Genomic DNA, 144,179 nt, shown 5'->3' with positions numbered 1-144,179 from the left:
GTTTTTTTATTTTTTAACCCAGGCTTCTCTGTTTGGTTCCATTATTCTTAACTGAGAATAAAGATATGGTCACTCCTTAAAGAAAGTACATGTTTTACTCACACATAGATAGACACATGCATATCAGATATATATAAGCATATATATATAAGCATATAAGCATAAGCATATATATAACATATATATATGCTTATATATATACACACACATACACATACATTCATATATATACACATATAATCACATATTTATATATAAACAGATAAATTATTGAAAAAATAAATATATGGATTAACTTGTTTATTACTTCTAGTTTTAGGATGCACATAATATATGCTTATATATTATAATATACTTACCGTATATTATATACTTAACATATTATTCTTACATTTACCAGCAATCACATGCACATAGAACCTGCCGTCTTTCTTTAATGTCCTGATTATTTCTTTTATTTATTTACAAATAACACATTTACTGCAGAAATAATTGGAAAGATAAAGATAGTCAAGAAGAAGAAAAGGTCTATATGTTTATCCATTTAATTATATTATTGTATATATTCCTACATATACACACACACATATATACACATCCATATGTGCATGTAAAATATATACTTTATATGCTGTTAGGATAAACACATTATCATTTAACAATATATCATTTTTCAAAATAATTGAATACTCTTCAAACACAGAATTTTTAAAAAACACATAGAATTCAATGGATGTTTATAGAAAACTTACTATATTCAAAGGACTATGTGAGTACATTCATAAGGATTTTTATTATAATATTTTTCTCTGGAGATAGAGAAGTGAAGGCAGTCTGGGTATCCATAATTGAGATAGTTGGTAGGAAATATATTGATAACACATCCTAAATATGCAGCAGTTTGAAGCAGCAAATGAGATACAGAGAAAGCTATGTGGATCTTAAGATATAATGAGTACTGTGTGGAAAAAAAAAGTTAAAAAGAAGCATGACATACATAATCCAATACCATATGCATAAATATTTAAAAATGCATGCATATAAGATGAGAATAACTAGTCTGGTCTTTGCAAACTTGAAGAGATCATTGCTGAACTCCCATATCCATAGTAACTCATTCCTTCTTTCCTTAATCTACTTGAGTCATAAACTTGAAGTTTTTATTTTCAACTTATTATCTCTCCTGGAAAGGCATGCATTTTTTTAGAAGCCTCATCCAAAATCGAGAATGTTACTTAGTGGGCACCTGGGTGGCTCAGTGGGTTAAGCCTCTGCCTTCACAGGGTCCTGGGATCAAGCCCTGCATCAGGCTCTCTGCTCAGCAGGGAGCCTGCTTCCCCCTTCTCCCTGTGCCTGCTTCTCTGTCTACTTGTGATTTCTCTCTGTCAAAATAAATAAATAAAATCTTAAAAAAAAAAAAAAAGAATGTTACTTATTCTATGTAGCCGTGTGAGCAGGTAATATTCTCTGAAACTGCAAATACCTTTTATAGAGATGGACTTGCCATGGTTTTTCTGGATGTTATTCTATAATAGGATGTTAACTGTCATGTAGAAACACTTTTCAAGCTATCAATGACTTAGTAATTTGGTTGACTACGTCTGACCTACAGACCTAACCAGTATTTAAGAGATTTACTAGTGAGAAGTTGCATCTTTTGAACATTTGAACATTCTCCCCAGCCCCCATTTTCCTTAAGATGGTCTTTGTAGAGGGACGCCAGGCTGGCTCAGTCAGTAGAACGTGTGACTCTCGATCTCGAGGTGGTGAGTTTGAGCCCCACATTGGGAGTGGAGATTACATTTAAAAAAAAAAAAAAAAGATGATCTCGGTGGACCTGGCAGAAACAATACATTATTTTCCACTTTAATCCATGGGTTTTTATACATACAACTGGACTGATAAGACTAGAAGTTTTTTTGTTTTTTTTTTAAGATTTTATTTATTGGTTTGTCAGAGAGAGAGAAAGTGAGTACAAGCAGACAGAGGGGCAGAAGGAGAGGGAGAAGCGGGCTTCCCACTGCATAAGGAGCACAACATGGGACTCAATCCCAGGACTCTGGGATGATGACCTGAAATGAAGGCACATGCTTAACCAACTGAACCACCCAGACATCCCAAGAAAGAAGATATAGTATTTTTTTTAAAGATTTTATTTATTTATTTGACAGAGAGAGAGAGAGATCACAAGTAGACAGAGAGACAGGCGGGGGTGGGGGTGGGGGAAGCAGGCTCCCTGCGGAACAGAGAGCCCAATGTGGGCCTCCATCCAAGGACCCTGAGATCATGACGTGAGCCAAAGGCAGAGGCTTAACCCACTGAGCCACCCAGGCGCCCCTAGAAGACATAGTATTGAGAGAAGGAGTGAAAAGTTCCAAATTTCTGTTAGTAATTTATGGTTATTATTCATTAATTCTTGCTTTTATATTTTAGAATTCTTATAAAATATGACTTTATTATTGTAATATATTCTATTATATGTATATTTTATATTCTCTTAATATAAAACATACTAATAAAGCGTGTTGTCTATACCAAGGTCAGCAAACTCTCTATTAAGGGCCAGAGAGTAAATATTTTAGGTTTGGTGGACCATGTGATCTTTGTTTCAATGGCTCAACTCTGCCTTTGTATCTTATGAAAGCATCCATAAACAATATGGAAACAGATAAGTGCATAATGTATTCCAATAAAACTTTATTAACAAAAATAAATGGCAGACTGAATTTGGTCTAGGGGCCTTTGTTTGCTCGCCACTTGCCTATGTTCTCACTACTCAAAGTGTGTTGCATGGGCCAGTTGAATCATCATTACCTGGGAGTTTATTAGAAATCCAGGTTCCAAACCAGAGCTAGTGAGTCAAAATCTGCAGCTTAACAAGATCCCAGGTGATTCATATACTCATTGAAGTTTGAGAAGGAATGATCTACACTATAGATTATCTAGATTATTTATGCTTGTTGGTGTTGTTAAGCTTCAAAAGTTCTAAGAATGAAAGTGGCTTTCTAGTACAAGGAATAAGGGATTACTAACTGTCCCCCCCCCCAAGTACTTGTGCTATCTCAGTGTATAATAATACATACTAGATAACACTTCTGAGGGGCCTGTTGTGTCATAAGTAAGCACTGTGATGAGCATTTGTAATGTATACAACAAATCCCCTGAGGTGTGTTTTACCAATATTCTCATTTACATACGAGGACATTGAGAAAAAGAGGGTAAATAACTTGCTTCAGTTCAAAGATGGTATAGGGGTGCCTGGCTGGCTCAGTCAGTGGAGTGGGTGACTCTTGATCTTGGGGTTGTGAGTTTGAGTCCCATATTGGGTGTACAGATTATTTAAAAATAAAATTCAAAAAAAAGATGTCATAAATGAAGAAAATGAGCAATATTATACATTCTAAAAATATTGTAATGTCTAATATTCTTTTATATCAGTCTATTCATATTGAACTGTTTTTCTGTTAAAGTATGTTTAAGTGTGTCTTTGTGTATTTATACATAGCCTGCAACTCCTATTATTTACTTAGGATACAACCTAAAAAGAGAAATGATGTTATTAAAGTAGTTCACCTAACTGAAACTCTTGGTTCATTAAAAAATACTTTCAAAACACATTCTGTGTAGCTCTACAACCACTAACAATAGAGAGAAATATTTCTGTGACTCTATCCACACCAGTCCATAGTATTATTCTTGTTTACAGTCTCATAATCCACACATTTTAAAAGGTAACAAATTTAATTTTAATTCTTATAATTTCTAACAAACTTGAATTGCATTCTCTTACTAGGCACATGCATTTTATCCTTTGAGAAATGCAATTTTATTATCTTTAACACATTTTCTACAGGTGTTAATTTATTTTTCAACGCTTAATATTGTTTGTTTCAAGGATGTAATTTTTCACTTTGTTTATAAATTATTTTTGTTTGCCTTTAAAACAAATAAAATTACATAAATTACATTTAAATCATAAAACTAAAATAGAAGTTGCTTTTGATTTTTAGTGTATAGACATATTAAAATTTATATCACAAACATTGGCCTCCAGATATAATGGAGTAATTTGTGTCAGACCAAACTTTCCAATGAGAATAAGTATAAATTTGGGTGAAAAACAAAAGCTGATATTTGAACACTTTGGAGAACAACTAAGTTTTGGAAGGTTTGTGCTTTTTGTAAATGGACACTGATTAACATAATGATGAAAAAAAAAAGACTGGCAAATCTGATCTTAAAGCCACTCAGGTGGTTTCATACGCCAAGTTTGGGTCATAAAACCAAATCCAAATCATAAGTGGTGGGGAAAAAAAGAGACTGTAATAATTTACTTTCTTCAGTGAACCCCTGAAGTCTCAAGCCAGTCCCACTTTACCTACAACTGTAGCTGCCTATTCTTTTAAAAAAACAAACACAAACTAGTGGGACTCTGTGGAGAAGGAAAGAATGACTTCTGGGAAGAAAGCCAAAAGAGCCTGAATAGTCTTTTTCTCTTGGTACTGGACATCTGTGCACCCATTTCTCCCTCAACATGATGAGAGATTTCAATAAGAAGATTGTAATGAATGTGAAGTGTTAGGTTTATTTTTGTCCAAGTCACAAATATTGTAAGCATACCTCATCTCTTATTCTCCAACAGACTGGTAGTACTGATAATTACAATAAGGCATGATAAAAAATAGATTTAAACATTTTTAAAAAGAAGTATGGGCATTCATTAATTACAAAGAGTGTTTGTATCCTGAGTAAGATACAAAAGAATTCGTTGACAAGCTTTTATGTATCATCTGTGGATTAACTTGGCTTTATAAAGCAAGAAATATAGACAGGTGTTCCTATAGACAGTTAAGAATCTTTTAAAGAAGTTATAAAAGGCAAAAAAAAAAGAGCTTATTAAAGATTATATACACACTCTTCTATATATTAAGAGATTATAATTAGCAAGTCTTCAATGAGAAAGCAATGAAATATTACTGGAAGACCTTAAAAGTAGAAAGCTATACTCCTTCATTCCTAGAAAAATTAAATATCAAAAATTTGCCAGGTTTTCTCAAAATGATCATTAAAATAGTTAAAATCACAATCACACCAAGGTTTTTTCATAAAAGTGGACAAGCTGATTCAATTTAATGCAGTTGAGTAAATGTGAATGATTAGGCAAGAAGAGTTTTAAAGATATATAAAGACAGGACCCTTTGTGTATATGTTTCCATACATAGCAAGAAAGGTTTTGCAGATATGATTATGTTGAGGATTTTGACCAGATGAAACTATCCTGATTATCTGGGTGTGTCAGACTAATTAAAGACATTAAGAAGGGAGAACCATTCTTAGGGGGTCAGTCCTGAATTCAAGGGCTGGGTATAAAGATAACTTACAAATAAAAAAAATTTTAAAAAAACTTTTTTTTTCCTCCAAGAGACAAGAAAAGTATTTAAGGAAACTGGTGACTACATTTTCCTTTCTTGTACTAAACAAACAATATAATTTTCCATTACTTTTGTCTCAGAAGTTCTAAGAATTTTGGAGGCAAATTCACTGCTTTAAATTCGGAATTCAAATTGTCCAAATTTCTAGAATTCCAATATCTGTTATTTGATATTTAACTTTATCATGACCTTCTTTTAGATAGAGACTTGTTTTCTCACATGCATTACCTATAGGCTACCCGTTTGTGGAGGAGAGAGACTTAAATAAAAAATATATTTCTTTTTAATTAAAATACTAAATAAATAGACCAAGAAATATATCATTAGAAAATTTAGTAGGGAATACACAACATTATAGACGTGATAAGTACGTACTCTTCAAATATTTGAAGGGATTGCTATTTTGAAAATAAAGTAAAAAGTGATTTTTTTTTAAAGATTTATTTGACACAGAGAGAGAGATTACAGGCAGGCAGAGAGAGGGGAAACCGGCTCCCTGCTGAGCAGAGAGCCTGATGTGGGGCTCAATCCCAAGACCCTGAGATCATGACCCGAGCCGAAGACAGAGGCTTAACCCACTGAACCACCCAGACACCCCGAGAAGGGATTTGTTTTGAAAAACACCTAGAGTCAGTGAATTGAAGATACAGGGATGCAGATTTTCCTTCAACATGTTGGAGACAAATTCACCAAAAGGAATTTTTGCATGAAACATGCATGAATTGTTTCATCCTAGATTTTGTCATGGCCAACCATCTCTCTCTTTTAGATCCTTGTCATGTCAATTGTCACCTTTTCAATGAGATATACTCTATCTCTATTACAATTCTTTTTTTTTTTTAAGATTTTATTTATTTATTTGTGAGAGAGAACACAAGCAGGGGGAGTGGCAGGCAGAGGGAGAAGCAGGCTCCCTGCTGAGCAAGTAGCCCAATGCAGAACTCCATCCCAGGACTCTGAGATCATGACCTTAGCCAAAGGCAGACACTTAACCGAATGAGCCACCCAGGTGTCCCTTGTTTACAATTCTAATTTCACTTTGAACCATGTCACCATTGCACTCCCCTTATCCTGTTCTTATTTCATTTTATATTTTCCCCTTTTTAAAAGGTTTTAAATATTTTATTGTTTTGTTTTATTTTGTTTTAAGTAAACTCTGTGTCTAATGTGGGGCTCAAATCCACCACCCGAAGATCAAGAATCATGTGTTGTACCAACTGAGCCAGCCACGCACCCCATTTTATATTTTCTTCATAAAACTTATCCACTTTTATACTCTCCATAGTTTAGTATAGCTCCAGTAACCACATGTGGTCATTTAAATATAAATTTTAATTAAATTTCAATAAAAATTTTTTAAAAATTGATTCAGTAGCACTAGTCATGTTCAAGCTCAATAGCCACATGTGGCTACTCTCTATCATATTGAACACTGCAGACTTTACAGAACATTACCATAATTGCAGAAAATTCTTCTGGGCAGCCATTCGATTAGAATGCAAGCTCCATGAGGACATGCCCTGGGAACACAGTAGACCTTCAATAATATTTGCTTAACGAATTAATGAAGGAGTGTAATGAGAAGTTATGGGAAGAGTAATAAATTAAGTGATCTAGACCTGACTAGATTGTGCATAGTACAAACTACACAGTGCCCAGTAGGCACACAGGAAAACTAGAACATTCAGAATGAGATAAGTATGGATACTGAAAAGAAAACTATTTTACTAAAATCATTGCAATGGAACAAATATTGCAGAGTCTGATTTATTAGTCTTCCTCAAATAAAGAATGTGATCAACCTGGCAGGTTGGTGTTGAGTTTGATTCAGAATCCTAAGCAGTGAGTTTGGAAATATCCCGATTTGGATATTATATAATAATTTCAGCTATACACTTTAATTCTATTTATTGTGTAGTAATCTTATTTGTATACTACCTTAAGCATATTTTTCTTTAATAAACTAGCAGCACTTCATTTCAAATCAGCAGTGTGAAAAATAAAAGATATCTTAATAAACAAAAAGTTAAAATCTACCTCATCACCAATATGAGAGGCACTTACTTATTCATGCATAATCGTATGTATATATGTATGTGTTTTATTGAGATATAATTGACATATAACATTGTGTAAGTTTAAGGTGTACAAATGTGTTGATTTGATACATCTATATATTTCAATTACCACCATAGCATTAGCTAGCACCTCTGTCACATCACATAATTATCATTTTTTGTAGTGAGAACAATTAAGATCTAACCTCATAATCTTTTAAGTTTATACTATAGTAACATTGACTATAATCACTATGTTGTACATTAGCTTTCCAGAATTTATTTACCTACTAGTTCCAAGTTTGCACCCTTAAACAACGTCTCCCCAGTTACCCCACCTCCCAGCCTCTGACAACCACCTCTCTACTCTCTGTTTTTACAAATTCAAGTTTTTCAAAGATTCCTCATATAATTGATATCATAGAGTATGTGTCTTTCTCTGTCTGACATCTCACTTAGCAAAATGTCCTCAATAGCCATCCACGTTATTGCAGATGGCAGGATTTCCTTCTTTCTCATGGCTGAAAAATATTCCTGTGTATGTGAGTGTGTGTGTGTGTCTGACATTTTCTTTATCCTTTTATCCATTGAAAGACATGGAGGTTTTTTCTATATCTTGGCTATTGTGAATAATGCTGCAGTAAACATGGGAGTGCAGATGTTTTCAATACTTGTTTTCATTTCCTTTGGATATATTCATAGAAGTGGGATTGCTAAAACCATGTATCAGATAAGGGATTAATATCTAAAATATATAAACTATTCATACAACGGAATAACAAAACCCCCAAAGTCCAATAAAAATGCACAGAAGAACTGAATAGACAGTTTGCCACAGAAGGCATTCAAATGGCCAACAGACACATGAAAGGATGCTCAACATCACTAATCATCAGGGAAAGGAAAAATCACAAAACCATAATGAAAGAAATAAAAAATCAGAATCAAAGCTTCACACCTGTTAGAATGGCTATCATCTAAAAGATAAGAGACACAAATGTTGGCAAGGATGTAGAGAAAAGGGAATCCTTGTGCACTGTTCATGGAAATGTAAATTGGTTCAGCCACTTTGGAAAACAGTATGGAGGTTCATTAAATATCAAAAATAATGTACAATGTTTTTATTAACATTTGAAGAGATTTTCCCATGTTAAAAGCATGGAATCCTTCTCTGCTAAATATATTTCATGGAGCCATGAAATAAATAAATAAATAAATATATATATATATATATATATATATATAAGATTATATAGCAATATATTATAAAACATACAGAGGTCAAATCTTGGATAGAGGTCTTGAATAACAATTGAATTGTTCGATCTGAATCTGGACTTAATCTACATCATATGAGGATCAAGCTTTACCAACAATTCATATATTTTACTTTTACCTTCCATCCCAGGGCATTGTAGAGTAGTGATTAAAAACTTGCCTTCCAGGGTGCTCAGTTGGTAGAGCGTCTGCCTTCAACTCAGGTCATTAGAGTCCCATGTCAGGCCCCCTGCTCTTCGGGAGCCTGCTTCTCTCTCTTCCTGCCACACCCCCTGCTTGTACTCTCTCTCTCTCTCTCTCTCTCTGTCAAATAAATAAATAAGATCTAAAAAAAAAAAAAAAAAAAACTTGCCTTCCAGAGACATATTGTGTGGTTTTGGACCCTGGTTCTAATTCCCTAGCTGTGTGATTCATGCAGGTTGATGCATGACTCTGTTTTTGCTTCCTTATCTATATGATCAAGATGACAGTACTTTTCCATCTAGTTACATTAAGAATTATAAGTAACATAGTTATAGTAGTGCCTGGAATATCTTAAGTGCTAAATAAATGTTAGCCATCATAATTTTACCTCAGGCATTTTTACTCTTAGCCCCAAACTGTCATCTAGCTTGTATTTCCTTCAATAGTTCACAAAAATCATTTTTATTCTATTTAACTCTTTTTGAATCTGTATCCCTTTTTGACTTTTTCTCTTAATGTAAACAAGTGAACACATCCTTAAAAAAATTTAAAAAAAAAAGTCTTGGTCCCAAATCCTTCTTTCAATTATCGTCTATCTCTGTTCTTCTCCTTGTATCTTTTATAGTCACACGTTTCATTATTTCCTCAATTCATAGCAATCCACTTAAACCGAATATAACTTCCATCTCCCTACACACATTCTCTCTCAATCAGTACTCTCATCTCACTGATGAGACTGACTTTCTAAACACCAAATTGAATGAACACTTTCCCTTTGTTAATTTATGAGACTTGTCTAGCTTCTACACTAGTGGTCAGTTCTTCCTTACACTCTTTTTTTCACTTAGTCTCTATCATGCTGTTCTTCCTGTTTGTCCCTCTAGTCTGTTAGTAGCTCTTTCTCATTGAAACTTACTAGTTTTTCTGCTAATTATCACTTACATGCTGACATATTCTAGGCAGATCTGTTCTAAGCTCTGTGCTCTATGTGAATTCTACTCTACACAAAGTCTCCTGACCAAAGGTGGGGTAGGGGCTAAAAATTCAGCATAGAATACAAAAATAAGAAATACCTAGTTTTGATGAGGATGTTTAACAATGAGAACTGTCGTACACTGATAGTGTGAGTATACATTAGAAAAACTCTGTGGAAAGCTGCATATGCTCCCAGTATCTTCAGTATGTTAACCCATTTTCTCAAGCCCATGTAAAATAATTTCAGAATTGCTAACCCATACAACTGTGAAAAGTATGATTCCCAAATTTAGTTCAATATTTTTGTCATTATTTGTGTGTGTTGAAATTTACATACTCTGAAATGAAAAAATCTTAACTGTGAGATTTTATATATTTTGACAAATGAATACACTTGTGTACTGTTGTGAAACCTACATCTTCCATCCAAGTGTATAATAGTTCCATCATCCCATAAATTTTCCTCATGCCCCTTTCCTGGCTGCTCCACAGAGCCCTAACAGCCACTTTTCTGAAATTTTTCCCAATGAATTCTTTTTTTTTCTGTTCTATAGCCTTATATAAATAAAGTTACATAGCATATAACTTTTTTGTATTCAGATCTTTTTGTTCATTATAACGTCCATGATATTGAGTGTTATCAGTAGTTCATTTCTTTTTGTTGTGTTGTGTACCTTTATATGATAGACCACAAGTTTTTTTAACCATTCTCCTATTGGTGGACATTGGATTACATCCAGTTTTAGGCTATTATGAATAAAGCCTCTTTAGCATTCTTGCACAAAACTTTTAGTGGATATTTTTAAAAATTCTTTTAGAGAAGTGCTTAGAATTTTAATTGCTCTATTATAGTATATGTGTATGATTAACTTTATTAGAAACGTCCTCATAGTCTTTTTAAATAGTTGTTATTTTATAAACCAAAAAACTGCATTTCATTTTCTTCAGTTTCTTCACATCCTTTCCAATATTGGTGATATCAGTCTTTTTCATTTTAGCCACTATTTATGTATATTTCATTGTGATGTACCCATTTAATTTTTTTGCCTATTTTTATTCAATTGTTTTCTTTTTATTGTTGAGTTTGGGAAATTCTTTATGTATTGTGGACACCAGTAGTTTGTCATTCATGTAATTTGCAAATAATTTTTCTAGGTCTTTGGTTTACCAACTAACTTTCTTAATGGTGTCTTTTGATGAGCTAAATTTAATTTTGATGAAACCTAAAGTATAATTTTTTATTTGTTCCATAACAGATTTTTTCTGTTTGGCTAGGAAAGCCTTGCTTACTCAAAGTTACTGTTTTCTTCATGAAAAATTATGTTTAGCTTTTTTAGGGTTAGCTCTATGGTCCATCTTAATTTTGTGTAGGTTGTGAAGTAAGGGTCAAAGTTAATTTATTTTCCATATCCTAGGTATTCCAGCACCACTCATTGGACAGACTTTCCTTTTCCCTTTAGTATGTGTATGAGCACATGTGTGCATGCACACACACATGTGCATGTGTGCATACCTGGGTGAGATATCAGTTATCTGTATAAGTGGGGGCCCTCTTTCTGCACTCCGTATTCTATTGCACTGAACTATTATCTATCATTATGCAAGGATTACCATAACTTTATATTTAGTCTTAAAGTCAGGTAGTATAAGTCCTTCAATGTAGTTATCCTTTATAAGTATATTTTTAATCCTCTGTATCTTTATATACATTTTAGATTTGACATAATTGATTTTCACAAAACATACCCTGCTCGGATTATTATTCCTATCGAATTTACTTTATATATCAATTTGAGGACACTTGACCGTTTGGCAATATCAATATCTCTCTTCATTTATTCAAGTCTTCATTAATTTTTCTCCTTAATATTTTGTCATTTTCATGACTGAAAGCAGATTAAATTAATTGTTCAGAAAAAAAAAATTCATTGGTATTTTAAATGATATTGTAACTTTAAAATGTTATTGTAAATGATTGTTTTTTTTTCATTTTTATTTCTAGTAGTTAAAAATACAAATGATATTTATACATTAATGCACAAATACATGTAGGGCTTTTTCTTTTGAGTCATATTTCTCTGTTTTCATACAGAGTTGGAACAATTTTATTATATAGTGCACATCCTGGATGAGATGTAGGGATTCTGGCTTCTGATCGCTCTCTCTTATTTTTGTTCTTGTTGGAAGTTAATTTGAACCACTTGAATCCCAACTCTATACCTGCCCATACCACACTCCTCAACCCCTACGTCCATCATGGGCAGGAGCTGAAACTGTTCATTTCCTTCAGCTTTTAGCTTTTGTATGTTCCCCACGTCCTACTGTGTTCAGACACTATCCAAGAATGTAAGCAGAATTCATATGCATATTTTAAGACTCTTCCTTTTGTGTCTCTCTCCTTCCAGATTTCTCCATCGCTTTGCAACTGTTCTGGCCCTGTCTTCTGACTCCTTAGCCAGTTGCACTGCCATCTTCTCCTTTAGATCTAGTAACCTCACAAAAATGAAGGCATACCCTCAGGCAAGAAGCCTTATTACCCAGAAATTTGCTTCAATGCACTTCCCTTTCCTCTAGTTTTTTTGTTTTTGTTTTTGTTTTGTCCATTCTTTAGTCCTCTTGAGTAGTTTTATCATCAGAATATGCAAATGTTTTCTGCAGGAAGGTAATTCTTAAAGAATCTAGCCTAATGTATAGATTATTCATTTATGATGTAGTGTTTTCTTTTATGTTCTCTGTTTAAGTTCTTTGCATCTTCTATTATATTAACCTGAATTTTCTGCATGTCTCGTCTTATCTGCACAACTGGCTCAAAACTTATTTGGAACAAGAAACAAATATAGTAGTGTCATTGCTGCCATGCTTAGATGATCGCTTTACACATTACACATGTTCATTAAATAGACATTTTCTGGTTTGCTTCCAGAATCTAAATGCTTTCTATGTGATCAATTTCTAATTTTTCCTTTTTATCTATCAGAATCATATTCTGTAAGATATGGGTGCACCACGAAAAAAAGAGACATATCTTAACATAAGTACATTATATATTTATTCTTTTTTATATGGCTTTTACTGTAAAATTCATAGAGGAATATGTTATGAGTTTTGATATAAATTATAAAAGGTAATCTGTTTCAACCATCTCTGACTTTTTATTCAATCTCCTTTAGAGAAACTGCTTCATCCAAAGATAAATCATTATTATCAGAATGTTCTTTCTACATGTACATTATAATGCAAATACTGCAATTCAAATTGCCATTTGCCTTCCTGTGGTTTAATAATCATAACATTTTTATTTCCAGGTCAAATGCCACTGACTTCAACTCATGAGATTATGAAATGAATTAATTTAGAGTGTGTGCCAGAATGAAAGGGAGGGTGGTAATGGATCAAGTTAAGTGAAGCTGTAAAAATGAAATCATTCCAGAGTGAAGAAGAGTTAAAATATGCTGAATTTCTTTCCATTTTGGGTTTAATATTAGTTCAGCTCATTAGGTAGAGAATGGATTAGGCTAATCCCAACTGTAATTATACATTCTATCAGGCATATAAAGGTAAACGAGAGAGGCAGTCTGCCTTGCCATAAAATTGAGGTTTGAGATAATCAGCACAACAGAATTCAGCTGTCACTGAATGACATTCATTATGCGGCACAAGCCTAAAGCAGATGGAACTAACTCATTGTTGGCTGCATACTAGATGTCAAGAAACAAATATATTTAGCTAGTTTCTCAGATTTTAGCAAAATACTTATATGGTACTGGCAGTCTTTTAGATAATGCACATCAGAACCTGAAACCAGTTACCCCTGGGGGAAAGCAAGTAAAAATCAAAATGATCGTGTTATAATACTTGAACACTGTACACTCGAGACTAAACCTTCGATTTCTATCCTTAATTTGGTGACATTTTCGAGCATGTTCATATTTCTCGGGTTATGCAGTCTTCAAAGAAATTAAAGTTTAAGTTAATAAGTTAGTAAAAGCTATTTCTTAAAAGAAATAAAAACAATTTACATTTTTAATTGGCTTTTCCTTGTTAAAGTACTAGGCTCTTAAGGTTTGTAGCGGATCAAGCTGCAAAATTCAAAAATAGTTTAGGAATGTGAGCCTTCTTTATGTTTGATTTTTCTGACATTTCTCATATACTGTTCTCAATCACTGTAGCAGTTGAGTCAGATATTTTTCTGGTATTTTATTATAATTCCTCTACTTATTTTAGTGACTATTTCCAGTCTGTTCCAAACTCCCATCAACATTATCATATTTCTGGTCCTCCTTCAAACTATTACAACTCAAGATTTCAGCCAAGTGTAATTGAAAAAAAAAAGATAAAAGGAGATCAAATTGAGCGTACAGGTAAGGTATTTGTCATTAATGTTGTATGTGAAATCTAATCTGATAATGTGAAAAGTAAGAATACTAGATTTAGAGAAGTGGGAAACATATAAAAACCGAGGAACATTAATAGATTGTTGGCCCTTCTAAGGTCAAAGAATTCTTGAAGTCAGGTTACTGGAGGGAATAATCTTCAGAGCAAAATGCTTGAAAATCGTATTATTGAAGGATGAGCTTGCATATATTGGTATTGGCTAAATTTCTGTATGATCATAGAATGGCTGGCTGAGAAGAAGATCATGGAAGGAAAGGAGGTCCAGAAACAGAGAAGCCAGGGTCATAAAAGAATTATCTACATTAATATTAAAGACACCAATATTTATGAGAAGTTTGATTGAGAGTGTCATGAATATGGTTAGTGAGTGAACAGAGATGTGTATGAATGAACAAATATATGTACATAGCTGTGTATGTACCTACATATGTATTAGAAGGATTAGTTCAAATAGAATACTGCTCCAATTTAGTCTTAGCTGATGCATTGAGGGGTTAAAAAAAAAAAATGAAAAGCATAACCACGCTCCTGGTCCCAATCATACACTGTTTTGTGTTACGGTTAAATGAGTATGTTTTACCTTCTCTCCTTCAAGATATTTTAATGGCTTAATCTTTATGTTTCACATCATGGTATGTAAGAAAGACATTTGTGGTGAGGAATTAAATAGAGAGTCAGCTTGAAGAAGTAGCATTTGTTTTTATCAAATCTTGACATTTAGTGGCAAAGCTAGTATGCACATATGAACAGTGGATTTTTTTTTTTAATACCATTAGCCAAGGTTAATTGACTTTTTACTCTGTGCGTCATATTCAAAACACTTTGCATGCATTGCGTTAGTCCCACTATTTTTCCTTAACTTTTTAATTTTTATACCTATTTAGTGTTGTTCATTTAATAACTTTACTGAGTGATGGAACCATCACCATAAACTGGCTTTAGAACATTCTAATCCCTCCAGTAAGATCCTTGTGCTCTTTTACAGTTTATCCTCATTATCATCCCTAACCCCAGGCTATCACTAATCTACTTTCTGTTTCTATAAATTTGTCTTTTCTGGACATTTCATATGAATGGGATCTTATAATACATAGTCTCCTGTGTTTGGAATTTTTCACTTAACATAATTTTTTTTTTAAAGATTTTATTTATTTATTTGACAGAGAGATCACAAGTAGGCAGAGAGGCAGGCAGAGAGAGAGGTGGAGGCAGGCTCCCTGCTGAGCAGAGAGCCCCATGCGGGGCTCCATCCCAGGACCCTGGGATCATGACCCGAGCTGAAGGCAGAGGATTAACCCACTGAGCCACCCAGGCACCCCTAACATAATGTTTTTAATGTGCATCATTGTTGTTGAATGTATCAGTACTTCATTCCCTTTTATTGCCAAAAAGTATTCTTTCCTATGGATATCCTGCTTTTTGTTTCCATTTACATAGGTGGACATTTTGGTTGTGCCCATTCTGCATAGAGCTGCTATGAATATTATTGCGCAAATCTTTGTGTAGACATATGTTTTCATTGACCTTAGTTAGATATCTAGGAAAAGAACTGCTGGGTGGTCTGTTATATGAGAGGTATTCTTAAAGATAGATTTTATTTTCAAAAGCAGGACAGATGCTGGTTGTAGTTAAATAATCCAAATTCAGGGCACCTGGGTGTTCAGCTTAGGTCATGTTCTCAGGGACCTGGGATCCAGCCCCCCATCAGGCTCCCTGCACAACATGGAGTCGGCTTCTCTTTCTGCTTCTCCCTCTGCTCCCTCCATTCCCCGCACCTCTCCTTGTGCGTGCACGCACTCTCTCTCTTCTAAATAAATTCTTTAAAAAAAATCCGAATTCGGGGCACCTAGGTGGCTTGGTGGGTTAATCCTCTGCCTTCGGCTCGGGTCATGATCCCAGGGTCCTGGTATTAGCCCCGCATGGGGATCTCTGCTAGGCGGGGAGCCTGCTTCCCCCTCTCTCTCTTTCTGCCTCTCTGCCTACTTGTGATCTCTCTCTGTCAAATAAATAAATAAAATAAAAAATTTTTAAAAAATCCGAATTCATCTCGATATACTATCCTAGGTATAGAACTCCTAACTGAAAATATAGATACTAGAAAATTTTAAATTTATATATACACACATACACACTCACATGCATGTCTTATTTAATGGAAATCTGATTGCTGTATGTCTTTCTTTCTTTCTTTCTTTTTTCTTTTTGCTGATGGAGATACTATGTGAGGGAAAGCTTCTGGAGTTGAGTGTGGTAGATGGCAATGGCTTTGTGGGGGAAATAATGTCTAAGTCAGTATCAGAATGAATGTGAGTGAGCAACATGAAGAGAAACTAACAACATTTCAGTCATAGGGGACAGCGTGTGAAAATCTTTGTGGCAGGAGGGAGCAGGATGATTTTTGAGAAGTGGGAAGAAAGACAATGTGGCTGGCATTATGTTAACGAGGAGACAGGTTGAGTCTTAGACTTCAGAATTTTGTTCTGGTTCCTATAGTCAGTGAGAATCACTGAAGGGATCCAAGCAGATAGGTGACAAAATCCGCTAGTCTTCTCTGCATAGGAAAATATTGTGATTAGTCAGGATTCACAGTGAAAGCTGGGAGATCACTTGTCATCTAGTTGGGTTATTTGTTTTGTTTTTTCATTTGATTTTTTTGTTTTGTTTTGTTTTGTTGGGTTTTTTTGGTAAGTTATTTATCACGTTGATACTAAACAGGAAAAGACACACCAGTGACTATTAATTCACTGTTATATGCTCTGTCCCCAAAAAGGGCACTGTTAAGAAATTAGTGAATGATCCCTAAATATTCGAAAACGGATCAATTAACAAAAAAATACACAAATATAAAATCAATTATAAAACATGAAGACAAATATACAAGATTCCTTTTAATCCATAAAATGATAAGCTTCATAACAAAAAGAACAAAACTATATATGAACGCTTGGCTATATGCAATATTGTCCATTAGATGACTATAATTTATGAACATCACTCAATATTTGTGTCACTACTGATAGGGATAACAATAATAATAGCTACCAATTATGTAATGCTAACTGTGGTAGCTACTCTAAGTAGTATTTATCCTCAAAATAATGCCATCAAATAGTTACTTTCAGAGAGCTAAAGTTCAGGAAGATAATGTGTCTTGCCCCAAACCTCACAGGTTATAAGTAATGGAACAGATTTTCCAGTAATGTTTCACTCACAGGAAGGATGCTTACTAGATCTGCTGTTTTGCCTTCCTCCAGGCTCTTTGTAAAATAAAAGTTATATATTCCAAAACCATTTCTATAACAAATGGGATCTAAGTCACAGAAAGGTTTACAAAGTGGCATTTCAAAAGCCTAGCTTTCATCCCACTTCTCTTCACCAGCTCTCTGCTTTGGATGAAGTAATTCACACATAGAAAATTTAGTAACCTACCCTGTCATTAATAAGTAAATGGACCTTTAGAAGTGAGCGATTTTTTCCCTTCCTGCCTATCAGTTTGACAAGGCCAACTATTTAACGAGCAATTTGTTATATGTCTAAAATTTATCTTAAGGGTATAAAATTGGGAAAGATGAATAGAATGAAAGGCAAATGACTTCCAAATGAAAAAAGAAGTACTCAGGGCAAAGAAATGAACCATTTTGGATCCTATAATTAAAAGGAACTAATTGAATATTTTATAGTCATCTTAAAAAGTCTGTTTAGAATATTAAAGTTATGGTTATATCTATAATCACATATTTCTCTCCTTTTCTCTACTTGCTAATATTATTCCTAATTTAGAGTATTTCTTGATGGCACTGTATACTGAAGGAATGCACAGAGATTTTTCTCAGATTTGGTGATGGATTTTAGAAGCTACAAACGGTAAAACTTATTGACTTGTCATTTACTGATGTTTGATATTCATGGTCATAAACTAGGCAATATTGCTGATGAGAAAAAAATTACTTCTTGTAGCTCTTGCTTCCTTTTCCATTAAAAAAAAAACCTAAATAGTGCTTGAAATAAAAGGTAATTTTATAAATTCTTTGTTAGACTTTGCCAGTGGGCTTTTATGCAAATGGCCACTTGTAGACATAATAACTAAAGGAGAGTGAAAAATGCTAACAGAGTTCACTTAAGCAATGTCAATGAATGTTTCTTTTGACAACAAATAGTGACAGATGGCTACCTTCTTAGTGACAGTTGCTAACTATAATGGTTTGACACTTAAAAAGGGCACTTCCCTAATGACACAAGAGTGCCCTTTCCTGAAAATTATTTGGACACCATTCTTCTTATAATATGACTATTAATGCGGTGCTAAATGAGTTATTTTCAAAAGGAATGTTTTGCTTTAACCCCAGTTGTAGGCAATCCATAAGAATTGTTGCAATGCTTGTGTTCTCTTCCTTGCAAAAATGTCAGAGCATTTATACTATTTTTCTTAAATCATTGACATGCAATAAATTTTATGAATCCATTATACAATTGGTAAAAAGATACATAATATCTGATAAATTGCAAAATATCATTACATGTCTTTAGGGAGTTGATGATACCATGAGAAATACTAGACAAACAATGAATATTATGGTTTTAATTAAGGATCTGAATCAGTACTTCCTAATTTAATTCAATTCACTCATGCTCTTACACTCTAAAGTATCAGCCTACAAACATGTGATGAGATTAGAAACTGTACAATTTTGGGTTGCCTCCTAGATCCAACCCCCCCCACCCTTGCCTTCTCACCACCCTCCTTAGAACTGGGTCTCCCTACCTGTACTTTGTAATGTCATATGGTTTTATTCATGGATCTTGTTACCCTCCCCTATACTTTCTCAAATTTTTACTCATTCTAGCCATACATTTCCCAAGGTTTGTGTCTGAAGAAAACAAACTGATCCATCATCTTTTGTAAAGATGGCAGTGAGAGCTTTCTCCAACATTAGAAGAGGTGGTACAGATGGACATATTTTTTAAAAGCATTGATAATCCATGTACTACAGCCCCATTATTGAAGAATGGTAAGCTAGTGTTTTTAAGACTACATCTCTTACTTATAAAAATGACACAGGGGAAGAATCACGCCTCCTCTCATCCTATTTCCTCTAAAATCCCTTTGGATGTCCCTGTGGTGTCCATTGAGACACCATAAAGTTTTGGTGGTATATAGAATAATCTGAACCTTGCATGATAATTCCTAAGTTCTTATTGGAAACATTTTTGAAAGTATGATATATGTATCAGTAAATATGGTAAATATGGAATAAGTGATTTATACATTCCAGCTAAATTCTTTTGGTAATTGAATTCTACAAAATGGTGTTACATGAAGATATAGCTATTCATGTGCCACAACTTAGTTTAAAAAAAAAAAAGAATTCCTTTGAGAAGATACAAGCTTTTAAAAATATTATTGAATTGGTTAACATGAGATTGGTATAATAATGGAAGGAACTGACCCCAGATATTTTTTTGTAATTACACACACACACACACACACACACACACACACACACACCCCTACATACTGTGGTTTCCTATTGCATATTGTGTAAACAGATCCCTATTACTTTTAGCACAGAAACAGGATTTTTCATACAGAATAATGAAAACTAATTCAAACAACTGGTGTCAGCATTTTTGGGTTCCTGTCAATATCTATCATTAGAAACCTGAGGGACATTGCTAATGTCATTGCCATTTAACTTTTTAGAATTTCTTCATCTGTTAAATGTAGGGGTAGGATAAGAGTAGTGGTTAGATAACCTAAACATTTCTTTTAGTGCTATTATTCTTTAACATTTCTAGAGAATTCTTTATTTAGAACCAATTCATAATTGGAAGCACCACCTGGTGTCATGGTTAGCATTTTTTTTTTTTAAGCAGGTTACACACTGAGTGTGGGGCTCGAACTCACAATCTAAGTCATATGCTCTACCGACAGGCCAGGCACCCCCCATCTGGTGTCATGAAAGGTAATTTCAGGCAAAGCTTTAGCTTGCTTTTTTTTTTTTTAAGGTTTTATTTATTTGGCGAGAGAGATACAGCGAGAGTGGGAACACAGGCAGGGGGAGTGGAAGAGGGAGAAGCAGGAAGCAGGCTCCCCGTTTGAGCAGAGAGCCCGATGTGGGGCTCGATCCTAGCACCCTGAGATCATGAACTGAGACCAAAAGAGACACTTTAATGGCTGAGCCACCCAGGCGCCCCAGCTAGCTATCTTTCAGCAACATGTGTAATCAGTTTTATGGGAGGAAAAATGTGTCACAGATTATGTTAACAAGCACTCATTTAATGATATTCAAAACACCACCTTATAAGCATGACCAACATATTACATATTATTGTTTCCACATCACAAGTATGGCCTTTTGATTATTTACCTAGTTTTCCATGCTTGAACATTAGTATTCTAATATCAGTTTGGAAGATTATCTGACCTGACCATTTCATTTAGAGATGCTTTTATTCAAATAAAGTATTATTAAATAAATGGATTAAAATAAAATATTATCTCAATGTAGATTTTTAAAAAATATTTTATTTCTTTGTCAGAGAGAAAGAAAGAGAGAGAACAAGTAGGGGAAGCAGCAGGCAGAGGGAGAAGCTGACTCGGCAGTGAGCATGGAGCCAGGTGCAGAACTTGATTCCAGGACCCCGGGATCATGACCTGAGCTGAAGGTGGTTGCTTAACCAACTGGGCCACCCAGGCATCCCTCAGTGTAGTTTTTCTAAGTACTCAGTTGTAAATGTTGAAAATGTCTGAATAAAAGATGCCATTGAATGTTATAAGAAGGAAAAAGTGCTTAAGATGGGTTATGGAGTGGTTCAAGTCACCCATTTTAACCTTTTTTTGTCCAGTATCTTTGTTCATTTGGATAACCATACCTGGGGTTCTGGCATGAAATTATTTCCTAAGAATCTAATTTCTCTGAATTCTGCATACTGGAAGAAATAAAGTGAAACATTTAAATGAGGACTTTTATATACACATGAATTATCTTCACAATATGGACTTAATAGGTTTCTAGTGCTTTAGAGAGTAGAGTCCTCAGTTATTGCCGTGTTGGGAAAAATCACAGAGTTAGCAAACACAAACTTATTTTGTGAGAAAATCAGACTTCATGTAACTGACCTCAGCTTCATGAGTTAAAAGAAATGAACAGAGAATTTGCTGATTTCTCATTACTAATTAAGGAACAATCTTTTTTTTTTTTTAATGCAGCACTCTTTTAGAGGTACTCTTCTAGAATTTACTACAACAGTAGCAGAAGAAAAACTACCTTGTTTATCATTACAGATTTTAAGAATAGAATTTTAAACAGTAAATAGTGTGGCATAAAACGTTTTAACCAGTTTGGATTCAGCAATCCCATAATAAAAACTAAATGAGACTAATTAATGATCTTATAAACCATTTTAAATTCAGAATTAAATTTGGCAAGTAATTATTCAGAAACATGCACAAAATATATTTTAAAGAATGCTTGACCCTAATCAATCATCAAGTGTCTATTTGCCTGTGAGGATAAATCACATTCTAACATTTAACCATCTGTCAGTCAACATTATTTATTGAATACCTGCTGTGTATGGAAGTTAACCTTAAAACAAATCAATCACAAAAAAGTCAAGATTTTAATACAGAATACAAGCAAATGAAAGTAAGTACATCAATTTCTGACCAACAATTTAGTAAGAAATTGCTTTATTATTTTGCACTTCTATCATATATGTACTCTTAGAACGTGTTATTTGGGTATACTACAAATACAGGCCTTTGATTTGAAAGTCAAAATATATAGTATGCAAGTGTGCTCTCAGGAACTCTCTTCAAGCTAGAATTATCCCACTATTGCCACACATTTTCATAGAGGACTTTTCCGGTATTGCTGAACAAGTCAGTAATTAAAGGACTAATACTGACCCATCACCCAATCATCCTGGGATAGGATGCAATAGGATAACTTCTCTGCATCAGATAATGTTACTACCAATGTTCTGAGTGAGAATTATAAAGAAATCCTCACTAGGTCTTTTTGTTTTTAAATGCGGACACTATTTCTCTCTTACATTACTAGTTGAGTCTATTAACATTTTGTGTACATATTAGGTACTTAATATATTTCACATCTTTTATTCATTTTACTACCATCCCAGTTAAAAAATACAAATCAAAAAACAATATTGGGGTATTACATAATGTGAGTTGTTAGAATATAAGAGATCCCATCTTCAAAATAAGGATACTTAGAGCCTGGACTTTGAAAAGAGGGAGGTTCGCTATTTTAGTTTAAGCTAAAAAAAGGAAAGAAATATGAAAAGAAGGAAGAAACAAGAGAAGGAAAGAAAGAAGAAAGAAAGTAAGGGGAAAAAGGAGAAAAAGGTGGTGGGAATAAGGAAGGAAAAGAGAGAAAGAAGGAAAAAGATATATATGCTCCCATTTTCTAAAAGTGTCTTGGAATAGTCTTATCATTAAAAAAAATTAGTTCCATTAAGAAAATAAATTTCATTCAAAGTTTCATTTTATTAACTTTTAGTAAGAAGTATACTCATTGGGGTGCCTGGGTGGCACAGTCGGTTAAGCATCTGACTCTTGGTTTCTGCTCAGGGTCATGGGGTGGAGCCCCACATACAGCTCCATGCTCAGCGGGGAGTCTGCTTAAGAGTCTCTTTCTCTATGCTTCTACCCTCACTCATGTGTTCTGTCTCTCTCTCTCTCTCTCAAATAAATAAATAAATATTTTTTTTAAATATTACGGGGGACCCAATATAAGCCAAATAATCTTCAAAAATTACAATAAATGTGGAGGAATTGCTTCCTGATTTCAAAACTTACAACAAAGTTAAAATAATCAAAACAGTGTGGAATTAACATAAAGACTAATGGAATAGAAGAGAGAATCCAAAAATAAGTATAACTTCACAGATGTGGTCCAATGATTTTTGACAAGATGTGAAGACATTCAGTGAGAATAGGACAATCTTCAACAAAAGGTCCTGAAATGGATCTCTACTTGCAAGAGCAGGAATTGGATCTTTATCTTACATCGTAGAAAACAACTCAAGATGTTTAAAGATCTTAATAAAGTTAAAGTTAAAACTTTAGAGTTAAAACTTTGAATTTCTTGAAGGAAAACATAGGGGAAAACCTCACAATATTGGATTTGGCAGTGATTTATTGGATATGACACCAAAAACACATGCAACAAAAATTAGGTAAATTGGAGTACATCAAAATTTTAAAATTTTGTATATCAAAGAACACTATCAGTAGAGTGAAAAGGTGGGGCACCTGGCTGGCTCAGTCGGTGGAGCATGTGACTCTTGATCTTGAGGTTGTGACTTCAAGCCCTACATTGGTTGTAGAGATTACTTAAAAATAAAATCTTAAAAAAAAAAAAATAGAGTGAAAAGCCAACCTAAAAAAAATGGGGCAAAATATTTGCAAAATATATGTCTAATAAGATATTAATATCCAGAATAACAACAAAAATCACAACAAAAAAGAAGCAATCTGCTTAAAAATGATCAAGGAATAGGTATTTCTCCAAAGAAGGTTTTCCAATGACCAAAAACAAAACAAACAAACAAAAACAAGAAAAAATATGCTCAAAATTATTGATCATTATGGAAATGCAGACGCTTAGGTGGCTCAGTCATTAAGTGTCTGCCTTCGGCTCAGGTCACGATCCTGGGGTCCTGAGATTGAGTCCCATCAGGCTCCTTGCTTAGCGAGAAGCCTGCTTCTCCCTCTCCTGCTTCCCTTGGTTGTGTTCCCTCTCTGGCTGTCTCTCTAAATAAAATCTTAAAAAAAAAATCGTTATGGAAATGTAAGTCAGAACCAAAATTAGATACTACTTTGCACATAATAGAGTAACTATTTTCCAAAAAAATAGAATATTAAGTGTTGGCACAGACTTGGAGAAATTGGGACCTTTGTGCCAGTGGGAAAATAAAATGGCGCAGCCACTTATGAAAATCAGGGACGCCTGGGTGGCTCAGTTGGTTGAGCAGCTGCCTTCGGCTCAGGTCATGATCCCAGCATCCTGGGATCGAGTCCCACATTGGGCTCCTTGCTCAGCAGGGAGCCAGCTTCTCCCTCTGCCTGCCTGTGCTCGCTTTCTCACTCTTCCTCTCTCTGACAAATAAATAAATAAAATCTTAAAAAAAAAAAAAAAAGAAAGAAAATCAGCATGGCAGTTCCTCAAACAATTGAGAATAAAATTACCATGTGATCCACCGATTGCACTTCTGATTATATGCCCAAAATAATGTAAAGGAGCCATGCGAAAAGATATTTATACACCCCTCTTAATGGCACCATTATTCCCAATAGCCCAAAGGCCGAATGTTCAACAGATGACTGGATAAACAAAATGTGGTACACACACAAAACAGAGTGTTTTTCTGCCTTAAAAAAGAAGGAAATTCTGATACATGCTATGATATGGATGAACCTTGAAGACCTTATGCTAAATGAAATGAGATAGTTGCAAAAGGATAAATACTGTATGTTTCCACTTATGTAAGATACTTAGAGTAGTTAAATTAGTAGAGGAAAAAGTAGAATAGTGATTTTCAGGGGTTGGGGTGAGAGAGGAATGGGAACTTGTTTACTGGGTACAGAGTCGATTTCTTAAGATGAAAAAAAAGTTGTGATGATTGCACAACAATGTATATGTTCTTCATGCCACTGAACTATACATGTAACAATGATTAAAATAGGGGCGCCTATGTGGCTCAGCTGGTTTTGCCTCCAACTTTTGATTTCAGCTCAGGTCATGATCTCAGGGTTGTAGCATCAAGCCCTGTGTTGGGCTCTGTGCTCAGTGCAAAGTCTCTTTGTCCCTCTACCCTGCTGTCTCTCACTCTCTGATAAATATATTAATTAATTAAATCTTTTTTAAAAAGAATGGTTAAAATGGTAGATTTTATATCTCAATTTTAAATAAATAAATAAATAATTTAAAAACAATGTACCTCCTTACTCTCATAAATCCATTTTTGGATTATATTTTTGTAGCAATTGAAAAAAATACCAAATTATTTTTTGTAGTGATTGAAAAAAATACCAAAATTTGAAGCTATCATTTTCCATATCTCCATAAACCTATGAAACATATCTTTTCAGTTTATACCATCACCATGTCTTCTATACTTTCCTCTCTGTGTATTTAAATATGCATTTTCTAATATAAACTATATATGTTTCTTCCCTTTATTCTCTCATTACTTTATATCCTTTCAGATAATGGCAGGAAGCACCTTCAAAGTTCCTGAATAAATATGTACATAGATGGATTTTAAAATGAATACTAAAAGAATAAAATTTCAAAAAAAAAGAAAAAAGAGCAAAGAAGAAATTTGCTTAAATCAAATTATCAGTGTATTTAAAATTACTAATTATTAAACAATGATACAGCCCAAAGTGAGCAATTATTACTTTTTTGATGAAAGTGAAGTCAATTAAAACATTTTATTTGTGTGTGTTTTTAGCATAGAAAAGGTTTAAATGATTCTATTAATTTACTATTGGTACAGTAAGAAGTTATCACGAAGTTAGTGGGTGAAAACAACACAAATTTATTACATTAGACTTAAGGCCAGAATTGGAAAATGGATCTTATTGGGCTGAAATCACAAATTTGGCAGGATTAAGCTTTGCTTTTTTTTTTTTTTTTTTCCTGGAAGCTCTAGGGGACAGTCTGTTTTCATGCTTTTTCCAGCTTCTAGAGGCTGCCTGCATTGCTTGGCACATGGCCTACTTCCATCTTCAAAGTGAGCAATCACATCATACCAATCTCTTACTCTTCAACATTTTGTTCTCTGACTCTCTTCTGCTCCCCCTTCCACTTATTTCTAAGGACTATTGCGATTATGTTGAGCCCACCAAGATGACCTCAAATAATCCTCCCAAGTGAAAGGCAGCTGATTAGTGACTTTAATTCCACAGGCAACCTAAATTCTCCTTTGCAATGTAATTTAACATATTCTCAAATTCCACATATTAGGGTATGGAAATCTTTGTGAGGTATTATCCTTCCTGCCACAACCACATTAGTCTAATTAGTGGATTAGAAACTCTGGATAGTTAAAATTTTATTTTTTAACTTGTTTTTTAAAATACATTTGAGCTGGTGCACCTGGGTGGCTCAGTAGGTTAAGTCTCTGCCTTTGGCTCAGGTCATGATCTCAGGGTCCTGGGCTCGAGCCCCGAATCAGGCTCTCTGCTCAGCTGGGAGCCTGCTTCCCCCCCTCTCTCTGCCTGCCTCTCTGCCTACTTGTGATCTCTCTCTGTCTGTCAAATAAATAAATAAAGTCTTAAAAAAAATAAAATATATGTGAGCTATTAGAAAACAAAATTCAACCGAGTGAACATCAAGATCTAATTGGCTTTATTAAGTGACTCATGCATCAGGCAGCATCCCGTCTAGCAGGTAGAGGGGAGCTTCAAAGGGCTGCAGAAAGGGAAAGGTTTTTAAAGGCAAGACAAAGAAGTCATAAGCAAAACGGGTGTATTTCAGGTGGAGTCATCACCAAAAGGTCTTAGTAGGTGGATTACTGAGTCTTCCTTTGGAGGATGGAGGGGACCCATGTAATAGATTACCTTCTTCATGTGGTGCTGACCAGAAAATTCCTGACTGACTGGTTAAGGCTACATTGCTCGGCGAGGTTGAAAGTGCAATTAGGTCAGGTATTAAGCTCCAGTTTGGTGACTTGGCTAAGTGATGCCATTTGGGGCCTGTTTTCTTTTTAACAGAGCTGGTAATGAATTTTATACTTGAATTCCAAAGACAGTAGGGAGACACAGAGAACAAAGTTTGTAAAAGGGCATTCCAAAAAGTGCTCAAAGGACCCTTGATAGGGATTCCTGTGTATTTTATGACTACTGCTTAAAAAATAATCAGATATCTGATACATGATCAAGGTGTTCAAGTGATTAAAACAGGCCTAAAATTAAATGTGTAACTGGAGAGAAACAGACAAATGATCGAATTAACTTTTATCCAAATCAACTTCTCTCACAGCAAATCTATAAACCCAAGTAGAAATATAAGGAGAAAACTCTTTATTAAAGTAGATATGAATAATATTGAATTAATGACCCCATCAGATACTATGATATATTCTCTGTTATGTCAGTAGTCTAAATTTGTTCCCCAGAAGGCAAAAGTAGAAGAGAAATAAACTTCTTAAACTATTAAAATCTTCCCAAATATAATTATGTGTTTCCCAGGACACTGACAATTTCCATTTTTACACCTATACTTTCCTTGCCTCTGTCCAGACATAACATTTTCCTGTTCTCTGCTCTTTTTATCAGTGCTTGCTCACCTTGTTAAAGGATTTAAATCTGTTTGAGAATGAAAATTCTTAACCATAGCAATTTATGGTTCATTCTTGCATACTGCCTTTTCTCTAAACTTCCAAATCCTATTACAGCCAGTCAGTCATTAATATCAATACCCTTGAGAAGTTAAGTGGCCAATTTACCCCAATTTTATAGAAAGGGGAAAAGAGAATTTAAATGAATTTCCTTTAATTAAGTTACTATAGTCACAGAAGCAGATCCTTATTTCTTTGCTATTTTCATCACATTAATAGCATAGGGTAATACAAATATGAAATTCACAAGAAACCACTTTTCTTTTTGCACATAAACCCAAAATTAATGTAGATTTTTTTTTTACCATGTAAAGAAAGAAAAAATATTTCTTTGACACTTTTTAATATTACCTTAGTGCAAAATTTATGGAAGGAAATTGGGAGGTAACATGCCCAGTGGTTAAGAGTGTAGATTCTAGAAGAAACATATCAGGATTTGGTTTATGATTTTTTACTTAACAACTGTGTTATATGGGACGATTATTTGAGCCTCAGATTTATCATATGTAAACTGTGTGGTTGAGAATAATAGGGGACATATCATAGGGTTCATGTGAGAAGTAAATAAGATATATGAAGCATGTAGAATAGTCCTTGGCACACTGTCGTTAATAATCCTACTTCTTTTGTTTCAAATTCAGAAAAAATGTGAAATTTATTTGAGTGTCCACCATAAACCAGCCATTCTAATATATGTTTTCATATATATATTTAATAAACTGTCCTGGTGTATGATCTTTGATGTGTAACTGTTTGTATCTTAATGGGGCCTGTAGAAAGAGATTATCTCACTGAAAGAAAAATTTTGACCAACCAACCCATCATTTCCAACCAGCCATAGATTCTCTGTCAGTTAAAATCCTCTAAGTTGGGGCACCTGGTGGCTCAGTGGGTTAAGCCTTTGCCTTTGGCTCAGGTCATGATCTCAGGGTCCTGGTTTCGAACCCCGAGTTGGACTCTCTGCTCAGCGGGGACCCTGCTCCCCCACCCCTTCTGTCTGTTGCTCTGCCTACTTGTGATCTCTCTCTCTCTCTCTCTGCGTCAAATAAAAAAATGAAATTAAAAAAAAAATAAAATAAAATCCTCTAAGTTGATGGGGTGCCTGGGTGGCTAAGTTAAGCATTGGGCTCCTGATTTTGGCTCAGGTCATGAACTCTGGGTTGTGAGATCAAGCCCTGGCTGGGGCTCTGTGATCAGTGGGGAGTCTGCTGGAGATTGTGTCTCTCCCTCTTCCTGTGCCCCTCCCCATTTCTCTTTCTCTCTCTCTCAAATAATTTTTTTTAAATAAAATCCACTAAATTGAGATCAGTCTTATAAAGTTCCATTTTGAAGTAGAAAGAGAACTTCAGCCAAGGCTCACAGTTATTGAACCTCCCAAACTAGTGGGTGTCTACTTTTTCAAATACTTGTGGCTCTGTCTTTTGCTTTACCCAAACTGCTGGCTCAGGAGATGCTAAGTCTCCTCTAAGATTTCTTATATGACAAGAACCTACCATTATTCAAACAAGAAACTATCATCATTACACAATTGACTAGCTAATCTCTCCCTCATGTACTTATCCTATAAATACATCAAGCAACATGGTGGTGGTTGTGGAAGTACTCCCTTTCTGTTGGACTACTCTTTATGATACTTCCAGCTACGGCAGATCCAGAATAATGACAATAGAAAATTGTGTTCACTGTGGCTTTTCCGCTTGTAAGTTCTCCCACCAATATTCATTGTATATTTATAACATATGTATGATTCAGTTGCCTTTTTAGCATACACATCTGATGTTTCTTCTTTGACATTCTAGTAAACACAGAAAACATCTGTGGAATAATGAAATTAATGAATGAGTAAAGATAGAGAGGAACCTGTATGGTTTCAGAATGGTCATTCTAATACATGCATATACTATTTTTATAGATGCTATTTTTCAAGCTGCTCTGACAATATTCTTTCCAAGAGTGAAGAGAAACTCAACACTCATTTCATTCTTTATATACTTAAATCATTTTATCACAGCTTACTAAGTTGATGAGTATATCATTTTGAATTCCTTTTGGCTGCATGTAATAGAAATTCAATTATATTTACAAAGTTTTGAATATTGTTTAACTCAACATACAGCTTTTTATTTTTATTTATTTATTTTAAAAAGTTTTTTTAACGTACAGCTTTTTAAAAAGATTTTCTTTGTTTGTTTGTTTATTTATTTATTTATTTGAGAGACAGAGATAGTGACAGAGATAGCAAGAGACAGCACGAATAGGAAGGAGAGGGAGAAGCAGGCTCCCCGTTGAGCAGGAAGCGTGACTCAGGGTTTGATCCCAGGACTTGGCATCATGACCTGAGCTGAAAGCGATGCTTAATGACTGAGCCACCCAGGCACCCCCAAAATACAGCTTTTGAGCACCAACAATGTGCAAGACCCTTTTTAAAACAAAATTTTATAGCAGATTTATTTATTTATTTAGTCATCTCTATGCCCAACGTGGGGTTTGGACTCATGACCCTGAGATCAAGAGTTGCATGTTCTACCAGCTGAGCTAGCCAGGCACCCCATATGCCAGACACTCTTCTACATACTGAGTAAGTGACAGATGAGGCTAGGTAGGGAGAGATAGTAGGGGGCTGTGTGATCAGGCTCACAGAAATCCCAGAAATGCTGAGGTGTAAGGAAACCAGAGATAAGGGAACAAAACCAGACCACCTCATTTGTCTTAAACACCAGAGATGAGATATTCAAAGGAGAAGTAATCATGGTGCTATCAGTGGTGACATCAGGAAGATTTAAGTTCCCTGGTCAGTCTTCTATAAAAGTCAGACCATAAAAGCCCTCAGTGGCAACTCGTTCAGGAACCCTCTCAATCTAGAAAGCTTTCTTTCTGTCCTCACCTTCACTTAATCAACTATCACTTCACCCTTCTGTGTCTGTGAGGTTTATTCTTTGACTCCACGAGACAAGAACGCTGCAACCCTACAAGAATAAAGAAATAAAATAAAACACATAGTACGTTAGAGGGTGATAATTACTAACAACAACTAAAGAGGGTATAAGGACTATAAGGAGAAAAGGGAGTTGAGGTTTTAGATAAGATGGGAGACAAGGCCTCACTGAGAAAATGGCATGTCACTTATAAGACCTAAAGAAATAAAGAGATTATTTCAGAATGAAGGACAGCAGAACCATTATGACAGGATTATTCCAGAAACAAGAAAGAAACCTGTAACGGAAATGATATCCTGAGATATATACTTTATCAGTGGAGTGTGAATGGATTCATGGGGGCTTTCAGGATATTATTATAGCATTCCAGGTAAAAACTTAACGGTTGTTTAGGCCATGGTCATGTCAGTGGAAGTGGTGAACACAGACACCATATTACAAAATAGGGTTGAACTAACTTTACAATCTGTCTGAATGGTTATGCATTCATTGCACCATTCTGGGGGGCAGCATTTTCACAATACGTGTATTAACCTGCTGCCTGGACTTGCGTTACACAATAGCACTGTGAAGCAGTCACATTCTGTGTATACTTTAAAGGCAGAGATGATCAAACATAACAAGTAGGATGTTGGTTGTGAGAATGAGAGGAATCAAGGATGATCTCAAGTATTTTGGATTGAAAAATAGTTAGGATATGACCGTCATGAACTAACATAGGAAAAGCTGAAGGTGGTGCAAAAATGGGGAGAAAAAAGAAAATCTCAGTTTTGGACATATTATACTTGAGATAACAGACGAGTATTGAGTAGTTCAGAGGTCAGACAAGAGGTGTGGGCTGCAGCTTTAATTCGGTGGTCATCAGAATATAGATGTATTTGAGGCTGTGTGACTACCTGAGATCATCAAAACAATCAGAGTAAAAATATGAGTGGTCACAGAACTGAGTTCAAGGGCACTCCAGTGTTTAGAGGAGATGTAGGAGAGAAGTAGCAGCCAGCAAAGAAACCTAGAAAAAGTTGGTAGAGAGTATTAGAAAAAAATCATATCACCTCTCTTAAATGTTGATGATTTAATTTTTCATTAGTTTTTGTTTGTTTGTTTGTTTTTTTAAGATCTTATTTACTTGACAGCGAGTGAGAGCAGAAGCACGGGGAATGGCAGGCAGAGGGAGAGGGAGAAGCAGGCTCTCTGTGGGGCTCCATCCCAAGACCCTGGAATCATGACCTGGGCTGAAAGATGCTTACCCGACTGAGACACCCAGATGCAACCTCATTTTTCATTAGCTTATAAAAATTCAAAATTTTAGCTATGACTTAACAAATTATGTCATATTGAATCAATCGCTCACTGGTTAACTGGTCACTGGTTAAAAATGTTAAATGTATGAAAATGTAAGTTTCTAAGTTAAAAAATCAGTACACTCTGTATAGTTTTTATGTGCTATATATATATAATATGTTACAAATGTCATAGAAATGGAAGAGTCCAGAGAATTACATAAATAGTTGGTATTTTGTCAGAGATATTTAATTCTAAAATAATAAATACAGCTACTACTAAAAGGAAAGAGTATATTATGAGGAGTGGTCCATTATATACTTTCAAGTTGGGAGGGGTTTAGGGATAGCATAAGCCTTCAGTATTTTGCAAACAAGGTTTCCAGGATCCTGAGGGGGCTAGCTATAGTTGGGAAAGCTCATTTATTATTGTTTAGTAAACCCTCTGTCCTGAGACCCTTCAGAGGTATAATGGGTGGGTCATATGCTTGGGGGTTGATTGCCAACATGTACCTTGGTCATGGGGAGATAGAGATAAAGGAAGTTTCCAAAGGAATTTTTGTATGTTAAAGTAGACATACAGGATCCTGGGGGTCGGGCTAAGATTGCCTTTTTCCCTTAGCAAAGTAGTAACATTGAGGCAGCTGAGTCCCTACTGGAATGTCACTCTGCCTGTTTTAAGGACTTGTCAGTGGGTTGTAGGTAGTAAGGAATTAAAAAAATTTTTCTTCTGCCTTTGTTTTCCACACCATGGACCAACTGTGGTAGTACATACTGTTTCCCATGTTCTGTGAAGATTCACTTTTCAATGTAAAACTTCTTAAGGGGTGCCTGGATGGCTCAGTCAGAAGAGCATGCAGCTCTGGATCTTGGTGTCCTGAGTTCAAGCTCCAGGTTGGGTATAGAGATGAGTTAAAGTAAATAAAAATTTAAAAAGTAAAATTTCTTAAAATCAAGGTCAACTGTAGTGTTGATTGATTCAGGAATGTCTGGAAAGAAGCAAGCATTAGAAATCTCCTTTGTAATATATGTAGTCTTGAGAATGGTAATTATGTGGATTGTTTGGCACAGTGCCAGACGAAATCAGCTTTTGATCATGCTCCTTGAATGGAGGTGAGCCCTTCAGATTCATTATTTTGTCTTAAAGGAATCCTGACTTTAATTCACTTTAATTACATTGACACAGTAAGATTCATTTAATCTATTGAAATTGGAAGATTTGGCCTAAATTGTCTTTTGACTACAAGTGCTTTGTGCGATATGGTAAAATAAGAATGGTAATGCATACATACATACAAGCCTACATTCCTAAAACTTTAAAAAGGACCCAGAGACCAATTACATGGGTTAATTTTAGTTGAGTATTACTTAGTATTATTAAAACAATTCTGCAGTTTCCTTCCTGAGAAGTAATCCCATTCTTAGATACCTAAGAAAACAGTAATAAAGAAATTGTAAAGGCTGTTGTGTTTGGACTCAAGCAGATTTTACACCATGTCACAAAAGCCAGGTTAATAATGCTGAAATTTCTTGGGTGACTACATAATATACAAAGTGTAGTAGAATATGCTCTGGCTTAGAAATGGATACCAGCATTTTGACAGGCAAATGTGGACTTCATTTATGCTGAAAGATTCAGTTCAAGATTTCTTCATGGAGACAATTGTTCATTGGGTTAGTACTCCTTTACTTCTACAGATATTTATTGAGTGCCTACTATTTTCTAATCATTCTTCCAGGCAACACAAGTGAAGCAAAGATGCAAAAATTCTTGCCCTCTTGGGAGTTCACTGTTGAGGGAAGGGAGATAAAAAGTTTAAAAGTTACATTTAATAAAGGGAAAAATGAAATAGGGGATGGTAATCGTGTGATGGGAGTAGAGTAAAGGGATGGTGGCTTGAAATTTGACATATGTTGGCTGGGGAAAGTCTCACTGAGATCACCGAGACACTACTTGAATAAAGACCAAAGGGAATCAATCAGGGATATAGGTGCCCCACAACAGGCTGCCCCAAGATGGGCCACTTTGGTATGAAGTATTTTTGAGTTACAAAGGAATCAAAATCCAGCACGGTCAGGAAAAGCTCTTTACCTCCCAGACGATTGCCTAAAAGAATTTAGATGGGACCTGCTCCTGGAAGAGAGCTATCACCATAGATCACTACATTATAATATGAACTAGGCATGGTAGACGAGAAAGAACCCAGCAAGGCCACTTTGATAGCAATCCTGTCTTGGTCCCATCGTTTCTGAGTGGCCCAGCAAATATTTGTTTACCATTTACTCTTTTTCATCTACCTGTAAATTGCATTCTTTCCTCTAAAGTTCCTGACTCCTACCCCCTTCTCCTTAGTTTAGGATGACATATACTTCATTGTGCCTGTCTTTGAAATTCCTCTGTCTGTGCGGATTACCCATAGGTATGCTATTATATTTGATTTTCTCCTGTTCATCTGTCTCATGTCAATTTGAGTCTTAGTCCGAGTAGAAGGATGTTGAAGAGAACAGGAATTCTTGTTCGCTGACAGTGATCAATAATCCTTGTGTATATATGGTGAAGGGTGTTGCAAACAGCAAGACCAGCGAAGGGGAGCAGAATAAGTCACCCAAAATATGACTCTGGCATAACGATTATTTTACATTGATGATGTTTAAGAAACAGCAGACAAAGGGAAAGCTCTGAAAACCAAGTTACCCTTTTATAAGATATATTTCCATGTATAAGGAAAATCTGCATTTGTAAGGGTGTCTCCCATTCTGTAAATGGAAATGATTCTAAATCTCTAGGAACTCCTATCAATTGAAAAGTCAGGGATTTAATAAATCTGCATAACAACTATGTCCTTGTTTACTGTGGTTTTCCTGGTTGTCCCCTACCTGCCAACACCTTCTTTTGTCTTTAGCAAGAGATGTTATTTAGGCCCTGTCCGGGAGTTACTCAATGTTCTGGAGTATCTCCCGCTTATACAGGAGGTATACATGTTATTGAAATTGGTTTTTTCTTGTTATTGTTAATCTTTTATTCCAGAGGAGTCTCGGCCTGGGACCTGGGAAGGGAAGAGGGATAAATATTTTACCTCCTCTGCCCCAGCAAATGCAGAAGTACAGAGGAGGTACTTTCAGTGGCCTGTTAGAGGAGTAAGACCTGTGGCTCCATGGGTGGCTCAGTGGGCTAAGCCGCTGCCTTCGGCTCAGGTCATGATCTCAGGGTCTGGGGATCGAGTCCCACGTCAGGCTCTCTGCTCAGCAGGAAGCCTGCTTCCCTCTCTCTCTCTCTGACTGCCTCTCCGTCTACTTGTGATCTCTCTCTGTCAAATAAATAAATAAATAAAATCTTAAAAAAAAAAAAAAAAAGACCTGTGGCTCCAGCAAAGGGAACAAAGAGAAAGTAAGTTAAACGGGAGTGGTGGGGGTGGTGGGGGGTGGTGGTAGGTAATACAGTGCCTTAAAAGAATCTTAAGTACCTTGTCTTTGGTAAAATGGGCTATTGACTGAGTTACTTCAGTTAATCCGAGAAGATTTAGCTCATTTATTTCCTGTCATAAAAGCATTTGGTGATCTCACCCTCACAGGGAAGCTATAACAAAGGTAACAGCATTTGGGGGTTTGAAGGTCTTTATTCCGAAAGTACAGGTGTATACAATACCTTGAGATACAAAATGAGGTCTAGAAACCAAAATGCTGTAGTGATTGGATCATTGGAAATAATTTTGGCTACTAAAGCCCTAAAGAAAGTAATTAATTTGTGCCAAATAAGATTTCTCCAATATGAGAAGAGAATCCTTTATCTGGTGCAACTTTAAACATTGCCTTAGTATTTGCACATTAAGTGTAGAACTAAACCCTAACGTTCAGAACATCACTGACTTTAAAGCAATTTAAATAACATCTGTTAGTGTACCCCTCATCATTAAAACATATTTACAGAGTAAACTACTGTTGGTCTGCTTGTCTCCTACCACCTTCCCTTACATTTTTGCATTTCATTCATGGGTCTCATTAGGGATTGTGCTGTATTCTCATATAAAAATTCTCACTAAGATGGGCTGGGTCTTTTGATTAGTTTTGCTACTGGAAAGTTACCTGCAATGAATAGTTTGTACTTCTGCTAGGTTCGTGATCAAAGGAGCGAGACTGATAGAAAGCAAAGGTCAAGCAAAGCTTTATTTCGCGCCAAGCATCGAGAATCAAACCAACCATTCCAGGCTGCCTCCTATAGAGAGAGTGAGCCCCTCCCAGCCTCACAGACTAACTTTTATAGAGCAAAGGCCATGTGGTTGAGCCTAGCCACACACAGGTGGCCAATGAGATTGTAACACACAGAGAAAGTTGCAGAGTCATGTTACGTCACACACGGGTGGCCAATTGAATTACAGTTCACCCCATAGTAGCTATTTGAACTAGCCTATCACCTTGGTCAGAATTGGCGTCCAAAGGGCACCCAAAAGGCGGGGCCCACATTCTTTGGTAGTTAGGGAGATAGTATGTGTGCTTTACTGATTGGACGCCTCCACCTGGCCTGACTCGTCCTTGTATTCTGGGCTCTGTTATCTCCCCTTGACCTGACACTTCCTGGTATCTGGGCTCTGTTATCTCTACCTGACTTGACCAGTCCTGGTATATGGGCGCTTTTATCACGGGCTGGTCGGCCATATTTTACTGGTTTCTCAGACTTGTTTCTAAGTAAGTTCCTCTGGGGGTTGGGGGGCAGGGTCAATCTAAGACCACTGCATAAACAACAAAATGGCTGTTCTACTGAGATGGGGTCGCTCTGGCTAAGTAGGCCCTTACACTTTATAGTTCACAAGTAATCATAAAATAACCTCTTTTTTTTTCCTTCAATATGATTCAACAGTCTATCATGTGGACATCCATAGCTAACTCTCCTAATACTTAACTCAAAATTAAGCGCCTCTTAAAAGAACTGATTCACTCAACTATTCCCTGACAAAGATGTTCTACAGATCTTTGATTATTGCCCATTAATATGTTTAGAAACTTCCGTTTTCTTATACACTAACACATTTTTACAAATGGTTTATCACTAAAAAGTACTAATTTCTTCCTAATAGAAAATCAGAAAGTATAATTTCTAAAGGAAAATTCAAGCCCTAAAGTATGCAACCTATAAAACATATAGAAGAGAGCAAATATTTCAAGAGAAACAATCTAGTCAACAGAAACTCCCTTTATGTGCGAATTAACTGGGTAAATCCATGAGCCCTAAGAAGATAAGGGGAAAATTAAATTAATTGTGACCAGCTGTTTATTTTAATAAGCATGCTATCACCTTAATTCACTTCTGGCTAAATTTAAATTGTCCATTCAATGTCCTTAAGGAATTGTTTACTTTTTTTGGCATTTCTTTCATTTTCAACTTTTAGATCTACCCCCCCCCCCCAGTATCTGGAATGCCTATTTTTTTCTGCTTCCCTGTTTTCCAAGCCAAGTGCTCTAGGTGTGATGGGGAAAAAAAAAGGACTATTAATATGATAACACCTGTTTCTCAGGTGGTCTGTATTAGCATGAGCAAAGAATTTGTCTACTTAAAGTGTGGTCCTGAGATTAGCAACATCAAGTATCACCTGGGATGTTTTGCAAATACAAATTCTTGAACCCTACCAGAAGAGTCAGGTTTTCTGAGGGTGAGGCTCTCAGGGGCAATCGTTTACAAAATTTCTCCAGGTGATTCTTAAGCACCCAAAGTTTAAGAAGCCTTCGTGTTGGCAGATTGTTTTCTTTTCAGAAAGCATCCTACGAATCTCAGTGCTTCTCTATCAAGGATAAAACCAAGTGAAACAAGCTGCTTAAGAGGCAAGGCTCTGGTTGGAAGGTGGGGGGGCAAGTACACTCGACCGTGGTTCCAAGACAGGAGAAATGAAAACCAGAGAGAGGGAACGCCCCGGTTCTTCTCCAAGGTAGGCTGTTAGGGTCTGGTGTGTGCTGTGACTAGTTCCATGTATAGTGATGTTCTGAAGAGTAATGTTTTATTTCTGGTAATGGACTCTCTGTATCTTCCTGATATTTCAAATACTACGGGGATGCCAAAGGAATTGCAGTTAGTAATGCATCCACAGAGCCAAGATAAATGGAGTTGAGTTGATCGTTTTAACCGTGATTACTTAAGAGGAAAGTGTTTACATAAAATCGTTGTATACCATTGTATTGCTAACACACAGCACTGGCATATCTAAATGCTAAAGGGATACTATAGACTGTATTTACGTGTTCATGCAAAACCAGTGGTGGTGACGATAAGTAAAATGTTTTTCATAGCATTTATTACTTTATGTAAAGTGTTTTTTTTTTTTACATTATTTCATTTTGTCCTTATAAACATAAGCTATTAACTTTGGGGGAAAAAATTACCAAGAATGGCTCATTGATTTGCCTGACATTGCAGCCAGAAAATTTCAGACCCAGAATATGAATATGTATTTTCAGAGTCTATATTCCCATGGCGGGGGGAGCTATGGTCCTCAAAATATGCTTCACTTAATCTTAGGCATCAGTGAGACCCTTTACGATAGTCTAGGAGTCTTCAAAAATAAATAATGGGATTATTTCTCTCTTTCGCAATGTTAATATTTGCACTGAAGTTAACGAATGCAACAGTGCATGAAAGAGCTAGTCCCTTACGATACTCCAAGGCAGTGGCACACTTTTTTTTTTTTTTTTTTTTAAGACTGCTGGTTTTGTTGCAGAAAAATAATCAGACCTGCGAGAGACTAAGTGACACTCTGAGAAGTAGGAGAACTCGGATTTATTTTACGCCTGCGGACCCAGATGAGCTCCTACTCCAAGTTCTGGGCCCCGGGCAACGGGGTTATAGGGCTTTTATAAGGGACGGCAGGCAGTCAGGTTCCAAGGGCTATGCTGACTACTGGTAGGTGGGTTTAAACTGGGGGAGCCGGGGCTGCTTTACGTGGGGAGAGCAGTGCGGGGAGCCTGTGGCTGGAAGCCTTATCTCTTGCTCGGAGTAGGGCTTTTGGTTATCTCTAGCTTGTTGTTAGTAGCTTTCCATCTTCTGGGGCCTCCTGGCCTGGGCCTGCTCTGGGTAATTTTCCCCTTCAGTTTTGCTTTATGTCCTAGTAAAAGTGGAAAAATATTCCAATTCCAACATCTTGATTGCAGACTGTTGTAAATTATTGTCTCGGGGGAAACACTTGTGTAGTTTGAGTTGTGCGCTGAAGTAGATGTTTTGTTTTTTGGAACCCCCTAAATTTATTTGAAAAAAAAAAAAAAATACCGACAGTCAAGTAATGGTTATTCGGACCTGTGTATTTAGAAGACATTGTCTCAAAATGATTCAAGTGAGCCTGCTACTTAACGGTAAACAACTGATGATATTTGTTGTAAGAGAAAAATTTAGGTTTCATGCAAAAACTAGAATTTTTGAAAACTTGTAAATGCTTTCATAAGCTTGATGGCTTTTCTGATAAAAAATAGTGGTGATATTAAGGAGTATAATTTTTAATATTATATAATGAAGTGCCAGTGAACCGGTTATAAAATTACACATGTGTAAAAGATACATTGAGTGTGAAAGATTTATCAATGTGTTTTAACATAACAGCACAAAAAGTGCACTGATGGAGTTTGAGATTCCATGTTACAGCTTTTATAAAACCAACTTGTGACTCTGAGTGTAGTGTTACAGTCGTGCATCCAGAATTCAAAAGCTATTAAAATGTTGCTCCCTTTCCCAAATTCTTCTCTGAGAGGCCGTATTTTGTTCACTTACTTCTACTAAAGCAACATGTAACAGATTGAAAGAAGAATCGGAGGATCCACCTGTCTTCCATGAAGCTAGACATTTAATAGATTTGCAATAAGGTATAACTGGTATTCTTAGTTAAATGTTTCATATTTTGTTAAATAGTTATTTAAGTAATTTAGACTTGTATTTTAATATTTAATAGGATAAATATTAATAAATATGCCCCCTCAAAGCTCCCTGGGAATCCTTTGTAATGTTTAAAAGTGTAAAGAAACCTAGAGACCAAAAACGTTAGAGAACTAGCTATAGTATACCACATAGAAGCAATTAAAAAACTATTTGTATAGTTTTTAATTCCTAAAATGTCAAGAAATGTTACATTTGGTTTGCAGAAAACTTAAAAATAACTTAGGAATCTATTGTTGGTTGCAGATAAGTATAATGTGGTAAAAGGATTATTGTGCAATTTATCATGCTGTGAGGATTCAATCTAGCCAGCCTGAAAATGGCTTGAGTTTTTTTTTTGTTTTTTTTTGTTTTTTTTTCCTGAAGACAGACCTATACCTGCTGACCGATGACCAGAGGTTACCGTGTGAAACAGATTTACCTATACTGTTGCTTTGTAACCATGGGTTCAAGTGGAAGTTTGGAACAGCTTGCCCCAGCTCATCAGCATCATTGGCTGCACCTGGAGATCAGTTGTTTACGCCAGGCTTCAGGGACCACAACTCCCCACCCCTCCCCCCAGCACTTCCCGTGAGCTCTGACATTGGAGCTGGTTACCTAGCAAGAATTTGCGTGAACAGCAGTGTATAAGAGGCCCAAGCTGAGACTCCATTTTGGGCTCCCTGGTGTCAGAGTGTCCTGTATACCTCCGTGGTTCCTCAGAGAAATTGTGTCTTGGCCTGGCCCTTATGGAGCGAGGACAATTGGTACAAGATTGGGCCTCTGGAGACCCTTACTGTGAGGCAGTCTACTGGTTGTTACGCGTAGCTATGCGAAGCCCGTTTTGCTTAGTAAATGACTTAATCATTCAAGTACCAAGTCAAATATCCTTTTCCCCCAAATCTTTGAAGACACAAAGAGAAGGAAGCTTCTCCCTTCTATGAGAACTTAAAAATATTTTATAGCTACTTGTATTGAAATGATCTGTTGATTTTTCTGACTGCCCTTATAGAATTGAGGTCCTATAGGAATACAACTATGTTTTCATATGCCTAGTGCATTATCAGCTTCCATGTAATGTGTATATTTTTACATGGGGTTTAGAGGAAAAACACATGGTTGAAACCATTTTTTTTTCAGAGTATAAAATGGGATTAAATAGGAGAAAACAGTATATTCAACACCACTTAATGACCATTACAAGGCTACACATATCAGGGTATTAGGGACAAATAGGCCCATGTTAGGCTTTCAGTAGAATGAATTGCTACATTCATGGGTTAAATAAGCTGCAAGACACTAATGATATATGCTCTGTGATTAAAAGGATTGTTAATACATAAATTCTTTTTGTGTGTGAAGCTTGTTTGACCTTTGGGTTTAACAGTTATAGTATACTATTTATATCTTAAAGTTACTAACAAGAAAATAGCAAGCATCCTCAGAAGTAAAAATAGCTTCTTCAGCTAAAATAACCAGCATTAAAATAAAAGAGCTATAAATATGCATGCTTTACAATATAGACCCAAATGTCCCCTATGGTATAATTAAACCAATCCTTAGCATTTAGAGAGGGCTTTTCATCTGTGGATCTCAAAGTGATTCACACATTATTAATTCCACAAAAATGCCTCTAAGGTTAAAAAAAAAAGTGATAGATTAGGAAACTGAGATTTTTGGGTTCATTTGCTAAAAGCTGTAATGCCAGGAGGCTTCAGAGATGAGCTTAAAGGCCAAATAAGATTTTCCTTATCCTCTTCTCAGGTTAGTTTTATCATCATTATAAAAACATGTTTTAATAAGCAGCCAAGTGTCCATGATGCAGTTCTGGGCACTGAGTATGTTTAACGAACACAATCTACAGCATGGATTCAAATCTAAGAAAATGTAGATGCAGCCAAAAAAAAAACAAAAACAAAAAATGACTTCTTAGGATACACAATTTGTTGGCATTCAAACAATTAGGAAAAGACCAAATAAAATTTTAATTGGTATCACCCTGTATAATGGCATCCACTTGGCATATATCTAGTGTTCTATATGATGGGAACTCTATATATGGTATAAGAGATGGAAAGGGAGGGATGGAAGGAGAGAGGTAGGGAGGAAGGAGGGAGAGGCTTTTTGGATTATGAATGCATTCTAAACATACTCTGATTTAAACCAGGAATCACGGGGAAAAACACAGACACAACAGACTCGAGAGGACTGGAAGATGGTAAGATGGGCACGTAAAGATGAACGTATGAATTAAGAGCTCCTTATTTTCCTTAACTATGTAATACTTAACTCATGGAAATAAGCTTTATTATCTTGTGAAGAAAATGGAAATCCTGCCCCTGTATGACCATTGATAAGAGTCTAAAACAGAAATGGAATTATCCTTGCACCAGATAAATTGTGCTTAATAATAAACTAATCATCAGTATCCCATAAACCTCTTTACATCTTGATTGCCAATGCTTGAGCAATGAAATGCTTAGTGAAATGAATTAATATTCTCACTAAACGCTTGTATATATTCTATATGCTTTTCAGAGACAATTCTTGAATTGTATGAGTAATCTGGAAAGGTTTTTACAGAGTATTTCACCATCTAAAGTTTTTCTTACTCACTCTTTAGGCAAAACTTTACCTTTGTGCTAAAACTTAAGAGATAGGCCCCCAGAGACGTTATCTCCTCGAGTCCTATCCTATCCATTCAGCACTTGGAAAATGCAGCTAATAACAAAGTTAATAGCTTACCCCTAGAAATAACCCGGGAGCCTCAGGAGATGCATTCAACTTCCCATAAATTTCCTCTGGCACACGGTACCCCCAAAGTAGTTCGCCCTTTGATCCCTACTAGGAACTACAAATCTCTAGGGAAAATTAAACCTAAAGTAAAAAAGGCCATCCTGGGATTCCCAGGAAGCCATTGGCCAACTTGTTACAGAATCCAATCCTAAGCTATGCACCAGGGACTGACCTCCGCCAAGCCTCTGAAATCATCAGTGCCCTTCAAAGATAATAACATCATAATTGATACAATTGTTGCTTTGCTAAATACTCATCCTCACAGTTTTGTATGTGGAAAAAATATGTTTATAATTTTGAAAAACAAGTATGTTTCAGAATATGCGCTATTATAGGTAATTTTTTTTAAAAAGACAAAGTCTTTTCTACCTTAGTGACTTTTTTGTACCTTTATATTGTCTTACCTGGTCTTACCTGTATTCATGTCTTAAATGAATTCATTTTCTAATTTGGTGTAACAGATTCTAACAACTCAGTGGTTTAAAATGACACCCATTTATTAGCTCATACTTACATAAATCAGAAGCCTAGACAGGGTGTGTCTGGGTTCTCTGCTTAGTACAAGGCTGCAATCAAAGTAGCTGATGATTTCCTAGAGTCTGGGGTTCTCTTCTAACCTCATTTGTTTGGTAGAATTTAGACTTAAACCTAAGACCTGAAATCCTAAAACGCCTAGAAGAAAACAGGAAAGATTGGTCTTTGCAATGATTTTTTTGGATCTAACACTTAAAGTACTGGCAACAAAAGCAGAAATACATAAAACCACATCAAAGTAAAAAGCTTCTGCACAGCAAAGAGTCAACAAAATGAAAAGGCAGGCCTATGAAATAGGAGAAGACAATGGCAAACATTTATCCACTAACAGATTAATATAAATAAAATACAAGGAGTTCTTAAAACTCTGTAACAACCTGATTTAAAAAACAAACAAACAACAATGGGCAGAGAACCTCAACAGACATTTTTTTCCAAAGAAAACATAAAATTGGTCAACCGGTTTATGGAAAGTTGCTCAACATCAGTAATCCTCAGAGAAAGCAAATCAAAAACCATGTGAGACTGCCTTACACCTGTTAGGACGGCTCTTCTTAAAAACAATGAGCTGTTTACCAACAATGATAAATGTTGGTGACAGCGAGGAAAAGAGAACTCTGGTATTCTGTTTTTGGGAATATAAAATGGTCTATTCTATTCTATTCAGAAAACGGTATGAAAGTTCCTTAGACTAAAAAGTAGAACTCGCCTAAGATCCAGTAATTCAACTTCTGATTATATGTCTGAAGGAAATGAACTCATGGTTTCGGAGATTGCTACACCCCATGTTCATTGTAGCCTTATTTACAATTACAGACATGGAAACCACTTGAGTGCATCGAATAGATAAAGACAGTGGGAGACAGACACAGCAAATACATGCTTTGTATGTATAATGTGTATGTATGTCCCTACCTACAAAAACACACAATGGAATATTTATTATTCAGCCACAAAAACTTGGATGAAACTTGTGAGCATTATGCCAAGTGCTAAGTGAAATAAGCCCGACAGTGAGACAAATACCAGGTGGTATCATTTACATGTGGGATATTTAAAAGAAAAAAAAAAAAAAACCCGAACTTAGAGTGCAATGGTAGTTGCCACAGGGTGGGGGAAATGGGGAGATCAGGGTCAAAGTATGCAACCTTTGAGTTAGAAGGTGAGCAAATTTTAAGGATCTAATATACAGTCTGGTAAATATAGTTTGTAATACTGTATTGTAATTTGTTAGAAGAATAGAACTTAAGCATTGACACACAAAAAATGAAAAAGTTAACTAATAACATTCATCACCTCACATAGTTAACTTGTAATTCTACAGTGTGTGTATGTGCAATCATCACATGGTACACTTTAAATACGTTATAATTTATTCATCCATTATACCTAAATAACCTGGAAAAAAGAATTTACTGCCTTGCTAGCTAAGGCTGAAGATCTCTCTTGGCCTGCTAATGTCCCCTGTGAGTTCCTCAAGTCTGCTTATTCATGCAAGTGCAGCTACCCCCTTCTTGAAGGCCAGCAAGGGAGAATCTTCCCACATGGTTTAAATCTCTGATTGACTCTCACCTTGACCTCTAGTCCCAGGTTTAAAGGACTCAAGGGAGAGATCAGGCCCATCTGGATAATGTAACTTTGTTAAAGTCAACCATACCCTTTAATACAGCCCAGTCGTAGGGGCAAAACCATCCTATCGTCAGTCCTGTGAATGATGCATGTAGTGTACACCATTAAACTGAGATCTTGAGCGCTGACTTCAAGCCTGGTGCCTGATACCTGGATTATTACTGAAACCTCTTCTGATGTCTGTAACAGATTAAAAGGCACCTGGACGTCAGAGTGGGCTCCTTTTTGCATTATAGGCAAGTGAACTTTTGAGATTCCAACGAACGCCCTTGATAGTGTTCTGTTATAAAGCAAATCATGAGTGCCTGTATCTCATTAAACCTGTTGCTCTTCATTTGCCTTAAGGAAGGTCAGGTGGTTAAATCTAACTCCGATGTAAAGAATGAATTCTGAATTTACTTCCTGTATGAAAAGTAAATTTTTGTTAAAATGGTATGCATAAAAACCACAACAGTGTGTCTGCAATGTTGCCTCAAATAGCTGAGTATTTTTTTCTTCATAAGAAATACGTCCTTCATATAAAAATGATGAATTTTGCACGAGGGCAGAACTTGGTTCTATAGGTTTTTATAAGAGTAATGGTAGCTCAGTCCATGCTAAATGTTCTGCTTCAGGCAAAGCTATTTCCTCTCCACTTTAAAAATTGAAGAAAAATAAATTATTAAATGTACTTTCTCAAATTATACAAAATGATCATGATAATTTAAAAAAATACCATCTCTGTATCATCACAAGTTTAGAATTCTACACAATTGTTATCTCTGAATACAGAAAGAAGAAAATGATTTAAGTTATTGCTGAAGTAAAGGTCTGTTGCCCTTGCCAACGTAAAGCTGGTGGAACTATAAGGAAGTGAAGAGGAAGTGAAACTGATATGAGTAGTACCCGGATAAAGCTTTGGACATCATTCTGGCATATTTTGAAAAACTTGACTTTATTGTTATTTCATTAGCAGGATTTAAAGAATCGTGATCAAGTAGAAAGGACTTGTGAAGGGGAAAATTTTCTCTGACTTTAATTTAAAACACTCATAATCTACTGAGTACTGATGCATGCTAGTAATTGTGCAATATATCATTAAATCTTACCCCACTAGAGTAGTACCTCTAAAGGATAAAATTTAAGAATTGCTATATTACTATCACACCTAATTTTAAAAACCCTAATTTCTTAAAGTAGTTACATATCTGTCTAGCGTTTTAATTTCCCCCATTTCTATATACAGTTTTAGCAGGTAGTTTGTTTCAATCAAAACCAAAATAACATCAAGAAGTTGTAATTGGTTGATAATAACCTTATAACTCCACCTTTTTTTACTTACAAACTTTATATTAAACACTTTTTTTTAATTTTTTTACAAGATTTGGCTGATTATATTCGCATAGCATTTGTCATCTATACTTTCAGTCAGGTGGTAGATTGAGAGAGGCTACATCAGCTTCCGGTTTTACTTACTGTCAGGACTACTTTACAGGTGAAAAAGCACATGGCTTCTTTGGACTCTATTTGAGACAGCTTTGTTTTGTTTTGTTTTTGAAGATAGCTTTTAATTGTGATGCACATACTGACTTTAATGATTTTGCTATATTGAATCCCATTCCTGTAATAAACTGTAGATTTATAAGCAGTGCCATTTTGGGTCCTATAAGTTGTCTTCAGGCAATTTAACTCTGTTTAATAGCCACCATTAGTGCAAGATTTATATAGATAATCTTCTTTTCATCAACATTTTGTTACACAAGGCAATAGTTTGTAAAGGAAGCATGAAAAATGTTTGGGTATTTGCTTTTATCAGTTTCAAAATAATGACTTGGTTACTTAACATTCTCCAGGGGTGACCAATGGACTTTATTTTTCTTAAATGCCATTATAAATTTTTGAGTGTAAGCACACTTGAAATGTTGAAATCCAGTGCAGTCTTCATTTTACTGTTGGTTAAATTGTGCCAATTTTGCCTAGCAGGTGACAACTGAAGTTGGCTCCTGAAGCTCTCTGCTTTGCCCTCAGTTGTTGAGATCTTTGATGTTTTCCAGTATGACAAAATGATTCAGGGTATTGTATATTTTCTACATCAGACCTGGAATTAGCCATTTCTTTAGTGACTCCTATTCCTATTAATAGGAAGTGGTATTTAGAGACCACAGGCTGGGCATGGGTAGTGCAAAGTTTTTGCTGGGTTAGTCTTAGTTCCTATGCCCTTTCAGTGAACAGAACTGTGACATTTTTCATGAATTTTATACCGTGCATTTCAATTCAAATATCATAGTAATAGGAACATTTTAACATACCCACACACATTTTACATATTTTTCTTTTTCTCCCTCATCAAAAAACGTTAACAATGGTACTTTTTATTATTTCCAATCTTTTAATTTTCGTTATCACAAAATACATGTGTAACTGTCTATAAATAACACCAATATTACAGAAACCTACTAATTAATAAGAATATTTTCAGTTTTTTTCTCATTTCCTTTTGTCCCTAAGGTACATGCCACTAATGATGTACAGTCATACTGTTTTTTAAAGTAACTTGACATAGTTCTTGGGCTTAATAGACCAGCTCACTACAGGATTGGGTATTTAATTTCACATAGCTTTTGATACTTAGGTGTGGCTCTTGTCATTTATAATGACATAAAATATATTTATGCTCCAAAATATAAAAATCCAAGTATAGCACATTAACTAGTTTTTAATCTTTGTCACATCTTGGTGAACTTCTTGATTAGGGAAGATTTTCATATTTTTCTGGTAAGTAGAACCATAGTTTACACATGTAAAATTACCTTTTTTTAAAGTTAGATATTCTAGGTAAAATTCCATCAAAGTATAGAAAGTTACTCCCCTCCCTTTTCTTTTAAGATTTTATTTATTTATTTATTTATTTATTTATTTATTTGACAGAGATAACTGAGAGCGGGAACACAAGCAGGAGAGTAGGAGAGAGAAGCAGGCTTCCCACAGAGCAGGGAGCCCTATCCGGGTCTCAGTCCCGGCACTCTGGGATCATGACCTGAGCCAAAGGAAGATGGTTAAAGAATGAGCCACCCAGGTGTCCCAAGATACCCCTTTTTTTTTTTTTTTAAGATTTTATTTATTTATTTGACAGTCAGAGATCACAAGTAGGCAGAGAGGCAGGCAGAGAGAGAGGGGGAAGCAGGCTCCCCGCTGAGCAGAGAGCCTGATGCGGGGCTTGATCCCAGGACCCTGGGATCATGACCGGAGCCGAAGGCAGAGACTTTAACCCACTGAACCACCCAGGCGCCCCCCAAGATACCCTTTTTTACAGTAAGATTTTATTTGAGAGAGAAGGAGCATGTGTCCTGGGGAGGGGAGAAAGGGAGGGAAAGGTACAAGCAGATTCTATGCTGAGCTTAATCCCAGGACTCTGAGATCATGATCTGAGCCAAAATTAAGTTGAAAGTTTAGCCAACTGAGTCACCCAGGCACCCCTGGAAAGATATTCTTGGTCACTTTGTATAGCTTAATACTATTATCTTGAGTGGGTTATCACAGTTATTTTAACCAGTCATTTAATGATTGAGTTTTAAGGGTTTTTCCCCTTTGCTCTCCTATTAAAAATAGTCTGGTATAGCATAACATTATACATGCTTTGCTGATAATGTATTTTTTGTCCTATGTACTGGTATTCATGATAAATTTGTTTACCATACATTTTATATGAAATACTGTAGGGTTAATTTAGGGACCTAAATAATTTCCTTTTCAAAGAATGTTTTCTCTTCTTTCTGGCAATACTTAGAATAGAAATATGTCCCTTTATCCTATCTTAGCTTGAATTAATTCAAAGCTGGTTTTAGTATTAATGAAGGCTGGTCTATTTCTGGGTGCCAGTTTTTCCTCTGTCCTTCTCAGAGCCAAAACCAAATTTTAGTGGGTTACCAGAGCCATTCTTGGTGTTTCCTGAACTCCCGAACTTGGTGTAGCCATGTTCAATTCCTTGGCCATAACACCTCCTTTGTACTACTCAGCTTGCCCTTTATTTATGTTCTTGCCTTTTTTTTTTTTACAGACCCTCCCCAGTGTGGGGGTCAAACTTGCAACCTCAAGATCAGGACTCCTGTTCTCTACTGACTGAGCCAGCTGGGCTCCCCAATCCCGCCCCTCAGCTTCTTCTTTTAAGTCTGTTGCTTGGAAATTTTTATGTGCCTCAAGGGAAAAATCAAAGTATTTCCCTTTTCTCTTGAATCATGGTTGACAAATCATGGTAATCTCTCTGGTTTCTTCAAAAGATTTTTCTAAAATATATTGAAATTTGGTAATTGTTCTTAGTAAGACATTTAAACTTAAGCAAGCTACACTGTCACAGCAGGAATTAGAAGTCTGTAATTCAGTTTTAAGTAAAATTTAGCCATATTAACTTTGTCTTAACTTTTTAAAGTATTAACTTTGACACTTCTTTGGTGAAGGGTTGGGGAGATACTCTGAATAAAGGTCATATCAACACGTTCAAGAATTTTTTTGTTAAAAAAATCACAGAAATGGGGAAATCACTAGTCAAGGAAGTTGATTTCTGTATGTTAAGATGAGGAAAAATGACAGCATGTCTGTGTGATGATGGAAGTGATGCAGTGGAGCAGAAAACTTATGCAAGAGAGGCAGGCAAAGCCCTTAAAGAGAAGGAAAAGTGGAATTGACTGTGTAGTGGAGCCAATCCATCAGCACTTCGTACAGGTCAACTGTTTTAATGGGGAAAGGCAGGAAATGTGTCTACAGATGTTGGTAAGTCAGTACATCTAGAGTGGAATTAAGAATAGGAGGAGGTTCTTCCCATTCATTTTTTATTTGGATGAGAAATCAGCTCATTGGCAATGGAAAGCGTGATGACTGGGGGAGACAGAAAAAGGTATAAAATAATCTTCTCTAAGCAAGAAAGCAATTTGTCCAATAGTATAATAGGTTTACCAGGAATTTAGAGGATCTCTTGGCATTTGTGGTCACATAGTTAAAGTAGGATTGCTTCTTCATATTTTCCTCTCTCCTACACCTGCTTGAGAGCAAGCATGACTAGACAGAAGATGTTTTTAGGGCTACTATTTTGCCTGATGAGTGCAGAGTCTGAGTCAAGATTTTGAGCGTTCTTTTAGTAGGCAAGAAGATCAAGTAAATGACAACATAAGCACATAAAATGGTGAACACTGAAATATGATGGGGTGAACAGAATTAATGTTCAGTTGCATCCCAGAACTACTGGAATAAGAGGATTAGGAGGAAATAGATGAAAGACAGGAATCAGTAGTCAGGCATGGCCATTTGGCCTCCACCCTCTCTCCTACTCAAAATGCTCCCCAGCATGGCTAGGAATTCTAAGAAGCAGAAGATGGGGGCCTGAAAGAGCTCTATTTCCAGGGGCTCAAATAGCTCAACTGTGGGTTTCTTCACTGAAAGATCTGGACGTAGGAAGCAGAAAGCATTTTCCCACTACAGATGAAGAGAAAATAATGTTGGTGGTCTTACGGGAGTTGGTTGCAACAGACCCCTGTGACAGAAGAATGGAAGTAGGGAGCAATACATGTGTTCATTAGTACTGGATAATCACAAGTGGGCAAAAATCTATAAAAAATCTTATTAAAATCTAGGTCAAAAATTATATATTATTTCAAAAATATATTATTGAGGCCTGGGGGAGCAAGATTAGGAAAAAAAATATATTCTTAAAAGGAACTTAATTATGTTTACCTCATACTTAAAAATCTTAAATTATACCAAATCTTAGACTACGCCTGGATAAATCACATGTTGATTTCCCCAAACCCCTAGCATCCTCAGCTTGATCATGGGGCCATTGGGGAAAGTAATTTCAGGATTTTACTGATTTTTTTCTCACAGATAGTTCTTGATTCTTTGAAATTTAAATAGTCTTTTTGAAGTGCCTATCATTTTTTTAATCCTCGTCAATTTTTCTTTTCTTGAATTTTTAACTGATCTCATTCTGTCAAATGTTTTAGGGTATGGGTTAAACAGTTCTTCACCAACACCCTCCTAGAATTCCTATTTCCTGTATCATTTATAAGATCTATAAATTTCCCTTTTTTTAAAAACTTTAAATGCAAATTTAATTTTTATTCTCAGAGGTTTATAATATACTGTTGCTAGTCTGTATAAGACCCTTTTTTTCCCTTCCTGATTACCTGACCTCCTTGATTCTTTGTCCCCTTTATTCCCCTCTTTCTACAGCTGAACATGCTGCTTTTTATTATTTATTTTTCAAGTAACCTCTGTGCCAAATGTGGGCTTTGAATTCACAACTCTGAGATTTAGTCACATGTTCTACCCTTTGAGCCAGCCAGGTGCTCCCGAACATGTATTCTAGTGCATTCAATTGTACATTTTATATATTCAGAAAATGTCTTGTTTATAAGCAACTATTTTAATTTTATGTGAATGATATATTTCATTCTGGTGTTTTTTGTTGTTTGTTTACCCTTTTTTTAAGATTTTATTTATTTGACAGACAGAGATCACAAGTAGGCATAGAGGCAGGCAGAGAGAGAGAAGAGGAAGCAGTCTCCCCGAGGAGCAGAGAACCCGACGCGGGGCTCTGATCCCAGGACTCTGGGATCATGACCTGAGCCGAAGGCAGAGGCTTTAACCCACTGAGCCACCCAGGCGCCCCACGTTGTCTGTTTACTTAACTACTGTATTTCAGTGTCTGGCCGTGTAGTTAGGGCGTAATTGATTGTTTCTGACTATTGCAGTGGACTCAGTGTTATGGAATGGTGACTTTTTATCTATGTACTCTTCTGGGTATGGACAACCACAATACCTCATTACCCTGAACTTCTATAAATTTGAAGATCCCACAAAAAATAATTCAGTGGAGGCCATCATGCTTGTTAAATTTCGAATGGAATTACTACTACATTTTAGAGTTGTCCATATGCTCCCATTTTACTAGGTCAGATGGCCTCATTCTGTACTACCATCAGTAATGAACGCAACATCCTAAATCCCATATCTACCAATACTTAAAATTACTAAGCTTTCTGATTATTTCTGCAATCACTTATATTTTTCTCTGTAATGAAATTATACTGTACTTGACGATAATAGGGCAAAGAATGGACAGAGTTGTGGGGGTGAGGCTCTTAATATGGAAGAAAGCACCTTCCATTTCCCCTGCCCCATTTCACCCTGGCTCAGTAGATAAAAAAGAAGACCGTCTTACCTGGAGCTGATACAAGAGATTTAGAAGTATTTATGTAACACATACAGACTTTCTTGGAGTTTCATTGGAATTGAGTAGAGGAACACAGGGAAAGGAGAGGACAACCAGCTAATAAACTAGACAGGAGGATCAACACATGCAAATCTAGGTCATGAATGTAGATAACATATTTCTATTCAAAGGAGGGTGAATTTAACAGGTGATATAATAGTATTTGCAGCACTGATTATGTCCTAGGTGCTTTGCTAGTTGTGTTCATGTAGGAAATCCCTTTTAAATCTTAAGTTCATGGGCACCTGGGTGGCTCAGTGGGTTAAAGCCTCTGCCTTCAGCTCAGGTCATGATCCCAGGGTCCTGGAATCGAGCCCCGCATCAGGCTCTCTGCTCAGTGGGGAGCCTGCTTCCTCCTCTCTCTCTCTCTGCCTGCCTCTCTGCCTACTTGTGGTCTGTCAAATAAATAAATAAAAATCTTAAAAAAAAAAATCTTAAGTTCACTAAAGCAGGATTTCTTAGCTTCCAAGCTACTAACAATTCAGGCAAGATAATTCTTTGTTTTTGTGGGGGCAGAGGGAGATGCTATGAAATGTAGGATGTTTAGCAGGAACCTTGTTCTCTACCATGAGAAACCAGCAGCATTCCTTCCAGCTGTAACAATCCACAGTGTCTCCAGACATTCCCAAATGTCCCTTCAAGGAAATAGCTATCCCTGCTTGAAATTCACCATGTCAAGGTAATGATCAACATCCTTACTGGTCAGCTGAGAACACTGAAGTTGGAAAAACTTGAGTAACTTGGTCATCAAGCATGGGAATAAAGAGGGTAGGATTTGAACTCTAGTCATCCTTGTTTAAACACCTGATATAGTCTATAGTATAGAATAATATACTATCCATAGCCACAATAATCTTGTCTTACATTTATTTACATAGTTCACTTGTTCTCAGTCAGGTTTTTGGGTTTTTGGTTTCGTTTTGGTTTTGTTTTTGTTTTTCTTCTGCTTCTACACACAAGAGGTACATAATAAAATAAGAAAACCAACTCAGTGGGCAATTGGAACATTCTTTCCTCTATACACTTAAATCTGATTCCCAGGGTGGTAATGTGGTGTGCAATGGGTTTTCACTGATTATACATAAGAGTTCACTGAATGTTCATTTTTTAAGGTAGTAAGGTCCATTGTTGTTTTTCTCCTACAAAGAAAAGGTATTCATAAATAGTCAAGATGATGACATGTATTAGCAGACCGGGTTTTGAGAATCTTGGAACTTTTCTGTTCCAACTCTGTCACACTAGGTGAGAAAATTAGGATCAACTTAATAGCAAAACACCATCCAATTAAAAGGACAAAGGACCTGAAAAGAAAATTTTAAGGGGTGCCTGAGCATCTCAGTCAGTTAAGCATCTGCCTTCTGCTCAGGTCATGATTCAGGATCCTTCTGTTCTGCAGGGAGCCTGCTTCTCCCTCTCCCTCTGCCCCTGACTCATGCTTCCTCTCTCCAGTGTGCTTTCTCCCTCTCAATCTCTCTCAAATAAATAATATCTTTTTAAAAAAAATTATAAAGACGTAAAAATGGCAAGCAGTTACATGAAAAGATGCTTAACATTATTAGGAAAATGCACATTAAAGCCACAATGAGATATTCTCATCCCTTTTAGGGCAGCTGTTATCAAAAAGACAAGATGCAAATGTTGGCAAGAATGTGGAGAAAAGGGAACACTTGTACTCTGTTAGTAGGACTGTAAATTGGTATAGCTATTGTGGAAAACAATATGGAGGTTGCTCAGAAAATTAAAAATAAAACTGCCATGTAATATAGTAATTCCCCTTTCTGAATACGTATTTGCAAGAAATGAACTCACTGTCTCCAAGATCTATCTGTGCCCCTGTGTTCATGGCAGTATTATTCACAATAGCCAAAGATAAGGCAACAACCTTAGTATCCACAGACAGATGAATGGATAAAGAAAATGTAGTGGGGGGATGTGTATGTAAAGAGACACACATACATACAGTGGAATATTCAGCCATAAAGGAGGAGGAAGTTCGGCCTTTGGTATGTGTAGGACGTTTTGGATATGATGCTAAGTGAAATCAGACATAGAAATACAAATACTGCATAATCTCACATGCGGAGTCTGGAGGGAAAAAAAAATCCGCACGTCTTAACAGAGAATGGTGGTGGCTAGGGGCTGGGAGTAGGAGGTCATAGCGAGTTATTGGTAATTGTTGCAGAGTTGGGTTTTTGTGAAATAGAGTTTTGGAGGAAGTGATAGTGGCTACACACTACTATGAATGTACTCAGTACTAATAAACAGTACACTTTAAAATGGTCAAGATAGTAAATTTTGCTTTATCACAAAAATAATCAAGCGCCTTATTTGATATTAAGAATATACAAGAAAAGTTTTCACTTACCAATTTTTATTCACTTTATTTTACCATAACACTCAAGTGCCCAAACTCCTACACATGCCAAAAGTTTACATAATCTGGGAGCCTTACAAAAGTGTTATTTTAAAAGAAAAAAACAGCGTAAAGCAAATTGCTGTAATGTGGGCTTATTGCTTTATATTTAGTATGTCTGCCCTAATTCCTTTTTAGTTTGAAGGCACAATTACTACTGTTTATTGCCAGGACAACGTTATTTATGGGTTGAACTCCCATCAAGAGGGTCTCCTTTTTCTGTCACCAATGGCTTAATAAAATAGCCTTTCACCTTTGGAGACAGGCCTTTAAATTCTCTCTGTGCAAATGGAAATGCTGTAGGTCATTTTTTTCTAATTGCTTGTGGGCAAGGATTGACAAGCCACCACACAACTTAGCGTGATTGGCAGATTGTTCTCAGAAGTAGTCCAACCCTGAACCAGCAATTTCAGCACAAGATTGAGATGTCAGAGTTTGGTGGTAAAATTAGCTTTTATTTGAGTTCTCCCAAAGAATTCCTTTTGAAAGAAGAAATACATCACAATTCTTTAACACCAAATGCGATGTTTTGGTTGACTATCTTATCAGATAATTAATGAGGTGCTTTGTAGTTGTCAATTGGTAATCCTCAAGTGAGAAACACTTGAAGGGAAAATATTGTTGAGGTGACGTTCTTGTTTAATTACATGTTTTAAAAATCATTATGGTTAACTTTATGGGTTAAAAAGATTAACAAATATTTATTATTAAATTAATATGCTATAAGAACTGTTTAATGATAATAAGTAAACTTATTTAACACTTCTGCTCTGATAGAAATGCTTCTCTTGGTGTTATTTCTCAGTATTTGATCGATCATTGCAAATTACAAGTGTTTCTGCTAATTGAATTTACTGCAATATGTACTTTGGTTTTGGATCCGATTTTCTAAGGCACATTCTGAAAATAATAGAATTACAGATTTATTTGAAAGGTCAAAAATCCTTGAATTGTTAAATCAGTTGTTAGCTCAAAGTTCTTGAGATAAAGAACCAATAGAAATAGATTTTCACATCAGTGGTCCTCAAACTCTTTGGGTTCAGGAAAACCATTTAAATTGTTAAAAATTACTCAGGATCCCAAAAATGTTGATGTGGGTTCAATCTAAGATTGCCATATTAGAAATTAAAACTGAAAAGAATATAGAAAATATATAAACTATAAACCCATTACATGTAGATATAAGTAACATAATTTTGTGGTAAAAACTATATTTTCTATTATGAAAATGAGAAGTATTGTGTTACACTCCTGCAAGTATTTTGAATAGCTCGAATTGTTTTCAGGGGAAAAAAAAAAAAAGAAAACTTGAAAGAAATATTCCTACAGGTTTTGGCAGAGGGACAGCATGAAAATGACCCCAAGCCAGATTCCATCCAGCAGAATATCCCCGCAGGTCCCTGTCCCTTTGGTGATACTTGAAGATTAGGAAGGGAGTTTCTTTCTTGTAAAGTCCCAGTCCTTTTTAAACCCTGGGCCTTGGGGTGAGTGAGTCTTCTTGGCCTTTGAAAAGCTGTTTCTCAGATCACTGTAGTCCTTTTGGTTCTCTTGGACAAGAGTCCCATTAGTTTCAAAGCCACATGGCTTGTCTCTCAGGTGCAAGTTGTAGAAGTTGGGGTGTTTCGCGTGGGGTAGGAGTATTTTTCCCAGGATGAAACTCTAAATTATCGAGAGCCTCCTAATTGTGGGCCCCAAGCGAGGGTGGGGATTTTGGTGAAATTGGGTGTGTTAGCCTCTCCTTTCCACCTCCATGTGGCCTATATTTTTCAGATTGTTGCTGTGAACGAACAGCTCAGCCACTTTTTAGGTCTTTTTCAGAGGAAACTGTTCTGTGTATAGCTGTAGAATTTGGTGTGTCCACAGAAAGAGAGAAATTCAGGGTTTTATCATGTTGCCATCTTAAACTCTTCCTGGTTTAGTAGAACACTATCACTTTGTCATGTTTCTTATCTGTTCAAATAGACTATGTCCTAGAACTACTGGCCAGTTCAACTGTAGTACTTGCAAGAGAGTGAGTGTGAAAAAGGCAAATGACATCAGATTATTACAAAAGAGTTTTGCTTGCAGACTTTTGCAAGTGTTTCAAGGAACCCCAAGGGTTCCTGGAATATAATTGTAGAATCCCTGCTTTAGATTTAAATTTATACTCCATAGAAGGTGAATGTTTTATTTTTCTATTTGAGACCAATAATATTTCACTATGTTTGAAGGTAGCATCAGAAATGTAGGTTTTTGAGATCAAAATTTATTACTTTTTTATTCCGTGGTTGTATTTAACCTGTAGGAAGCCTTCTCATATATTCGAGCAAAACCTGCTACTGATAAGACTATGATGGGTTGGTATTCACATGGTGGTTGTGAACTTTTTCTCATAAGACACATAAGCTTGCTCAACCACCAAATCCAATTCCATCAAAGACCAGAAAACATTTTTTATGCTGTATTTTTTAGAAATACTTTTTCATCTTCTCAAATGAGAAGAATAGGAGTAGTGTCAAAAGATGTCTCTGAGAGCCAGGTAAAATAAAGCTAAAAACCACGGACTGCCATTTGTCTATTGATGGAATGAGTCCTTACAGTTACTGAAGTTTTATATAGGTAACAGTCATATCACTGGTAATCTTTTTCTTTGAATATTGCTTGTGTGTTTTATTCTTATTCCAGCATTCCTGGAAACCTCTGAAAAAGATGAGTTACTCTTAATACAGATTGGTACAAATTAAGTTAATATAAAAATAATTTCGTGTCTCATCTACACAGTTTACACTATTTTTATTCCTAAACAGCAAAATCCTTGACCTCATGCTTACCTGATGGAAGTTATGGCAGCCATATTTATAATCTGGCTTTGCATTTCTGTATTTTCTTGCAAGTTTCCAACTGAAGTTTGTCAGAATAACCAAAGGATCCTTTGTTTTTATTTATTTATTTTTAAGGTAATCTCTGTGATCATTGTGGGGTGCACACTCATTACCTGAGATCAAGAGTCACATGTTTTACCCACTGAGCTATCCAGGTGCCCCAAGGATCATTTTCCCCCCAAGGATCATTTTTATTTTATTTATCTTTTATTTGAAAAAATTTTTTTAAAGATTTTATTTATTTATTGACAGAGCAAGCACAAGCTGGGGGGATGGGGGTGGCAGGTCGAGGGAGAAGCAAGCTCCCTATTGAGCAAGGACCCCGATAGTGGACTCCCATCTCAGGACCCTGGAATCATGGCCTGAGCCAAAAGCTGCTGCTTAACCCACTGAGCCACCCAGCTGTCCCCAAGGATCATTTTTAAAACAAGCCAGGTTGGGTACTCTTCCTAAACATTTGGATCACAGTCTACTTTTCTCAAGATCTCAAAACTCTGAGTCAGACAAGTTTCTCGGGTATTTCTATCACAACCCCCTCATCTATTTTATACCCACCTTTTCTGCAGTCCATAAGACATGTAAGGAATTAATAGGCCTCCTCAGTGGCGTGCTGACATGCATTGTCTCTGAAATCCACTGCTTAGGAACTACCATCTCTAGGGGAAAGTTGTGTTGTTGTGTTTTTTTGTTGTTTGTTTGTTGGGTGTGTGTGTTTTTATTTTTTAAAGATTTATTTAGAGAGGGAGGGGAAGAGGGAGAGGATCTGAAACAGACTTCGCTGAGCCTGGAGCCTGACATGGGACTCCTATCTCACGACCCTGAGAATACCACCTGAGCCGAAACCAAGAGTGGGATGCTTAAGTGATGTACCACATCTGCACCCATCTAGGGGAAGGGTTTTTAAAAATGTTTCTCACCAGATACAACATCATTTCTAGTTCCCTAAGGAAGTCATTTACTTTTTCTTTCTTTCTTTTTTTTTTTTTTGAGATTTTATTCATTTATTTGAGAGAGGGAGAAAGAAAGAGAGCACGAGTAGGGTAAAGGGCTGAAGAAGCAGCAGACTGGCCGCTGAGTAGGGAGCCTGATGTGGGGCTCGTCCCTGGACTCTGGAATCATGACCTGAGCCAAAGGCCTATGCTTAACTGAATGAACCCCCAGGTGCCCCAGATAAATCATTTCTTTCCAACCCAGTACAACACTTCACTATGAGAATACCTACATTTCCAGAGTGTATTTGGTGTTTGCTATAGTGTGGTAATAGGTCGTTCATCTTTAAGGAATCTGAAAACCATTTTGTAGGTGTTTGAAAGAGAGGTAGTTACTTCTTAAGGTAGTCAATGTGAGAATCCCTCTAAATGCAAAAAGTGGTGTGACCTGGATTAGCTGGAATCAGCTACCAGATACAAAAGTGAAGCCTCTAAGGCCACTGTTAGTGTTCTTTGATGTCCTGCAGCAAAGCATACATCGAAATACGAAATACAGGTAGAAATCACTTTTGTTGCTAGAAAAAACAATATTCCTTTTGATTTTGTTCCTTGAGGAGTTCTACCTTTCTTGCTTTATTGAGCTAGTGGGTAAATAATGATTTTGCACATTTCCTCTTATACTTACAACTCTATCTTCAGTATTATTTCAGTTTTATGGCTAAAACTGAGACCCACAAAGGCCTGATTTCACTTAGCTAACAAGTGATTGGTGTTAGAACTCTTAACCTTGAACCCCTCTCCATCCCCAGGTCCAATAGAAACCTGACCTCCATTATCTATTTATGAAAAATTAAGGAAAAATATTTAACTATATCAGTTCTATAAGGCCAATTTATTTATCATCTAAGCTTAGTGGAGCAAAAGAGTGTGTGGTTTTTAGCTTTTATACCAGATTAGCCTTGATCTTAACAAAAATAAAAATACAAAATGGCGGTAGAATGTCCCAGTTCATTTGGATGTTTTGTGGTACTTTACTTTCATGATTTCAGTATAGCCCTGTTTGATGAGAATTTGTTCAGTTCATTTTCCTTTTTCAGCATGAGTCAGTGTTAATTTTACACACACAGACACCCTATTGTTCTAGAAAAAAAAATTACGAGAATAATTACCTTGCCCTGTTGACAAGTTGTTTAGCCTAAATAACCATGCCATCTGCTGAAAAGGACTAGTGAGTCACAGAAAAGTTTCAGAGGGCTCATTTTGGTTGGATATACAAAGTCTGAAGATTTAAAATAAAAATTAAAAAAAAAGCTAAACCTAGAAGAAGGCAAAACTTAAATAGCACAGGAGAATCAGAACATTGATCAGGAACTTTACAAGACAAAAAGCTTTAATATGATGTAAATTAAAGCACTTTAGGCATGTAGAATATTTGAGGGTACTGTGAAATATAATGCAAGTGAAACTTTCTGGTTAATAGAAGGAGATTTGAAGAAATGGTATGGTTTAATTAAAAATAGGTTGTTGAGAATATGTTCTTAGTCCTAAACGTCCTCAAAATATTCTGATGGAAGTTTGGGGATAGATGGCATTGTTAAAACATCAAAATTAAGAAAGAAACATTAATTACTATTTCTCAACAATACTTGAATTTTATTGATGTGTTTGCAGTTTGTAAAGCCATACCAGACAGGCAAATTTATTTTCAAAGGATGTCTTTTAACATAAATTTCATAAATATTGTGTTACTTCTACCCATAATATTCCTAATTTCTAGACATCTCTTTTCTTACCCTTATCCCAGTGACAATTTGGCAGTTACTAACTACTCTTCTGAGTGTGAATGGATGTGGTGATGATAATGAAAGGTTTGCCATAGAATGCTTTTGAATAAAAATAAATAGTATGTCGCCCCCTTTATTGCCATTAAAAAGACAGAAATCTAGAATACACTAATGATAGGACTGCATTTCAAGAATTCTATATGTCCATGCTAGAGGTAATATAATCCTGAAAATTTAATATGTGGCCTGCTTTCTTAAAGCAAGGCTATTGAAAATATTCCAACAACATTAAATGGATCATTGCATTTTTCATTGTCTTAATGTATTTTTTGACTGAAAGTTTTAGATTTTCTTACACCATGTTATAGATTGCCTAATTTCTAAAGAGAAAGTGAAAACAAGTAGAAAATCTCCTCGCCTTTCAAGTTTTTCCGAATGTATTTATCTCTTGCATTAAGCATATTGTTGGATTTAGCACTGTTAACATAAAAAGATTTTTTAAAAGGTGCACTCAACCTATTAACACTTGTCAGTGTGTGTGTGTGTGTGTGTGTGTGTGTGTGTGTGTGTGTCTTTGTCTCTTGGCCAGATCTTTTTACTAAGGATTACCTTTATAAATATAGTCTCTTTTGCCCTTTCTTTATTTGGCTATAATTTCCTGGTTCCCAAGTATGAGATTAATTTCAGCTAACATCTCTCTTTATCTCTTCCCTTTCTCTTAGCATCACATTTAAAATAGTCCTATTTCTTTTATTTAATACTTATAAGGCAATCTGCAAGTTTATTTTCCTTTTCACATACTCTCCCCATTCTCCCTCCATTTTTCTTACTTGAGACCATCTGTATTTTCAGAACACACAGCCGTTGTATATTACATTGTCACCCTTATAACTCACCTATGGTGTTTAGTATAGATAATGTTTAATTCTCATTACCACTGTCGAAGTTGCTATCTCTAGTCATTGCAGATATCTAAAGTTGATTCCCTGGAATGTTACTAGGGCTAAAGTCTCATGGTAAAATACTTGTTGAGGTCTTGCATGTGCAAAAGATTGTCTCTGGCCTTAGCACTTGAATATTTATTGGCTGGATATAAAATTTTTCACTAAGATTTTCTTTACCAACATATAATGACTAGGCGTTTCCATTGCCTTCTGGCATGAAGTATTACTGTTGTCAATTCTGATTAACAAGTTGATTATTTTTCCCTTATGCAATTTTGCTTTTTTTTTTAAAGATTTTATTTATTTATTTGACAGAGATCACAAGTAGGAAGAGAGGCAGGCAGAGAGAGAAAGGGGGAAGCAGTCTCCCCGCCAAGCAGAGAGCCCGATGTGGGGCTCCATCCCAGGACCCTAAAATCATGACTTGAGCTGAAGGCAGAGGCCTTACCAACTATGGAGCCACCCAGGCACCCGCGATTTTGCATTTTTGCCCGAACATTCTCTTTTCTCCTTTTTCTTACAGTCCTACTGAAGTTGTACTAAAATGTATGTGACTGTTGATAGCTTTGGTGATGTTTTTTCCCCCATATATGTATTGTATAGCTTTTTCCCATGTATTTGGGAATATATGTAGAGAGTTTTTGTTTACATTTGAGGAAAATATTCTTTCATAATGCTTTTAAAAATGTATTCTGTTTGATTGCTTTACTTGGGGGAAGGGAATGTTATACGTGTGTTGATTCTTTATCATATTTTCTCCATCACTATAACTTTTTTCCTGTATTTTTATCCGTTATTTAATTCCTTGTGATTAAAAAAATTCATTTTCCTCAACCCCTTTCCATAACACACTATTCCTTGTTTTTATTTGTTTTTCCTTTTAGTTTCTGTATCTGAAATAGTTTTATTCTAGTAATAATTCTTAGTCTTGCTGGTACTTTAGTCAAATCTTCCTTTTCTCCAACCACCTTATTACCAAGTTCTTCAGCTTATACTTCCTGTTGTTCTTTCATAACTCTGACATTATGTTAAATAACTTCAAGGGGTGACAAAATGGCAGAATAGGAATTTTCTATTGTCTTCACCCCTATCCTTCAATAACATCAATTCTTACAATCCTTCATGGATGGGAAGGAGTCCAGCACAAAAGTTCCAACACACCACTGGAAAAAAAAAAAAAAAAAGAAAAAATAGGTATTTTGAAGAGGATAGGAGGCACTGTTTCACTTGACCCACATGACTTCTACCCCAAGGCTCCACAGATCAATGGCAAGAGTCTAGTCTCAGCCAGTGATTTCTCCCATAGAGGAAGGTGGGGGCAAGTGAACAAGCATGTCTGCCAAAGAGACTCACTTGTTTATTGAGCACCCCCTCCACCTAAGAATATTGAAGAGAGGTGCATTTCCAAAGCACAGGAACCAGCTGCGAGAGCAGCAGCCAGGGTGATGAGAGACATCAAATGGATGCAGATCCTTCTAACTGCTTCAGGGAGTCCATCAAGGAGATGGACCTGCAAGCCACTTGGAATGTGCCTCATCACCACATACAATTGCTTCATGGCCAGCTCCCTGTATAGGTCTACAAGGATGTTAAGAATGAGATTTTGCAGATGGCTAGTGAACACCTAGGCTCATACATACACAGACCCGATCTGTGGGGTCTGGATAAAGCACATAAACTTGGACATTCAGCACTGCCTAAGGAAAAGCCTAGGAGTGTGCATTTTATCTTTGCAACATTGAGCAAAGGCCTACAATCTAAAGAAACCCCCATTCATTTTTTTTTTTTTAATTGAGGAGAGGAGTTGTGGGTGGGAGATGGAGTAAGTGGGTGATGGACATTTTTTTATTTAAGGTTTTTTTTTTTGTTTTTTTTTTTACTTATTTGAGAGGGAGAATATGCAAGAGAGAGAGAGAGCATGAGCTGAGAGAAGAACAGAGGGAGAGGGAGAAGCAGACTCCCCCTGAGCAAGGAGCCTGATGCGGGGCTCAATTGCAAGACTCTGGGATCATGATCTGAGCTGAAGGCAGACTCTTAGCCAACTGATCCACCCAGGTGTCCCTGAAAACCCCTACTTCTGAGAAGAGGAAGCAAGAATTGTAGAGTAGGCAGATCCAAAGACGTGAAAGCATAAAACTACTAGAAGAAAATGCAAGTTAGAAGAATATGTAGGGAAAAGGTTTCCTTGATGTTGGCTTTGGCAACAATGTTTTGGATATGATACCCAACGCGTAAGAAACAAGCAAAAAACCCAAATGGGACTACATCAAACTTAAAAGCTGCAAAAGAAACATTCAACAAAATAAACAGACAACCTATGGCATAGAAGAAAATAGTTGTAAACTATCTGATAAGGGGTTAGTCTTCAAAATAAAGAACTCCCATAAATCAAGAAAAATAAAAACATACCTAATTGAAATATGGGCAGAGGACCTAAATAGTCCTTTCTCCAAAGAAAACCTTCAAAGAAAATGGCCTACAGATACATGAAAATGTACTAAATAAACATCAGTATCATCAGGGAATTGTCCACAAAACCACAATGAGATGCAGCCTCAAGCCTGTTAGAATGGCCTTTATCAAAAGAATAAGAGATGATTTATTTGTTCCATTTTTGTGAAAAAAGTTGATGGTATTTTGATAGGAATTGCATTAAATGTGTAGACATTTTCACAGTATTTGTTCTTCCAGTCCCTGAGCATGCAATGTTTTTCCATTTCTTTGTGTTTTCCTCAATTTCTTTCACGAGTATTCTATAGTTTTCTGAGTACAGATTCTTTGCCTCTTTGGTTAGATTTATTCCTAGGTAAAATGTATATGGAACCAGAAAAGACACCAAATAGCCAGAGGAATGTTGAAAAAGAAAACAAAAGCTGACAGCCTCACAATTCCAGACTTCAAACTCTATTACAAATCTGTAGTCATCAAAACAGTGTGGTACTGGCACAAAAACAAACACAAAGATCAATGGAACAGAATAGAGAGCCCAGAAATGGACCCTCAACTCTATGGTCAACCCATCTTCGACAAAGCAGGAAAGAATGTCCAAAGGAAAAAAGATGGTCTCCTCAACAAATGGTGCTAGGAACATTGGACAGACACGTGCAGAAGCCACATGAAACTGGATCATTTCCTTACACCACATACAAAAATAGACTCAAAATGGGTTAAAGACCTCAATGTGAGACAGGAATCCATCAAAAATCCTTGAGGAGAACATAGGCAGCAACCTTTTGAACCTCAGGCAGCAATTTCCTCCTAGAAACACCTCCGAAAGCAAGGGAAGCAAGGGCAAAAATGAACTATTGGGACTTCATCAAGTTCAAAAGCTCTTGCCCAGGGAAGGAAACAGTCAACAAAACCAAAAGACAACCAAAAGAATGGGAGAAGATATTTGCAAGTGACATATTAGATAAAGGGCTAGTATCCAAAATCTATAAAGAACTTATCAAACTCAACACCCAAAGAACAAATAATCCAATCAAGAAATGAGCAGAGGACATGAACAGACATTTCTGCAAAGAAGACATCCAGATGGCCAACAGACACATGAAAAAGTGCTCCACATCACTTGGGATCAAGGAAATACAAATCAAAACCACAATGAGATTCCACTTCACACCAGTCAGAATGGCTAAAATTAACAAGTCAGGAAACAATAGATGCTGGCAAGGATGTGGAGAAAGGGGAACCCTCCAACACTGTTGGTGGGAATGCAAGTTGGTGCAGCCACTCTGGAAAAGAGAATGGAGATTTCTCAAAAAGTTGAAAATAGAGCTACCTTATGACCCAGTAATTGCACTACCGGGTATTTACCCTAATGATACAGATATAATGATCTGATGGGGCACATGCACCTGAATGTTTATAGCAGCAGTGTCCACAGTAGCCAAACTATGGAAAGAACCTAGATGTCCATTAGCAGATGAATGGATAATGAAGAAGTGGTATGTGTGTATGTACACACACACACACACACACACACACACACACACACACACACATAATGGAATACTATGCAGCCGTCAAAAAGCTCCATGAAATCTTGCCATTTGTGATGATGTGGATGGAACTAAAGGGCATTATGCTGAGCAAAATAAGTCAGTCAGAGAAAGACAATTATCATATGATCTCACTGATAAGAGGAATTTGAGAAGCAAGACAGAATCATAGGGGAAGGGAGGGAAAAATGAAACAAGATGAAACCAGAGAGGGAGACAAACTAAAAGATTTCTTAATCTCAGGAAGCAAACTGAGGGGATGCTTGAGGGGAAAGGGTGGGAGGAATTGTGTTGCTGGGTGATGGACATTGGGGAGGATATATGCGCTATGGTGAGTGCTGTGAATTGTGTAAGACTGATTAATCACAGACCTGTACCCCTGCAACAAATAATAAATTATATGTTAATAAAAAATAATGAGTTTTGGCTTGCATGTGGGGAAAAGGGAACCCTTGTGCACTGTTGGTACAAATGTAAATTGGTGCCTCTACTATGGGAAACAGTAGGGAGGTTGCTCAAAAAATTAAAAATAGAACTACCATAAGACCCAGCAAACACACTTCTGGGATATATATACCCTAAGGAAATAAAATCATTATTTGGAAAAGATAATCTGCACCTTCATGTTTATTGTAGTATTATTCATAATAGCCAAGGATACGGAAGCAGCTTATACTCAAGTATCCATCAACACATGAAAGGTTAAAGAAAATATTATGTATATGTACAATGAGATATTATTCAGCCATATAACACACCATCCTGTTATTTGTAACAAAAAGATTATAACTAGAAAGGCATTACGTTAAGTGAAACAAATAAGAGGAAGGCAAATTCCTTATCTCATTTACATGTAGAATCTAATAAAAGCTGAACCCGGAGAAATAATATAGAATGGTAGATGCTAGGGACCGGGGGGCTTGTGGGAAATGAGATGTTAGTCAAATGGTACCAATTTCCTTTAACAGGATGAATAATACTGGGGTACATCATGTACTAGACTGTTAAGAGAATAAATATTAAGTGTTCTCATTATATACGAAAGAACAGTAATCATATATGGTGATGGATTTGTTAACTTTATTACAATATCCATTTCGCAGTATTTACATGTATTATATCCCATGATGTACCTTAAATGTACATAAGATTATATATTAATTGTATTTCAGCACAGCTGAAAAAATAGTTTTAGGTTGAAATATTGCTTTTTAAAAACCTAGTTTGTGGGCATACATTCCTTTTCATTAAGTGTTTATGCATTATTTTGGTACTTAGATTTTTTTTCATGTGATAATTTTGCATTGAGTTTTGACCAGAATCTATTTGTTGGTTTGACATTTTGAAATCAAGTTTGTTTTCCTGTGTTTTTATGAGAGCAAACTGGCCAGGATAGTTTTTCTAAGTTCATGATTCTAGACTTTGCTCTGTGTTGTTTTCATGAATTAACAATGAATCCTGCTTTATGTATTCTGAGCTCTGCTTTTTCTGTGTTCCACATTTTTTTTCTTTTTCTATGTTCCATTCTTCAGATTTTATATGAAACTTAGTTTTTCTTTACCCCTATTGTTCCTGTCTTCTTGAATTTGGATTATACTATCAGCAATTTCTCCTCCGTGATGAGCTTTGTTCTGGAACAAAGTTTATTTAAGCAGTTAATAGTCCCTACAACACTGTAACATCTTCATTACTTATTTCAATCCTTTTACACTAGTTGTGAATTTACAGCCGTGGAAATAAGCATAAATGCATAACGTGTAATCTTGTTCCCTTTAATTAGATGCAATCTTTTATTTTATCAACGTGAAGATGTTCTAAATACCATCTTCATAATGGCTTTAAGACTTTGCATATTGTATATAGACATCCAAATTTTTTTAAATAGACATCCAAATATTAATCATTGAAATTTGTAATTTTTGAACAGGTCTTAAAACTATTGTCATTAAGTAGCTATAGGAACCTTGTTTTAATCATAGGTACTAAGAATTGCAAATTTTAGTGAAATTTCAATATTCTGTATTTGAGAGTCATTGTCAAGTGTGATGAAGTTAGGGATAATTATCTTACACACATTTTGATACTGTCGTCTAAGGAATTCTTCCCCAGAACTGCCAACCTAAAGTGTCAAGTCTGAAAATTGATGTTTCAAGGTAAAAGTAAATAGATCATTTTTGGTGTTGAGAATTAGTAAACCAAGTGTAGAGAAACCAGAGGAAGGGAGAATAACTAGAGAATAGTTCTTGATGACTTTATATTTGAACTAAAACTTCCTCTGTCCAAACCTCCTTTAGAAGGAAATGAGAAGAATGTGGTAGTAGACCATAAAAAATATTTATTGATAAAATAATGCTTTTTTAGTCAAAGAACTGGTGTTTTCATTGTTTTATTCTTATCTTTGTTTTTTGGTTTTGATTTTTTTTTTAACTGTGTTTTACTTTTATGTATTCTTAGGTACATCTGAATGGATTTAGGCGATATTTCCAGAATATTTCTGTAATGATTCAGGTAAGGAAATTGCTGTATTACTTAAATATATTTATCAGAAAGTTCAGGTTTTTTTTTATTTGAAAAAGTGTGTTCACGAAACAGACTTCTGAGATGTAAGATTTCTTAACATATTCTGGATATAAGGTCTTCATGACCTATCCATTGCAGGTATTTTGTTCTGATTTGAGTCTTGACTTTATTTTCCTCATGGTCTTTGGATAAGCAGATTTTACTTATGACAAAGTCCAATTTCCAAGTGTTTAAGTTTAGTGCATTTATTGTCTGTCTATACCTGCCTTTGTCAGGATTGCAGAGATTTTCACTGTTGTATTTTAGAAATTTTATTCAGCTTTCACCTGTATGTCTATGATTCATTTTGAATTTGTGTGTGTGAGTAGAGATTGGGGCTCATGTTTTTCCTGGTGAATATTTAGTTGTTGCATCACCATTTGTTGAAGTTTTTTGTTCCCTACTGAATTGGTCCAACACTTTTGTGAAAATTAATTCATTATAAATGTGTGGGTCTATTTCTGGACTTGATTTGTTCCCTTGGTCTAATTGTATAAACTCCTATTAAAAACTGCACTGCCTTGACTACGGAAGCTTAAAGGTAAGTCCTGAAATCATGTGGTATTAAGTCCCGCAGTTTTGCCCTTTTTGTTCCCAAATTGTTCTGGTGGCAATGATGGCTCTTTTGCATTTACATGTTTGTTTGTTTTGTTTTGTTTTGATTTGTTTTTTTAAAATTAAGCTCCATGCCCAACAGGGATCTCCAACTCAAAACTCTGCAGTTGAGAGTTGCACATTCTGCCGACTGAGCCAGCCAGGTGTCCCTGCATTTACATGTTTCAATAAAGACCACGAGATACTGATTGGGATTATAGGGTATCTATAGATCAGTTTAGAAAGAACATCTTAGCAATATTAAGTGCTCAAACATATGAAATTGGGGATAGCACTCTATTTAGGTTTTCTTTTACTTAGTAGTGTAGAAGAGTACTGTATCTTTTGTAAAATTCTCTATTTAAATTTTTATGCCATTTCAAATGGAACAGTTTTTATTTTCCAAGTTTTTCCTTTCATAGATAAATACAGTTGATATGTGCATATAAATTTTACTTATTAATTCTAACAGGATTTTTAAGATTCGTTCAGGAAAAAACAAAGGTTCCTTAGGCTGTTACATATAGACAATTATGCTGTTTGTCCATAAAGATAGTTTTGCTTGTTGTGTGACAAACCTTATAGCTTTTGTTTAATTATCTCACTTAGGTAATTAGTTGCACTTGATAAGATCTAAAATATAGTAATCCCTCTTTATTCTTGGGGAATACATACCAAGCTCCCCTGTGGATGCCTGAAACCATGGATAGTGCCTAAACATACACAGTGTTCTTTCCTATGTGTACATGCCAAGATAACTGTACAAATCAGGCATAGTAAGAGATTAATAATTCTAAGAAAATAGAACAATTAAAACTATATACTGTAGTAAAAGTTCTTTGAGTGTGGTCTTTCTCTCTTCAAATAGTTATTGATCCATACTCTACACTCTTCTTATGATGATGTGAGATAATAAAATGCCCACATGATGAGATTTAGTGAGGTGAATGACATAAGAATGGTGACATACGATTAGGCTCCTACTGACCTGATGGTATGTCCGAAGGATGATTATCTGCTTCCAGACCTGTTGACTATGAACAACCTGCCCATAGAAAGCAAAACTATGGATTGGAGAGGCAGTGGGGGGACTACCAAACAGTGTTAACTCAAAGTGCTAAGAACAGACACTATCATTTTCCCAAGTTTAGTAAAAAAGTGTTCAGTATAGCATGATTAAGTGTGATGTTACCTGTAAACTCTTCATATATGCCTCTTAGCAGTTTGAATTACTTTTTAAAATATTTGAAGACTTGAACTGTCCCTATTCTCTTCGGTTAAAAATGAAGGTATTCCTGAAGGCATTAAAGGGGACTTCGATACTTTAGAGAATCTACCAGGTGAAATACCTAAGCTGTACTGCCATCAATTGACAAATCTAAAATCAGTATTTTTCAGTTTATTGCTTTAATAAAAATATACCCAAAACAAATTCTATTATTCGCAGTGTACATTCTATAAGCAAACTCATGGTGTAGCCACATTTAGATACAGGCAAATAATACACATTTGTTTTACTGAATGTGATATTTAAAAGAAATAGTTACATATATTCTGGACTTAAAATAATGGTACATCCTTACAAAGTATAAATTAAATACTTAAATAAAAATGTTTCTCTATGGAAATAATGTGCAGATTATATAAATGTTTTTAAAAATTAATTACACAAATTATAACTATCTTAGTTAATGAATATTATACATTTGTGTTCTTCTTACCTAGACCTATTAAGATCTGTGTGATAACGGGAATATTTAATATTCACTATGATTTGACTAATATTTATCATGTGAATATATAATATTGAAGTAGCTAAATTAATATTTGAAATTTAAAACCTATCTTAAGCACATTTTCATACATTAATAAAAAAAGAATTATAGATAATTTATTATCAAAAACACATTCATCAACATGATTTCTTATGTTCCACCTAGAAAGGACTCTCCTGAAAGGGTAAATAGTGATTAAATTCTCCATTTACCTACATAGATCCCTAAATAACAAGTTTGGAAAGTCAAACAGGGAACAGGCAAATGTGACTTCCTGGGGAAAAGAGAAATTAAATTCAGTGTATCCACAAAATCACAGTGCAGTCCTATATTCAAGCTTTTTTCAGAGCTACTGGTACAACTAGACAACTAAAAGGCAAGAATTTAAGCTGGGATGAATAAAGAAACCATAATGAGAAAAAAAATTACTCCTTTGATCTTAAAGAGAGATGCTTAGTTCAAGTTAGAACAAAATAACATGTAACTTAAAACCAAAATCAAGTCCTCTTATTCTTATAAAAACAGTATCAAATCAGTGGTTAGCTAAGTACTTCTAGAAGATGAAATAACCAAAGAGCAAATTTTAAAATAATTTAGAAGTTGATGGCAAGCTGAGTGAAATAGATAACAATTATTAGTAGAAATTTACTTTAAACATGCTCAGACATGTGTATTTGGGCTTATTCCAACTTGGACCATCCATATACCTCAGCTCTGCTATAATTAGAATGGAAAAATCTGTATTATCTGCCTTTGTTTATGATGTTTATTGAGTTAATCTCTTTATTCAGCTAATATCAATTGAGTGTCCACCGCATTCCTGGCACTTTGTATAGAGCCATTGATGTCATCAAAGAAACAGTATGGCTTAGCTATGAATATCAAACCAGTTATCCTAATATTGAGGCCTAATTGTTCGCATCAGGGCAGCTTATAGTAGCATTGTGGCCTGATGGTATCAGCCCAGTGTCTCTATGTCAGGGGCTGAATTTTTTTTTTCTTTTTCCTTTTTTTGCAGATGGCAAGAAGGCCAGTTAGCTGGAGTAGACTCAGTGAAGGTAGAGTAGTAGAATATAATGTCAAGGGAGTCTCAGGGGTCCACCTCATGTAGAACGTTGTAGTTCATAGTAAGGGTTTTGTTTCTAATCTGAGATAAATGACAAGACTATGGGAAGAACAGGTTTGCCAAGTAAGGGGAGATTGGTAATTCAGTTTTTAACCTGTTAAGTTTGAAATGTCTATTAGACATTCAAATTCACATGTCGAATAGGCAGTTCAGTCAATGAGTCTGACATTCATGGGTTGCATGAATTTCAAAGTTACTGGCCTGAATCTATTTGAGATTACCTAGCACAGAGAACGAGCTACAATCAAAAGGCTAAGTACAAAGACACTCCATCAATCATCAACCAGAGGAAGGGACAATAAGAACTGATAAAGACAAATAAATTTAGGAAGGAGGTAGAAGGAGAGCCCAGAGTGAGAGGTGTACTTGCAGAAAGTGAAGAAAGTGTTTGAGAAAGAAGGGTGTCAAATATGATATGAAAGTCTGCTAATAAGTCCAGTAATTTAAGAACTGAGAATTGGCCAATAAATGTGCTGGGGTTATATGTGAACTTGTCAGAATCAGGTTTTTGTTAAAGAAACCAAAATCCTGTTTGACACTAAATTAAGAATTGAAGGAAAGCGTAAGTAACGAGTATAGATGATTTTGTGGGGAGATATGTATATATACATATCTCAAAAGAAGAAAACTTAAGGCACTAGGTGATTCCACTGTGACTGAAGTGATTTTACTGTGAGAGAAAGGAATAATAGGGAGTTGAGAAGTGCAGAAAAAGTGACCCTAAGTAAACAAGATATGATTTAAGGGAAGCGTTAGCCTTAAACAGGAATACAGCCAACTAACTGATCCATACTAACACAAAAGAAGGCCAAGTACATGGGCAATTACTTAGAAACAGAGATGACCAGGAATTAGGAAAGGAGTAGTTTTGGAGAGAATGTGAGAGAGCCAGCAGCTAAATGTGTTCAATAATGAGGAGGGTTAAGACTGGAGGTGTATGGATGCCTGCATCGAAGAGAAATAGCAGGTGATAGGTCAAGGTCAAGCTGAAGTTTCCACAGATAAGGAGTAACCATGCAATTACCTGGGAGTGGTGATGAGAAGCAAGTAAAGCAATGATGCTTGTTCTAGCCACAGTGTCAAGAGAGCAAATACTTGAGAAGATTACGTGGAGAGCATTGTCCTCAGTGGAATGTGTGCTTGCTGTTAGAGCAAAAATAATCACAAAAGATGAGGTTTTTCTGGGGGAACAGAATGAGAGGGTTAAAAGTTGGAGAGGACTCATAAATTTGTATGATATGAGAAGATGCCCAGAATATGGGATGGATTCCTGGTGATGATGAGTAAATTAGAGGTCCTGGGATTCTTTTCATTACTGTCCCACAGAAGGATTTTGAGCATACCTAGTTTAGTTTTGATGGCCTTCCTAGTAGTTTTGGTAGTGCAGTGTCATTTGCAGGAAGATGGTAGATTGCCACACCCTCTTCTTTCCTGAGAAGGGCAGGGTCAGAATAATGTTGCTGAATGGTGTTAGGGGGAGCATGTGTTTACTTTCAGCTGTGCATATCTGTAGTCATCTGAAATGTAAGTTTCAGTTTTCTGTTTCGGTGGGAAAAATAATGTAGGATTGTTATTACAATTAAGTAACATTTGGTTTTGCTTGTTTTTTTGTTTTTCTCAGATAAAGTGTTTAACATGTCTCACATGTAGGAGATCGTCATTAACTAGTACCTTTCAGGTATTATTACAGGTGCTGAAAATGATTTTAGTAATTAGATTTTAGAGAGCATTTTCAATTATTAAAATGTACAGAAATGCCTAATATAGGATGTTAGAAAAGCAAGTGGATAGAGTTTCTGATGATGTATTAAAAATGCTTACAAACTTATTGACTCTCTGCTTGTCAGGGTGCTTTTTAAAAGCTGTTTACAAAGCATGTCTTTGATGTAACTGTAATAGGGCTTATAACTTTAATTATAATTCTGGATACCGTGTATCAACAAGATGAACATAAGTAAGCCCTATGATGTCTGGAAGTCATTTCGGACATAGTTCAAACGTTAAACCCCAGTATTTGATTATTCAATTTGCATCTTCTTCATGTTTGATTATATGGACTCAATAGTTAAATTTTGACCTAAGGGGAATTAAAGATAAGAAATTTTATATTTTACTAATTCGAACATGAGAAATGAACCTTCTCAAAGGTGGGGAAACATAATATAGTCTATTTCACAAACCTCTTGAAGTGTGCAGTGATATGCTCTGGGTAACACGGACTTCAGAAATCTCTCTGTCTTTCTGTGTCTCTCTTTGTCTCAGTTTTCTGAGCTGCCCACTCATTTGGTGCTAAGCATTTAGGCCATGACAAATAGTTACCTAAACTGAGTATGAATGGAAACAATGGGATTACCCTGCTTTCTTGAAATAATAACCTTTATAAATGCATGACAAACTGCAAATCTTACTGTTTTTCTTTCCAGAACAATTTATCATGTGTCATATTTCTAGCCATGGTTGCCTAGTTTTGGAATCCTTAGGAATTATGGACTTAGACTCTAAAAAGATTTAACTTTTATTTTTAATAAAACAAAATCATTAAGTGGATGATTTTTATCAATATTAAAACCTTAACATAAGATGAATATATAATGGTTAATAATTCCCATTATTAGTACAAAAATTATTTATCATTATACTTTGCACAGGACATAGAATTATACTAAGCACTTCCACCCATGCTATCTTTTGATTCTCAAAGTCAAAGTATATGTGATTGTTCTCATATTACAGATGACAAAAGGAATGCTTGAAGAATTCAAATGATAATGCTTAGTTTCCCAGAGAGCTATAATGTGAAACTAGGACTTCATTCAAGGACTTTCGTGGCATTTGCTATGCCTTTACCACAAAGTGATGATTTGGAAAATTCCAGTTCTTTTCTTTTTAAACCATTCTCTTCAGTACTGTTTGTTGAGTTCCATAATTATTTTTGCTTTTAAGATTTTATCTATTTTAGCATGTATGCAAATGGGAGGGGCAGAGGGAGAAGGAGAGAGAATCTCAAGCAGATCCCCCACTGAGTGTGGCGCTTTATGCAGGGCTCTATCCCATGACCCTGAGATCATGACCTGAGCTGAAAGCAGGAATTGAGGTTTAACTGACTGAGCCACCCAGGCCCCTCTTCATAATGTTTTTTTGTTTTGTTTTGTTTTGTTTTAAAGATTTTATTTACTTATTTGACAGACAGAGATCACAAGTAGGCAGAGAGGCAGGCTCCCTGCCAAGCAGAGAACCCCATGCAGGGCTCTATCCCAGAACCCTGGGATCATGACCCGAGCCAAAGGCAGAGGCTTTAACCCACTGAGCCACCCAGGTGCCCCCATAATGTATTTTTTAAGGGACAATATGTAAAATCTTACTTTGATATATTTTATTTTTGTATTCACATTTACATTGTCACTATTTAGAGCCTTTTGCATTTCACACATAGAGCCTTGCCTCTACTCCTTCTCTAGTCCTAACCTCATCAGATCTTTCCTTCATGTTCTATACCAGATGATGCTTTATAAAACATAGTATCCTATAGCTCTAATTTTAAAAATCACATTCTTAAAATACTACCCAAGCCTATAATGGCCTAGAATTGTATTCATCTCTCTGGTTAATGCCTTCAATTTTATCCTCTATAACCTTTTTTTTTTAAGATTTTATTTATTTGAGAGAGAGAGAGAGAGAGAGAACATGAGCAAGGAGAGGGACAGAGGGAGAGAGAGAAGCAGACTCCCTTCTGAGCAGGGATCCTGATGCAGGGCTCAATCCCAGGATTCTGGGATCATGACCTGAGCCAAATGTAGAGGCTTAAGTGACTGAGCCACTCAGGCATCCCTCCTCTATAAGAGGCAGAAGAGAAAAAGGAAGACCACATGCCATGTTTCCAAGTATTTAAATGATGTAAATTAAGCCATATAATAAATATACCTTATTTCTACTTTGATATGGTTTCAAATCAGTGAAATTTAAAAATTAGTACAAAGCTATGTTTTTTATAAAACTTAAAATGGGCCAAATATTAAGGATGACTGAGTATTATTTTATATATTTCTAGGTGTACTGATGATGGAGGAGGGAGTTCTGGAGTTATAATTATTACATATTATTAATAATTATTACATAGTTATTTTTATAAAGTTTACTATGTTTAGGGTGCCTCGGTGGCTCAGTTGGGTGCATGTCTGCCTTTGGCTCAGGTCATGATCCTGTGGTGATGGGACTGAGCCCTGATTCAGGCTCCCTGCTCATTGGGAAGTCTCCTTCTCCTTCTGCCCATCCCCCTGTGCTAGTGCTCACTTGTTCTCTCACTCTCTCTCAAATAAACAGATAAATAAAATCCTAAAAAAAAGTTTACTGTGTTTATTTCAGCAGATTACTAATTTAATTACCATAAAATATTTTCATAATTTGTGTGAGTAGAAAGTAATACTCTAAAGTTGTGCTGTTTGATTCCATAGCTACCAATCACACATGATTATTCAAGTTAAAACTAATTAAAACTGAAGTGTAGTTATATATACACTTTAGTCATATGAATGGCTTAATAGCCACATGTCCCTGGTAGGTAATGTATTGGATGAGATGGGTAGAAAATATTTCCATCTTGATAGAACATTTTAATGAAGAGCATTGATCTAAAAGATTAAGAAATTAAACATTTTATTTAGAGTTCACATAATGTGAACATAGAGTAAGTTGGGGGAAATTAGAGGGGAGACAAACCATGAGAGACTAGACTGTGAGAAACAAACTGAGGGCTTTGGAGGGGAAGGGGGTGGGTGTTGGGTGAGCCTGATGGTGGGTATTGTGGAGGGCACATATTGCACGGAGCCCTGGGTGTGGTGCATAAACAATGAATTCTGGAACACTGAAAAGAAATAAAATAACATGGGAAAACTTAGAATTAAATAGAAAAACTTAACAAAAATTACTTTTTATATGCATTTTTATAAAAGGTTGTCTTTATTTCAAAAAGTATTCATACTCATTAAAAATCAGAAGACACAATGATCTGAGGTGGAGCATAAGATCATGAACTCACCTCCTCTCATGAACACACCAGACTTAGAGCTACATATGGATCATTTGAGAACTAGATAACTATATTCCACAACGAAAGATAAAAGGGTTACATTGACACAGGTAGGTAAGGTAGAGACAGTCTCTCCAAAACCCCACCCCTGGCCCAAGCGCTCACAGTAGGGAGAATCTCAATAGTCTTCTTATTTCTCAGGAGCTAGGACTTGGTGTCCTGTACCAGGCACCCCAACCCTTGGGTCTGGCTTAGAAAACTAATCGGGCTAATGTCCAAGGGACCCAAAGTGCTCTAGGAAACTGACACTTTCCTTTTAAAGAGCTCATCTTTTAAAGAGCTGTCTCTTTCACCTGGGGACTCAGTGTAAAAAGCACAAGTTTGCAAAATGTCTCGATTGTATACAAGTGAGATTCTTTTGCTGGTTCGAGGTATCAGCTAGTGTGCAGGGGACAGATGGGGCATTCTCTACATTGGCAGAGGCCATTTGTGTGCTTTCCACCTTACTTGGTGAGGCAAGCAGAAAGGCTTGGGTGTGTGGCACCTTCCTACTGCATTGCTGAGGCTTCAGAGAGCATGGCAGTTGCAAAGATTCCACGCTCCCTGGATGAGGCTGGCAAATGTGATTGGTCACAGCATTCTTCTGTGCTTATCCTGGAGCCTGCATGCACAGGCAGAGAGGGCACTCTCCTGCAGCATTGCTGCTGAAGTCCATGGGCTTCTGCCTTCCCCTTCCCGTCTTCTGGGGCTACTGACTGTGCTCTGTCCCCTACACTTTACAACTACCCTGCTAAAGCCCCTGGGTGCAGGCAGACCACACAAGGAAAACACTTTGTTTGCCTGTGCCTTGTGGGCCTTAGCTCCAAGGGACTATAACAATCAAAAGACCATTTTTGGCAGATCACAACCCCCAGGGTACTGCATAGATACAGAATGGAAGCAGAGAAGTGTCAGTGCACCTCACTGGCCATGCTACAGCTTAACAAGACCTTTCAGAAATGACCTGATCACTGGTCTAGAGTCCAAATTCTCACACCTGTCTCCCCGGGACTACCTCCACATCTCCCAGTTGGGAGGCTACTACTGTTCATGATTGTGATCTTAAAGTTAAGACAGTGAAGTAAAGTGAAGTAAAATGAGAAACCAGAGAAGTATGTTTTTAACAAAAGAGGAAGACAAAACCTCAGAAAAAGAGCTTAATTTGAAAGATAAGCAATCTATCTGATCAAGAGTTCAAAGTAATGGTCACAAAGATGCTTACCAAGCTCCTGCAAACTGGATCAACTCAATGAGAACTTCAACAAAGCCTTAGAATACACAGGTAAGTACCAAACAGCAGTGACAGAACAGAATAATATAACTACAGAATACACCAGAAGGGTTCAACAGCAGACTGTATGAAACAGAAGAACAGATCAGTGAACTGATAGACAAAGCAATAGAACCTATGCAGACCCAGAAGCAAAAAGAAACGCGAAATAAAAATAAAGATAAGTTAAGGGACCTGTGTGACAAAATCAAGCAAAATAATACTCACATTGTAGGGGTCCCAGAAGGAGAAGAGCCAGATAATGGCTGATAAAGGCAATAGACCTAGAAGTTCTAGAAGTTCAGAGTTCCAAAAAAGATGAACCCAATGAGCTCCTCACCAAGAAATGTAATTAAAATGTCAAAATTCACAGATAAAAGAGGTCTTAAAAGCAAGAGGAAGCCAAATTGTTAAGTATAAAGGAAGCCCCATAAGAGTATCAGTGGAATTATCAGCAGAAACTTTGCAGGCCCGAAGGGAGTGACATGACCTGTCGCGAGCTGAAAGGAAAAAACTTTAAACCAAGAGGACTCTACTTGGCAAGGTTATCATTCAGAATGGAAGGAGAGAGAGAATTTTCTAAACAGGCGAAAGCTAATGAGGTTCATCACCACTAACCAGCCTTATAAAGAACATTACAGGGACTTCTTTGAGCTGTAAAGAAAGGGTACTAATAACAAAAAAAAAAAAACAAAAAAAACACACAAACAAAAATCTGACTGGAAGAGCTAAAGCAAAGGTAGTGGATTAATTTATAAAAGTATGAATTTTAAAAGACAAAAGTTGTAAAATTAACTGCAGCTTTAATCTGATCAGTGAAGTTATACATAAAATGAAAAAATATAAAATGTGACATCAAAAACAAACTGTAGGGTGCCTGGGTGGTTCAGTTGACTGAGCATCTGACTCATTGTTTTGGCTCCGATCATACCTCAGGGTCATGAGATCAAGACCCAAGTTGGCTCTATGCTCAGCCTGGAGTCTGCTTGAAATTTTCCCTCTCTCTCAGCCCCTCCCTCCCCTTGTGTGCTCTCTATTTCTCTCAAAATACGTAAAATCTTAAAAAAAAAAAACCTTTAAACTGTAGAGGGGTTATTAAAATGTAGAATTTTAGAATGTGTTTACAGCTAAAATCAATTTAAAATAGACTTATATACATAGGATGATATGTGATCCTCACAATAACCCCAAAGCAAAAGCTAATAGTAAATATCCAAAAGAAATTGAGAAAAGAATCAAAACATTACACTAATCAAAGCCCCCATACATAAAGGAAGGTTGAGAAGAAGAAAAGAGTGGGTAGGATCTGCAAAAACAGACTGTGAAACCATCAATAGAATGGCAAATAGGTAACTATAAATAGTTATTTTATTTTAAATGTAAATGGACTGTATTCTTCAAAGAACCAGTGGCTGAACAGTTAAAGAAAAAACAAAATCAGAGGACATGTTGCTATAATGCCTACCAGAGAAGGATTTAGAAATAATGACACACAGACTCTAGATGGAATAAGGGATTCTTTGCGGATGGAAATAAAGAGGCTGGTGTGGCTTTACTCACATCAGATAAAATAGACTTTAAAGACTAATAAAGACAAAGGGGTACTTCATAATAAAGGGGTCAGTCTGAAGAAGATGGGATGTTTGTACAGTCATGCAATAGAGGATAATATGTATTATCTAAATACATAAAGCAAACATTAACAGACCTGAAGGGAGAAGTGCCATGTAATAGTGGGACATTTTTACTATCCCATTTTTTAAATTTATTTATTTTTTTAAATGATTTTGTGTATTTCAGAGAGAAGGGAGAGAGAGCAGAAAGGGGAGAAGGTCAGAGGGAAAAACGGACTCCCCTCTGAGCAGGGAGCCTGATGTGGGACTTGATCCCAGAACTCCGGGATCGTGACCCAAGCTGAAGGCAGTCGCCCAACCAACTGAGCACCCAGGCTCCACGCTACCACCCCATTCTCATCAAAGTGCTGACGAGATGGAAAATCAGTAATGAAACTACAGATTTGAACAACGCTAAAGCAAAAGGGCCTAACAAAAACAGAATGTTCTGTCCAACTGCAGGGCACATGAACCACAATGACATACCACCTCACAACTATTCGAATGGCTATTAAAAAGATGAGAAATAACAAGTGTTGATGAGGATGTAGAAAAAAGCCATCCGTCGCTCACGCTGCCGGTGGGAATGTAAGTCGGTGTAGGCACTGTGGAAAACAGTATGGAGGTTTCTCAAAAAAACTACAGAACTACCCTATGATCCAGGAATCCCACTTCTGGGTGTCCAGCTGAAGAAGACAAAAGTACTAATCTGAAGATACATACGTCTCTATGTTCATGCAGCATTATTTACAATATCTAAGATAGGATACAACTTAAGTGTCCATTAGTAGATGAATGGATAAAGATGTGTATATGCACCTACGCTACAATGGGGTACTCCTCCACTATAAAACCATGAAATCTGGCCTTCAGTGATAGCTTGAATGACCTTTGAGGGTTTTATATGCTAAGTGAATTAAGTCAGAGAGACAAGTACTATATGATTTCACTTATATGTAGAGTCAAAAAAACGAAAGCACACAAAATAAAATCTAGACTCACAGATCATAGGTTGGTGGTTGCCAGGCTGTAGCGAGGTTAGGGGGGCAAAATGGAGGTAGAGGATCAACTACAAACTCCAGTTTTAAAATAAGACATGGAAGATGTAATACACAGTGTGGAGAATATGGTCAATCCTGAATTTTGCATAGTGACAGATGGTAAATAGTCTTACTAGGGTGATCATTTTGCAGCACATACAAAGGTAAAAAAAAAGTCACTGTTTTGTACAGCTGAAAATGATACCGTTTGTCAATTATACATATTGGTATGGTGAAAAATCAAGACAATACAATTTGCAAGTATTGAAAGTAATTTTAAAATTATTTAAAGTTCAGTTTTTAACTTAATTTTTAAGATTATGATTAATGAATACACAAAATAAGCCTTTTGAAATTCTAGTGTTTAGTGTCTACTTGCCAATGTAAATCATGTTGGGTTTTAGACCACACATGTACAAATTTAAAAGTAACAGACTTTGTATTATGGTCAAATACTCCTTAGCTGCCATGTGCGACTTTGGAAAATCCTATTGTAATTCATAGGTACCTCTGGACCCATAAGTTGAAACATTAAAAGGAGCAAAAAATGGATACTTGGAACTAGTACTAGGATGTTGTATTTCAATAGGCATAACATGCTTGGTTTTGTGCTGATGGACATAATTTAAGATGTAAATTAATCTCTTTAATGTCTCTGCCCTTCAAATTCCCCCCAAACTCTAAAGCAATATTTATCTTTCACCCTGGCAGTGACCCAAATTTTAAACCTTTATGGCACTGGGATGTAGTAAACTTGTAAATTTTTTTTTTTATTGTGAACAAAATCTGAAGAAGGGTTTCCCTGTTTGATGGGAGGGAACAGATGTTTGGGGTGTGTAAGTTTTTCTTTTAGCACAGAGCATTAAACCCAGAGGAAACACAGCCTCCCAGGTGTGATATAACAACTTTATTATATGCCTTGTGGGGTCTTCTAAAGCACCAGAGTAGCCAGTGTTTTCTCTCCCTTAGATCGAAGGGTGCTAACTGCACTACAGACCTCGCAATAGAAGCATACTGTGATCTTTGCACTTAATTTTTTTGAATTTTAGGCTTCTCTGCTTAGGAAATTATAGTTTTAATCTAAACTTCAAAATATTATTTTTCAAGGTCCAATAAAAACACCAACGTTGGTAAAAAACCTTCCTAGGTTAATCCTTACCAGAAGTAATCAGTCCTTCTGAATTCATGGGCCATTTATTCCTCTGCCTTAACTGAAGTTTCCCAGGACTTCTCTCTGGCCAGGAGCAGTCTAAAGTAGCAGGATTTTCAGAACTTGCCTAACTGCCTTCAATAAGGGGACTCGTGCTTTTTTTTTTTTTCTTTTATTTTGTTTTTTTGTGTATTTTCTGTAATTAAAGCATCAATGCAAGAGATTTAAGGAAAAGAAAAAAAAATCTTAAATCCCTGGGAGTTATACCTTTTATTATAGTAATTGATGTATGCATATGTATACATTCCATCATGTACTAGATTGCTACACTCATTAGGGAGAGAACAATGATGTAGCATCATTTTTTTGCTTAAATAGATATATATTCTTTATGGAATAATAACTTTCTCTTTCCAGCAGTCATGGTCTCACCCATATTCACAATCAAACAATTTCTATTAGGTCTGTATGACCTGCTAAAGATAGTAATAAAGTGGATGAGAATAGAATCATGCGTTCTGAGTCACAAAGTCATCCAAATCGCATTGTGGGCTTTGATGTCTCTTCAAAGGGAGTCTTGCAGCCCAAAGAGAATGATTGGGAGGGGCGTTAGTGAGAAGTCTGGGAGAACATTTTACAAATACATGTTCTGACAAGGTAGATTCAGACTATGTTAAAAGGTCATAGCAGGGTTCCAACATTACCTTGGTATCTGGCCAGCAGCCCATGCTGAGACTCCTCTCAACTTCACACTGATGTAACTATCGTATCAGGGAGAAAAAAAAAAAAAAAGCACACACACACACAAAGGGAAAATATGAAAACTCAGCACTAGTACCAACAGTCAAGTTATTGCCACAACCCTAGCTTTAAAAAAATCAATCCTTTTTTTTAATCCCTCTTAGTGAGTTGGTTTTAAGTTTCAGTGTAATCAATTATCTTTGTAATAGTCTGTAATGATGTCTACCCTGTTCTAAATATTTCTTAGCCTCGTTCTGTTCCCAAACGAGGTGAAATACCCCTTATGAGGAGGCTTGCCAAGTGAATACCATGGACCCAGTTAAATTTAAATCTGAGATAACCAATGGATATTTTTGTACTATTAGTAAGTGTCCAATATTTCATGGGTCTAAAAACTGCATTGTTCATCTGAAATTAAAATTTAGCTGAGTGTCTTGTATTTTAACTTGTTATATTGGGCAGTCCCAAGTGTGAATTTAGATGGTGTTTTTTCCTTTCTTTCTCTTCATACCTCTGTCAGCCTGGTTAATTTATATATATATATTATATATATATATATATATGTCTAAATATAAATACTTAATAAATACTTATCTCTAAAAATACTTAAAAAATACATATATATATATTTAGACATACATGCATATATATTTATGTATTTTTTAAGTATTTATTTTTAGAGAAAGACAGAGTGGGTGTTCAGATGGGGTAAGGAGCAGAGGCAAAGGGAGAAGGAGAGAGAATCTCAAGCATATACCCCACAATCGTGGAGTCCTAGCTGGTGCTGGATTCCTTGACCCACAAGATCATGCCTGAGCAAAAACCAAGAGTTGGCTGCCTAACACACTAAGCCACCCAAGTGCCCCAAGTTAGTACATATTTTCAAGTTTGAGAGCTAGAGTAGTTTTTTTTTTTTTTCCCCTTCTAACACAGAGACTTAAAAACCTGGCTTTGTATTTGAACCACAAGAAAAGCTTCAAAATAATGTTCATGCCCAGGAAATGATTAGGTCTGGAATGAGGTCCAGATATCCCCCCGAGTGGGAGGAATGACAAAGGCTTATAATCTCTATATACTCCATAGTTGAGGTGAGCTGACAATAGAAAACCATTGATGAAGGCACCTTCTCAGAATACAGATTGTTCCTTTTTAGGATGGCTAAAGAGAGCGAACACTCTTTTAATGGATCTAAGCAGATGTAATAACCTCAGCACAGGCCCTTAGCTAAACTGCCCTGACCTCTTTATAAGGTAAAATGTGTGGAGGCAGTGAAAGCTGGACACAGGCATCATAGTCACTAGGAAGCTGGCCGGTATGTACCTGATGGGCTGCTCCTGCTCACAAAGGATGGCACGATATTTAGTCCACAGGAAAAAAATAATTTAATAATCCTTTCAAAAGTACAACTAAAAGCGCTCTTTGATTTCAAACACAATGCGGATGTCAAAATTTAAAAGCTCCATTATTATTAAATTGCATCAGTCCATTTTATATATATACAGACTTTTGTTTCATTACTAAATGTTCTTGTGATTCCAAAAGTAAAGTATTTTTTCTGAAGTTGTATTGGTTCTAGGTATCCTTGAACTTTGTCACTCAAACTACTCAACAACCAACCCCCCACCTCACCCCATTGTTAGACAAGCAGAATCTCAGGTCCTACAGCAGACCTGGGAATCAAAGTCTTCATTTTAGCAAGATCACCAGGTGATTTGTGTATGAATTAAAGTCTGAGAATCATTGATCTCAACCCTGGGGAAAGAGATTTAACTGATAATTCAAAAAGAATTGAAGCATATGAAAAATATTAGTGATCAGATACCAATTAATGGAAGAGTAGCAAATTACTTTGTCCAGTCTTTAAGTTATATTAATAAGTTAATTCATTGGGCGCCTGGGTGGCTCAGTAGGTTAAAACCTCTGCCTTCAGCTAAGGTCATGATCCCAGGGTCTTGGGATCGGGCCCCACATCGGGCTCTCTGCTCCACGGGGAGCCTGCTTCCTTCTCTCTCTCTGCCTGCCTCTCTGCTTACTTGTGATCTCTGTTTGTCAAATAAATAAATAAAATCTTAAAAAAAATAAGTCAATTCATTAACTAGTTTCATACTGGTCTGCTGAAGGTACTGTGTAACAGACCATGCTCTGCATTTCTGAAACAACTAATTCTTTTTTTTTAATTTAATTAAAAAATTTTTTTCCCAGTGTTCCAAGATTAATTTTTTATGCACCACACCCAGTCCTCCATGCAATACGTGCCCTTCTTAATACCCACCACCAGGCTCACCCAAACCCCATTCCTCTCCCCTCCAAAACCCTCAGTTTCTTCCTCAGAGTCCACAGTCTCTCATGGTTTGTCTCCCGCTCTGATTTCCCCCAACTCATTTCTTTCCATCTCCCAATGTCCTCCGTGTTATTCCTTATGCTCCACAAGTGAGTGAGACCATATGATAATTGACTCTCTCTGCTTGACTAATTTCACTCGGCATAATCTCTTCCAGTACCGTCTATGTTGATACAAAAGTTGGGTATTCATCCTTTCTGATGGAGGCATAATATTCCATTGTATTTATGGACCATATCTTCTTTATCCATTTGTCCATTGAAGGGCATCTTGGTTCTTTCCACAGTTTGGCAGCTGTGGCCATTACTGCTCTGAAAATTGGGGTACAGATGGCCCTTCTTTTCACTATATCTGTATGATTGGGGTAAATACCCAGTAGTGCAATTGCAGGGTCATAGGGTAGCTCTATTTTTAATTTCTTAAGGAATCTCCACACTGTTTTCCAAAGTGGCCGCACCAACTTGCATTCCCACCAACAGTGTAAGAGGGTTCCCCTTTCTCCACATCCTCTCCAACACATGTTGTTTACTCTTTTGTTGATTTTGGCCATTCTAACTGGTATAAGGTGGTTTCTCAAGGTGATTTTGATTTGAATCTCCCTGAGGGCTAATGATGATGAACATTTTTTCATGTCTGATAGCCATTTGTATGTCTTCTTTGGAGAAGTATCTGTTCATGTGTTCTGCCCATTTTTTGACATGATTATCTGTTTTGTGGGTATTGAGTTTGAGGAGTTCTTTATAGATCTTAGATATCAGCCCTTTGTAGTGTCATTTACAAATATCTTCTCCCATTCCATGGGTTGCCTCTTTGTTGTATTGACTGTTTCCTTTGCTGTGCAGAAGCTTTTGATCCTGATGAAGTCCCAAAAGTTTATTTTCGCTCTTGTTTCCTTTGGCTTTGGAGATATGTCTTGAAAGAAGTTGCTGTGGCTGATGTCAAGGAGGTTACTGCCTATGTTCTCCTCTAGGATTTTGATAGATTCCTGCCTCACATTGAGGTCTTTTATCCATTTCGAGTTTACCTTTTTGTATGGTGTAAGAGAATGGTCGAGTTTCATTCTTCTATACATAGCTGTCCAATTTTCCCAGCACCATTTATTGAAGAGACTGTCTTTTTTCCACTGGATATTTTTTCCTGCTTTGTTGAAGATTATTTGACCATAGAGTTGCAGGTCCATATCTGGGCTTTCTACTCTGTTCCCCTGGCCTATGTGTCTGTTTTTGGGTCAGCACCATGCTGTCTTGGTGATCACAACTTTGGAGTAAAGCTTGAAATCAGGCAAAGTGATGCCCCCTGTTTTGTTTTCCTTTTTTCAACATTTCCTTAACAATTCGGGGTCTCTTCTGGTAGAACAACTAATTCCTAAAAATTTCTGGGTGTTTGATTTTTTTTTTCATCAAGCATTGAAATCCTTAAGAAGCAGTGTGTCTGTTGTTTGCCAAAAATCAAGTTGATTTATAGAAATTTATACTAAATAAATGTATACCAAATAAATAACCATGCTTGTTTGCTGAGAGATGGCATTCAAGGTAATTAGCAAAAGTCAACCTTTAACAATCAAGTTTAATAACAAATATGGACATTCTTCAAAAAAATTATAATCTCTCTTTGTGGGCAGAACTTAATGGAGCCATTGTCCCAACTTATCAAATTAATGTGAAGTTATATTTGCATTATATTGTAAATATTTTTATTGAAATTCACAAAGGGACAAAATTTGGAACAAATTAAATGTTTCAGACTTAGGTACTTAGAGTAAATACCAGAATATACATTCTGGGAGTTTATGGATTTTTATTTCTTCTTTAGACATCTTGAGATTATTTTGATTTTTAGTAATCAAAAGTAATAAACCATTATCTTTCTATGTATCTAATTTTATCTATATAATTATTACCTTTTTATATATATTAATAAATCCTTGATAAGATAAATGTTAATATGCTACATACTTTCAAACTACAATAGTAAGAGGGATCCACAAATAGGTTTAAAAGCTTATATGTTTGTATATGAAAAAGACAGTAAAGAGAGAAGTAGTTTGGAGGTAAGGAAAGAATACCAGTTTTTTTGGTCATAGGAACAGGTCCTAATAGTTGAGATCTGCTTTTTCCTCCAAGTCTAAACACCTTTGAGTTTTCTAGTGTCTGCCTCCCCAACTTTTTTATATAAAAGACTTTACATGCTTTTCAAAGCATATAATATGATTAGCTTCATATTCATGAAATAAAGCGAAGGATATTACTACCCATGTTGTTAAAAGTGAATGAAAAAAAAAGCCATTTGAAAAGAAAACTTTAACTGCATTTAGTTTAGTAGAAAAAAGTGTAAGTTGCTTAGTATCAAAAATGATGCTCCCCTTAATGTTCCGTGTTAATTCTGTGTTTTCACATTCAGCCTATAAAATTCTCTATCCAATGATTATAGCAGCAATGTCCACAATAGCCAAACTATAGAAAGAACCTAGATGTCCATCAACAGATGAATGGATAAAGAAGATGTGGTATATATATGTACAATGGAATATTATGCAGCCATCAAAATGAAACAACATGGATGGAACTAAAGGGTATTATGCTAAATGAAATAAGTCAATTAGAGAAAGAAAATTAGCTTATGATCTTGCTGATATGTGGAATTTGAGAAAGAAGGCAGAAGATCATGGGGAAACAGAGGGAAAAAATGGAACAAGACGAAACCAGAGAGGGAGAGAAATCATAAGAAACTCTTAATCTCAGGGAAAAAAATTGAGGGTTGTTGGAGGGGAGGGAGGTGGAAGGGTTGAGGTGGCTGGGTGATAGACATTGGGGAGGGTATGTGCTATGGTGAGCATTGTGAATTGTGTTAACACTGATGAATCACAGACCTGTACCCCTGAAACAAATAATACATTATATGTTAATTAAAAAATAAATTAAAATGGGGGGAAATTCTCTATCCAACCACGTTAATACTGCCTCAGTCTCAAAAAGAGATGTAAGAGTAATTCTCTAAAATCTGTGGCTAGGGGTGCCTGAGTGGCTCAGTCAGTCAAGTGTATGTCTTCTGCTTAGGTCATGATCCTGGGGTCCTGGGATCGAGCCCCACATTAAGCCCCACATCAGGGTCTCTGCTCAGCAGAGAGTCTGCTTCTCCTTCCCCCTCTGTCTGCTGCTCCCCCTGCTTGTACTCTCTCTTTGTCAAATAAATAAACAAAATCTTAAAGAAAAAAAGTTTGTGGCTGTATGAAGGATTGCTATCGGCCCTTTATCTACAGTGGCAAAACTCTTGATTTCTACCTGGGTATACAGTGGACCAATTATATTTTGCCCCTTCTATTACTGTTAAGTGTGGCCATGTGACCAAGTGCTGGACAGTGAGATGTATTCTAGAGTTATATGAAAAAAATTCTATGAGGTTTCTTAGAACGTGCTTCTTCAAAGGAGGAATCCTCCATTTTCTTCTTTCTGTTTAGCTGGAAGGGAGGTACGATGTTGGTGTTCAAGTGGCCATGTGACCACAGTGAGGAAGTGACATGTAAGAATGGTATAACAAGAAAGTCATCTTCTGCAACTGCTATGAATCTTTGGAATAACTAGTCTAGGCTACTATTTAATAAAGTTAAAAATAAACTTCTGTCTGGTTTAACCCACTTCTAGTTTGGATTCTTCATCCAGCCTAACTTGGCCTGATAGAGTGACCTTTCAGATTACCAGCCCCTGCTGAAACGACATAGAAAGCAGCACTGACTACTCTCTAGAAACTTTTTTTAGTCTTGGGAAGCTTATTTGTCCCATTCCAATGGTCCTTCTATTAGTGTTCACTACTAGTATTTTTACCTCTTCATAACTCAACTGTAGCTCCTCTGGAAATAGGATTAGACAGATTGTGTCTGAACAGAGTAACAGAGCAAAAAGCATTTTGCAATTTGCTGATACGGCTTTCCTTCTAGTTTACAAAGGAAGTCTCTATTAGAGGGTGAAATCAGCTATGGTTCAAGACAATGCTTTTTACAAGACTTCAGCCACATCCAGCACTGTTCATTTATGCAGTACCTACCGTGATATTAAATGATATCAGTAAAACTAAAACAGGATAGTTAAAATTCCTGAGTAGGGAAAATAATAGTCACTTGAATTCTGCAGCATATGATGTTCACTTAAATGATTTAATACTTCAGTGAATTACCTGCTTAGAAAATATACTTGAATCTATTAAATACTGGTCTCTAAAACTGATTGAGGCTTTGGTTGTTAGGAAAATAAGGAAGTATTGTGCCCTTTGAACCATTTATATTTAAGAATTTCATAATTTTACTTCTATGATTTCCTTTATTAAATCAATGTTTAACTGATACTATTCTAGAAAAAGCTAGGTCAGTCTGAAAGAGAAATACTTAATCTTGCATCATGATAATGAAATAATGGAGGCAGGTAGGTTATATTAGTGTTGTCGTCTGAATTAAATATATGCACCTTCATGAGAAAGCACTTAACAGATTATTCCTGATTCTTGGAAATGGAGAGTTGGTCTGTTTTTGTACTTATAAAAACCATCTACATCATTATTCTACCCTATAGTGCCTTAGAGTTTTAGATAAAAATAAGATGAGTGTTTGGTTATTTCAGTTATCTCTTTCTAAAATGAACTCAGTAAAGGGAAGAGAGAAAGACTTTGAAATAATAAATCTTCATGGAAAGCATAGCTTTGGCTTTGAGCTGTAGAGGCACACTTGTAGGTATAAAATGACACCTATTTCATTGCAACGATGTAAGAATGAATAAATACTAATGTTATTGGCCATTGATTAGCAAACATATTTAGTTGTTTAGCCACTAAAGAAGAAATCCATATTTGGTTTACTGTACCCCTTACAACAAACACATACTAACGAGCAATTCGTATCCTATATTCTTTAGTCCCCAAGGAGCCTTTTTGAGTCTTGCTTTTAGACAACAGTCACAGAGACTCACAGCTGTTATGCAGCCTATGGATCCCCAGGGACATATGTTTGTTGGCAGTGCTTACTTTGTGTGCGGTGGATAAAACGCTGTATTTTTCACCAGCTCTTCCTTTTGTGAAAAGGATCGGGAGAAGGTAAAAAGTACAAATGAATTATTTTTTTAAGCACGGTGAATTTTCATTTAATAGTATAGCTCTTCTCCCAAAGATTTAAAAAAGGAGCTATAAATGGCAGCCCTTCCCTATTTATTCAGCAGTAATCCTTCAGACAGACTCAGGGCTATCACACTGTGTACTCCATCTCTATTGGCTGTAGTAGTTACAGATGATTATTTAAATTGACATCCAACATACTCTAATAGAATTAAGTCTGGTCAGTGCAGATATTGTCTACAAAATTCACAACTTGATTCAGAGAACAAGATGTTCAGTTACAGGAGATGGAACATTCAGACTACTATGATATTCACTAATGCTCTGTTCAACGGAGAACTAATGATTTATAATATTATTTTTAAATTAAAAGATATTTATTAGGGGGCTACTGGGTGGCTCAGTGGGTTAAAGCCTCTGCCTTCGGCTCGGGTCATGATCCCAGGGTCCTAGGATAGAGCCCCACATCGGGCTCTCTGCTCAGCAGGGAGTCTGCTTCCCGCCCCCCCTACCCTGTCGCCGCCTGCCTCTCTGCCTACTTGTGATCTCTGTCAAATAAATAAATAAATAAATAAATAAATAAATTAGAGTACTTCATGTTTCCTACATAAAAATCAGCCTGTAGCATGAGGAAAAAATTGAGGGGAAATTCGTAGAAAATAAACCCTCCGAGATCATCACTGTAGTCAATGTGGGACAATTTTTTCCACACACGCACATATATACAATGATTATGGGATCCGATACTGTTTTGTCACATACCATATATTATTTATATTACTAAATATTTATACAAAGTGTAATTTAAATGACTACCAGTAATGATGCTGGCTGAGACACTGTGGGCAAGAAAAAGAATTCCAAACCCAGAATAGATGTTTATACCTGAATGAATATACCCCTGATTCTTTCAGGAGTCTCTTTGAGGAATACGGTCATACCAGAGGCTCATTGTTGGTTTCTCTTGCTGGCATTCAAAGGCAGAAACAGGTTAGCTTGAGTAAGTATGGGGCCTGTTTTTGAGCCCCACTCCCCACCCCCCATCTCTGCTTGCCATGACCACTCCATTGGTGTACCTGTCATGACAGTTCTGGGATGGCCAGTGTTGAAGGTTGGCTAATAGCAATTGGCTAAATTATTTTGTCTATTTGATTATTTAGTGCCATATGAATGGAGGATGCTTTCTGTAGGGCAGTAACAAGTGATACAAAGATAGTTGCATTTACTTCCCATTTTCCTCTCCATCTACATGCCATTATTCCAGACTTTCTTGTCTCTAGTCTCTCAGTGTTTCTCCTTCTAGGACCTTGATCAGCTGGTAAGGCCATTTGCCACCAGCTGTGAATACATGTGGCCACTTCTTGCTTGACATAATGAATGACTCTAAGTTCTACTCTTTGAGAAGATTTTTCATCCCCACTCTTACATTCCTGAGAGTTCCTTTAGTATACCCATTCTCCCTTTCCAGATTTGCCCTGTATTCTTAGCTGACATCTATAGAATAAGCCCCATTCTTTCTTATTTCAAGTCATTCAAGACCTCTTATATAGAGATAGTTATGAACTCAGAAAAGAACAAGGTGGCAGCCAGCGGTGGTGTGTGACATAGGAATTAGACCTACTTGCTTAATTATTTTCTGGGGGTAGAATGAGAACAGCGTGAACTCAGCTCACAAGCCGTGGTGGAGCCCAGAAGAGCTAACAGTTGGAGACTGCTAACCACTGTCCTTGAGGCTGGCCAGATAATCTTTTCATAAATGTAGGCTAATGTCACTTTTATTCCTTCCAACTACTTAGAATCAGTTTTCCAAACTCCAAATACTAATGTAATTTAATCACAATTAGAAATTAGATTGTGATTGGAGATCTTTTTTTTTTTTTTTTGACAATATGGAATTTTCCAAATCAAGATGGTGATAAGTCTCCATTTTACCAAATCTTTTGTCTTTCATAGTTTAAAATTTTTATTCATGTTGACTATATTTCTAATTTGGCTTATTCCCCTTACTGTTTTCATCCTCTTAAAGTATTTTTATTGGTTATTGATTTAAAGTATGAAGTTACTTAATACAGGTTTACTCAAAGGGAAAGTTCATGAATTCTATTTATTTAACTTTTTGTTGTTTATCTTAGATTTTTCACATAATCAAATTTGTAAAGAAAGGCATATTCAAATAACATCTAATTGTTTAATGAATGCAATAAACCTGAACTGATCATAGTGGTTGTTTACATATATAAAATTACATAGATATTTTTTCTCCTTTATAAAAGTACTTCTCTATCAATTTTATATACAAGTTGTTACATATATCTTCTAAAACTGTATATTTTCATTTCTTCTTTTGGGGGTTTAGTTTTGCTGGAGACTGTCATCATTGGTTAAATTTTTCCAGTGCCTATTCCTAATAAATTCAGTATATTCAAGTTCTTAGGGTTCTGCAAGAAGCAAAAAGTTTTCATTAAACTTATGTTTTATCTACAAATCCACATAAATTTTATAAACTGTTCTATGATATACACCTCTTTTTAATACTAACATCATATTTGTTTTTTTCTTTTAGTTTGTTTCCTCTGAATACTCATATTCCTTGATATGATATGATAAGATAGTTATTCATGTCCCGAAAGCTACCATCTCTCTAGAACACTAATAGCATCCTTGTTGAGAAAGCTTGGTTCAATTCGGAGATCAGGCAACTATGCAAACCAAATCGTGTCTGCTGCTCATTTTTATATAATATTTAATTGGAACATAGTCACACCATTCATTACTTATGTCTATGACTGATTTCATCCTACAGTGAGAGTTGAGTGGTTCCTACAGAGATTCATTGGCCTGCAAAGCTTAAAAAATATTTACTCCATGGGTATTCACAGAAAATGTTTGCCAATCATGAATATATTGATTTATTTAAAAAATTACTGAATTCTAAAAAAAATAGTGTTTCTATTTTCTAATGAATTTATCTAATTATGTCTTTATTATCCCCCACTAATTTTCTTATTTTTATTTGAATATTGTTTTTCTAGCTTCTTGGAGTGAATTTATTTCACTTATTATGCTTTCTCAAGTCAACAAAATAAGATTCACGATGCGTTTAATTTTTTCTTGAGTACAAATTTAGCTCCAATAGATTTTTTTGTTGCAGGATATTTTCTCATTTTGATCTATGCAAAACAGTCTAAAATTTCTATTTTAATTTCTCTTTTATTCCGAAATATTTTTGGAAATGTGTTCTCCCCAGAATACTTTTATTTATTTACTTATTTTTTTTATTTATTTTTAAAGATTTGATTTATTTATTTGTCAGAGAAAGAGAGAGCACAAGCAGGGGGAGTGGCAGGCAGAGCGAGAAGCAGACTCCCCATTGAGCAGGGAGCCCAATGTGGGACTTGATTCAAGGACCCTGGGATCATGACTTGAGCCAAAGTCAGATGCTTAACTGACTAAGCCACTCTCGTGTCCTCAAATACTTTTTTTAAAAATTTAAAGTTTTGCTGCTAATTTCTAGTTTTATTGAACTATGTTCCAACAGTGATAACTGTACAAAATGTATATTTGGAAATGTATTAGGGTTTTCCTTATGGCCTATGATAGCATTTTAGGAATATTCTAAGAATATTTGGCAAAACTTTTTGAAGTCTCTGGAAGGGACAAATTTTTATGTAGACCTATTCAATTACTCTATTTGACTACTTTTATGGTGAAAGCCAGAGAGATTTATGTTAAACATTGCTCAAACTAAAACTTGGCCTTGTGAAATGGCCTAAAAGATTTGTCAGACTGAATAGGAAAACTTTATGGGATTAGGAGTGTGGGAAGAAAAGATAAAAATGAATTTCATAGATTTAACAGGACAAGTTCATATATTGACAAATCCGTATTAAGACAAATAATGTCATGATGGCATGCTTATGGACACCTCCCTTTGCCTTCATAGAGTTTTAGGATCAGAAACCTGCTATTTGATTAGGGCACCAGTCAGTCAGGATAATCTAATTCTGATTACAGTATTCTTGAATTAATGGAAAACTTAGGTCCTAATAATTAACTTTGAACCTATCTTAGAACCTTAAATACATTTGTACTGACCCTCTGATTCTCCCCTAATTGATTTAAATACAGGGCAATGAGTTCAAAACCAGAAGTTAATTTAAATTTTTTACATAAATAAGGAATAGACTGGGAAACCAACTCTTTCTTCCTTGTTTCTTCTTTGTGCAAAATAAAAAGGCTGCTATTCTGCCTCCTGACCATAAATTGCTAATATTTATTGAGTCCAGATTCTGTAACATAAGAGTCTTATGAGAAATTGGATGATCAGCTAAGGATAATTAATTACTTTTTGTTAACAAAGGAAAACTAAGATTTCATATAGGTACTCTGAAAAAATTTGTAACTTTTTGAAACAATAGTGTAGTTACACATTGGTAGTTATAGAATATATATATTCCATACCCAGGAATTACCTTGACAGGTCTGGCTTTTTTTTTAAATGAAATATTATCATATAGAATTTATGTTGCAAAGGCAAACATTTGTAAAAATGAATCAAGAGATGTTTTTAGTTAAGGAAAAATGCAATCACAGATGCTGGAAATAAATTTTGTTCTTAAAATGCCTAATAGTAAGTTATTTTTTTTCATATTTTAACAGAGTTTGCAAGGATTGCTTCCATTTTAGAAAGGCTTTCAAATTCCCTTTCTTCAGGGTGTAAAGTGTTTAATCACCATTTACTTTTATTTGAAATTAGTGCATAATCTGTAGAATACGGAAAGGCAAGTAAGAGGGGAAATATGCCAGAAATCAGTACAAATTGGCAATATTGCCAGTAGAAGACAGATGCAATGCAAAATATTTTTATTAAATTAAAAAATGGAGAGTAGGATTTAAATTAAAAATCCATTAGGAAAACTGCCACAAGTCAACATTTGAAAAAAATAATTGGTTTTTAAGGGTGCCTAGCAGCATCTCAGCATTCTGCAGTAATGTATCTGTTTCTCCTAGAAAATACCAGCAGTAAGTCACAGGGCCTTTGAGTGTCTGTTCTTTAAATATTTAAAAGTGCTTTTTAAAAAAGAAAAGCAACCTGGCGTATTTCTCACACTTCATGTGTTACAATTTATCGTATTTCAGCACAACAGACTTTTCAAGATGGGTTTTAACACTTGATTTAATTTTAAAACATGACTGGCCGAAACGGTGGTCATTTTAATTTCTCTTTGTATACAGGAGTATCTTCAACAAGTCCCAGAGTTTATTAATGATATGTATTTTTCAATGTGCTTATTAATTTTTTAAAGGAAAATGAAAGACTCAACTTCAGTTGTTTAAAACATATATTGGATCTTGGGGCACCTGGGTGGCTGAGGTTTGTTAAGCATCAGACTCTTGGTTTCAGCTCAGGTCACGATCGTGGGGTTGTGGGATCGAGCCCTGTGTTGGGCTCTGTGCTCTGCACAGAGTCTGCTTGGCATTCTCTCTTGACCCCCACCCCAACTCTCCCCTGCTTCTGCATGTGCTCTCTCTATCAAATAAATAAATAAAATCTTTAAAAAATAGCTATCACATCTGGGTAAGTTAAGTGACAACAAATTCCTAAACATCTCAAATACCAGAAATAATTTTTCTTTTACTGGTTACTTTATCTTTTATCCAGACATTTGCAGTGTAGGCAGAATGAACTCTTAATTATCTCTATGTTGCAAGTTAATAGAAGGTTTCACCATAGGCGAGGAGCTAGGTTTGTATTTTGAACACCAAACATGCTTCCTCAAACTTTAAGACTGATTTTTTGTCATGGTTGAGTAAATTTTTGTTCTGGTTTGCAAGGTGACTTGATAATGGGGCAACAATAAAAGGGCAAAGAGACTGAGAGGGGGAAAAAAAGACATTTATATTGTGAGGATTCACAGAACCCTCAAAAGTATTGTTTTCTTAAATGGGAAAAGTTTTCTCTCTTAGTTTCAAAGGATCATTGAAAATTTTATCATTTTACCAAATTGAAAGAAAAATATTACACAAGTCAGATTGGTCCACTACCATTAAAAAGCAAAGAATCATGTGCTCTTTTATTTCACTTGAGACAAATTCTTTTAAATCCATGTATAGGAAGGAAATTCTTTGCTTGGATGATATACTTTAGAGTGATATCTGTAAATTTCTCTAAGGCATCTGGGTTTCATACATAATACATTGTAAAGTTGCTCTTTTGGTGAAATGGTTCTTTCAACGTTCTGTTTCTCTAATACATGGACTTATCTGATAGAAAGTGTCACTAGTTTATGCATGTGAATTGGCCGCATTAGATAGAATCATCTTTGAGATTTTCAGATTCAGATCCAGGAATATGTGTTTAAAACTTGTCAGATCAAGAGATTCTTCAATACATGGAATATATATATATTTTTAAATCAAGGCAATTTGCCAAGGATTTCAATTTTGAAGTGTATTTAACATGTAGTCCTTACAGAATATAATTTTGAAAATACGTTGAGAACTCCCAGATACACAGTACTTAAGCATGACATAAGACATTTCCATTTTTCTTTTTATGTTGTTCGATCTTACTCCACTTAACATTGTTGGCTTCACTCAGTGAAAATCACTGAACATAGACAAAGGAGAAAAGAGAAAAAAAATTTAAATTTCGGAAGAAAATGTAAGGCCTTACCAATGCAGTTGCTGGGGATTATCGCTCTAAGTTTTCTGAATGTAAAAGCATTGTAGTATGTGTTTAGGATTATGTGTGTGTACATGTGTATATATTTATAAAGGCTTGGGATAGGGGCAAGAGAGGGGTAAAAGAACTGGGAATATTGAAAGTTATTCTGAATCTGAATAGAGATCAACAAGATGGTCATATGTGATGGGTAATGGACGTTGGGGAGGGCATGTACTATGGTGAGTGCTGTGAATTATGTAAGCCTGACGATTCACAGACCTGTCCCCTGAAACAAGTAATACGTTATACATTAATTTAAAAAAAAGGGGGGGAGATGGTCATATATGGAAATGGAGAGCCAAAGGATTATATCAAATTGAATCACTGAGAAGCATTTAGAATTCTTCATCGAGTAATATCTAAGATCAGTTTTTACAGCAGGAAGAGCTTACCAGTGGTCATAGTTGCCCATTGCTACTCTCACAAATGACTACAAACTTAAGGGCTTAAAACAACACGTTTTTTTTTTCTTCCAGTTCTTTAGGTCAGAAGTCCAGCAGGGGTCTCACAGGGCTAAAATGAAGATGTCATCAGGTCCCTCCCTGTTCCTTCTAGAGGATCAAGTGGAGAATCTGTTTCCTTGCTTTTTCCAGTTCCAGAGGCCACAGAGATTCTTTGGTTCATGGCCTCTTCACTATCTTCAAAGCCATCTGTTCAGTATCTTTTCTACTCTCTGACCTTCTTCTGTCATTATATTTTTCCATGACTCTGTCTTTCCTTTGTGTTTGTTATAAGGACCCTTGCCATTACACTGGTCCCACTGAGGAAGTCCAGGATAATTCCCCTCATCCCAGAATCCTTACCTCAATTACATCTGCCAAATCTCTTTGGCCGTGGAAGGTAATGTCACAGAGTCAGTTGGATAGGATGTGGACATTTTTGTGGGGGGACCTTATCGATACTACATATACCTCTGTGCCCCTTTTATTCTTTCATTGTATGCAAATATCATTCCTCACAATAGTCATTAGTCTTTATCTCTCACATTAGATTCCATGAGGACTAAGGATTTTGGGGTTTATTTTACCATTTATACCCCAGTATGTGGTGCTGGGTCCAGCATACAGCAAGTCGATATTTCTTGAATGGATAACCAAAATATATCCAGATCCCAAATAGCCAAATTCCCAACCACAGGCTTGATCTATAACACCATAATGCCATTTTTTCACCTAGTATTACCATTTTATTACAAATATTACTCAGAATACAGTTCCCATAGATTGGTTTTATACTTAAACTGAATAAAATGCCTTTTATGCTTTACCGTAACTTAGAAGTTGCTGCACACTCATTTGTAATCCACATAAACTATCCTCCAGCTTAGATGATAGTTAAACTGGATCATGACCCATGATAGAGAATTTAGTCATTTGATCCCATTTTTTTAAAAGATTTTATTTACTTATTTGACACAGAGAGAGAGATCACAAGTAGGCAGAGAAGCAGGCAGAGAGGAAGGGACGCGAAGGGAAGCAGGCTCCCTGCTGAGCAGAGAGCCCTATGTGGGACTCGATCCAAGGACCCTGGGATCATGACCTGAGCTGAAGGCAGAGGCTTTAACCCACTGAGCCACCCAGGTGCCCCACTTGATCCCATTTTTATTTCTTGTAGCTTACTATGGAAAGAGATAATATGCCATGTTAGAAAAATTATGATTTTCTTTTGTAAAACATGTTGAAAACTCTTGAAAAAAATGAATTGAAAGAAATGACTTTGTTATATGCTTTTAAACACTTACAATGTATTAAAGTATGGAAAATTGTGTATTTGGATCTATTTCAAGGTTTAGGGAAATGCACTCTTGTTAGATACCTGTAGCAAAGCGATTTTTATCTGAAAGAAGGTTAGTCCTAGAAGATTGAGATCCCTTTAACACAGAAAAAAGTGAAAGTCTTCATGCACAGGTTGCCATGGTTTCAGTTGAGCAAAAAAATGAAATTGGAAGGTCACCAATAAGTTCTGAGCATATATTTTTTTTTTTTTACAAAAAGAAATCCTATCAATGTGGTGTAAAATCCTAACAAGATTTAGAACAATACAGGCAGTTTGAAAATTACAAAACCATTAGTCAATACCATATTAAGCTGATTTATTACCCTCTAGTGCCATAGCCTTTTAGCTGCTGGTGGGGATTCAGTTAAGAAATAAGATTATGACTCCTTTCTTGTGGTTTTCATACTCCTTTCTCAGAAAAATAAAGTAAATTAGACAATAAATCATTGTTCATATCACTCTCCGGTAGTACCAATTTAAGAGGTGGATATTCAGGTTGAAAAAAAATCCCCCACCCTCCGGGTATCTGAATTGTGTCCAGTCACTTCCAGGTAAATGATACAGAAGGGTCTGATTATAAGGAAGGAAACCCAATTTGAACTAGATTAAAGAACGAAAGAGAATTTATTAGAAGGACAACATCTCCTACATTACATTCTTACAGGTTTGGGATGGGACACCAATATGAAAATCCCAAGGAAGTTTTTAACTGCCCCTTTGTGAGTTCCTACTTAGGTCACAGACCTCCCTACCCTCTGAATGGTTTATTTGATAACCAAGTAAAGAAAATCTGATGACTGATTTAAATCCATTCGATTACCTTCTTGCTCACCTCTCTGATAGGGATCAGGATAGTATTTGTTGGCAAGAAAGGGTGTAGTTGGTAGACTAATGCCACCCCCCCAAAAGGAGTCGAAGACCTCTGAATATATTTGTTTACATGGCAAAGGAGCATTAAGTTGGCAGATGAAATTAATCTCATGACCTTAAAATTGGGCAATAATCCATGTGTGCCCAATGTAATTGCAAGGATCCATGAAAGTGGAGAAGGGAGAAAGAAGAGAGACAGAAAGGAGGGTGATAGAAGGGCCAAAGAGGGGCTATGATCCTGGCTTTGTAGGTTAAGGAAGGGAACCATGAGCCAAGGATAAGGGCAGCCTCTGGAAGGTGGAAATGACAAGGGAATGGATTCTTGTGTAGAGCCTCCAGAAAGAATAAAACCCTGCCAACACCTTGATTGTAGCCCAGTAAGACCTATGTTGACCTATTATGTGTGGAATATGGGACAATAAATTTATGTTGTTATAAGCCATCCTGTGGTACTTTGTTACAGTAGCAATTGGGGACTAATATAAAGAGAAACATATGATCAAAGAGCACTTTCTTGAAGCAAAGCTGCAGTCTTGGTTTGCCAGCTGCTTCTTAACAAAATAATTACAATTTTTTTTAGTTGTCATTTTCATGGGGTGACATTGGAAGAAACTATAGCTTAGTAGTGAGTACATTGCCTCTGATGACAACCATTATAATTTGCATGGCCAGTAGTCTTCTTTCACAGGAGAAATTACTCTGATGTTTTTTTTAAAAGAAAATGTTCATGTTATTTGAATTTATTGTTCTTTATTCATTTTTTAAAGAACTTGGTATTTAGTTTATCACTTTTTATACTCTGAATGATAAAGATATTGTTTTTGTCAATATTGGGATTAATATTTTCCCAATTAATTGTTTTAATTAAAAATATTCTAATAAGCTCTTATGTTTTATAAACCTCTTGAAATTGTATATAGACCTATTAATATAATTTAATCTTATAAAATCTTCATCATTCACTTCTCCCTTGTTTTAAAATTCTTCATACTAAAATAAATTATTATGTATCATTGACCAGCCTCTCCAGGATTGCTTCGATTTGATGTTTTTCTTGACACTTGACTTTTCAGGGATCTTAGGGAACAAAAGGTTATAAGCAAAAACTGCCTGCAAACCTAGAATGTAATTTGTATTAAGATAATATTTTCTTCTAAACAGAGTTACAGTTTTACAGTGTGTACCCAGTTAGGGACAGGAATATAGTTGGTTTCCTATTGAGAATTTGAGAAACAAAAATCAAAGGCAACTTTCTTCCTAGGACAAGACTTGTTTTCTGGCCATACTGACAACGGAAGACAAAAACCTGTATTAAACAAGTTTCAGTGCATCAATGACCAGGAAATAGACTTCTGAGAACCAGCCAATCTGTAATAGCCTCACCTTTCTGAAAGGCTACTAATCAGCAACAGTCCCACTCCAGTAATTATGCTCCTGTGGCTAAAGATCCACCAGTGCCTAAATACTCTGCTTCTGAGGTCTGCCAATCTCAAAAGTTCTCCTTAGCTGAACTATGTAAGGGATCAGCATTTCGTTTTGTTCAGAAATGATTTGGTACTGACATAGCCCTGCCTTGCTTAACTGGCAATACATACAGCTTTTTTTGTTTGTTTCAGATAGTGAGTGGCGACCTCCTCCTTCGATACTGTTATGGTTACTGTCTTCCACAAGCCATCCTCCTTTCATCCACCCAACCCTCTTACTCAGGAATGTACACACACACACACACACACACACACACACACAAATGGGGTCAAGAACAAACTTAAAATTGGGAATGGAAGCTAAAATGTTAGTTTTTCAGTCTAAATTGTATCTTTGTTATGAATCAATGTAATTTGAATAAAGCTTCTGTTTTCTAATTTCTCTTCCATTTCCCGATTCTGTGTAATAAGGAGCCTGAGGATTTAGTTAGGCTTAGCTTACTCTCATGGGATAAAAGGGTACCTTGTACTGACCACGTGCATGAAAGCATAAATGACTGGTTCTCTTGGCGGCAGGGGAGAGGAGGAATTAGGTTTCATTTATTGTCCTGCAGATCCTCTCTGGTCTCAGAAGCATAGGGGCTGGTCTATTGTAGTTTTTGGCCTGGTGACCATGTTTAAGAAAGTGGTTCTGGATCTGGTATGATGGGTCCATGATATCAGTCATTTGTTCTCTGCATTGCTCTTTTGTCTACCTTGGTGTCCTCTGGCCTTCCTAGCCCCTCTGAGTCTTCTTATGAGAGTACTTACATACCCACGCAGTGGGAAACCAAAGTTGCCTAAGAGGTAAGTTGCTTCAGGCTCATTTGTCCGGTTCTCTCCCTTTATCACCCTTGTGCTGTCACTGTGAAGGTTTTTGAATTTGGTCTGGATAGAGGCTTATCAGACCCAAGACTTTCAGATTCCTACAGGCTTTGTCAGGGAAGACTACCTCTGATTCCCCTGACATTCTCAAGATCTCCCATACTTATTTTGATGTTCCTAAGGTGCTCCCTTGGTTGGTTTCACCTGATTTCTGAGTAGGGTGAACACAGCTTTCCCACTACCTTTCTTTTCCATTTCTCACAAACCTCTGAGAAAGAAGGGAAGGTCAGAATTACCACTCCTTTATACCAAGAATTTCCCTCAATCGGTGTCTTCCTTCTTGTCCAAAGCAACTAAAATCCATTGCTCAAGTGGAAAAGGGTTGCCTTCTCCAAAATATGAGACTCCTCTATGATGTAGTCTTCCAAACCCATTTTTAAATATAGTAATGGAACCCAAATGAATTTAGAAAATCCTTTAGTCTCTTGATAAAATCTGGCTTGTAAGGTTCTTATCATGCTTTTAACTCAAAGTCGGTTTTGGGTTCTAAAAGCTGTCTACTGATCTTTTATTTCCCTTTGTATACCCGTTCCAACCATCCTAATATTTCACAAGTCCAATGAATGCCTCTGACTGAATAGAAGTCATAAGTACAGTAATGTAACAGGTAGAAGAGAATTTAGGTATTCTTGTGAAAACTTAATCTCCAGTACAGATTGCTACAAAACTTTTTGCTATAGTATTTTAAATGGTCTCAAAATATATTCATATGTAATACTTGTGGTTTAAGGTAATTCAGAGCATTAAAGCCCTTAACAGTTTATGGACATGAAGATTGCTCATGATCCCAAAGATCTGGCAACACAGAGGTCACATATTCACCTTCAAGTGCCATAAATCCCGAAAGTTTAATACCTAATTGGTCTGTTCTCTCCTATGAGACTGAAAACCAAGAGAACATTTAACCTAGATGCCATGTGGATATTTTTGTATAATGTGTTCGTGGGGTCGAAGGAGGTATTAACTCTAAGGCACAGTCACTCAACAACTAATAAAGAGAAACAATGGAGAGAAAAGTGAAGGGGGTTCCAAGTGGCAAGTGTTTTCTGCTAAGCATTATTGAGGGAATATAAATAAAGCATAAAGTATTGATTGCACATTGCAAAACTCACCTAAAATAGTAGAATGGCATAAACTAGTTTTGATCACATTATTAACTTTTTTAAATGCAGACATCCATGAAAAGTGTTGTCTTATCTGCCACCATCTTGGATTATTCAGTTAGTTGGACGTACCAAGAGCAGTAGTCACAGACATTCATTGCATGCTTATCCTGGGCCGGGTGCTCTTTCAAGGGCTATATATGTATATTCATTTTTAATGCCCCAAAACTCTGCCAAACAGATATCTCAGTTTTATAGATTAGAAAATAGAAACAGAAAATGGTTAAATAGCTTTTACAAGGACATATGGATAATTGGTGGTGAGGCTTGACTTCTGATTTATGCATTTGACTTCATGCTTTTGATATATAAGCTATAATATTTTTCCAAAGTCGCTAATCTGGTCAGTGGAGAGTTATGGACTTGAAAGTTAGCCCAGCTGTAACCAAGTGGCTGTGCATGGAATGTGATGGTCTTATCTTTGGGTAAGTTCCCTAGTTATTGGTATGCCATACAACCCTTCATTCTTCCTCATTTAAACAGAAAGAATCTGATATTACCAAAATTTTATCAGTGATTATCACTTTGAGAGAATGACAGTTCTGTAAATGATGGTGTTGGATTTTAATGAATAGAGAAAGCCTTAAGGACTCAATCTAAAACTTAATAAACTATAGCAAGATATAGGAAGAGACTTCTTTGGAGCCTTAGTCAGCTATGAGAACTATTGTTTCCCATTTGGGAATACTAACGGGTAACTGACTCAGGATACTAGGCGTTGCACTGCTGTTTTGGAAAGATGCCAGGTTTTTTTGTGCCTGAAGCCAAGCTTATGTCTTCTTCCAGTCTCCCCTTTGCCCAAATAACTGTGGTACTGTGAAAAACAAGGCTCTGCCACTATTCAAATTCCATCCTAGAGTCTTAAGGGAATGGGAGCAAAAGAGAGGCCATGTGCCCTGGTTAAGCAAAATTGGGTCCCAAGGTTCTTCAGAGTTTTGTGAATAAGCTTGTGCACAATTTTTCTAGAAATCTAAAAAGAAACAATAGAAATAAAATGACCAAAAAAGGCAAAACAAAACAAAAATACACCACACAAAAGCCCACTATGCATCACAGTCAGGTTGTAGATAGGATATATCTACATGGATACATAAGTGCTACAAGTTTCACCTGGGGCTTTATGACCCAGTAGCATTAGTGTGGATAAAATTATTTGTTTATTCATTTATAAAAAAGATTTTTATTTACTTATTTGTCAGAGAGGGAGAGAGAGAGAGAACAAATAGGGGGAGTGGCAGGGAGAGGGAGAAGCAGGCTCCTCATTGAGCAAGGAGCCTGATGTGGGATTGGATCCCTTGACCCTGCAATCAGATTGACCTGAACTAAAGGGAGACGCTTAACCAACTGAGCCACCCAGGTGTCCCTAAAATGAACTTAATTTATGTAATGAGGAAGAAGAATCATTGATTGGTTCTGAGAGAACAGAACGTTTTACTACAAGACAAGAGGACCAAAGGTGTATTTCATTCAGGTAAATTTCTGATGTAGCTTGTCTCACATGGTGTAGCCTGTGAGCGGAAGTCAAAGCAATAGCAAAACAAACAAAACAGAGGTGAACAGATGTAGGAGAAGTCCTGAGCTGGCCATTAGGTCATTGTTACATCATCCCCACTAGCAGTCACTCACTAGAGAAAGAATGTTAGGATGGCAGATTGTCCTTCCTTGGAACCTTGGGTTCCAACCTTGAGAAAACCCTCAAAATCTGTCACTGCATTGTTGTTGACATTGCTGTTGTTGATACTGTTTTTTTTTTTTCAGACGTGATTGCCACAAGGGAATAAGAAAGAGGGCAAATGTTATCTCTTTTTGGTTCTTGTTCTGTCTGTATCCACCAAAAATTGAGTTGCAACAGTGCATATTTTTAGAAGTGCTTTTCGAATATTTAATTTAATTTAGTCATAGGGTGAGGGCATGTGAAAAATTTCAAAAAGGATTTTTGGTCAGTTAATCTGTTCAAAAGATACTCAAGCACAGGGAGATCATGGGTGGAAAGAGTGGCACATCCCTAACTTAGAATACTGAAAGAGGACCCTATAGGGCTGGAAAGCATACAATCCAGGTAATTGATGAATTGTGACCTCTGGCTCTTGTTTCACACAAAACTTTTTTATTGAGCAGGTAGACACACACGTGGATTTTCTTACCTACTCTATTTAATATATAAAGAAAAAAATCTGAAATCCCCTGGTATAGATAGAAACCCATTGTAATATGGTAGAGAGAAGTGAACCAGATGACCACATATGAAGGAGTCAACCTATGTTTGAATGGAGTCTCTCCCACTTTATTGCTATATTACCAGCTTTATTACTGTAAGTGAGTAGTTTCCTATATTATAAAAGAGTTACAGTACCTCCCTCATGTAGTTGTTTTGAGGACTAGGTGTGATAACATGTATAAAATACTTAGCAAAATATCTGCAATCAGTTTAGCAACACATCCTATGTAATAGAACAGTGAGGTTATTTTTATTGTTGGCTTCTGAATGGAACTGTTACTTTTGCTAACCCTTCTTCTGTTTCTCCCTCCTGAAATGAGTCAGACTTACATTCAAATGGCTGCATTTCTCAGAGAGAAGAATTGCTCCTGTTTGTGAGCACAAGACTATATTTTTCCAATCAGAGTTTTTAATTAGAGATGAAGATGACTGCGCTAGTAGATAGGGTCTCTTTTCTCATCCTCCCTCCCATGTTGGAGGAGGAACAGTGTTGACATCTCAGATGTCAAGAGGTAAGGATATAACTTTGGCCCCTGAAAATATCTTCCTTCGAAATTTCTTCTGCCTATTTTCTCATTATTTCACTTTTTTTTGGGGGGGGGGCTTCTTTTCTGCTGCCTGCCTTTTTAAAAATCCTCCTTTGTTGGCTTATCTATCCTCTGCCTGCCCTTGAACATACCATGCCCCCAAGTAGATTTCGTAGAAAAGAAAAGGCTCTATGGTCAAGTATATTTACATAAATATACTTCAGACAAACTTACATAAATGTTGTGTGCTTCAGCTTGGCTTTAGGTAGTTCTAAAAAATGGCGTGCATTTGAAGTTAATCACAGAGGAGCTCTGGGAGTCACTGGCGTGCAGACTCATGCCCTTTTAGAATCTGCATAGCTGAAGGTAGGCTTGCCATTCTCTTGTGAGAATTAAAGCACCAAACAAAAGCATGCCCCTAAATGGAAAGTCCTGTCTGCTTTCAGAATTTAACCTACAGAGGATTTAGCCAGCAGAGAGGGACAGGATTTTTCTCCGCAATGTCTATGGATCTAATCGTGTTAAGTAAATAATTGCTTCAAAATTTTTCAGCAGTTGCTTTTGTTTACTCAAGAGAAAAAAAATTTAACCTGGAACAAAAAGTCCAATTTCTAAAATTGGAAAGATAGCAAAGATCAAATTAAAAAGCAAAAATAAGACATATTTAGTTTGTAAAAAGTAACTTTCTTATGTAACGTGGAGAATAATCTATTTCTGCAGATATGCTAACACTTTTTCAGGAAGTCCTTATCAGTCATATCCTAATTTAGAGATGATGATATCAATAGCACTCTTTTATATACCATTTCATACAGTTCTCAAAGAGTAGAACATTTTGGTTATGTACTACAGTCCTGAAATTTTAATTCAAAAAGCTCTCCGTGTCTCCTGATGTTTTATCTGCCTTTCTTCAGTTTCTTACACAATGGTTAAGATCCAAACTGAGTCACCATAATTTAAGACAATGTCAGAGTCTCTCCACTCTTTGCTCTGTCTGCTTAAGACCTAGCATCTAATAAGCTATGGAAAATTGGCAGAGTTTCAGGTGAAATCTATAGATGTTGACAGGGATTAATCAATGTGGTCTCTAAGAAGTAGATGGCAGTCTTGCTCAGTCATTCTTTTTTTCTACTTCTGAAGTGTAAGATACTTGGATTTGCTGTTAAAATCGATAGTCTTTTTAAGTGATGCAACCCTGGGCACTTGAGCAGGTACATGAGCCAGTTCAGTTATATTATTTATTTGGAATATTATATGGCCATTTCCAAATGTCCTTGAATGCCACCATCATCACCACTAAAACCTAAAGGAAGGAAACATGAAAGAAACATTAGAAAATGCAAAGTTTGCAATAACTTACTATTATTATTAGTAGTAGTATTATTATACTTTTACTCATTCTGTTTTAAGAGTGACCCTGTCTGATGAAGCCTTGTGCCTTCAAATAGATAGACAAGTAGGAGAAAGTCCTTTTGGTTGAGAGGAGCTGTTAGTTGAACTGGTAGGGAACAAAACCTAAGGTCTTGATTTGGAGATTTGGGAATAGTTGCCCTGTTAATCTGATTTTTTTTTCATTGCTACAAAACATTTTGCTTTCACTAATATTGTTCAGTAGATGCTCTCTTTTTAAAAAAAAAAAAAAAAATGACCCGGTTTCTTAAAGTGCAGTGAAGTTGTTTTTGTCCTTCTAGTAACTTTTCGAATCTACCGTTTTTTCAATAAGGTATGTTTAAAAGAAACAAGATTAGAAGATCTAGTTTATTAAAACTGTTCCCATGTTTTTATATTTTCCAAATAGGATACCCTTCTGCAACACTTAAGGGATTTGCTACTTTTTTCCTAATTCAGTGATCTATGGAGCTGGCAGGCTGGTAGATCTCCACATGGCTAACACTTTCTATTCTTATGCGTTTGTATGTTCAACCATTGATTTATAATTCTGTATTATACCCCTGGGCTAATATATAGAGAGTTCATGGATGTAATCTCTGTGGTAGGAAAAATCAATAAAGCAAACATACCCCTATGTGACAAGGGGAGGAGGGGTCACATAGGAGTAGGACCTAGTTTTTGAGAGGAAGTAGAAAAGTTAGAGAATAAATCCTACATGAATTGACATATAGACCAAGGTCTGAAGAGCCAGAGGGAGTTAGAAAGAAGTAGGTTAGCATTTTAGAGGGAATAAAATTGAGTGTACAAAGGCATCTCTGATTGAAGTTCTTCCATTTCCATTTCTGATCAGACTAATACAATTATGACTTTACCTTTAATGTCAAACCCAATCCATTATTACAAAAGCTAATGGAATAATTTTTCATAAATCAAATCTGCTAATATCACTACCATGGTTACAAATTTGCAATAGCTCACAGCAGACACGGGCAGAAAATGCAGTCTTTATGAGTCCTGTTATGATTTTGACCAATATTCTATTAACCCTTTTTGAGGATGGTTTTTATGGACTTGAAAATCATTAAATGATATTAACTGACATTGATGGGCTAAAAGAAGTAGTTCTTTAAATCCATTAGCTTCATTTATTGTAGAAATGTTGAACCCAAATATTTTCATGAATTTAATAGCTGTATTAACTAGAGGAATGTTGACAATATTGTACATTACATTATTTGATATTCTTTCTATGATGACTTCTCTTTTTTCCCTCAATGAAGGCTTTTAAAAGAAATACCTCTCTTGTTTCAGAGTCAGAAAAACCTGTTTCTTCAGAGGAACTGTTTGATTTCCTCTCCTTCTGTACCTTCTGAATCATGTAACTATTTAATCTCCTTGGTCTGATGGAATGCTTGGAATCTGGAATATTTTATCTCCCATTAGGAGATATTTAAGATATTAATGCATTTTTTTAATTTATTACGCATTTCTTTTGAGTCAGGCTCCGTGTGAAGCAGTTTTTTTTTTTTTTAAGATTTTATTTATTTATTTGACAGACAGAGATCTACAAGTAGGCAGAGAGGCAGGGAGAGAGAGAGAGGAGGAAGCAGGCTCCCTGCTGAGCAGAGAGCCCGATGCGGGGCTCGATCCCAGGACCCTGGGATCATGACCCAAGCCGAAGGCAGAGGCTTTAACCCACTGAGCCACCCAGGCGCCCCTATTAATGCATTTTTAAAAAATTGATAGTATTACTTGATTTTATCTTATTTCCCCGTCATAATTTCTCTTGACCTAATTTTTTCTCATCAATTTTATTTCATATAGGTAAAGCATAAGAGTTTTTGAAATTCATGTGTTAAATATTCTCAAACAAGGTATTACTTGAGGAAGGAAGGGGATGGGAAGGGAAGGAAGAAAGAAACCTATCCAGTTCTCCCAACTTTAAAACTTTCAAAGGATGAGAATAAAGGAGGAACAGAAAAAAAGACAAAGCAAAACTATTGCTCTGCACTCGCATGATACATGTAATGTACTAGGCTTTACCCATTTCTGAGATAGATTTTTTTTTAAGATTTTTATTTATTTGACAAAGACTGACACAGGAAAGAGAGGGAACACAATCAGGGGGAGAAGCAGGCTCCCTGCCAAGCAGAGAACCCCATGAGGGGCTTGATCCCAGGACTCTGGGACCACGACCCGAGCCTAAGGCAGCTTCTTAATGACTGAGCCACCCAGGCTCTCCTAAAATAGATCTTTTATGAGACAACTTTTACAAAGCAAGGAGATACCCAGACTTAGCAGGTTAGCTGAAAGAGACCTCTGTTCAAAATTTCTTTTCTTTCTTAAGATTTTATTTATTTATTTGATAGAGATGGCCAGAGAGGGAACACAAGCAGGGGGAGTGGGAGAGGGAGAAGAAGACTTCCTGCTAAGCAGGGAGCTCAATGCAGGGCTTGAACCCAGGACCCTGGGATCATGACCTTTACCAAAGATAGTTGCTTAACAACTGAGCTACCCAGGCGCCCCTGTTCAGAATTTCTTGGTGAGGGACTAAATCCCATAGTCTCAGTCCAGATGATTCCATAGTTGCTCACTGAACCCCTCAAGATCTAGAGAAGGTCACATAGTCTGACCCTAGCTAATTAGAACATCTCAACCCACAAGCAAAAGCATTGATCTGGAAGTAAATTCAGGACTCAAGGCTAGCCAGTCAGAGCCCTCTGAGAGATTTCTCATGGGACTTCAATTGCAAATGAAGGAAGCCTAGAGCAGCTGTTGGTTCTTGGGCTTCCATCTACTGAAGCCTTAGAATTAGGCTACCACTATAGGATGAAGAGCTGAAAACTAATAGAAGGGAACTTAAACAAATGCAATTAGAGTTTCTAGTTACATAAGCCATTGGTTTTCTTTATTACTTAAAATAGTTTGAATTGGGTTTTGGTCATTTGCGAAATTAAGTGTCACAACTAACAAAACTCATATATAGGTCATTGAGTCAAACAGGAGAAAAGGACCTTAGAACCAAATAATAATAATACCCAATGATTAGAAGATGTTTCCTCCCCTCTGTGTTCGATAAACATACTTTTATGTTCTTGATATTTAGACGTGCACATGACTTTTTCACTCATCTATAATCTAAGGATTTTTAATCAGTTTCCTTATAGTTCTGACCTCTTTGATCCATGTATCTAGGCTCTGAAAGGGGGAAAAAAAGACCTGAACATTACCTCATGAAAGATATTAAAGACGTTCATTAAACTGGAACTTCAGCAGAACCTAAGGTAGCCAGTGCTCTGACAACCACAGCCCAGATGTGCTGCTTTTACTTCGTAAAATTTTGAGGTTTTGAACTATAAACAAGCCTATTTGATGGCATTTCTCTTTGTATTTCTCTGATACTATTATCCAAATTTAAGATCTGACTCTACATGATAGTGGTCTTTGCATACTCCTATAATCCATCTATTTATAATTTTACTTCTTAAAGGCCGTGGTTAGTGATGAAACCACCAAATTTCACAGTTCACTTTAGGAATCATTCTACCTCAGTTTTCTAGGTATGGTATACCAAATATAAATGAAATAAGTAGAAACTATGTATGCATTATAAGCACAGGTTTTCCTCATTCCCTGTATTTTTCTTTTTTTGAATTAAAAAATATAGAGGGGCTGTTCTTCTTTTATGTCCCTGCCTATTTTTCTGTCCCAAACGCACACATTCTGTTAATCTGAATGTTCCTTTTTAATATCCCCATTGTATAGACCTAGGCTCTTCTCCTTTTAATGCACTATTATCTTGTATTTTTGCTGCCTGCCACTTATGTGCTCAGAAAGCCCCCCCATCTCACTCTGCATTCATCTTATTATAGAATTAAGCCCTTGAAGTACACAGTTTGTTTAATATGACATAGTAGTACTCCCATCAAAATTTCCCTTTTCAGATGTAGCATTATAATTATTATGAACGGTTTCATTATTAAATCAAGCTCACACTAGTAATAGATCTTACCCAGCATCAAACTATCGTAATGATTCAAATGCTATAGGTAAGCATAAAGAAGAGCTGCAGTATTTGTTTCTTGGAGGAACTCAATGTTGTCATGTATTCATTTTCTGGTAAATTGTGATAAAATTTTGCTTTTGGATTAATAGGAATTTTTGAGAGTTTAGGGACTCCCCCATTTTATACAGTGTTAATTGCACACATAGTAAAATGCTCACTTGACTACCACCTACTCTCCAGCCAACCATGCTTATTGTTTTTTTACAGTAAACAATATAGATTATAAGCATGATTGTAAGATGAGCTCTTAAAGAGATCATTCATCACTCACCTCCTTTAGGTATGAAGGGAACAGATTGTGGGTTTGTGGTCAACTCTCCATGTCTAATCACCTAACGTAAAGCCTAGAATATATTTGGGGATTGATAACGATATTATATATGGAGAACCAACCCTTTAGTATGCATTGTGACATAAATAGAGGCTCACTGACAACTAAAGGAAGGCCTTTTATCTTGACAGAATTCATAGTGTAGTGGAAGCATTATATAAATAATACATATTTTTATGTGATAAATACATTTATAAATAATATGTTTATTATTATAATATGCATTACAGCAAGTGCTAAAATTTATGCCAAGTTATTAAGACAACAAAGATGAGGGATACCTAAATCAGATTGCAGAATTCGTAACACTATCTTGAGGAAAGGGTATCTAAAACTGAGTCTTGAAAGAGTATAATGACTTGCCTAAGAAGAAAAAGATAGTTGTTCCAGACTCAGAAAACAGTGAGTGTAAAAGAGACAAGATGGGAATAAGCTGAGTGAATTATGGTGAGAATTGCTATGCTGAGGGCAGAAAGTGTTTGTGAGAGTGCAGAAGAAACCAAGGAATGAGGTAGGGTCTGAATCTAAAGTGTTTGTTTTCATTTTGAAACTATGGGTAACCAATGAAAAAATTTAAGGTCATAAGGGACATATACCTAGGTTTTCATTTATTCTTCCTGTATTTTCTATTTAACTATTAATTTATACTTTCCACAAATACTTGCCGAGAGCCAATCGTTGGCATAGAGGTTATTTTTACAAGTATGAGTAAATGGGACAAAATTCCTTCTCTTTTTGATTTTATACATAAGTAAATAAGAGAAATAATTTAAAAGTAACACATATTCATTATTATAAAATATGACATTTGTGACAAGCACAGCTAAGCATCTCTGAGAAGAAAAATACCAGGTGGGAACTATCTAGTACAGTTTGTCAGTGAAGGCTGTTTTGTGGAAGCTGCATCAAAATTGGTAAATGAAAGAAGAGGAAAAAGTCTTTGGTGACTCTGCATGACAGGTAGGGAGAACTTCATGAACTTCTAATAAAGGAAACAATTTGATATGTTTAGGAGCACATGGAAACAAGAAGAATTAGGAACAGGTCAGGAAGCTTTTATAGTAATTGAGGTGGGGAGAAAATAATGAGGATATTGATAATAAAAGCTAATATGTCTTAAGTGCCAAGTTCGAAACATATACAATTGCTAATATGCAACTGTCTGACCTATCGAAATGGCAATGTTGCTTGGTTCAGCCTGTATTATTAGATACTATGCTAGGTACTTGAATACATAATCTCATTTAATATTCATTAAGACCATATGAGGAGCTATTGCTCATATTTTTACAGTAAGAAAACTGAGGCTTATTGAAATGAAGCAGTTGGTGCAGGGACCCATGGCTAGTAAGAGGATGAGTCAGTCAAGTCCCAGAAAGTTTCAGGAGGTATATTCCTACAGAATAATGTGAGGAACTATTAATACAAGGACTATTTGCAGAGGGATTGATACGGTTTCTGGAAACCAAAAGGGATAGTTCGGTAATCCAGGAAGAGCATGAGCCAGTGGTGACACACTGCAAGGTCTCAAGGGGCAAGCTGAGTGTTGACTCAGAGAAGTAACTGTATGTAAAAAATTGCCTGACAGAATCTGTGGCCTTTGGTGGAGATACAAATCCAATGTATACAGACTCACTAAGAGATAATTGAGCTAATAAGTACTCCAGAGTTGACTTTCAATGCAGTTCCAGTCTCTTTTCTGAGCTTCCCATTGAAAGGAACCAACCAGAAGTCGGAAGGCAGGGATGCCTAATATGGATATAGTTCATAAAGATCCACCTCACAGAGCAACGTAGAGGAGGTTTGGGTGGTCCTGCAAGGGACTGGGAGATAAGGGATACCCAGCATTGTGGTGCAGCCAGGTACTGAACTGAGCTCATGATAAAAAGCATGGTTTGGTATATTGGTTGGTGGTCTGAAATAAAACAGTAGAAGTACAGATAGTGAGGATGAAGCAAATAGAAAAACGAATACAGGAACAATCGGCAGAAACTTGCAGGGGTAAAGAAGAATCTAGAATAAGTCTAAAATCTTTGGCTTGAGTGATTGGGTACATAGTGATGGTATTAAATAAAATGAGGACAAATGGAAGAGGCAGAAGTTGAATTTGGAGGGTGTTTAGTTGTAGTGTCTATGAATCATCCAGCCTAGTGGATAGATGGAGAAGGAAAGAGAGAGAGAAAATTTCGGAGATAGTTTTGAATTAGCGATTAAAATTTATAAGTCATTAGCGTAGAATTTTGGTGGCTGAGATTTGGGATTAGATTGCAGGTACCCAGGATAAATATATAGAAAGAAATTTTACAGAGAACCAAGACAGGAAAGCTAGGCTGCATTAAATCCTAGGAGGCAAATAAAGGAAGAGGATCCACTAAAAATCATTTTTCTACTGGATAGTTTTTTTTTTTAAGATTTTATTTATTTGTTTGACAGAGATCACAAGTAGGCAGAGAGGCAGGCAGAGAGAGAGAGGGAAGCAGGCTCCTTGCTGAGCAGAGAGCCCGATGTGGGTCTCGATCCCAGGACCCTGGGAGCATGACCTGAGCTGAAGGCAGAGGCTTTAACCCACTGAGCCACCCAGGCTGGATGGCTTTAAACTACTGGATAGTTTTAAACTAAAAAACAAAATACAGGATAAAATGGTATTGCTGAAAAGAAGCAAGGAGAGAATTATTGAATGATGGTTCACTTCTAATTCTAAAAAAGTTAGAAATGTTAGTAGTAAATATAACTGGTTAAAATAATGGACATACATTGAATACAAACATTTATTGGAATTTGCATGGTCTTTGATCCTTCTACCTAATGCAGAGGTGGAAAGTTTAGACCAGTCAGGAAGGTCAACATAGGGCCCAAGTATGGCAGACTGACAAAGGTAATTAGCACGATATAGATGAAACAAACGAAGGAAGGATACAAAGCTAAAAGTCTAGGGATACACTGTGGTCAAAGTTTCCAAGAGAATGGTAGCCACATAAAAGTCAATGAGTAAGAAAAGCTATATAACATGAAGATAATTCGGTAAATGCCTTGAACACTTATAGGGGATATTATATCTTCTCTTGACCTAATTTTCCTTCTTTAAGAATAAAGAGTAGAACAGGCTGATGAGCTAGATTTTCTTTTATTTTATATTTTTAAAGATTTATTTATTTTTTTGAGGGAGAGTGTGTGAGCAGGGGTTCAGGCAGAGGGAGAAGGACAGAGAGAGAATCTCCAGCAGAATCCGCACTGAGCGTGGAGCCTGAAATAGGACTCAGTCTCAGGAATCAGACATCATGACCTGAGCTGAAGTCAGGAGTTGGAAGCTCAACTAGCTGAGCTACCCAGGTGACCCAGATGAGCTAGATTTTAAACTATAATTTCCCTGCTAACTTATAAGAGTATATGTCTCATTATATCATATTTAATATTCTATTTATTAAAAGGAAGTAGCATGTTTAAAAATGATATTATAGAAGTGAACTTAAAATAGGTACACTTTTTAAGGAAATTAGCTATGAACTTAACTTGATGAAAGCCAATTAAATAACAAAATGCTATTGTTATGGTTTCTTTACCTAGGATATGATAAAAATTCAAACACACAAGTTTTATTGTATATTAAGAATGCTATTGTACTGGGTTCCAGAGAATGCTATTTAATGCTTATTATTACTGATGAGTAAAACTTATTTTTCCCAATTAGCTGGACAGCAATATGAAAAAGTTAACAGCATGGCTAATTACAGACTGCAAAGAACATTTCTGTTCTTCAAAAGCACTAAATATAAATTCTTAAAATAAATTTGGTACCTATATAAGAAAGAAACTATTTGTTGCATTCTAACAGAACTCTCTACAGTTCCGAGATACAATTAAGACCTTCCTCTTCTACCAAAGATTAGAATTGGCCGTTATATTAAATACTCAGGGCTTTGTTTTGAAAAGCATGTTCTTGAACAAATAGATTTCATCTCCAAGACTAATTTCTTATTTTCCTATTTCTAAATTCATGTTCCTAAATTCATATTTTTTATTTTTATTTGGCCTTTAACAGACATAACTACCCTAAGGTGCAAATATAAATGACCATTTAAATTTGCACTTAACAATAGTTCTTCCCCAAGCTGATAAAGTATATGGGAGGATGTTTTTTGAGGGTCCGAAGTATAATTTTGGATAAAATTTACAGGAAATAATAATTTTGCTTAATTCACTATAATGTTCAAACTCATTATGGTTGAATGGCCACTGGCCACCGAGTGATTAGTTGACTGGACAATGAATACCAATACTTGGAAAAGCATAAAAATGATACTTTTAACCAAGATTCTTTTTTATTGTTATTGGGTGTTGTACAGTGTATGACGGTTCAGCTAGTATTCATCTCCTACCCTGTCCCTTCCTCCAAGGCATGAATATATTCTCTGCCCATTGATTTAGACCATAGGAAAAAGATACACTTTACAAAGTAGGCAGAAGTAACAGTGTGTGAATTTTAAAATAAGAGCAAAAGAGACTTCACAAGCTGTTGCTTAACCATCTGGGAGCTTTTGTGAGTGCAAGTATGAGAAAAATATTCCACAGGTAGCCCCTGCCCCTCGTTTCTGGGCTCAGAATGAGACTCCTAGAGAAAACCTGAAATTTACTTAGACCTGGAGCAGACTCCTCCAGATGAACCACAGACCTACAGTTTGAAACAGAACTCCATGCAGCAACACCTCAGTATTGGAAAAAGGGAAATCAAGTGTTGTGATAAGCCACTGAGTTTGGGAGTATTTTCTTATGGTACATTATAGAAATTTCTGGCTAAGACCATGGGAAAAAGAAAAAAACCACTGTTCATTCAGAATGAATGTTCATTCATTCAGAATGATTTAATGAAATTCTATGGATTGAGTACAAAAAATATTTGTAAACTTTGATAAAGATTTTAAGAAATATATGTTACCTGATTTACATGAATAGTGTCATGTAATTGCTAAATGATAAGCAGAAAGCAGAACACTTGTTTGTATGTCTTATTTCTCAATTACAGCATTGGTACAGTCTTTTAGATTCTCCTATATATGTGAGTATTGTGCCAACTCTGTAAAAAAGCAAGACATATTTTTACTAGTATTAAGTGCCCTTCTTCAAAAGACATCACTGAAACTAAATTTGAAAGCTTTTCCTTGATTACTTTTTGTAATCAAGGTATTCCTTTTTGAGATTGTGTATTAGATTATTATTGTGGCTGTAACAAATTCCCACAAACTTACTAGCTTAAAGCAACACACATTTATTATCATTAGCTAGTTCAGGAATGTTAAATCTGTCTTAACTGGCTGAAATCCAAGTGTCTGCAGGGCTGCATTCCTTTTTAGAGTTTTGAAGGAAAATCTGTTGCTTTGACCTTTTGAGTTTCTGGAGGTCACCCACATCCTTGGCTCATGGCCCTTTTTTTCCACTTTTAAAACCAGAGATATTGGGTCAAGTCTGTTTCCCAGTGTAATCTGTTTTTCCTATTCTTCTTCCCTCTTCCAGTTACAAGGATCTAGTATTATACTGGGCTCACGAAAATAATCCAGGAAAACCTCCCATCTCAAGGTCACCCAACAAGCAATCTTAATTCCATTTTATTTTTTTTCCTCAAGTGTTTATTTAAATTCCAGTTAGTTAACATACAGTGTAATATTAGTTTCAGGTGTACAATATAGTGATTCAACACTTACATGCAATACCTGGTGCTCATGACAAGTGCCTTCCTTCATCCTCATCCCCCATTTAACATATCCACGCTGCCCACCTCCCCTCCAGCAACCCTCAGTTTGTTCTCTATAGTTAAGATGAATTCCATTTTAATTCCATTTTAAGCTTAATTCCCCTTTACCACATAACCTAGTATATTCTCAGGTTGTGGGGATTAGTATGTAGATATCTAAGACATTCTGCTTATAATAGATTATATCATTATAATTAGATCGGGCTAATAGTGATATTAGAATAGGATACTGTTTTGCACACACACAGACACACAGTAGTATAGCACCTTGGTTTGCTTTATATAATCTATAGTGGACTTTCTAGTATTGCCCTGTGTTTGTTTTAGTTTTTTTTTTTTTTAATGCTTTCTACATCCAACCTGGGGCTTGTGCTCACAACCCCAAGATCAAGACTCGCATGCTCTCCTGACTGAGCCAGCCAGGCACCCCTGTCTTATCCATTTTTAAGCTACATGTATTTTGGGGAAGACATTGGAACTTACTAAACTTTTAATTTTGTCATCTGTATCATTGGGGATAATGGTATAATGACATTATTGTTTTGTTGTGAGGATTAAATGCAATAATATACACAAAGGTCTTTGTGACTGTCTGATATACATTGACTAATAAATAGAATCTGTTATACTAAAATATTTGTATCTTTTGTTTAGCTGGAGATTAGGTATTATGTATATTTGTAATAATTGGGTTGTTCTTTGATACTATACTGAATACTTCTTCTGGCAGGGGAATTTCAAATTATACATTTCGCTGTATATAAAGAGCATAGAAGCCAAAAAATGAAGCCCATAATATTTACACTCTGAATCTACATTAATCTGAATCATCATAGGATCAAATCAGAATGCATGCTCATTTAATACTACCAATGTTATTTCCAATTACATTTGTCTCTGGCTAATCTCAAAATAGAAACCTAATATAAAAATATTGATAAGTGGAAACCACATTTTATTGATTTGAAAATAAATACAAATAAGATTTTTGAGGTTCTAATATTGCTTGATAGTAATAATTCATTCTTTACAGAAGAACTAACTGAAATTCAATTTCAAATTAAACTATAATTATATGTAGAGCGTTATTAAGGTATCAGTCTTGGTTAATGACAATTTCCTCAAGATAAAATCTGACCATTTACTTTCTTAACCTGGATGATGCACAGAGATTCCTGTAGGACACACAGAAACTCTGGTAAAACTTAGCTCTACAGCAGTACAGAGAGTTAAGTGACTCTAGAGAGTGTTATTCTTACTTCCTTTTAAGTCAAATTTTAGGGGCTCCTGGGTGGCTCAGTCACTTGAACATCCAAATCTTAGTTTCAGATCAGGTTACCACCTCAGAGTTGTGAGATTGACCCCTGCGTCTGCTTGGCTCCCTTTCCCTCTCCCTCTGCCTTTGCTCTTCCCCCAGCCCATGCCCTTTCACTCACTCTCTCTCTAAATTAAAAAAATTTTAGGTAGAATAAATTGTACGGCACTACACATTTTAGGATCCCATGCTGAGTATTTTCCAAATTCTTATTCATAAGAAATAACTATTTTGACAACACGAGTTGGTGCTTTAAGTTGAAGAGAATTATATGGGATTATACACTTTGTAATCCTAAAAGTTTACAAAATTAACTCTGCAGACAGTTTTAAGAGCCACTGAGGAATGAAAGGTGCCGAAGAAAGATAGTAAGAAAACTCTCAGATTTCTATTAGCCTGAATTTTCTAGTCCCAGATAATTAGTACCTCATTTAAGAATTATTTTTGTGTGTATTTTTAATAATGACTCAAAAATAACAACACAACAGCTGTGTTAAAGTGGAGACTTATGGTTTAATAAAATTATTAAAACATTAGTGCAGAGGAGATAGTTCTATGACATCTATACTCCTGGCAATAGACTGAAAAAAGTGAACAACAACAGCAGCAGCAGCAAGAAAAAACAAAAAAAAAAAAGTTCTGTAAAGGAGGTGGTAGGTGGCTAGTAATTGGTTTATTGGAATACTTAGATCACAGAACTCTTTCCTTATTGGGCTCAAGGGCAGAGAGTTCTGTGCGGAGTCCATCAGCCCTAAAGGAAAGACCTAAAGGTACTGCCACCAGGATTTCCCCCAAGGAATCTTTATTCATATGAACCTAGGATAAAGCCTAAATTGTTCAGCTCCTTCCACATATTCACGAGTTTTAGTTTGCTGGTTACAATTACAGGCAGGTGGCCGAGTGGTCCCACAAAGTTTCAGGCACAGAATATGATAACGGAAAAGAAAACAAGAAAGGAGGAGGAAGACAACAAATTAAAAGTACCAACAAAGGAAAAATTTAAAAATGTTACTTGGAGGGGTAGATACCACACAAAGAATAACATTTCAGTATCAACAGAGAAATAAGAGAAGGTAACACATCTATGACGTTAGATCAATGTTATAAAAAAAGAAATCTTAGGAAAAAATAAATTTAGGGTTATTTAAGATACTATTTCTCAGCTCCAAACCCATCCTTCCGTACTTAGCTTTGTGATGCTGGCCAGCAGAGACTGTGTAAAGCCTATTTCTGCTTGGCCAGCTACTCCCTATTAGTTTCTGTCAGTAGGGGGTATGAGAGGGACACTGAAAGGAGGAAGGACTTACTCCCACTTGCTTCCCAGCAGTACTTCCTCATCCCAGCAGCATCACTTTCTTCTCATAACAACAGTTAAATAGTTTGCAGGTTTCCCAACACAGGCAAAACTAGCCTCATCATGCCTCCGCTCAGTAGAGAGAGATGAGGGCTAAGTCTCCCCTGGAGCCCCTCTCCAAGGTCTAGGTCACAGGCCAAGAGGGCCCCTCTTCTGAACTCCAGAGACAGCAGCACCAATTTAGTAGTGTCTACCTCTCTCAGATCAGGGTATCCAGTATGTGAGACCCCTCCAGTCTGTTTCTAATCTTTCATTATTCCAACCTCTTACCTTTGTTCCTTTAGCCCTAGGGTGGTTGCCACTTCTGCACTCACAGACGTCGTGAGGTTTCTCCCCCCAACCTTTTCTGTTACCTAGTTAACAGACTTTGAGCTAATTTTCTGCTACATTGTCATCTGTCCAAAAAAGAATGTAATTTCTTTTTTCTTAAACAATTCTGCCTGGCACTACCTGCCCATAGCCAGAAAAATGAAAATCTCAATGGATGAGTTGGAAGATAAAAGTATGCAAATCCCGAAAAGTAGAGCAAAAGACAAAGGAAATGAAAGTAGGAAACTGCTGGATTGTTCTGGGAAGCCTGATGGCTAAATAATAATCTTTTTAGAAAGAGAAAAGAGAGGCAATATGTGAGAGGAAATAAAGCAAATATTTCAAGAAATTTTCCAGAGCTCAAGTGTGTTAATTTCCAGACCAAAAGAATCCACTGAGTGCCCAGTACACTAGATGAACACGGTCCCCCTCTCCAAATAACATCATGAAATTTCAGAATACTGGAGACAAAAAGAAGTTCCCATAAGATTCCTTAGCGGAAAAATGAATGTCATACAAAGGATGTGTCATCAGACTGGCTTTGGACACCTCAACAGTGACACAAGAACAAAAAGAGGCATCAGAACAGTGCATCAAAAATGTAACCTAACTAATAAAAACTAGGCAAAAGGAAAATACGATTTTTCAGACAAACATCTCAAAAATATACTTCTGTCCTTTTAAAAAATATTTGGCCAAAGGATGCCCTCTAGCTACACAAGCCTGTGAGTGAGGAAGGTGGAGGAAATGGCATTCAGAGAACCGGAGCCCTGACATGGGAAAGACTCACAGGGAATTTCGCCATTGACCATGAAGGATGTTAGAAGGTCATGTGTACAGTGCACGAAAAGAGCACCAGTCCTGATGAAAGCCTGATAATATTACTCTCAATATGTGATTTAACAAAAATGTGTGCTAGGACAGTGGCGGATGGTTGAAAGAAGGGAAACAGGGAAACAGCGAGAACAGCTCATCCGTCACTCACCTAAAGAAGAAAACAATAAATGTAAGCATCCTTCCCGAGTCGTATGTGCACGTGCACCCACATGTGTGTGAATTTTCTCTGAATTTATCAATATGTTTTTAAGGAGATATGGAAAGATTGAGATCTAAGTGATGACTGTGTTTCTACTGAAACTTGAAGTTTGATTATATTGATTAATAAAGATGGACATACACATGTGACATTGAAATATGGAGATATAAAAATGCCAGATAAAGTAGATGAAAGATTCAAAGCTATTTACTTGCAGGACAGAGGAAATAGGACGTGGGTAAGGAGGTAGGACATTGTCTTATTTTTATTTTAACCTTGGAAGTCACATTTAATTATAAGTTATGTGTGTTACTTGATAAAAGTTGTCAAGAATTAACAATACTAATCTTGGGATGCTTGGCTGATGCAGTCCGTTAAGCGTCTGACTCTTGCTTTCAAGCTGGGCCCTGATCTCAAGGTCAGGCTCTGTGCTCATTGTGCAGTCTGCTTGTTATTCTCTCTCTCTTTGCATCCCCCCATACTCTCTCTCTTTCTCTCTAAAATAAATGACTGAATCTTAAGAAAAATAATCTTATAGAGCAAGTTGATATATTTTATTAATCTCTATTGTATTTACTTATTTACGGACAAAACTGTAGATTTAGCTACAGGTTTTTAAAACGTGCAATTAAAGGAAATAATTAACCACCCAAGAAGCTCTAACTGCATGAAGATAAATGGATAGAAATTTCCAAATATCCAAACAAAACACTAGATCACTGACTGGCACTGTGTCTGATGCAAGGTATTCTTGTTGTTTTTTGTTTTTTGTTTTGATACAAGATACTCTTACAATAAATGTTCAAGTAAATAAACTAGTAATCCCACTCTTTATTCACAGTCTTTGTTAGTGCTCTAGTATACTTATGGTTTGATCATTGCTTCTGATTCACTTCTGTGTGCTATGAGAAGGTAGAAAAAATGCATACCAAGGGCCTAGATGAAAGGATGAAAAGTAGGTCACAGTTCCCGCCTTACAGTGATTCATGGCATGTTAACAACAAACAACTACATGACATTCTCTTTTACTTTTCATACAAAACAGTTCCATTATTCTCATTTCCAATGTGTGAGAATATTCAGAGATTTAATAATATGTCAAAAGTCAAGTATTTTTTAACTATCAACTTTGGGATATGAACTTAAACTTGAAAGCAAGAGTTTTGCAACAGCAAATTATCTTTATTGTCCTCAGAAATAATCGTTTTAAACATTTATCAATTGTTAGCAGATGTTGTTCTTCTAAGATTAACTCTGTATGTGTTACCATTGAACATTTTTAACGAGGTTAATCCAGTTAAGTGCATAGATAGAGGTTTGATTATCCCTGAAATTCCAGAGGGTTATATTTAGCATATTTCTATGAAAAATGCCACTAATGTCAGCAGTTAGAGCATATTGCAACTCCTGTGCCCTTCATGTTTAAAGTGCCATTAGACAAGTTTTCTATTTGTAAGTATTCTAAATGATTTAAAGTAGCTTCGAATTTAGAACCTAAAACGTTTTAATGCTATAGAGTCAAACTACATATTTTATTAGTGAAAAGAAAAGTCAAGAGGAAGTAAAAGACTGATGAAAAGTCGGAGAGCAGGTGTTGTCATTTATGGGATTATATCCACACGTGCTAATACCAAGTCCTGTGTGACTTGGACCAGAGAGGATGAAAAGGAACATTAAAGAATTGCTATCAAGACTCTATGTTCAATATAGTATGTTGCTGGATTTTGTTTCATAATAATTTTATTATAAAGTATTTGTAAACATGGTGAAGGCCCCAACTACTTTTACTAGAAAATATTTATGCTACGATAATGAGAAAATAGGTATTTTAGAAAAGTAAGATGAGTCAAAGTGGGTTATTTTTAAAACTAATTAGCACTTGCAGCATTAAGGCTTAATTAGCTATACATAAAGCCCAAGAATAAATCATAAAATTGGGCTTATTGAAAACGTGAGATATATAGCATGTCATATGTGATTATGAAAACACATAAACAATAATGCATTGTCAAGGTTACATGCATGTGTTATTATATAACATATTATAGTGAGTGCCCATGGTGGTGAGTGAGGTAGTGAGGAAATACACATGGTAGAGGGGAAGAAGTGAGAGTGAACATGAGGATAAATGGACAGACATCAAATAATATTTTTAAAAATGAAATAAAACAAGAATGGGGTCTTGCATAGCATGCTAATCTGATAAAATATGGTTAACTGCATTCTTTGCACCTGAAGTCTAAAAACAAAATAAAACGCAAAAACTTCTTAATATATTCTTTAATATATTTATATTATATCTGTATAATAAATTTATTTAGATATTTATGTTTAATTTATATATACTTATATTAAATGTATATTTTTTAAAATTAATGTAAGTATTTAAATAAACATTATATTTATAAATAAATATTTAATATATTTGCATTCTATCAAACTTCACTCTGTCTTAGAATTTAAGAATATTCATGGAATGAAAGTAACATTGCTGATAAAAGAGGCTTTCTATTGGAAAGCATACCAGTTTTTAAGGATGTATGTATGCCTCATATATTATTAGGTAAATAGAAAATTAATAATTTAATTTTGATAGAACAGTTTTTGCATAAATATGTAATATCCTGATGACAATAGAAACCAAAATTAAAATTCTCTTTAATATATAGCTATTTTGATTGAGTATTGAGAGGTAGTTGACTTCATATTCAGTGTAGCTGTGGCCAGCCCTATTTCCTGTACACTTGTATAAGCCTATTACAGTAGTGGCAGGACCAATTAGCATGCTTTTGGACATGTGTAACAGAATATTTATCTAACAGTGACTATATTAATTAATAATATGGTGCAGTATGGTGATAGGTAATTGGATCCTTGGAATGAGCACTGGTCTGGCCAGTCAGTTCTACTCTCAGAGCCTCATTCTGTTTATGTGAAAAATAGTGATATTAGATTATACAAGCTCTTAGGTTCAAATTAAATTTCTGTAATTCAGTTGCTTTCTAATGGTATTAGCCATTTATCAGAATGTTTTAAGGTTGTGTATCTGATTTCCTAACCTTGATTAAGGCGAGTTCAGACAAAGTAGGAGGTAGGATTTATTTTGAAACTGACCTACAGAATATGGTTATTATTTATGTGGGAGGAGCAGGGAATTAACTAATGAAAGATGAGCAACCCCCTCTGATGTCAAACTAGGGAAGAAAGAACGACTTGATTCACAAGACCATGGTGACTGCAGATAGGGGAAGCATGAGAAGGTTGATTTTCCCTCATAGATTTTGAGAATTTTATCTGAGTATATCCTTATTTTTCGTAGGAATTATGACACTCTTCAATGCCTAATGACATTATTCGTAAGACTAGGATCATCAGTTAAAAATGGGGCCATAGCAGCAACCAAGTCTTTAGCCCCAAGTGGTCAGGATAACGTAAAGTCTATCAACCCCAACGAATATTTGGATCTTAAATATCTTACAAATTTAGTTCAAGGAGAACAGAAATGTAGCTTCAATCTTTTACTACTTTTTTCCTTTCGTTTATGCTTACACCTACAAAATACTTATTTTTCTTTTTAGACAAATTGTTAAAACATGACTAATTTCAATAATATAAGCAAAGGAGAACTGAAACCTACTGTCTTGGTAATTTAGGCCAAAACAGAAGTCATTCTGAAACTGACACATAGAAATACATTTGGAATATTTTCCATTTCAATGGAAAATTTAGTGCAAAGAGAAAACTTGTGCTATATTTTCGGTTCTCTTATTTTGCAGTCACTTAAAGAACATAAGAAGACTATCTAAAATAGGTTTGTTTCAACTAATAGTCTAGCGTAGACAAATGTAAACACCAATTGATAAATAACATTATTTAAATCCTATTATTTGAAATGTTACTTTAATAACATGTAGCAGTTTTCCAACTTATTTAAGGAGTTATTTATTAGACAGAGTGAATTAGCAAGACAGAGAGCACAAGCAGGGGTAGTGCCAGGCAGGAGAAGTAGACTCCCTGCTGAGCAAGGAGAATGTGGGATTCAATCCCAAAACCCCGAGATCATGAGTTGGGCCAAAGGCAGACGCTTAACCAACTGAGGCACCCAGGCACCCGTATTTATTGATTTCATAATTAATCAATGAATCTGGAATTTATAAATAAATTTACATTTTCAAACTTGGAACCAAAACATACAAAAGTTTCATAGGTTATGAAGAGTGAAGATAAATTACAAACATTGCATAAAGTTTCTTATTGTCCTGCTAATGATGGATATTAATTTGGTCCTTCACTTGTGGTACCAAGAAACAAGATATCCTTATTTAAAGGACAAATAATTGCAATGCATCTTAATCATTCTGTTTACAGGATGCCACTTAAAAAGTACTTAATAATTGCAGGTTTTTAACAAATGAAATACACTTTAGGTTCTGAGGGAGCACATATTTACACACCCATGTTATGTTACTTGGTAGATTAAACTGGTAGGTCCTGAACCACATGCTGTGATGATGGATTTAACACTTCATAATGAGCACTAAGTAATATTTACTTTGTATCCTCAATTTGCATGAAGTTGCTTTATGTTAGAGAAATAAGAGCCTTATGTTGAGTTTATTAGAGCAGTATTAGGTTTAAGACCTCCAGACTTTTCCCCATCTGTTAACTGAAATAACTTTTACTTGTGGAAGGCAGACCAAAATAAATGTACTTCAATTAAGCTACTTGTTTTATAGCCACGGAATTGATTTTACATTCTACAGATTCTGTCTCTGTGGGAGTTGGAGAGTACACAGAGGTAATGATGTCTTTATTAAAATTCTGGACTCCATTCGAGAAAATATAAATATATTTAATAAAAAGCATTTTGTAAATTAAAGACAAACAAGACAGGAAAAATGGAAGAAATTATCCAAACATATAATTAATAAATTTATATTGCACCTTTTTTTTTGTTTTTTGTTTTTTTTGTTTTTTGGTAACTATCTATATAAACATTTTAAAAGAAAGTAATAGTCCAGGTCAGTATTTCTGCTCTAAAGTCATTTTAACATTTTTTTTAACTAATTTAATTCAATTGTAGTTATGGGAAATTGCAGAGTCTACTTATCAATAGTGCTGACAAGTGACTAGATCGAGAGTAACCTTCATTTTTAAAGACATGTATGTTTAATTAGCAAATTAACTGCGTGCTATCACAATTTAATATATGTGAATCCTTGGCTACTTCAGTAAACTCAAGTATGGCCACATATCTTCCACCAAAAATACTGTTTCTCTACTGATGCCATAATTTTTTCTCTTTATCATTCATATTTAATGAAAAATATCTTTACTGCAATATCTCAAAAAACATCTGACCGGCCATTGTTTTTGTTGTTGTTTGACAAATGGTCTTCAAATTCCTAGTTTTATTCCCTTTAAGTTAGACCGTAGTCAAATAGTTTTTTAAAATAACAAAGCTAGTTGCTGGAAAGTATGTAAGCCTGGTGAAGTCTGTCTTTTAGTGACTCATTTTTCCCTTTAGTACTTTTTCTTGAAGTTTATGATCTCTGCAGCCACAGTATTCTGTTTTACAAAATATCTGTGTACCAAATCATTCTATACACAAAGTTATAATATTTGTGAATTAACTGTACCTTAAACAAGAAAAGTAATAGGGATACCTGGGTGGCTCATTCAGTTGGGTGGCCAACTCTTAATTTTGGCGCTGGTCATGATCTCAGAGTCATGGGATCTAGCCTCGTGTTGGGCAACACACTCAGCAGGCAGCCTGCTTGAGATTCTCTCTCTCCCTCTCCCTGCCCCTCCCCCCAATCTAAAAATAAATAAGTAAATCTTTAAAAAAAAAAAAGAATCAGTGGCACATGATTCTAAAAATAGAATGTCACATTGGGAGACTGGTAAATGAGATCTTCCTAGGAGTTAAAGAACTGAAAGGTTATCATGTGAGTCGTTCCTTACTCTTTGCATGGAAGGTGTAAGTTTTAAATGGGGAAAAAATACCATAGTTAAGTATGAAGTCATTATGTTTATACCTTTGCATTGTTTGTAAACTATTTAAGAATTTTTTATTGTTACTCTTTTTTTAAATTTAAATCTTAGTTAACATATAGTGTAGTATTGGTTTCCAGAGTAGAATTTAGTGATTCATCACTTACATGTAACACCTGGTGCTCATGCCAGCCAGCCCCCTCCTCAATGCCCATCACTCATTTAGTGTACCCCCTCCCACCCACCCATCTCCCCTCCAGCAACCTTCAGTTCTCTATAGTTAAGTCTCTTATGGTTTCTCTCCCTCTCTATTTTTATCTTACTTCATTTTTCCTTCCTTTCCCCTGTGTTCATCTGTGTTGTTTCTTAAATTCCACATATGAGTGAAATCACTGATAGTTGTCTTTCCTTGACTGTCTTATTTCACTTAGCATAATCTACTCTAGTTCCATCCACATTGTTGCAAATGGCAAGACTTCATTCTTTTTGATGGCTAGTAATATTCCATTGTGTACATATACCACATCTTCTTTATCCATTCATCAGATGATGGACATTTGGTCTCTTTCCATAATTGGGCTATTGTTGATAGTGCTGCTATAAACATTGGGGTGCATGTGCCCTTTCAAGTCAGCATTTTTGTATCTTTTGGATAAATACCTAGTAGTGAAGTTGCTGGGTCATAAGGCGGTTCTATTCTTAACTTTTTGAGGAAACTCCGTACTTTTTCCTAGAGTGGCTATACCAACTACTTAAGAATTTTTATCTCATCTATAAATCCAAAGTTTGTAGAACCATCATAAAGGAGAATTACTGCTATTAGGCTACACGAAGCAGCCAAGTCAAAAAATTTAGTCATTTTGTTCAAATTGCATGAAATTAGATCAATCAATTCTTTATTACATATGGCCTTTATATTTATAGATTATACTAATAATTGTGCTATCGTTAAATTGCTTAAGCAGTCTGGAAGCTAAGACAAAGTTACCCATTTTTAAGTGAAGGATACAGAAAAATTCAATCAGTTAAGGAAGATAGGATCTACAGAGAATAGATAGGAAAATTTTAACTATGATTTGAAGAAATTGTGGGGAAATGATAATTAAATATGTTTATTTTAAGAAAAAATTAGGGTAATTTACATCATAATAAGGCTTTTATACACTTAACTCTGGGAAAGTGTTCCCTTATTAATACTTTTCATATTCAGGTCATATTCTTAAAAGAATTTTAAAATGACTTCAATTTTGACGTCGTATGAAATGCAATCTCCCCTAAATCTGCTTAGTACTCATTAAAATTGTTTAATATTTACTTCATATCTGAACATTGGAGAACCCGTTTTCAGTCCTTGTAAGTACAACATCACAACTATGCATGAGCTTTATGCATTTGGTGTCGGACTTCAACTAGCCCTGTTGGGATTGTGAACCATGCCTGCTGCTCCTATGCTACATTATTCTGAAAAATTCCCAAGCACCTTCAGAAGTAATTAGCAGTCACTAAAAACAGGAGTTTAAGAATAAGGCTAGGTAATTAGACAAAAACAAATTTCATTTCTCAATATGATACCCTTCATGTTTGCTTTCTAAAGACCTAGGAGGGAAGAATCAAACTATTTCTCCATGCATGAGACTCTATAAATGCTTCCAAACTCTTTGCTTACACAAGTATCTGTACTTCGCTTACGAGAATCCACATGGGGTCAGGAGGGGAAACAAGTGGTTTCAGTTAGTAATACTGTCTAAGAATTTACACGAGTATTTCAGTATCATAATCTAAATTATACTCTCCCAAGCCTCAGTAGCATCTATTAGAGTTATTTCAGATCTATTTCTTGGTAGCATAAACCTACCGTCATGTCAAAATAATCAGATTGTATTAGTTAACAGTAAAATGTTGGTCACTTCAGTTGAGTAGTAAGAAAATAAAACTGAGCTTTCTGTTTTTTTCTAAAACATCTAAATCATGATTTATGATGTCAGAAATACTTTCTCTAATATGTTCTTCTTAATATTTTGCTTTTTCATTCTAGGATTAAAAAAGAGAAAACAAGTCAGGGAAAAAATAATTTTAACAATGGTCAAAATCTTGAAGTTTTAGAGAATTGAAAGCTTTGTGTAAATATTTCTGTTGATCAATAGGAGCAATTTGCTATGCCTGATCAGAAGACCAAGTAATCTTAAAATGACCATCATTATTAGAAATGTAAAACTTAACCAGTGAGTATTGATCATACAAAGACCTAAAAGAGATTGGATATATTTGATCACATTGTTCTCCTTTTGAATGTTTTGCACCATGTATTTTAGATAGGGGTGTGTGTGTGCATGTGTGTGTGTATGTGTGTTTACTGTCTAAAGGGGAATCCTCTTGGGGTGTCTGGGTGGCTCAGTCAGTTAAGCATCTGCCTTCTGGCTCAGTTCATGATCCTTTGATCCTGGGATCAAGCCCTGAGTTGTCAGGCTCCCTGCTCAGTGGGGAGTCTTCTCCCTTTGCACCTACCCCTGATTGTGTGCTCTCTCTCCCTCCTTCTCTCTCTCAAGTAAATAAATAAAATCTTAAAAAAAAGGGAATCCCCTTAGTTTTACTGATGCAAAACATAGATGAGCTGAGTATTATGAAGGTTATTTTACTGAAATTAATAATTTTGGGAGGTTCTGTTAACAAAAAAAAAAGAAATATAACTAAGGACAATATAGCTGAAATAGAAAATGTTGTTTTTCATTATTGCTCTTTCTTACCCGAGTTATTTAATCTACTTTCCTTGTATTTTGAAAGTTTTCCCAATTACCTCTCAGTAGAAATTCAGATAAACCAAGGCAGTTGGCTACTTCCAAATAAGAGTGATTGGAACCCCAAAGCAAAACCTGTTAAAAAGCTACTGCAAATCTATGTCTCATATGATGTGTGTCTCCTCTCTCTCTCGTTTCTAATTCTTAAAGGAGAGCTTTCACGTGGCACCCTTTTCTTGGAATAGTCTTTTACCCTCTAGTTGTTGATTACACTGAAGTGGACTATATAATTATGACTTATCCAAAGGCTAAGTGATGTGAGGGAAACTAACAATTAGCAGTAGAATAACATGGCAAACACATCTGTCAAAAATACAATTTAAGATAATGGGAAAAGCATAAATATGCAATATTTATTTAATTTCCTTTTGATAACATATAATACCGTACATCTGTATAAAACAATACTATTTTAAATCTATATAGCATTTTAAAGGAAGTGTTCTAAATAAAGGTCCATGGACTTGTTCAAAGTTAGGGTTCCAGTGGACTGTGAACACAGTATATTCTTGAGCAAAATTTCACATGTAAGGTAAAGTGTGTATTTTTCTAAGGAAAATACCCATAGCTTTCATCATATTCTTGAAAGGTTTTGTCACACTGCCCCTCGAAGTAATATCACTTGCATTAGAGTTCTCATGGCAACTTTACCCTGATTATTTCTTTTGATACTGAAAATAACACTGTGGAGAGAAATAAAAAAATGATCATTCTCATTTACACATAAGAGAATAAGACTCATGAATGTTAAGTAACTGGCCCAATCATACAGGTAATAACTTTAGAAATCAACTGAGATCCCAGGAAATCTGACATCTAGTTCAATATCTTGCATATGAGATTCAGAATGATGTAGTTAGTTTTAAATAAACTGGATGTACTTTTTAAAAACACATAAACATAGATTCAGTGACCCAATATCCCTGCAGTGTTATATTTTAGGTCCTGACAGGGGGTAACAATGCTCTATGTAGACTGTGACTCTTGAATGATTTGGAGGGTTAGAGGGTGAGGGGAACTTACTCGCAAAGCCGAAGTCCTGAAAGAGCAATATTTCAGGGCTTTGCTTTCATGATAAAGGAAGGTTACTTGATAAGCAAAGAAAAGGGGCAGTCTTTCTTTTCACATAAAAGGAAATAGAATACTGATTTTTCCAAACAAAGATTACAAAGTGAAAATGACTGTTTTTGTGTTTCCCCCCCTTTGATTAAACTTGACTTCTTCACTCCCTCCTCCCCAACTGAACATTCAGACATTACTAACAAATTAGGAAGTAACATTTGCTCCTGATAAAAAGTGGTACATCTTTTGGACATCACAGAATTAGGGGAAATAGATGGGATTTTAAGAAGTAAATTATTTTTCATTAATAATCAGTTAATGTTGACCATATTCAAATAAAAGAAATGAGAATTGCATAATGGGTTGAAACAGGTGACCTAGTTAGAAAAATCTTAATGTCTTTCTCCTTCTCTCAGGTCAAGGCAATATTATCATAATGCTGCTTCTCAAGCCTCCTATAAAAAAGATTAAACATGTTTTATTTTTTAATTAAAAAAGTGTTTTTTGTCTAATATGATTGTAAGCATTTTATTTTTAACTTAAATTTCATTTGTATTTATTATTTTTTAAAAATTTCATTTCCACTGTAGTTACATTAATTTCATTTCCACTGTGTTACATTAGTTTCAGGTGTACATTATAGTGATTCAGCAATTCTATATGTTACTCAGTGCTCATCACCACAAGTGCCCTCCTTAATCCCCATCACCTATTTCACCCATCCTCCGCATACCTGCCTCCCTTCTGGTGATCATCTGATTGTTCTCTATAGTTAAGAGTCTGCTTTTTGGTTTGTCTTTTTTTTTTCCCCCTTGTTCCTTTGTTTTGTTTCTTAAATTCCATAATTCTATAAAGTGCAGTGGCTTAGTCCACTTAGCATTGTACTCTGGCTCTATCCATGTTGTTGTAAATGGCAACATTTCATTCTTCTTTTTGACTAATACTCTGTTTTTTATATATTCCACCTCTTCTTTATCTTTCTGATTATTTATGGACTCTTGGGTTGCTTCCATACTTTTGCTATTGTACATAATGCTGCAGTAAACATAGGGGTGCTCATATCTTCTTGAATTAAATTTTTTGTATCTTTTTTAAAAGATTTTATTTATTTATTTGACAGAGAGAGATCACAAGCAGGCAGAGAGGCAGGCAGAGAGAGCGGGGGAAGCAGGCTCCCCGCTGAGCAGAGAGCCTGATGCAGGACTCCATCCCAGGACCGTGAGATCATGACCTGAGCCAAAGGTAGAGGCTTAACACACTGAGCCACTGATGTGCCCCAATTTTTTCATATTCTTTGAGTAAGCACCCAGTAGTATAATTCTTGGGTCATAGGTTAGTTCTCTTTTTCATTTTTAGAGGAACCTCTGTACTCTCTTTCAGTAGCTATGCCAGTCTGCATTCCCACTGACAGTGCATGAGGGTTCTTTTTCTCCACATCCTCATCAACACTTGTTTACATGTTTTTGGTTTTAGCCATCCTGATAGGTATGTGGTGGTATCTCATTTTGGTTTTAATTTGCATTTCTCTGATAAGTGATGTTGAGCACCTTTCCATGTGTCTGTCAACCATCTTGATGTCTTTGGAGAAATGTCTGTTTGTGTCCTCCACCTATTTTTAATTTGGATTATTTGTGTTTTTGATGTTGAGATGTATAAGTTCTTTATGTATTTTCAATACTATCACTTTTGAGGTGTATCATTTCTAAATATCTTCTCCTCTTTAGACGAGTTTAGTTTCATTGACTGTTGGCTTTGCTGTGCAGAAGATTTTTATTTTTGCTTTGTTTCCCTTGCCTCAGGAGACATATCTAGAAAAGTATCACTACAGCAGATGTCAGAGAGATCATTGCCTGTGTTTTCTTCTGGGATTTTTATGGTTTCAGGTCTCAGAGTTAGGTCATTAATCCATACTGAATTTATTTTCATGTGTGGTATAAGAAAGTGTTCCACTTACATTCTTTTTCATGTCTAGTTTTCCCAACACCATTTAATGAAGAGACTGTCTTTTCCCCCATTACATATTCTTGTCTCCTCTGTCAAAGATTAGTTGACCATATATAATCATGGGTCTATTTCTGGGCTCTCCATTCTATCCCATTGATATACGTGTCTACTTTTATGCTAGTATGATACTCTTTTGATTACTACAGCTTTGTAGTATGTCTTGAAATCTGGAATTTTGATACCTCCAGTACTTTTCTCTTTCAAGATTGCTTTGGCTATTTGGGATATTGTGATTCTGTAAAAGTTTCAGGATTATTTGTTCCAGTTCTGTGAAAAATCTTGTTAGTATTTTGATAGGGATTGCATTAAATTTGTACTTGCTTTGGGTAGTATAGCTGTTCAAATAATATTAAGTCTTCCAATCCAGAAGCATGGGATATCTTTCCATTTGTTTGTGTTGTCTTCAATTTCCTTCATCAGTGTTTTATAGTTTTCAGAGTACAGGTCTTTGACCTCAATGGTTAAGTTTATTCCTTGGTATTTTATTATTTTTGGTACAATTGTAAATAGTATTTTGTTCATTTCTACTTCTGTTGCTTCATTATTAATGTTTAGAAATGTAATGGATTTCTATATATTTGGTTTTGTATCCACAACCTTACTGAATTCATTTATCAGTTGTAGTCCATGCAGGGCTGTTTATTGTGCTATCTTTTTAGGGGTGAGGACTCAGTTTCCACTTGCTCTTCTGGCTCTCCCTGAATTGAGTCAGCTGATTTTCTAAGAACTCATGAAATTAGGCCCCTTTTGTTTTCAAAACAAATGTTATGGGGATGAGTGTTCCCCCTGCTTAGGGTCCCTGGTGTGAGGGTCTGTCTTTTTCTCCTCTCTGTGTCTACAATATCCCTCCTTCCTTTGGATAGTCCTGTGGGTCTGTTAGCTCCTGACTGAGTCTTCACCCTTCTTACCCTCTTTTGTGGCCTCTTTACATTTAGCTAAGGAGAGTATGTTCTGCCTGTCTTTGGCTCATTTCTGGTTTATATAAACTGATATGGGTGTTATCGAGTTGTAGCTATGGTTTGAGGTGAGCTTAGGGTGCTCCTTGTCCACCGTCTTTCCTGGAAGTCCTCAGGTTTTAAGTTTTTTTTGTTTTGTTTTGTTTTGTTTTTAAGTCAGCTGTGCCCAGCTTAAGACCCCAAAATCAAGAGTTGTGTGCTCTGTTGACTGAGCCACCAGCCACCTCTAGATTTTAACATGTTTTAGTACATCTTTCCTATGATTAGAAATAAACTCCTTAATTGTAGTTAGGGTAAACTTTTTCAGGTCACAAAGATATATGTATGTGTCAGGATTCAATCAAAGAAACTTATCAATAGACAATTCATATTAAGGGATTTATTGTAAGCTCTTATCTTATGTAGTTGTGAAGGCTGGCTAATTAAACCTGAAATCTGTGGGATGGGTCACCAGGAAAAGAGAAACTGCTAATTTTTTCTTTTTATAAAGCTTGATTTTTTCATAAGACTTTCAGCAGTTTGATTCAGGGACCGTCTAGTTTATCTACATAATCTTTATTTATCAGTTGAGCAAGTGCTTCACTGCTACAAAATGACATCACAGAAACACCTACATTAATGTCTGGCCTAATGAATGGGGACTATGTACTAGCCACGTTGTCACATAAAACTGGCTGGTATAATAAATTGCTTAGACATACTTGACACATTGTACCCCCATGTATATATTTATTCTCATGGTTGTACTAATCTACATCACTCCAAACAAGGAGTTAGCAAAATTTCTCAGTAAAGGGCCAGACAGTATATATTTTAGGCTTGCAGACCATATGGTTTCTATTGCACCAGAAGTACAGAAATGAGTGGGTATGGCTGTGTCCCAATAAAACTTTATAGAAACAGGTGGTATGCCTTTGGGCCACAGTTTGCTGACCCCTTCTGTAAACTGGTATTTAAATTTCCAATATCATCATGGATTGTAGCATATTTTTCTGAGCACTTGTAAATAAAATGTTTATAAGACCCTGTGTTAGATTCTATAAGTTGGAGGAAACATAACTATCTTAACCCCTAATAAGAAGAATGGACATGCAGATAATGGAATACAAATAGAAATTGAGGTGAAAATGTATACAGTCAAGTTCTATTCAATGTGCTTTGGGAAGACAGTCAAGGCTGTATGTAAATATGCATGTGGGGACCAGGTGAGGTTGCCCCCAAATTGACTTCTGAGTTGATCCAGAAAGGAAATTTCAAAAGATCTAAGAGGGGTGGAGAGCAAAAGAGAGACAGAGTAGAAAAAAGGAAAGGTTCAAAGGAAAAGTTTTGGAAGTATAAATAAATATGCTTGATGCTCAGTGAATAATCCACTGTCGCCACACAGTGTGTTGGAGAGGGTAAGGATGCATTTAAAAATGGAAGCCAGTGCCATATTTTAAATGGATCCATTTAAAATATGCTAGGAAAGCTGGTGCAACCACTCTGGAAAACAGCATGGAGCTTCCTCAAAAAGTTGAAAATAGAGCTACCTTATGACCCAGCAATTGCACTACTGGGTATTTACCCTAAAGATACAAACGTAGTGATCCGAAGGGGCACGTGCACCCGGATGTTTATAGCAGCAATGTCCACAATAGCCAAACTATGGAAAGAACCTAGATGTCCATCAACAGATGAATGGATAAAGAAGATGTGGTATATATATAAAATGGAATACTATGCAGCCATCAAAAGAAATGAAATCTTGCCATTTGCGACGACGTGGATGGAACTAGAGGGTATTATGCTTAGCGAAATAAGTCAGTCGGAGAAAGACAACTATCATATGATCTCTCTGATATGAGAAAGTGGAGATGCAATGTGGGGGGTTTGGGGGGTAGGAAGGAGGGAGACAAACCTTGAGAGACTCTTAATCTCACAAAACAAACTGAGGGTTGCCGGGGGGGAGGGAGAGGGTGGTTGGGTTATGGACATTGGGGAGGGTACCTGTACCCCTGGGGTTAATAATACATTATATGTTTATAAAAAAATAAAAATAAAAAAGTAGGGGAAAATATGCTAGGAATATGCTAAGAAGTTTAGTAATTGTGCTAGGAAGTTTAGTAATTATGTTGCAGGAAATGGGGAGATGATTATTATATTTGAGAGGGATATATATGTGCATACACTACAAAACTCCATACAGTCTCATTACAAAAAAAAATTATCTGCAAGTTATTGTTAATTACCTACTGAGTACTCATTTCTCCCTTTCGTTGAGCACTTTGATTTGAGGAACAGTTCTAGGAGTAATCCTGAGTGTTAGATGAATAATCACATCTGACTTTAATTGGGGATAAAACTAGAAAAGATGCTTTATTCTGTGAGTCAGGAAAATAAAGATATATATTTAGTAGACGAAGATTTCCATTTGTAGGTAGTTTGTATGATACCTAACGAATAAGTTATTCAATTTTTTTAAATTGAGGTATATTTGACATAACTTTTTTTGTCAGTGGAAGGACTGTATGAATTCTTTGCTTTATATAAAATAGGAAAGGGAGTTAAATCAGTTAAAATGTCTGTAGAAATTGAATAGCATAGTTAAACTAAGAACTTAAGCATGAGTAGAAAGAGAGGTTGTACTATGTACCTCTATTTTGTATTTTGATATTTCTCCTATAATCCTGAAAGGCAAATTGCATTTAAAAACTTATTATCTCATGTAAAGCTAATCCAGTGAGAACACATTTATAGAGAAAAGTTGTTTTCATTTTGTAGAAGTTCACCATGGTTCTTTTCTCTTTTTTTGACTACAGGGAGTGAGTGTTTACCCACGAAAAATAAATTATGCTGCTAGAAACTATATGTAACAAATCATTTGTTTAAGGTATACTTTGAAAAGTGTACATAAAATGGTAAGAAGATGAATAGCTTTAAGATGAGTTGGCCCCTTCTCATAGGAAATTATGCATCTTGTAATTTCAGTGTACCTGCTGCTCTCTGTATGCAGTTTGTATTTAGCTGTTCGAGAACCAAAAAAGATGCTTTTGATCTCCTAACATTGGTAATTATCCCTAATTATAGGAAGAGTTCTCTATGTGTGTGTCAAACAGCCCACTTTTTTTTTAAATTTCTGTTGGATGCATATTTTAACTTGTGTTTTACTTTCAAGCATCTGTTGTATTTCGATCGTTAGCATTTCCACCAATGTAGCAGTCAATGAGACCACAAGAGCGCCTGCTGATAACTATGAGGAAAGAAAAAAACCCACAAAGTCATTTGTTTTCCCATTTTTAGTTGGAATCCTATAAGTGACAGCTCAGTGTTCAGTCACAGAATATACATTGTTACAAAGCATAATATGTAAATTCAAGTTCAGGGTGTATTCCTATAGAGTCTGGATGTCTTTTCTCCTGAAACGGTACTCTGAAAATTACAGAAACATTATTTGGGTTACGTTTTGTTGAGCAGATGCATAGTCCATTGACAAATCAAAATCCAGTAAATAGGAATGGGTCCTTGTCTCAAAAAATGGGTAGGGTTTTTTGGGAAGGGAGGGCAAGAGGGTGGGAAGGAGGGTAGGTAAGTAAGGAGGTAGGTTGATCTCAGAACTTACTAAAGTAGAGATGAGAGGCATAGGGCCTACACTTCCCATCGATGACAAAGGTTATAAGACCATTCCCTCTGATTGGGCATTACTGATATAACTCAAAACACAGCTCTATCACCTCTAGAAGGAGTAACATTTTTGAGTTTAAATATTCAAAATAAAATTACATATTCCATAAAACATAACTGAGCCATTAAAGTACTCTTTTGGTAACCTGTCTTCTAATCACCACGTTGACTTGGTTATATGTACTCTCCCATGTGTTGGAATCATTGTGTTAAAAGCTGCATTCATTCACTCCTCCTTCTATCCATACTCAGTAGTGATCTCAAAAACTGGTACTGAGCTTGGTCACATGTTTTGCATTGATAAAAACCATGTTTGCAAATATGATGCAAGAAGAATTTTGAAAGACATTTGTGTTTTTCTGCTTGCTATTTTTGTCCCCTTTCATCACCAGAGAAAGTCTTGTGTGGACTACCATGTTGTAGGATGAGACCTAGGGAGCAAAACTGTGTTGCCTTAGTCATTCCGGCCAAGGCTATCCTCACACCATCCAAGAACTAGCCAACCTCCAGAAATACAGATGATCCCAACAAAGATCAGCAGAGCCACCTAGCCAAATTGCAGATTACCATGGACAGATAGACGGTCAAGATAGGAATCTAGTCTAGATCAGCTTATTCCTGCAGACTCATGAACTAAACTCATTTTTTTTTTGACAGTGGAATATTATGGCTGATTGTTATACAAAAGTATTGTGTATTATGGATACACTTTGCTCAAAGACAATATGAATTATGCCTAGAAGTCTACTTGCATACTGAAATCTCCATCTGTAATCAAGTCAACAAGTCTTTATAGGGGTTTTTCATGAATTTTAAAAACATGTAGATGTTGCTGGATTAATATCCCACTGGAGCTTTTACTCTTGCCTGCTCACACAACCCTGGAGAGATGAGCTGCTTATACCACAAGCGACATTCATACTCTGCATACACCCACGTTGCTCTCTCCAACCATACTTCACATGACTGTGTTAGTTGAGACAGGTGGTGATAGTCTTATATTTTGAATAGCTGCTAGCTGACAAGAGAAAGTTTATCGGGATTTTCGGAGCAGGGTGTGGATATAATGTTTCTATCTGTACATGTGTCTATATTAGTAAGAATATGTGTTTTCTGCAGTGTGTCTAGTATCCTGTGCCAATGAGAATTTGTTAGGAGTGGGCTTACTCTCCACTGCTGTAGAATTCTGGTGGGACACCATGGATCTTCATGTCTTCATTCACTGTTAATTCAGGATGAGTCTGTGATATGAATTGTGCCCTATAAATATGGAAGCCCTATGCAATATATAAATTAAGATGCTAGTTTATACAACAGGCTACTTTTATATCCTGCGATTTCATAATTAGTGAGGTATTCCTCAGTGGAAAGTGCTTAGTTTTTCTTTATTCTGAACAGATTTGTTGATCATTTATTATGTACCCCTGGTGTAGAAAGATAAAGAGTTTCAAAGGCTAATCATGACACAAATGCAAAAAATAGTTTTGTGTAATATTGTAGGTGGCTTTTTTCAACAATGGTCAAGGTACTATGGAGAAAGAGTTAACAATAATTATGTCTGGCATAGGAGTACACGTAGAGTTTATGGAAGGCTTCACAGAATATAAATTTTTTAAATGATTAGGTTAAGTATGAGCTCTTTGGGAAGACAAAAAGAGATAATTAAACTTTCTAGAATAAGAAAACAGCAAGATTATTTGAAGTACTGCACAGAGACATGATGTGACTGGTTGGAAGACCAGTAAATTCTATTGCAACAAGCATGAGTCAAGGCTAATAAATGGTGGCAAAGAAAGAATAGGAAGCTACAGGATCATAAAGGATTGGGGGAAACATGAAAAGGAGGTTTGACTTTATCCTGTACATCATGAATAAATACATGAAACAGAGAAGTATACAGATTAATTTTGCATGTTAGAAATGTCAGTCCAGTAGCAGTATTGTGGAACATGGGCCTGGAAGGGGAGTTCTGGTTTCTAACTGGTAGATGTGATGAATAAATTACAAGCTATGTATTTTTGGTAAGACATGGTCTTTGGACTTGAAAATATGCACTCCGTTGCTGATCTTATTCTGGTTCTGCGGGTTACTGTTATTATTCCAAACATTCTGTTAATTCAGCATTAGTAATAGCTTCAACCTTGTCAACTGTGGTCAATCTATCTTCCTCTCAATTGCTATAATTGTGGCTAGAATTTGAAGACAATTTCTGATAAAAATCTAGTTTAATTACTTGATTTGGGATAGAGCATGGGGAAAAACAATGTTCTTTTATTCATGTGACTCACCAAACAGTTTGGATATCTCTTTAATTTATATAAATGCTGTATAATCTCTGATGTCCATTTATGTCCAAATTTGAGCTGTTGCTGGCTATCTATTTTCCTTCACTATTCTCTCTAGGTAACCCACTAGTGTAAATTTTTTCTGGGCAGGTGTCTTAGATCAGGTTAACTCAAAAAACAGAATATGAGATAAGGATTTTTTTGTTCAAATAATTTTTTGGGAAACATTACCCCAGAGGGAAAAAAAATAAGGGAAAGCAGAATAGGCAATAGGAAGCTGAACATGTGCACAGTCTTGGGTAAGGTCCTTCAGAACCCTACAGAGGGCTCCTTTTATCTCTTCTCATGGTAGAACTCTGGCTGGTGGAAGTGACAGTACGCAGAACAGGAAAGCACAAGAATGGACAAAGGGATCCAAGGGGTCAAGGTCAAGCACCTACACTACTCTTATATGAGGATCTCATATTTATATCTATAGCATCCAATTCAGATCCCATCCTAAGGACCCTCAAGAGTACCAATATCTGTGCAGCTCCTGGTGGACGTCACCCAGCACCAACCCCTCTTCTATGACTTTGAATTCCAGAATGTCTTTCTTTTCTTCAACTTGAGCCTTTTTAGGTCACTTGCTGCTGCTAAGGCTCTGATTGTCTCTGGAAAATTAGCTGCTATCCTTCTGCCACCTCTCAAAGTATTCCTTGTGTTTGCTTAAGAATGTGAGTCTCTACTGACCTGTGCTTCCTGAATTCTATTATAGACCTAGAAGTTGTCTCTACCCTATCAAAACCACTGATACCAGTGTCTGTTTTACCACACAGTCTAATAATAGTCTTTATTGGCCACGTGAAAAAAATGTTTACTCCAATTAAATTTATGGACTTTTGTCATTATTGTTGAGTACCTGTGTGCCTGCACTATTACTGCTTTATGAAGATGAATAAAATAGCCTATCTACAAGCTTACTGTCTTCTGTTCAGTCGATAAATATAATATTCGATTAAAGAATAATGTAGTAACTGCCCAAATATGTGTTGTATGTGTATATGTACACAACACATACCTACAGTATGGCTTGAAAATGTGCAATAGTGAGAACTTAATTCTTCTTTATAAGTATGGAATTTTTTTTAGAAGAGATTAGTGATTTCACTAGGGCTTAAGGACGAGTGAGTTCAAAAAAACATTTTCGTCAAATGAGGTAGTTTTTCCAAATGCACAAAGGCAAGAGAAAGAAGTGTTATAGAGGACGATAGACACTTTATGGTGGCTAGAAGATTCTTTGGAAGTAATTGGGTCTCTTCCATGGCACTCTTTCTCTTAAAATTCTGAATTGTAGGTTGCTTATGGCTTCACAGTCTACATACTCTGTCTTCTCTATATCACTTACCCACTGTTATTATTCCATCTTCTTGAAACAAGTCCTGGTCCTTGTTAACACCTACTAACCACCCCACCATCCCCACACATGAAGAGTTTGACCCTGGATCACAACCTCCCTCTCATCCCCAGGTCTGTGATTATTCTGGAAACATTTAAATATGCTCACTGGTCCCTCACATACTGACTAATGTCAAGAGTCTTCATCTATTATGAACCCTACTATTAAAAGAGTTCTCAGTTTTAATTTCAAGAATAATAGCTTTTTCAACTGCAGGAATCTTATTTGTCAGGCTGTAGTGGACATACCTGTCCATTGACCTCAGCTCCTACTCGAAAATTTATTTCAACATAGAATGGCTTTAATTTTGGCATCCAGTCACATGATCCAACCCTTCCTGAGTATCGCTATTTTGAATGAGAGAAGCTAACTCAAAGCAAAGCAATTCATTGTCAGCCAGCAGGCAGTCAGAATCCTGATTAAGGGACAGTCATTTTAGCTATAAGACCCTGAATGCCAGGAGTGAAAGATCTGGTAAAGTAAGATCCAGAATCAGTATGGGGCTAGCTCTAAAACGTGTAAGATGTCAAAATTGTGAATGAACAAATATTAAAGCTTTTCAGACATGAGTTGGTTTCAGAGAGGATGATGAAACAGACATAATGAAGAAGAATGTGTAGAAAACTCTGTGGTAGGACAAAGGAGAAAAATGGAGAGACTGTGCCTTTGATGATTTTCTGTGCCCCAGGGGCTTAGTTATATTTTCTGCAAGTTTCTTCTCAGTGAGATTCTATTATATTCTTATATTAAATTCTTTGTTTACTCGAGCTTTCCCAATTACTGTATTTTCCTCAGAATGATCTCTAACAAACACAGGCTCTATTTCTTTCTACCAATGTGCCCAGGCTTGTGAAATACACATGTAAGTGGTCCAGAGTCCCTTTTATGCTATAGGGAAAAGCAATTAAAATCAGTCAAGGGATTTCAGCCTTAGAACTCTAGAACAAATTCATTTTTTTTCTTATTCACTCCTAAACCTAAGGAATGATGTTTATTATTTTGATCATTTAGAGTATAAATTGTCATCTTGTAAAAGTTTAAATAAATGTTAAGTAATGTATTGACTTCATGTTTTGCAAGAGATCTGATTCATGAGAATGCTAAATTGTGGATACCATTAATAAAATTTTTAGGTTTATAATATAAAAATGATTTAATGGGTAAACATTTTCTCTCTCTTTATTTTTGAAATGGGAAATAACATTTTAAAGAAAGTTTATCAAGTACTTGGTATTGTAGAACAGAGGTCAGCAAACTAAGACCTATGGACCAAATCCAACCTGCTGTAAATAGTTTTATTGGACCTACAGCTGCACCCATTCTTTGTCTGTGGCTGCTTTCATGCTCCAGTGGCAGAGTTGAGTAATTATGGCCCACAAAGCCCCAAATACTTTCTATTTAGACCTTTCCAGAAAAAAATACATTTTTTTGCTTATCCTATTTGTAGAAATAGTGGATATTTTATTTATCAACTTAACAGCACCAGCACCACATAGGAAACTTGGGTTGGCTTAAATTTGTTTTCTGGGTTAAGCATTCGTGATATGCTTGACATTCTTTTAGGGAATAACTGGAATATTTCTCTTTTTGGCGGGGGGGGGGGCTCTGAACAGAATCACAAACAGGGGAAGATTGAATGGTGATTCTAAATACAAAGCGTTTTAAATGAAAGTGAAATAAAACAGATGGTATTTATTATCTAGAATGAATAAAGTTAACAAAACAAAGAAATTCCCTCACAGAAATATAATTCATTAGGGAAATTAAGAAGTAGAAAAAGTGGGATTGTATTTAAAAGTATAAGGTGGCCTCAAAGAAGTTAAGTAGGAAAAATAATAAAATAACAATCTAAAATTCAAATAGAAAAATCAGTTGAATGGAAAGTAGGCTAGGATATTATAAAGGAGAACAGAAATACTTCACAATTAAAATTAAGGTCAGCTTAAAAATACAAAATTGTGAAACTGTAGAGACAAACCAAAATATGAACTTTATTTCTCAAATCCCAAATAGCATCAAAACCGAAAATAGCCATTGAAGAAAATGGACATTAACAGAATATTAATCAAGGCACAGCATCATTATGTTTAATCCACTGAACACAACAGTTCCTCAAGCATGGCACATTACATTGTTCTGCTCATTGTTCTCTTGGCCTCCAGATGTATATTCTCTAACATCCAGAGTAGATATTTGCCATTTCTTTTTCACATAATTCTCCCAGTTAAACTTTCAATGATTTGGCATTCAACTGTGGTCTTTTAGAACTAAAGACATCAAGTGCCATTAAGTCCACTAGCCATGTCTTACATGAGGGCTATGAGAAACATAGGTGAAATAGTTTGCCTATGTGATATACCTGAACAGTGATGTACAGATTGAACTCCAAGCACCCAGACAACTAGATCAGTGTTTTTCTTGCACACTGAACTTTCTGGAATATGGTTTTCTATGATCCTTACATTCACCAAACTATCACTTGAAAACACTGCTCTCGATTGACTAGTTTTCTGGTTTGCTACTTAACATTTGGCTCTAAGAGTCATGTGTGATCTGCTTTTCTGCTCTCTATCTTTCTCTCAAAATACTAAGAACTGTTATAGATCACTGTACAATGCCTATTACATAGAAAGTACCGGTAAAGTTAGCTGTAATTAAAGTCAAAATATAAAGCTCTTTTCTTTCTCTGTGAAGCTCAGTTATCTCCTTAGTGTCTGAATTTCTTTAGGACATGTGGCCTGATGGACTCATATGGCTTTTTGGCTTCTGCTTTCTATGTTGTACTTGATTTTCTCTGTACTTATAAGTATGTGGTTATTCAAATATATTAGCCTTTTAAGGCAAAGACCTTTAGCACTCTGAACATAATAATTTCTCAATAAATGCTTATCAAACACAGTAAATATTAAAAGTATAGTTTAAAACTCTGTAATCACTACCACACAGTCAGTTATGATACCAAAAATTTAAATTTTCATAAGTGCATCTAAGGTTAAATAAAACAATAGAAAGGTAATCTATTCATTTGATTGGAATACTATTTATAATAAATTTGTGTTAGTACATTGGAGATCAGGCTCAAATTTTAGAATATAGTATAGGCTAATTTTAAGATTGACAATTTTAAGTAGGATTGACTCATATTTTATGAAAAATATAAAATTTACTGCAGAGTTAAATAAGGCCTCAGCATGATTGCAGGAAGAATCATTATTTGCTCATAATGCAATTATTTCAAAGCCCCAACTTAAGAAACTGGAGCAGAAGAAAGAGCAATGGGTTACAAAGCAGCATGGAATTAAAAGTATTCAGTCCAATCTGGTTATGTTCATACTTACAGGTCAAGATCGTAATCTAGACCTTACGGTTAATATAGACATTTACTTGTATGCAAACAACTGATAGACTCTTCGTGTAAACACTAGCTTATTTTGTATGTATAATTTCAACTGAAAGAGAAAGCAACCAAAATTTCAGAGACACAGAGAACATGCACTTCTAAAATTC

The sequence above is a fragment of the Lontra canadensis genome, unplaced genomic scaffold, assembly GCF_010015895.1.
Source record: "Lontra canadensis isolate GAN:19392208 unplaced genomic scaffold, GSC_riverotter_1.0 scaffold127, whole genome shotgun sequence".
Classification (NCBI taxonomy): domain Eukaryota; kingdom Metazoa; phylum Chordata; class Mammalia; order Carnivora; family Mustelidae; genus Lontra; species Lontra canadensis.
Note: the sequence above shows the minus strand (reverse complement) of the source record.